The sequence below is a fragment of the Eschrichtius robustus genome, chromosome 14 (genome assembly GCF_028021215.1).
Source record: "Eschrichtius robustus isolate mEscRob2 chromosome 14, mEscRob2.pri, whole genome shotgun sequence".
NCBI classification, from domain to species: Eukaryota; Metazoa; Chordata; class Mammalia; order Artiodactyla; family Eschrichtiidae; genus Eschrichtius; species Eschrichtius robustus.
Window position 1 is genome coordinate 47,092,753 of NC_090837.1, and position 133,021 is coordinate 47,225,773.

General features: G+C 36.9%; 2 protein-coding genes across 2 annotated transcripts; both read left to right on the forward strand.

Moving 5' to 3' along the window:
- Positions 1-14,158: 14,158 nt before the first annotated feature.
- On the forward strand, positions 14,159-51,366 carry DSG1 (desmoglein 1). Its single transcript, XM_068562799.1, has 15 exons — positions 14,159-14,206; positions 23,798-23,833; positions 24,098-24,229; positions 25,436-25,591; positions 27,200-27,344; positions 32,564-32,730; positions 37,711-37,845; positions 38,150-38,335; positions 40,497-40,756; positions 42,185-42,324; positions 44,385-44,660; positions 45,877-46,010; positions 46,247-46,319; positions 48,038-48,246; positions 50,326-51,366. The coding sequence occupies exons 1-15, from the start codon at positions 14,159-14,161 to the stop codon at positions 51,364-51,366; spliced, it is 3,138 nt and encodes a 1,045-aa protein (XP_068418900.1).
- Positions 51,367-57,721: 6,355 nt separating this feature from the next.
- Positions 57,722-120,744, forward strand: DSG4 (desmoglein 4). The gene is given in 14 exon segments (XM_068562448.1): positions 57,722-57,831; positions 74,295-74,373; positions 78,928-78,963; positions 80,471-80,596; positions 82,138-82,293; positions 82,635-82,779; positions 85,058-85,224; positions 85,486-85,620; positions 86,469-86,654; positions 90,556-90,821; positions 92,142-92,307; positions 94,607-94,823; positions 96,401-96,697; positions 120,557-120,744. Coding segments are annotated over 14 exon segments (2,274 nt in total).
- Positions 120,745-133,021: the final 12,277 nt, after the last annotated feature.

Sequence of the window (133,021 nt, forward strand, 5' to 3'; positions counted from 1 at the left end):
ACATTTTAAGAACATTCTGAGACACAGTTTTCCTTTTTTTTTTTTTTAAATTAATTAATTAATTTATTTATTTTTGGCTGTGTTGGGTCTTCGTTTCTGTGCGAGGGCTTTCTCTAGTTGCGGCAAGTGGGGACCACTCTTCATCACGGTGCGCGGGCCTCTCACTATCGCGGCCTCTCTTGTTGCGGAGCACGGGCTCCAGACGCGCAGGCTCAGTAGTTGTGGCTCACGGGCCTAGTTGCTCTGCGGCACGTGGGATCGTCCCAGACCAGGGCTCGAACCCGCGTCCCCTGCATTAGCAGGCAGATTCTCAACCACTGTGCCACCAGGGAAGCCCCCAAGACACAGTTTTCTATATACTCTTTATTTAATTTTCAACGAATCAACCTTAACACCTCTGAATGGAAGTAAATATGTTTGATGGTAAAAACTTTCATAAGATCTTGTAGTTACTCCTTGATGTGATTAGTCCAAGATAAGAGTTGGTGATATAATATTGACACATGATTTCTGATAGAACTGGGCATTTCTCTTATTCTTAGCTCACAATCAATGCAGATTTTCCTGGGTGTTCTTCTCACGGACTCTAAGTCCACAGTTCTGTGACTCATACTAGTTTGGCTGCTTGGATGTGCAGTTCCAGGGGTTAGTCATCAGCATTTCACAGTGACTAGTTGATTATATCATGGAATTTTGATGATTGCAGTTGCTTGAGTTGAAAATCCCTCCCAAGAACCAGACACATGTTTTAAAAACCTGTTCCCAGGTTTCTTGTTGTTAATTTTGTCATAATTGCCAAAAAGTATGCACTGCTCACTGACTGCAACAGCAAATTTATTCTGGAACTCCCCAGTGGCATGAAAATGAAAAAAAGAAAAATCACTGCTTGAGATCAAGTGATGAGGAAATGGATACAACAGATACTAATTTCTTTTCAAGATGTTGTGATGGAAGTAACTATGGGATGAGTTTGGAAAAATGCTGTAAGAACTAGGGTGGCAGAATTTCTTTAAAATAGGGCTTTAATTCAATTTAACTTAAGATGTTTATTGGGTATTTATGGGACCCCAGGCAACACTAGGGAAGCAGAGGGAAGAAGATATGCTCCCCAACTTTAAGGAGATTTTCATTTCTTAAGAAGCATGTACATAGTATCTAGAGTACAATTCATATCATCATAAACACCAGTTCTTATGCATGCCACACCCTAAGCCTTGTGAAATTGTTCCACTTCTAACATTTAAATTCTAGGAAAGTTTTAGGACCACAACTTATTCTTCTTCCATAAATCTCATTCATTTGCTCCCAATACATATGTCTTTGATCTCATGAGACCTCCATACCCTCATACCCTGCATTTCTCCAAAATTAATCACTCATGTGATCTGTTCCTCATTCCCTTCTTCCCTTTCCAGGACATACTCCATAGTCTTTTTGGATTCTCTTGTCAATACCTACCTTCACCTCTGGAATTCACCAATAATCATCTATTTTCAAATTTGCTGGCTGCTTCTTAGAATTTACCATTATCCTCGTAGATCTTTCAACAAAATGTGAAACACACATTCTTTCTTCTTGAAAGTACCTTTTGCTTTCATTCATGTATTTATTAATTCAAAAATATTTATTGAGTACTTTCATGTGCTAGGTTCCAGGAATACAATTTTGACCAAAAAAAAAAAAAAAAAGGTTCCTATTCTCATGGATATAACACTCTAGTGGTGAGCACAGAGAGTAACAATCACACAAATACATGTAAACTTGCACCTATGAGACCTAAGGGAGAAGATGGAGAAGATGTATAAGAGCCCTGCAAACTCCTTACGAATAGAATGTGGTAAAAGGTGAAACTGAAAAGTGGACAAGTGTCAGATAATCCAGGACCTTCTAGCCTAAACTAAAAATTTGTGTTCCCTTTTATGCTAAAAGCCATTGAATGGTTTAAAAACATATTTATAGGCTTGGGTTTTTGCTCTTGAAAATGCCTTTTCCAGCACTCATGTATCAGTAGTAAACAGATTGGAGGCTGGCCGGAATGGATGCAGATCTGTTAGGAAGTAACAACAATGATAATCCAGGTGAGGGACCATAATAACTTGCCTGAGAAAGACAGTGATGGTCAAGATGGAGAGAAGGGAATGAATTTGAGAGATGCTTTAGATGTAAAATCAAAAGAATTTGGTGACAGACTGGAAATGGAAGGTTAAAAAGAAAAAGGTGTCAATAACATCTCTTGGGCTTCAGTCTTGAACAACTAGATAGAGATAGATGGTGGTCTTATCGCCAGGGAAGTGGACACTGGTCAATGTGAGAAAGAGAACATGAGTTTTCAATACAATGAGCTTGAGCTGCATTTGAAATTTCCAAGAGGAGACGTCAAGTAGGCTTTTGGATGTATAGGTCTGGAGTTCAGAGTAAAACAGGCCTGGACTCTGTAGATCTACCTGTAGGTTTTTATTGCATGAGACCAATCTAGAGACTCCAGATAGGGAAAAGGAACGTAAGACCAAGCCTCACAAAATAATGCATTGAATAGGCTGAATTCAGAGAATAGAAATTGTTGCATCAAAGGGCATGTATATTTAAATTTTTGTTAGCTATGGTCAAATCACCTTCCCAAAACGTTTTACCAACTGGAACTTCCACTTTCAGTCAAGGAGATGATTTCCCATTTTCCTACTTCCTCCTCAGCAACGGGTATTATCTAATGTTTTTGTTATCAAATGTTTAATCTGATTGGTGACATATTTTTACTTGTTTTTTTTTGTTGTTGCTGTTGTTGCTATTATTTATATATCTAATAATGACTAAGATTGAGCAACTTCTGCCTATGAATCATTTTATGTCCTTTTAAGTGAAAGATCTACTTATGTCCTTTGCTGGTTTTTCTTTTGGGTTGTCAACTTTTTCTTACAGATTTGCAAGAGCTCACTACTTATTATGGGAACTGAACTTTGTTACACATGTAAACAGATTTTTTTCTAGCTTATCTGTCTTTTTTCTTTGCTTATGCTTATTTGCTATATTCATGTTTTAATTTTTATGTTGCTAAAATTCATCAATCCTTAACTCCATGGGATTTAGATCAATATCCCCTACTTCAAGGTATTTAAATTTTTACTCAGTTCTTTTCTTCTGTGACTGGCTTCCTTTACATTTAAATCTTTTCTCCACCTGGAATTTTTTCTGGTATAAGGAGTAGGTTAATTTTGTTCTAAGTGGCTGGCCACCTGCCTCAATACCATCTTTTGAATTATGTACATTTCCTTAGTGGTCTGAGACGCCATCTGTATTTCAGACCAGAGATCTTTCTTTAATTATACATTAAATCTATACCTGAAATTCTTAATCTATTTCATTGATCTTTTTCTTCATTTTCCAGTTCCAAAATGTGTTAATTACTGTAGTGTCATATTTAATATCTTGTAAGGCTTGACCTCTCTCATTACTATACTTTTCATATACTAGAATTTAAATTTCTATTCTTAATTATTTGTTACTTGATATGAATATGAAATCATTTTGTCAAATTCCACAAAAAAGAATTTTGGGGGGTCTTTTTGTCATATTGCTTTTCTGCACAGAAACAAGTACGTCTTTCTATTGGTTCATGTCTTCTCTATGTCCCTCAGGAAAACTTTAACGTTTTCATCATGCAGATTCTACACATTTCTTCTCTGCTTCATTATGAGGTAGTGCATTTATAGTTGCTACTATAAACTAGTATATTTCTAAATAATTGTCTAGATTATTGAATTTTGTTATTAATTAGGGACTCAGCCACCTTAATAAATTTTCATATTGTTTGCATTAATTTTTAATTGATTCTCTTGGAATTCCCATGTAGAAAAATGTATGTTTTATGAATAATCATAATTTTAACGCCCTTTCAATATTTGTATTTGGCTATTACTTCCAGAAAATATTATATAATAGTGGGATCATTTTCCTGATTTAAAAATATCTGTTTACCATTTAACATTAAGCATAATGGCAGATTTTTGTATGATACATCATTTTTATAAAGTTAAAGATCATTCCATTTCTTTATATTTCATTCTTTCTTTTTAAAACAGCTGATGAATTACATCAAGCTTTTTTAAGCACCTATGGAAGTTATTTTTTTGAGTTGTTACGATGGTTAAATATTGTAATAGATGCTTCTAACTTTGAACCACCTTACTGTACTAGGTAGAATTTCAATTGGTTGTGACATTCTTTTAATGTGCTCCCCAAATTCATATGTCAATATATTATTTCAAACTTCAGCAACTTTATCAGTGAATAATATTGTTCCATTTGGTTTTGTTGTTGGGTTTCTTTTTGTTTTTGCTGTCTTTGTCTAACTTATTTTCAGAATCATATTTTTATAATCTGTCAATGACTAAAGATATAAATTAAAATCTCTTAGTTCTATCTCTTTCCTTTGCATTTTTTCCTTTGAGCATGTTATGCTATTTTACTTGATGCAAAAATATTCATGATAATGACATCTTCACCATACTTAATTATTGTCTCCTTTAAAAATGTCTTTATTTAAATTTTATCAATAATATATAATGCTACTCCTGCTTTCTGCCTTGTGTGTATTGGTGCTAAAAATATTTAGAAAACTGGACAGTAAAAACATGATATTTTCTAGAGTTTAAAATGTCACAACTCAAATTTTTTTCATTGGTCTCATAAATGCCCTTTATTGCTATTCTTCATTGTCATTGGATGTTCTATGATCCAATTAAGAATCGAATACTGTGTGGAGTTTTTTTTTTTTTTTAAGTATTTTTTTTTTAATTTTATTTATTTATTTTTGGCTGTGTTGGGTTTTTTCGTTTCTGTGCGAGGGCTTTCTCTAGTTGCGGCAAGCGGGGGCCACTCTTCATCGCGGTGCGCAGGCCTCTCACCGTCGCGGCCTCTCCCGTTGCGGAGCACAGGCTCCAGACGCACAGGTTCAGCAGGTGTGGCTCACGGGCTCAGCTGCTCCGCGGCATGTGGGATCCTCCCGGTCCAGGGCTCGAACCCGTGTCCCCTGCATTGGCAGGCAGACTCTCAACCACTGCGCCACCAGGGAAGCCCCTGTGTGGAGTTTTGATGTCCCTTTAGTCTCCTTTAATCTAGCACAATCCCCCACTATATTTTGTATATCATAACATTGACATTTTTGAAAAATTCAGGTCATTTTATTGTAGAACATTCCAAAATTGAGATTTTTTTCTGATTGTTTTCTCATTTGAAGATTCAGGTTAAACACTTTGGGCAAGAATATTACATGGGTGACATTATATAATTTTGATTGCATCATGCAAGGAGGTGCATGTTTTCAGCTTGTCCCATTTTGGGCAATGCTTAGTTTTACCCATTGGTGAGATGATGTGATATATGGAGACCATGTAAATACCTGGTTTCCCAACAAAGCTTCACTCAATAATATTAACACCCATTGATGATCTTTACCTGAATCACTTATTACATTGCTGGGTGCAACATTAAAATTTTCTAATCTACGATTTTTTCTATATTTATTAGCTGACAGCCTTCTCTAAAGAAGAGCTTACTTTTCATCACCACCATTCCTTCTGAGGAACACTGTAAACTCACGTATTCTTTTTTATTCAATGTGTCATAGCTCATTAACATCATTATTCTTTTTGATGCTTTTTGCATCATTATTCTTTTTGATACTTTTTGCATCAAGGACACTGAAACTGATTATACAGCAGAAGTCTTTGTTATTAGGAGTTATATACTGTAGAAATGAAGTGTCATGATATATGCAACTTTAAAAATATTGAAAATATTCAAATACACAAATTATACAAAATATACCAAAAAAGTGTATTTGTACATAAAGAGAGAGTTAATGTGGCAAAATATTAACAAATTTTAAGTCTGGATAAAGGTTTGAATCTTTTTAAGCAGAAAAGGAAAAAAAACAGAACACAAACAACATGTTAAAAACTGATCAGTTCTTACACTAAACCTCAGGTAGATTCCTTTTTCTTCCATTGCACCCAATTTCAAAAGGAGGGAAGTGTTCCCCTCCAGTGCCCAAACCTTATTCGTCCACCTCCATTAAGTCTATCATTCGGTACTGTCCATTTTACCTCCATCATACATCTATCTCTTTTTCCCTTCCCACTGAGACCACACTATTTCAGGTTCATTACCTAAACCATTATGGTGGCCTCCAAGTTTATCGTTCTGTCTCTAGTGTCTCTTCTCTATCCATTAACCACAAAGTTTCCAAGACAAATTCCTTAAGCACAGCTTTGACTAGGTAAATACCTGTTCAAAAGCCCACAGTGGTTCTTTGTCTGCCATATAATACCATGCAGATTCCTCAGCAGGGCATTCAAAGTCCTCCGCATTCTGTCAACTCATCAGCCCTGCTACCTTCAACAACATAAATAATATACTTAGGTCCAACTGACTCCTTTTTGGCCTGAAAAATACATATCCCTTTCTGCCTTCTTTCCCATCTACATGTCCATTTGTTGAGAATGTAGTCATCCTAAAAATTTCAAAATCTACCTCTTCCATGAAGTGTTTTCCAATTCCCTTAATGCGGAAATTATTTCCCTTTTGCAGGACTCAGAACACTCACTATATGCATTTCCTACCGCACATACATCAATGTGCCTTGTAATAGAGACAAAACTCATCACCCCTTTGAGAGCCAGTCAAGATTATAGCCTTCTTAAAGACAGGAACCTCTTTTTTTTCTTTTTCAGTATTTCAGCTTTGCTTTATTTATTTTTTTAAATTGGGGTATAGTTGTTTTACAATGTTGTGTTAGTTTCTACTGTATAGCGAAGTGGAGTTTCCTGTGCTATATAGCAGGTTCTCATTAGTTATCTATTTTATACATATTAGTGTATATATGTCAATCCCAATCTCCCAATGTATCCCACCCCCCTTCCCCTGCTTGGTGTCCATACGTTTGTTCTCTATGTCTGTGTCTCTATTTCTGCCTTGCAAACCAGTTCATCAGGACAGAAACTTCTATTACCCATTTTTACCTCTCCTAAAAACTAGTACAGTCCCTAGTAGGGCTCAAGAATGTTGGTGGAACTGAATTTTTTAAACTGCAGTCAAATAACAGTTTCTGAAAATGATGAAGTAAACTTTTTACCATCTCATAGGCTATATGGTCACCCCTAAATGGCAAATATTCTAGACAGCCATCAATGAATTTATTACCCTGAAACATATCAGTATCATCATCATCATCATCAAAAGCAGAGTCTTCAAAAATGAAAGGCAATGGTGGAAAATCTTGAAACGATAGAGGGTGATTGCATTTTGTTTGCACCAGATACAGTAAATAAGTTGGAGACATAAATTTGCCTCTGAGGGGTTGCAATATTAAGATGTTTTGATTTGGGAGGACATATGATTACTGTAGTTACCCAAGAAGAGGCATGACGTAAGGAAAGCAATGTTTCAGAAACAATATTCTGGAAGAGGAATACAAAACTAAAGGGAAGAACGCAGCGGCGCAGTTAGAGGTGTGGCCTGGCAATGTCAGGTGAAGAGAGCCAGGAGGGGATCTATGACAGCAAAAATGAAGACAGAAAGGCACAGATACAAATTTAAAGTATATCAAGAGTTGATTTAGGTAAGCTACAAAGAAAAGAAGAAATCAAGCATTTTAGGGATTAATTCTATTGTATCATAAATGTGTAGGATTCCCAAAGCACCTTGTGCATGTTTCTATTTAGCAAGTTGGGGAAAAGTGTGTTTTCTTTCTCATCCCAGCTAGCTTGGAGCCACTTAAGGGCAAGGACCATGTTGCGTCCATCTTTGTAACTCCCGTGCCTAGTCTAGGCACAGAGAAGGCCACTGAAAAAAATATTGTAGAACTGAATTGATGACAATTTATCATAGGTAAAAGGGAGGACTGAACTTGCACGTGAAATTCAAAGAGTACCCTGGGGTGGTAGCTGATACACATATGTGTGTGAGTCGGACAGTCTTCCAGAAAGGAGTAGTAATACTTTTGTTTCAGGATGTTTGCAACTATGGTGTAACCTTTTTAAGAATAGGGTTCAAAATTATTTTGAACATTACATAGCACCAAGCATAGTACTGAGCATGCAGTGGATGTTCAGTTAGAAATATTTTTAAATATTGTTTTAAAAACTGACAATAAAAACAAATCTCTTTCACCATCTTCATTTTATCATAAAATATTTAAGTAAAGTCCAGTGTTCTCAAAATCACATGAGATTTTCCCCTGCTAATGAATATTCTTTCTATATAGAGAAAAACACATAAAGATGTGATGATGTTGGACTCTCATTCTAGAGCTGACTAGAGAAAAATGAAAAAGTTTTCCTTATATCCGACTTAAAGAAAAGGAAGAAGAGTTAGACTATAGATTATTCTAGTCAATTAAATAAAGTCGTTCTGAAAATATAAAACTAAAAATATAATTTGATTATCAAGCTGTATCTTTTCTTCAATAATTAACTGCTTCCTGATTTCTGTGCACACTCTCTAGATCAATCTTCTGAATTCTCCTAAAATCAACTAATGTACTAATGAATCATATTTTGTATTACAAACTATTCATCTGATGCAGGAGTTAGCAAACTTTTTCTGTAAAGGGCAAGATAAGTAATTATTTTAGGCTTGGCAGGCTACTTGATCTCTGTCATAACTACTCAGCTCTGCTGTTGTAAAGGGAAAGTAGCCATAGACAGTACATAAGCCAATGAGTATGGTTGTGTTCCAATAAAATAACAAAGAAGGCAGTGAGCCAGATTTGGCCCATGGCTATAATTTGCCAACACCTACTTTAGTCCACTATTTTTAATTTTATTATGAAAATTCTCAAATATAAAGAAAACAAAGAGAAAACCATATGCTATCATTTAGCTTTAACAGTTAACGTTTTGCCATATTTACTTCAGCTATTTTATTGCTGAATTACCATTACAAAAATTTCTGTCATCATGAGATTTTGTTCCTACATAATTTAGCATGTATCTTTAAAAATAAAGACATATCAATAAATATATTAATAAATAGAATTATAATTAGCCAATCATAATCAATTGTATAATTTTATATAATTATAATAAATAAATATCATCATAAATATAAATTAATTGATACAATAAATGATATTAATAAATTATTAATAAATAAATAGGACATAGTACTAATAAAATTTATAATAATTCCCCAACAGTCTATATTTAAATGTTCCCAAATACCCCCAAAGTTATTTCTATAGGTGTTTTGTTCAAGTCAGGTTAGTACTAATAAAAGTTATAATAATTCCCCAACAGTCTATATTTAAATTTTCCCAAATATCCCCAAAGTTATTTCTTTCTCTTTTTTTTTAACATCTTTATTGGAGTATAATTGCTTTACAATGGTGTGTTAGCTTCTGCTTTATAACAAAGTGAATCAGCTATACATATACATATATCCCCATATCTCTTCCCTCTTGTGTCTCCCTCCCTCCCACCCTCCCTATCCCACCCCTCTAGGTGGTCACAAAGCACCGAGCTGATCTCCCTGTGCTATGCGGCTGCTTCCCACTAGCTATCTATCTTACATTTGGTAGTGTACATATGTACATGCCACTCTCTCACTTCACTCCAGCTTACCCTTGCCCCTCTCCATGTCCTCAAGTCCATTCTCTACATTTGCATCTTTATTCCTATCCTGCCCCTCGGTTCTTCAGAACCTTTTTTTTTTTTTTAGATTCTATATATGTGTGTTAGCATACAGTATTTGTTTTTCTCTTTCTGACTTACTTCACTCTGTGTGACAGACTCTAGGTCCATCCACCTCGCTACAAATAATTCAATTTCGTTTCTTTTTATGGCTGAGTAATACTCCATTGTATATATGTGCCACATCTTCTTTATCCATTCATCTGTCGATGGACACTTAGGTTGCTTCCCTGTCCTGGCGATTGTAAATAGTGCTGCAATGAACATTGTGGTACATGTCTCTTTTTGAATTATGATTTTCTCAGGGTATATGCCCAGTAGTGGGATTGCTGGGTCATATGGTAGCTCTGTTTTTAGTTCCCAAAGTTATTTCTGTAGCGGTTTTGTTCAAATCAGGAATCCCATTAAGTATCAGACATTGCATTTGATTGTTATACACGAAGTCTCATTTAATCTAAAGCAGCCTCCATCCCCCAGACTTTTTTATGTGACTCATTGAGGAATAGTCTGACTTTAAACAATGTGAGCAAGACCTAGAATCAAGGGACTTCCCTGGTGGCACAGTGGTTAAGAATCCACCTGCCAATGCAGGGAACACGGGTTCGAGCCCTGGTCCAGGAAGATCCCACATGCTGTGGAGCAACTAAGCCCATGCATCACAACTACTGATCCTGTGCTCTAGAGCCCGCGAGCCACAACTACTGAGCCCGCATGCCACAACTACTGAAGCCCGCAAGCCTACAGCCCGCGCTCAGCAAGAAGAGAAGCCACCGCAATGAAGAGTAGCCCCTGCTCGCCGCAACAAGAGAAAGCCCACGTGCAGCAATGAAGACCCAACACAGCCAAAAATAAAAATAAACAAAATAAATAAATTTATAAAAAAAAAAAGACCTGGAATCAATACATCTCATAGGAACATTAATATAGAGGGAAATACAAAAGTTTCTGTTCCTATTATCCTTAACATTTATCTCAATTCTCCACTTTTAAGATTTTTAAAAAATCTTTCACCTATTTTTTAAACAATTTCTAGAGCTGATTAAGGTAGTTTAGATACATATACGACACCAGAGGCTCACATATAACATAAAAACATATTCCAAAGTTTTTCTCTGGAATATATGAGTCCATGCTATGGGTGCTGTGTAAATGAAGGGAGATAGAATAGTCACTTTAATAAGGCTTAAGAAATTCTAGATCAGTAGAATCCATCACCTCTTGTGAAAGATGCTGATTATTTTGTCTTTCAAGAGGGTATTACAGTATCCCAAGCTGTGAAAAAATATAGAAATGTAGACACTTGGGATGACATTCTAGGGTGTGCAGTGCCTTATGAGAGAGCAAAATTATTTCCCAGGAGAATTTTGATCCTTGTGAGAAAATCTGTCAGCTTACCAGAAAACACCAGAAAAAAAAAAAAAAAACAACAACAACAGAAAAATCACCCCAAATTTCATAAAATTCCCATGAAGTGAGAACTGTTGGTATGTAAGTGGAGGTGCACATAATGAACATTGTTCATAGTAGAAATAGGGTACAGTGAGACCAGAGAGAAGGAGCAACCTTATACAGCACTTATGCCACAGTGGGTTGTGAGGTTACAGATAAAGGGCCTGGAAGAAATACCTGAGAAAACATGACCATAGAAATGAGAGAGGTGTGTGCTGTTGCCTACCTATGTTTTAAAGTTTCTCAATTCATTGGCATTAAGAAATAGGATCAGCAAGTAGTCAAAAATAAGGGACTTGGCAACTGAGATGATAGAAACGCATAAAGGAAAAGGAATCAAACGTGCTGACTGGAAAAGCAGAAAGCTAGAGTTCCCTCAACTGAGAAAAAGAATAGGGTAGATTTAATTAGAAGGAGCTGAATTTATAAAGAACAGGAATTAAGGCTTAGAATAAGATAGAAGATAATAAAAGCAATGTTGCTCTAACCTCTCTGCACTGGGCAATATGGTAACCACTGGCCACATGTGGCTATTTAAATTTAACTTAAAGTTAAAAAGTCAGTTCCTTAGTCCTATTAGTTACATTTCAAATGCTCAATAGCCACATATGGTTAGTGGCTACCATACTGGATGCACAGATAGAGAACATTTCCACATTTCAGGAAGTTGTCTATTGGACGATACTGTTCTAAGGACATTAAGATGAGTAGGAACGAAAAACGCAGAGAAAGAGATGAAGGAGGAGGGATGGTGATTCATAAACTCCCTTCCCCACTTCTTGCTTAATGTCACTAGTTCTCATGTGACAATTAACATAGCCACTGTTCTGCAGCATCGGAGTTCTGCCACACCTCCTCCCCAGAAAGCTGCTGGAGACTTTGCTGCCTTAGGATGCTTTAGTTGGTTGGTACTGTGGAACAAGGCCTTGAGTTAGGGGTGGAGTCAGAACTGGGTGTGGGGAAGAGTCATTCCATGCATGAAGAGGCCCTGTGTACATCTTAGCAACATGCCCAGAATTCAGGGTGGATAAAACATTCACTGGCCCCTGGAAAGCTTGCAGGAGCAAGTCCTCTCACCTCCAGCGCCCAGTGAGTCTTTAGTCATTCATGGTCAGACAGGCCTACTACTAATACATTGCTCAGACTAAGTCATAGGTCGATACTTACGTTCTATCTTACTTGATGAATAAGAAATTTGGCCTGATCATCTCCTTTTATTTTATTTATTCACATCAACCAATTCCTATCATAAGCATTCTTATGCACAGCAAGTAAATACAGGGAGCCTATCTCCTTCCCTCTAAACTCCATGATGAATAGCATGAAATTTCAAGTCAGTGTGGAGTAACCTTCTTTGCCACATACCTACAGTGAAATGACAGCATTCTAGAGAACCTCTGACCCTCAGAGATATCCTTCCTTTCTGGGACAATTTTTAACACCTTTTGACCATAATCAACATCTTATCAGATAGATCTCTTTTTCCAGACTGCCATTTCGATCTCCATAGACTTCCTGCCACTCACAATGTTTATACGGGACATTGCCAGGTGAAGAGGAGGTTACCCCCAGAACACTTCCGAAGGCTTCCCTGTGAGAGTCATTATTTATTTTCACAGACTTCAGGGCTGCATTCAGTTTCCCGTTTGCATGTGTGGGCAGCCTTTTCTCCAGTGTATTCCCTGTGCTCTAATTGGCTCACTATATAGGTTCTTGGCTCTGGGCTCGGGAATCCTCATTGACTTTTAACCCACTTCACCTGAAGAACAGATTTCTGTGTTTCCATTAGTATTTCAGGCTCTGATCCTCATTTTTAAAATTATCAACGGGACTTTTTATTTTTTTAAATTAATTAATTAATTTATTTATTTTTGGCTACGTTGGGTCTTCGTTTCTGTGTGAGGGCTTTCTCTAGTTGCGGCGAGCGGGGGCCACTCTTCATCGTGGTGCGCGGGCCTCTCACTATCGCGGCCTCTCTTGTTGCGGAGCACAGGCTCCAGAGGCGCAGGCTCAGTAGTTGTGGCTCACGGGCCTCGTTGCTCCACGGCACGTGGGATCTTCCCAGACCAGGGCTCGAACCCGTGTCCCCTGCATTAGCAGGCAGATTCTCAACCACTGTGCCACTAGGGAAGCCTGTCAACAGGACTTTAATTGGTGGTTTTGATTGTTTACTTTTAAGCTGGCTTAGTGATATTTTAAATTTTGTTTTACTGCATTTGAAGAGGACAGAAACTTAAAGAGAGAAAAATAATTGGGGAAAGAAGATATTCATTTAGAGAGAAAACAGAGACTTCCATAGACTTAGGCTGGTCACTTAAAAGGAATTGTGATTTATGCAAGGAACATTATAAGTATCACAGTTTTGCTTGTATGAACTAATGCTTTAAAAAAAAATCCTCACTTTTACATTAGCAAATTTTCTGTCTCTTAAAAAAATAGCTTAGAAAATGACTGACTGTTCCCTAACGACCACTGAAATGGAAAGTTTATAATTTTCTACTGTGACCTGAAGATCTGGCAAGGAGCATGGGCCAGATAATCCTCTTTGAATAATATAAACTTCCAGACTCCACTTGCCTTTTTAACATGGGAAGAAGCTAAACAACCTGTAAATAAAGCATAGGGTGAAAAGCCCCTATCAGTTGTACAACTCTCCACACTTCTGAACATTTTAAATGCCTGCCACTGGAAACCTTCAAAAAAGGAATGAATCTTCCATGCCTCACAAAGAGCTGCCTTTCGGCTAGAAGAGGGTGTGTCCCCAAGCTTTTACCTGCGAGCAATGATGATCTTGTTAAGGACTGCAATGAGACCAGCCCAAGTTTTTAGGGTGGGGATCTAGACAGGTTATCCGCCCCTTCAGACCTGCTCCCAGAGAAGAAAGAAACACCTCAAAGCCTGCACATAAGAACATCTACTGAGAAATTATTTTAAGCAGACACCAGCTGAGTGGGGGGAGGAAAAAGAACAGAGAAGAACAAACAAAACTCCCTTGGTCTTGGATGTAAGAGAACCCAGCAGCAATGAACTGGCCCTTCTTCAGAACAGCTGCAGTGCTGTTCATTTTCCTGGTAAGTGGATCCTGTTAAAAACTTTCCACCATCATTTCATTGTAAACAAGTGAGGACTTTTAAGACAATGTTTTTTTATGTTACTTCCAACCTAAACCCGTTAAAGGTTTATGTTAATGATAAGGTGATTTTATAAACTAGATTTTTAAATAGTGTTTCTCTCCTTAATTGAAGACTCAAGATCATATTAATGCATCACATTAACTCATCATATCACATCTCTGACATCGAAGTCATTGCTAAGTCATGCCAGGAAAACACTGAATTTGGGAAAGTCATATCACTACTTAATAGCATTTTGTTGTTCAAATTCTCTTTTGCAGGTGGGCTTTGAAAACTAATCTCACAGGTGTATCTTGATTTTTAACCTAGACATTTCCCCATACTTTTTATATCTTTGCTAGTAGATTCACTCTAATTTTTAAAACATAAAATTAGGATCCATACAAATTAAAATCATAGCTGTTTGTGCCTGGCTTCACCATCCAAACAATCTCAGCAGTTCCATATGTGGTTGGGGGTCCATATCACTAATATCAGAAGCCCCACACTGCTAAACTGTAACTTCATTTAAAACAACATTTTTTAATTTCAAAAAGAATGGCAGTACAGGAGATTTATAAATGACATAGTAGGTGAAGGAATGGCTATAATTAAGGAGTAAGTATAATTATTATCATACTGGTTCTTACTACTGGAAAGTCAGTAATGACTGTGACATAAAAGTTGTACATTTGATGATCAGAGAAATGTAACAGAATGCTTTATCATTGCCCCCCTACATGTTACTCGTCTTCTCTTTAGAGATAATTCTAAGGGCATTGCCTCAATTTTGAGGCAATTTTGAGTGTGTTGCCTCAATTTCACTTATGTTGAAAAATTGAAAATCGTAGTCTCTCTCACAATAAGGTTAATATAATCCAAAGAGGCGAGTGTCAGGTAAATTGTCCTCCAGTTTGGCAAGATGTAGTGCTGTGGTGCATATGTGTCTCTACTTGCTTAATTTTTGAACTGGATTGTTGTGTTTCTATAACAAGGTAGATCTTTGATTCAACATATGCTGGTTAGCTTGAATTCACTTTTAATTGAGAGGCCATAACCAGTGAATTTAGTTATAAATGAGCATCAGTAAGCTGTAGCTGTAGTTCCAAACTGCCCTTCAAACATTAGCCTTATTCCATGGACGTGATCCTGAGGATCAGACGATATCATAATTTGGGACACAGCAGGGATTAATGAGCACCACAGAGTACGTCATTTGAACATAGGAGAGCTTGTTAATTATGCAATAATAAAATACTTTTATTTTTAATTTCATATAAATTTGATCCAATTAAGGCCTATTATAGTGTCAGTTGATTAAAGTTTATTCAGATGCTTATGTACTTTCATTGAATCTATACGATGCCTTCTTTTACTATTTTTATGATTATTTCTAACTGATTACATCCTATGAAATTCCTTTAAACAGCCAATTGTAACTAGTCGGTCTTCAGTACAACATATCATTTTATCAAAATCATGTATCCTCGTTGAACTTTCTTTGTAGAGAGATTTCTGGGCATTTGTACTTTATTTTCTGAGTCTGGATAGTTTTTGTTTATATGTAGATTGTTTGTTTGTTGCCATATTTTGCTTTGGAATCAATCATAAGTTTCTCATACACCTTATGAAAATTATTTCTCAAAGAACTTATTTTATAAAGACTTGAGATGTTTCATTTCATGTTATCGTAACATTTTTTGTAAAACATTTCACTTTCTGAGGTTTAGAAAATCACAATTTATTTTTACTACTGATTTTACCAGATGATTTGGATAAATGTCCTTTGGAGTTATCCAATCTATTTTTGCTTTAAAATACTTTTTTTCTGAAAATTAACCATCACTACAGCAAACTCTTCTTCTTACTTTTCTGCTAGCCTTATTCTGAATGTTTGCTTTTACCAATTAAAAAAAAAAAAGAAAGAAATCTATGTAAAGTCTTTATATTCTTCTCTGCTCAAAGTTGGTAAGTGAAAATCTAAATTAGGGAGCATATTTGGACAATTTTGAAGACCTTTAAGACATTTAAGCTGGTAGTATCTTTAATGCAAACCCACTGAGAGCTGGGCAAACATGTATTTACAAGTATGTTGTGTAGTCTGCTCAATGTACCTTTAAGTGTTAGACCTTGTTCAAATTAATGGGTTAGATCAGGGAGAATAAAGCTGAAGAACCTGCTCTTACAGAGACCAAGACTGTCACACAACTATTCCATTATTTAGACAAGTTGGCTGGACAGACGATAGTTTGCAGCTGTTATAACACTGCAAGCCAAATAAATGTTATTGATGCTACATTTATTTTTCTTTCTTTTTTGTTTCCATGAGATTAGTGTGTGTGGCTGGCAGGGGGCTGAGTGGTGGTTAGAATGAATTCTAGACCAGAAAACAATGTTACCTTTGCATCAAATATAAGAAATCTCTGTGAACTGTTGTAACCGTGGTATGAGGTATGGCATGGTGACTGTGGGAAAGCAAAGTAGAACCAGTAGAATTTTTATAGTTCTATTGATTTCTAAAACTTACTTGCGACTTTACCAGGTCCAATCAGTCACCTCAAATCAATACAAATCTCAAGATGTCTTTTTCTATAAAAGCCAACTTCTGCAGCTTACACTCAAAGAACAAATAAACCTATCTTTATCTATTACCAGGATTGATCGGGTTTTCAGTTCATCACACCAGCCTAGCTTCTCTTCTTTCCATGGTTAATACTTCCCTTTAAAAAAAACCCTTCTGACCACTTGATAAACTAACTCCACAATTTGAACTTAGCTGAAATTATTAAGGATAAAGCAGGTGTTTTTAGAGTATTTCTCAGGACCAGTGCTAAAGTACACAGAATGTAATATATACTTTATTTACATAGTTCATCAACTTAACGTGAACCAGTCATCTTAAATTTCCATAATTGTGTTCACTGATGCCTAAAGCAAGAGAAGGACTAACAAACTAGTACAGACCAAACAGAAGAGAAGCAAAAGAGAGGATTCTTTATGCTTTCTTGTGCACATATTGCAGTGAAACATATTATAGACATTAGAACTTCAGTAACATATTTTATAGAAAACGGAAGCAGCATTTCAGTTCACCTGTTAAGTTTATAAATGGTATTTAAGCAAAATGATGATGCTCTTAAAAGCTTTGGAATTTCACAGCAGATTTAAGATCAGCATGTTCTTTCACTTTTATGAAAATAGAGAGTACAAATTTGTCATCATTTAATTGGTTTGAGTTGCCACAGAGTAAAACATTTTGCTGTGTCTGATTTAGGTAATAGAAAAACCTAAAGAACTAGGAAATGCTAACTGGATAAATCTGAAGGCATGGCCCCTAAAGGACAAGATTTACCTACTTAACAAGGCTCATGAATCTAGAAAAATAACACTCTGTCTATAGCCAGAGCACTTAATTTCTGATAACTCTTTTCTCCACTACACATTCTTCAAGGACACTGTTGCTGAGGTTCCCCGTGTCCTAACAGGCATGGCCTAACACAGAAGCAGGATGCATGCTCAGTAATGCAGTTAAACTCACTATGCTTCCCTCAGTGAGGGAACATCCTTACAGAACACTGGGTCATGTCACCCTTGCTGGCTATGCTTGGCATGCAAGGTCCTTTAATGGACTTAGGCAAGTCAAAGTGGTTTAAATGCCACTGGTTGCTGATCCATACTCTCAGTTGGTCCATGAGCACAGGGCACAACCTTGTCTAAGGAAAAACCACATCTTCAGAAATTAATGGCTGCCTGCTGCTCATAAAACGACTTGACTGTAAGTTATTGGAGGGCAAGTTCTCTTCTGATTCACATTTGTATCCTTCACAGTGCCTTGCACCAGTGCAAGGTTGCTCCGTAGATGTCTAATTCACAAAGCAGAGGCATCAAAAGGGAATTTTTGGATAGTTTGTCTTTTTTATTTAAATAAATTTATTTATTATTTTTATTTATTTATTTTTGGCTGTGTTGGGTCTTCGTTGTTGCGCGTGGGCTTTCTCTAGTTGCGGCGAGCAGGGGCTACTCTTTTTTTTTTTTTTTTTTTTTGCAGGGGCTACTCTTCGTTGCAGTGCGCGGGCTTCTCATTGCAGTGGCTTCTCTCGTTGTGGAGCACGGGCTCTAGGCACGTGGGCTTCAGTAGTTACAGCACGTGGGCTCAGTAGTTGTGGCACATGGGCTTAGTTGCTCCGTGGCATGTGGGATCTTCCTGGACCAGAGATCGAACCCTTGTCCGCTGCATTGGCAGGCGGATTCTCAACCACTGAGCCACCAGGGAAGCCCGGATAGTTTGTCTTTTTCTCCCCCTACACACGCCAAAAAAATCATCAGGGTATTAAACATGAAAATAATCACACTGAATTTCCCTAACATGTATTTTTATGATGCACTATTACATTTACATTTAATCTAAGGCTTACCGTAATAGTTTTAGGCCTTAAGCCCTTTGAAAGCCTTTTTTTATTTTTTATTTATTTATTTATTTATTTTGGCTGTGTTGGGTCTTCGTTTCTGTGCGAGGGCTTTCTCTAGTTGCGGCGAGCGGGGGCCACTCTTCATCTCGGTGCGCGGGCCTCTCACTATCGCGGCCTCTCTTGTTGCAGAGCACAGGCTCCAGACGCGCAGGCTCAGTAGTTGTGGCTCACGGGCCCAGTTGCTCCGTGGCATGTGGGATCTTCCCAGACCAGGGCCGGAACCCGTGTCCCCTGCATTGGCAGGCAGATTCTCAACCACTGCGCCACCAGGGAAACCCCCTTTGAAAGTCTTAATCCAGCCTTGGGTCCACACCCAAGTATGGATATACATTTGATATGTATTTGTCAAATAAATAAATAAACCAGTGAACAAATATGAGGAATGAGCTATCAAGGTGTTGTCAACTCCAGACTGATAGCTATTGTCCAAATAATACAAAGGAAAGACAAAACAGGAGGTTTTTTTAAAAGAAGCAAATTATTATATTTTAGCTTTATCTCAGGTTCATCCTTGTGATGTATAAAACAGCTAAACACAGTAGAATTTGATGCTTAAAAAACTGTCAAGAGACTGTGGAAGACTACCTTACAATTATTAAATGCGAGAGGTTTTCCTTATAAAAATCACGTACTACTTTCAAGACCATTTTTATTACATGCAAAGAAATGTAAACCTCAAAATCAAAAGAAATAACTAAAAATGAGTATAATTAGAGAGACATTGAAATTAGCATGCAATTTTGTGTCTTGTGGCTTTTTAAAAAAATATGTGGATTGGCTCCTAAAATAATGATTCAGGGAAGACCCATTGAGGATGCGCTTTAAGTGAATTATGCACTGCTTTCTTAGAATGTCTTAATTGGAAAGGGCTTTAGTCTCATATACAGATGAGGAAACTGAGGCACAGAATGGCTAAGTGACTCACCGCAACACCCATAGGCAGAGGTCAAGAGAGTTGAGATGTACTCAGCTTGACAACGCTGTCTTCATCTCTAAGTGATTCTCTGTCACAATCTCCACAGACCATATTCCCAACTCATTTCAGAATCCAAACTAGTCCCCTAATTGCCCCCAAATAACCTTATCTTTATTCTAGGGACAAGGTCTAGATCTTGTCTAGAAGGATAGTGTCCTTCAACTTCCCTCTCCAATCAAGTGATTTTTATCTCCATCCTCTCTTCCCTACTCTCTGTCTTCAAAGTCTTTTCTTTCTGCCTATTCCCTCCCACTCTCCCCATCACAACATCTCCATCAAGGACTTTCATTCTGAACCTCTCTACTTTCAAGTCAAAATTTCTTACTCTCCTCTTTCTCCTCCTTTAAAAACCCGTCTCCCTCTCCCAAAATATTTCCTTGGACACTACGTCTAATTCTACCATCACATATTTCTGTTTTTTATTTTTTTTTAATCACCAAACTTCTTAGAAAAGTGACTATCTTTATGCCCTCTTGGGAATTCCCTGACTGTCCAGTGGTTAGGACTCCATGCTTCCACTGCAGGGGGCACGGGTTCGATCCCTAGTCAGGGAACTAAGATCCCACACGCCTCGCAGCACGGGCAAAAGAAAATAAAATGGTTTATGTCCTTTTCCCCTCCATCTTATTCCCCAGTTTCTTTCAGTCAGAAAGGGCCTGTTCCATCCAACTGAAAGCATCCTGTTCAAGGTCACAGAAAATCTCAGATTTCCTCAGGATTCACTCTGCTCAACTATTTCATATCTGATACAGTTCACACCCATCTGTCTTTCACTTTTCCCTTCCTTTGACATCCTTGACATCCAATGATATTTTCTTCCTATTTTTTTCAGCCACTTCTTCTTTTTTCTCTTTTTGTTTCTCATTTCTTGTCATTGTTCCCAGTTATATAAATGTAGGGATTCCCCTAGTTTCATTCTCACCCACAGGCTGTTTCTTTGCTGTATTCTTGAGGGATTTCAAATTCTCCCATGATTTCAACTAACCTACCTGCAAAGATATTCCTCCATATATCAGTCTTGGACCACCACTGTTCACGGTGCTAAGTCATATTTCAAACTGCTAAGCATCTTTGCTCAGGCCTTTTTCTAGCATCTCAAACTTGATGTGTTCTAACCAGCTAAATTCTGCTATGGCCTTGCTAGTGATCTGCCCGTTTAAAACTGCTGCCACCTGAGATTCTTCCCTCTCTTGACTCCCACATCCCATTGGTTCTCAAGCCCTGTCAATTTCAACCATGCAGTATCTCTCCCTTGATCTTGTCCCCTTCTGTTCCCATGGCCACTGCTCCTGTTCAGATCCTCACCTCTGGCCTGATTTCATGCAAAACACTCAGCTGCTGGTGGCCTGTAATCACTGACTCTTCCCACCACTCCCACCAATTGTTGGCAGAGTAATCTTTTAAACCCACAATTTTATCATGCCTTTACCGTGATCAAAAAACTTCCATATTTTCCTACTGCACACAGGGATTTGATGTCAGAACTGAAAAGGTACCTGTATAAAATTTAGTCTACCCCCATCATTTCACAAATGAGAAAACTAAAGCTCAGAGAACCGAGGAAGTACACTGAGAGTTTTCTGACTCTACCGAGTCCTCCTTTTATCTCATTGTTTTGCCTTTGAAAGTCCAAGAGTGACTTTGTTTCAGAGTTTTTTCTGGACTCTGAACAAATCACAATAAGGTTATGTCAACAAAACACATTTTAAAGCAGACTCGGCAGTTTTTTAATTACTAATCCAGTTGAGAGCCTGACACTGTGGTGAAACCTGCTTGGTCTTCTGCCTAAGTTGCTACTCATGGGAAAAAGAATGACCCAGCCCCATAAAGTTGCAAGGTTTCTTAGTCATCTGGCATAGTTCTCCAAAACAAACAGCAGGCACTGACACTTCAGTGTGGAAAGGGAAGTACAAGACAGGTAACAGATGCATACACAACTCTGTAGCTATGAAGAAATGGCTTCCAAACGGACAAATTAGATACACCCACACCCCAGTCCCACTCTCACAAACAAGAGGCAAAAGTGTTCATGAGTTCACAGGTAGCAAGAAATACACATTTGCATTAACATCATTTCAATTCTGTGCCCAAGAAGGACTCTACAATAACATTTCAGTTACTTGTCCAAAGTAACTTGGATGATTTGGGCCATTTATTTTTCTACCCCCTCCCCTCCCCCATAGTATTACTATTATTGTTGTTGTTATTATTGTATATAAGCCTTCCTAATTCACAAGGATATTATGAGATTAGATTAAAATCAGTATTATTTTGCATTCTCAAAGTTGTAATAATGTCAATTCTTTGTGGTATATTTTACTTAGTAATTTACTTGGAATAGGCTCTTATACTTTATTGTAAAACCCACACACCTCAAGAACAAATTTAGGCTGAATTGTGTTGGATTGTATTTAGCCCTAAATTAATATCCAAACCTCAATTTCTTCATGTGTAAAATGGAGAGAATTATACTATTGACCATATGTACTAATGAAGATTGAATGCACGGATTTCTCTAAACACATTGCCTAGTACTTAGTTATCATTCAGTGAACTGTAATGGTGATTAATGATAATGATTAACATTAAATAGATACCAGGAGTGTATAATTCCTATAATAAAAACATTAACTCTTTACACACTCATATTAACCATAAATACATATTTTCCTGAATTATCAATTATGGCAATTTTTAAAAATATGTACTTGGAGACTAAAATTTTGTTTTTCTTTAATGGTGAAATTGAAACTAACTGTAAAAAGTAATTTACTATATTTTGAAATTATTATTACTAGTATTTTTTATTTATTTATTTTTTTAAATTTTTTTTTACTAGTATTTTTTAAAATGCAAACTATAATTTTCTTTTATCAACAGTCCAGATAAAGTCTAATTGTGATAACAGTTTTCGTAATTAACAATTCTGAAAAAAAAACAGATAAAGTTCAAAACTTCTTATTTAGGGAAAAATAAAAACTAAGAATTTACACTATCTTTAATTGATTCTAAATTAAATTTAAAATTTAATAAATGTAAACAAACCCTTCAAATCCACACCTAATTTTTATTTTTATTTTATTTTATTTTTTTTCACACCTAATTTTTAGATAGATATTTTACAATGTCTTAAGCATATTGATATATTAGACTTAATATGTAAGTGTGTGTGTTTTTAGAAATGCCTTTGTTTTTAGAGAAAAATAATTTAAATTATATGTATGATTTTCACTAGAAATCATATGTAAAGATCAAGGCCAGAGCTGAACCTAGGCTGAGCTCTGTTTGACTAGCTCACTTGTTTGACAGGGAAATTGTTTAATGCAGGAGAAAAGACTAATGAAAGTTGCTTACACAGCAATTTCTCCCTACAGTCTTGTAATTTATTTTCATTGCTATGGAAGGATGCATTTATATCATCTGTTTTGTTTAGTGCCAACAATAAAATATCAAATATGAACTCATTTTTACATAAAGAAAATTGTTTTTATTTTAGAACTTTTTATTCTCATATTTCAAAGCAAATTAAAGATTTATCATCTTAAGATTTTCAAGAATACTAGAAAATCTTCCACCTAGAATTGGACAGTGAAAAAGCAAATATTCCAAAGCTTTCCTGATATTTTCTGCTTTATATCCTTTCTTTACTCCAAATTTTTTTTTCTGTTTCCATCTGTGGCTAGTCAGATCCCAAAACTATCATCAAATATTTTAGTATCATAACATGCTGTTGAATCACTAAATAGCATCCGAGTATCTCCAGCTTTTCAGGCACAAGATTTACTAAGAGGTCCTGAGTTCCCAACCCTCATTCTCCCTGGGTTCTAGCTTCAAATGTCCTAGCTCATATGATTACAAGTATCTGCATCGGCTAAGAATGAAAAAGAGGTTAACAATAAAAGTAATGAAAAGAAGAGCAAAATTGAAAGGTAAAAACCAAACATAAAGGAATCCTTAGCATCGTCATCAGAACTGGAGAGATAAACCAAATTCACCTGCTAATAACCCACAAGACTATTGCTTAATTTTTTTTTAAGCAGTGAGATAGCATGAATTACAAAGCATTCAATTAAAAATTAATTATGGTTATCTTATTTTTTATAGGTGGTGCTGGAAGTTAACAGTGAATTTCAAATCCAGGTAACATATAGCAAATTAATTTTTTCCAAATTAAAAATAAGAAAAATGGTTTGGGAGAAGCAACATATTTTCCAAAGAAAATTCATCCTTATAAGTAAAGTTAATGTTATGCTAAAATTAATAGATTACCAAAATTAACAATTTTCCCAATGAAACATCCTCTCTTTCTGACATTATGATTACCCCATCCTCCAAAAGCTCCAGTGGAATGTGAATTATGAATAAAAGTTAATAGATACTATTACTTTATCCTGTCCACCCAAGGTCAGAGATTATAACACTAAAAATGGCACCACCAAGTGGCATTCCGTCAGGAGGCAAAAACGTGAGTGGATCAAGTTCGCTGCAGCCTGCCGTGAAGGTGAGGACAACTCTAAGAGGAACCCAATCGCCAAAGTAAGTATCAACCCCAAAGCATAAAATCGAAAATCAGAATGGATAGAGTTAAATTTTCAAAAGAACCTGTCTTTTAAATATTTTATGAACACATCTCACTGAGAAATTATTATACAGAACAAAACTATAGCCATTCAGATTATGAAAATTGAAGCCATTAAAAGTATAAATTAAGAAATTTAGGCACTTGGGTAAACAGTTAAACATTGACTCACCACACCGGTGAAATTAATATACATGATCATATGTCACCCCAAACTCTAGATGAAAACAATATAGTGATTTATACAATGAATTTAATGCTCAGCACATTCACAGGAACTATTTCAATGTGTGCTACTTCTGCCTCCTAATTTCTTAGAATTGAATTCCTACTTTTGGCTTTGTTATGAACATTCACCATGTACCCTGTTTCATACTCTCTTTTCCTTTTATTTTCCCTTTTCTTCCTTTTGCACACATGGGCTCACACACATGTGTGCACGCACACACACGGAAACATATCCCCACACACAGATTCACACATATAAACATATATACACATATATACACAAATTTACACAGAGATTTCCCCATAAGATTGCTTAACAGTCATACAATTTTTTATTTCAAAGAGAGCCCTGGTTTCTCTAACCTTTCATTTGGGGTGGTCTTCTTACTTTTCTGCTAATACATCCTCCTCATTTTCAAAATTAAAATCTTCTACACAGAGTCAGATAACTCTTGTCACCTACATAAATCTACTTTAAACTTTCTTCTAAAACTTTACATTTAAAAAAATTTTTAATCAAAAGATAAAAGTTATGTAATAATACTGGTAAACTCCTTAAGACTGCAAGGAGTTCTCTACTCTAGCCCCAACGTTAGCACAGAGACTAAAAATAATACAATCCATTGTAAATGTTGAATGAATGAATGCATGAAAGATGACTGCATAGATTTAGATTTATTAGAGTGATATTTTACTTTTTTCTAATTTGGTAGAAACAGAAATTGAATTTCTTTTATTACATTGTCATTTACCATTGAAAATATAGAGCTGTTATTATTCCTCTTATCTAGGAAAATAATTCTCTATTTCCAGCATTTCTCAAAAGATAACAGATACTCACATTCAACAAATCTCAAGAAAGGTAGCTGTCTTATATCAAACATAGCACTCTTGATTTGCACCCTGTAATGTTTTCACCTGTGCTTTTTCTGCAGATTCACTCAGATTGTGCTGCAAACCAGCAAGTTACATACCGCATCTCTGGAGTGGGAATTGATCAACCACCTTACGGAATCTTTGTTATTAATCAAAAAACTGGTGAAATTAATATAACATCCATAGTTGATCGAGAGGTCACCCCTTTTTTCATTGTAAGTGGGTGAATATGTATGTTCAGGCCTATATTATTTTTGGACTATCTTAAGCTCAGATCATACTTGATTTGATTTCAAGAGTCTCAATATTAGGCATTTTTGGTTGTCCCTTATTTCATGAGCATCTTATGACCCAAAACAAACAAAAGATTAAGAGAGAAAGGAGGGTTTGCTTAACTGCCTTAGCAAAAATGCTAACCTCTGGTCAGTCCCCAGTGTCAAGCTAAAGTGTTTGTTTGGAAGAGCAAGCACCTAACTTCTTTTACTTTAATTCAGTTGAGAATATCGGTTCCTCTTAACTCCAATGCCAAATGATGATTCTGGAGCTCCTGATGGAGCCTTTCCTGAGTGAACATACTTTATGATAAAATCACATTGCTCAAGCTCACCTGAGCTCAGAATGTGCCTTGGAGATAATTTAATTCACCCTTAACGAATCTCACTCTATTCTTTACAGTTACTGTGACAAAACTTCAAACCCTCCACCTCATTTCCACTTTATGAAGCTGACCTGTGACCAACTTCATTAAAAAGTCTGAGGCCCTTCATCACAAACTCCCACAATTAATTCTCTCTCCTCCAGTTCAGAAATGTTCTGAATTAAATCCAAACACAGGATCGATTTTCTTCTTTTTCTCAACAGCTTATCCCAAGAGCTATCTATTTTCCCATAATTACCTGTCCAAGAACCTTAATCAATCAACTTTGTTTTTTCATCTTTCTTCTGCTTGCTCCATTGGCTGTTAATCCATTTGCATCTATCATTAGGGTCAACACTTGTTAATACTTGAAAAATAAAAATACAGACATTTTTAAAACTTTCTTTGATCTTGTAACCTCTTCTATTCAAACCCCATAATTTTCCAAAATGCCTTCAAATAGTAATCTACGCTTGCAGGCTTTCACTCATACTGCTTTTCCGTATGCCTCAAACTACTTTAATTCCTTAGTCTTCTGTTCCAAGTCTGTATTCCTGCCTTGTCTCCCACAATGTTTCCCTGAAAACTCTAAATCAACATGCCAGCCTATTAGCTTTTCTTGATGCACAATGCACTTTTATATGAAAAATATCACATAGGCAAAATAGTATACATTACACTTACATACACCAAATAATAATATAAACACCCACATAGCCACACCTATCCCATGAATGCTATATTTCTCTGAAGCCCCCATGTGACTCTCCTTTGTCACATTCTCAAGCCCCATAACCCCTATTCCTAATTCCAAACAACGAGGTTTCACCACTCCATTTCCTTCCTCACGTGAATCCCTTTGCTTGAAACACCCTGCCAATTCCCTGCTCCACCTGTTGAAATTTTCTTTGAAGATCTCTCAATCATTACATCCTCCTATGAAGTCACAGTAATTTTGTTCTTCCTTCGTGTAACTTATCATGTTACCTTTTCTCAAATGGGATTTTGAGTTAGTGTTTGCTTCCCCTTACTGATTATAAGTACTACTTGTGTCTACCCTCAAGTAGGAAATAATATGTCTTACTGTTCTTTTAGTTTCCCACAATGCCTAGCATAGTGTTCAAAGAAAGCAAGAACTTAATAAATATGTGTTGCACCACGTAATTATTCCTCTTTTCTCTCCTAGATCTATTGTCGGGCTGTGAATTCACTGGGCCAAGATTTAGAGAGAATTCTCGAGCTCAGAGTCAGGGTTTTGGATGTAAATGACAACCCTCCGGTATTTTCTATGTCTACTTTTCTAGGACAAATAGAAGAAAATTCTAATGCCAGTAAGTCATCTACTTTATTAAGTAAACAAGACTATTTTGGCTTCCAGATCATTCTTAACAGCCAGACAACTAGAGGCTAAACTCTGTCAAGGTACTATATCACGAATGTAAAAGATAAGGTTGGAAAAGCATGTAGAACAGGAAGGCATGAGGAAATCTCCATAATGGCTTTCCCTTCAACTGTGGAAGCAGCTCCAACTGTCATACAGAAGGAGCAACTCTAAAGTAATAGGAAACATTTTCTCACACACCAGCTCTGTAGTAGATTCCTAAGGAAAAAATCCAAAAGTACTTTGCACAGTGGTGACAGAGGCACTGGGAGAATTTAGCCTCCCAACCTGACTACTTTGAAGGGGAATCTCATCCATTTCTATTCATACTGCCTTTTTTTTTTTTTTTTTTTAATTTTAACGACTCTAAAGTCACTCATAGAAATCACTCCCAGACAAGCTATTTGGTAGCCATAATCTTCAAGAGCTTTTCTTTGACAACAAATAAATGCAAAACAAACATTGTTTCCCCTTCCTATATATGATTTAGTAAATATGGGTTTTGTTTGTTTTTACTCAAGTCACTGATATTATGTATTTGAAATGGATTACAAACCTAATCCTCTTTGGTCCTCCATGTACAATATATTTAAAGATGACCATCTCAAGGAATGACAGTGGAGGGGCACCAGAAAATCTAGAAACTAGACCCAGTATTTACACAAGGGCTTTAAAAATCTAAATGCGCTATTTCTTCCTTATGGATTACTGTAAAAGGCAATATTTTAACTGCCAAACATTCAGTCACTTGGGCGGGATAGTATATTAACTGCTTAGTGTACCATTGAAGATTGTCCTAGGTATATTTTAAAAAAGCAGAGATAATGTCTTATTTGAATTCAAAACTTCAACTTACCATAGTTACTTTTAACTGTTAAGTGGTGTAATTTCTTGTAAGTTCAAATAATTCTTACATTTTAATTCTATTCATTAAAATACTATACCTACAGTTTAAACTTTTAAAAATACTGCTATAAGAATAATAAACCATTAGCCAGACTCATCAAGAAAAAATGGGGGAAGACTCAAATCATCAGAATTAGGAATGAAAAGGGAGAAGTAACAAACTGACACTGCAGAAATACAAAGGATCATGAGAGATTAGTACAAGCAACTATAGGCCAATAAAATGGACAACCTGGAAGAAATGGACAAATTCTTCGAAAAGCACAACCTTCCAAGACTGAACCAGGAAGAAATAGAAAATATGAACAGACCAACCACAAGCACTGAAATTGAAACTGTGATTAAAAATCTTCCAACAAACAAAAGCTCAGGACCAGATGGCTTCACAGGCGAATTCTATCAAACACTTAGAGAAGAGTTAAGACCTATCCTTCTCAAACTCTTCCAAAATATAGCAGAGGGAGGAAGACTCCCAAACTCATTCTACAAGTCCACCAGCACCCTGATACCAAAACCAGACAAAGATGTCACAAAGAAAGAAAACTACAGGCCAATATCACTGATGAACATAGATGCAAAAATCCTCAACAAAATACTAGCAAACAGAATCCAACAGCACATTAAAGGGATCATACACCATGATCAAGTGGGGTTTATCCCAGGAATGCAAGGATTCTTCAATATATGCAAATCAGTCAATGTGATACACCATATAACAAATTGAAGGAGAAAATCCATATGATCATCTCAATAGATGCAGAGAAAGCTTTTGACAAAATTCAACACCCATTTATGATAAAAACTCTCCAGAAAGTAGACGTAGAGGGAACTTACCTCAACATAATTAAGGCCATATATGACAAACCCACAGCCAACATCGTTCTCATTGGTGAAAAACTGAAACCATTTCCTCTAAGATCAGGAACAAGACAAGGTTGCCCACTCTCACCACTATTATTCAACATGGTTTTGGAAGTTTTAGCCACAGCAACCAGAGAAGAAAAAGAAATAAAAGGAACCCAAATCGTAAAAGAAGAAGTAAAACTGTCACTGTTTGCAGATGACACGATGCTCTACCTAGAGAATCCTAAAGATGCTACCAGAAAACTACTAGTGCTAATCAACGAATTTTGTAGAGTAGCAGGATACAAAATTAATGCACAGAAATCTCTTGCATTCCTATAAACTAACAATGAAATATCAGAAAGAGAAATTAAGGAAACAATCCCATTTACCATTGCAACCAAAAGAATAAAATACCTAGGAATAAACTTACCTAAGGAGGCAAAAGACCTGTATTCAGAAAACTATAAAACACTGATGAAAGAAATCAAAGATAACATAAACAGATGGAGCGATATACCATGCTTCTGGATTGGAAGAATCAACATTGTGAAAATGACTATACTACCCAAAGCAATCTACAGATTCAATGCAATCCCTATCAAACTACCAATGACATTTTTCACAGAACTAGAACAAAAAATTTCACAATGTGTATGGAAACACAAAAGACCCCGAATAGCCAAAGCAATCTTGAGAAAGAAAAATGGAGCTGGAGGAATCAGGCTCCCGGACTTCAGGCTATACTACAAAGCTACAGTAATCAAGACAGTATGGTACTGGCACAAAAACAGAAATATAGATCAATGGAACAGGATAGAAAGCCCAGAGATAAACCCACACACATATGATCACCTTATCTTTGATAAAGGAGGCAAGAATATGCAATGGAGAAAAGACAGCCTCTTCAATAAATGGTGCTGGGAAAACTGGACAGCTATGTGGAAAAGAATGAAATTAGAACACTCCATTACACCATACACAATAATAAACTCAAAATGGATTAAAGACCTAAATGTAAGGCCAGACACCATCAAACTCTTAGAGGAAAACATAGGCAGAACACTCTATGACATAAATTACCGCAAGATCCTTTTTGACCCACGTCCTAGAGAAATGGAAATTAAAACAAAAATAAACAAATGGGACCTAATGAAACTTAAAAGCTTTTGCACAGCAAAGGAAACCATAAACAAGACAAAAAGACAACCCTCAGAATGGGAGAAAATATTTGCTAACAGAGCAACTGACAAAGGATTAATCTCCAAAATATACAAGTAGGTCATGCAGCTCAATATCAAAAAAACAAGCAACCCAATCCAAAAATGGGCAGAAGACCTAAATAGACATTTCTCCAAAGAAGATATACAGATTGCCGACAAACACATGAAAAGATATTCAACATCACTAATCTTTAGAGAAATGCAAATCAAAACTACAATGAGGTATCACCTCACACCAGTCAGAATGGCCATAATAAAAAATCTACAAATAATAAATGCTGAAAGGGTGTGGAGAAAAGGGAACCCTCTTGCATTGTTAGTGGGAATGTGAACTGATACAGCCACTATGGAGAACAGTATGGAGGTTCCTTAAAAAGCTAAAAATAGAACTACCATATGACCCAGCAATCCCACTACTGGGCATATACCCTGAGAAAACCATAATTCAAAAAGAGACATGTACCACAATGTTCATGGCAGCACTATTTACAATAGCCAGGACATGGAAGCAACCTAAGTGTTCATCGACAGATGAATGGATAAAGAAGATGTGGCACATGTATACAATGGAATATTACTCAACCATAAAAAGAAACAAAACTGAGTTATTTGTAGTGAGGTGGATGGACCTATAGTCTGTCATACAGAGTGAAGTAAGAAAGAGAAAATCAAATACTGTATGCTGACACATATATACAGAATCTAAAAAAAAAAAAAAAAAAAAATTGTTCTGATGAACCTAGGGGCAGGGCAGGAATAAAGACAGATGTAGAGAATGGACTTGAGGACACGGGCAGGGGAAGGGTATGCTGGGACGAAGTGAGAGAGCAGCATTGACATATATACACTACCAAATGTAAAATAGATAGCTAGTGGGAAGCAGCTGCATGGCACAGGGAGATCAGCTCGGTGCTTTGCAACCACCTAGAGGGGTGAGATAAGGAGAATGGGAGAGAGACACAAGAGGGAGGGGATATGGGGATATACATATGCATATAGCTGATTCACTTTGTTATACAGCAGAAACTAACACAACACTGTAAAGCAATTATACCCCAATAAAGATGTTAAAAAAAAAAGAATGTTTGTTGTAAAAATTCACAAAATATGAGTAAAAACAGAATAAAAATGCATACTTTGCTCTCCCTAGCACCGTTTTTCAAGGGCAAGTACCATCACTAGTTACTTAGGTACATACTTTCTATAATCATGTAAATATATATAAACATGTTTCCAAAGAAGAAACAAATGTGACCATATTTTACATACTTATCCACAATGTGAGTTTTTACTGAAATATATTTTGAACACATTTCCATATTAGGAAATACATGTTTCTTCATTCCTTTTAACAATTTCATGAGATTTCGTTGTATGAACGCACCATAATTAATGAATTAATTTCCTCTGAAAACATTTTAAAAATGAATACACACGCAAAGATTGAGAGAGAGAGAGATGGGAGCTGGTAGTTGGTGTCTACAGACAGGCCAATTGTGCTTGGAACAGAGTTGATTGTAGAGAAGTCTAGTTTATGAATGCTGGCAGCTTTTCACATTCTCCAGTGTTCTTCATCAAAACTGCTAATAAGATTACTGGAAGAAGTGAGGGATAGGACAAAGTATGTAATTAAACAAGCGTCTTTTTAAACCTAGCATTTTACTAGAGACCACGCAAAATACAACAGTAATATATATTTATTGAATGTGCATTATTCAATAGGAACTTCACATAATTTTCTTCATATAGATGTTTAATTCTTTCATGAACTCAATGAGGACGGTACTATTATCATCCCTGTTTATAGATGTGGAAACTGAGGCCAAGATCACATAGCTAGAAAGTGCTATAGTTGGGAATGAATTGGTCTGGCCTTATATCATTTTGTTTCACCATAGCAGCCTTTTAAAAAATGAATTATACTAGAATAAGAAATGGAAAGGCAGAAGAAAATATTTCTTTGTTTTCTAGCTATCAGTAATGTCTAAGGTCCCTGGTAAAATGTGATCTTTTCATCAAGACAAAGGTATAGAAAGGAGCTAAGATACTGGTATGTCGAAGCAGTAGAAAGGGAAAATGGTAGAGTGCCCATTATATGGACCAACTAACCCTAACACCTTGTTGGAAAAACAATATATATTATACTACAACAAAAATGCAAACTGTCCATTTGCAATCAATTTCTCTTGATTTCTAGATACACTGGTGATGATACTCAATGCTACTGATGCAGATGAACCAAATAATTTGAACTCCAAAATAGCCTTCAAGATCGTAAGACAAGAACCTTCTGATGCACCAATGTTTATTATCAACAGATACACTGCAGAAATTCGAACAATGAATAATTTTCTGGACAGAGAGGTAATTTTTTTTTCTTTGAGTGAGTTGTAGTCTCAAAGGAACTGATTCTAAAAGCAAGAGTTCTAAGAAAAGAAAAAGAAAAAGAAAACAATACTTTAAAATTTTAATTACATAACGTTTTCACATAATGGTAATGACATAAATATCTGTGAGGTGAAAAAAATAGGAATCCCTCAAATAGATTTTATACTCATTTTTCATTTAATCTTACTTAGCATTTGTCTCAATTTAAGAAAACTACATTCTGAGAGTACATAAAAATACACACAAGGTAGAAGCAAAAGCTCTATTTTTTTTTTTTAAAGTATGTCCTATAATGAAGTAAATTTAAGAAACAATTGCTATTATGTCTCCCATCTTGGTGAGTCACAATGCGTGTGAACACGGTAGAAGCTCCAAGAATTTTTACGGGCTAAGAAACTTGTTTATCTTTCTTTTTTGTTTTGTTTATTTGTTTGTTTATCTTTCTTTAATCCAGCATATCCTAAGCACATTTAAGAGAACTCTCTTTTTTTTTTTTTCTCTTCCTATATCTCACCTACTGACAGCCCACTGAGTACTTTGGGAAATGAATCACAGAATCAGAATGATGGATAAGAATTAAGTAACATCCAGACCAGTCTTTTCATTTACAAATAAAAAAAAAAATTACTGATTGTTACCAAATTAGAACCAGCATTGCATGGTTTCTATAATGCCATGTGGTGCCTTGATTTAATTTTAAAATATCAACTTTTTCCATTATGTTTTTTAATGTGGATAGAATATAACTGATGTGCATACATTTTAGGGTTATAAATGAGGAAGTTTTATTTTCTATTTGATATTTAATTAAATTACATTTTAAGTATTATAGTTATTTTAAAATGACATCTCCCTGCTAATGATTCCTAGATTTAAGATAAATCAGATTATTTTAACACTCTTTATTGATCCAAATGCCATCAGTTTCTAGGTTACCATTATGTCCTTTTTTACTTGTTTGAAAATTACCATAAGAAGAAATTGACTATTTAGATATTTCTCTCTCAAACTTTCCTAAAGAGCCCAGTGGGTTTCCTTTAACATGAAAAGAGTTGTAATGGTGAAGAGCTCTAAAAAGTAAAGGAACTCTGCAATCACTGGCAAGCCACCAGAGCAGATATTTTATTCTTTCTAATTTTTATTTTTTATTGGATTATAGTTGATTAACAATGTTGTGTTAGTTTCAGGTGTGCAGCAAAGTGATTCAGTTATACGTATAAATGTATCTATTCTTTTTCAAATACTTTTCCCATTTAGCTTATTACAGAATATTGAGCAGTGTTTCCTGTGCTATACAGTATGTTCTTGTTGGTTATCTATTTTATTTTTTTATTATTTTTTTAACTATTTATTTTTTATTGGAGTATAGTTATTAATAGTGTTGTGATAGCTTCAGGTATATAGCAAGGTGATTCAGTTATACATATACATGTATCTATTCTTTTTCAAATTCTTTTCCCATTTAGGTTGTTACATAATATTGAGCAGAGTTCCCTGTGCTATACATTAGGTCCTTGTTGGTTATCTATTTTCAACATAGCAGTGTGTACATGTCAATCCCAAGCTAACAGTCTATCCGTCCCCCCACCCTTCCCCACTGGTAACCATAAATTCATTCTCTAAGTCTGTGAGTCTGTTTCCACTTTGTAAATAAGTCCATTTGTATCATTTTTTTTTAAGATTCTGCATATAAGTGATATTATATGATATTGTCTTTCTCTGTCTGACTTACTTCATTTAGTATAATAATCTCCAGGTCCATCCATGTTGCTGCAACTGGCAGTATTTCATTCTTTTTAATGACTAATATCCATTGTATGTATGTACCACATCGTCTTTATCCATTCATCTGTCGATGGACATTTAGGTTGCTTTCATCTATTGTAAACAGCACTGCAATGAACATTGGGGTGCATGTATGCTTTCGAACCATGTTTTTCTCCAGATATATGCCCAGAAGTGGGATTGCTGATCATATGGTAGCTCTATTTTTAGTTTCTGAAGGAAACTCCATACTTTTCTCCATAGTGGCTGTACCAATTTACATTCCCACCAACAGTGTAGGAAGGTTCCCTTTACTCCACACCCTCTCCAGCATTTACTGTTTGTAGATTTTTCACGATGGCCATTCTGGCTGGTGTGAGGTGATATCTCACTGTAGTTTTGATTGGCCTTTCTCTAATAATTAACAATGTTGAGCATCTTTTCATGTGCCTTTTGGCAATCTGTATATCTTCTTTGGAGAAATGTCTATTCAGGTCTTCTGCCCATTTTTGGATTGGATGGTTTGTTTTTTTGATATTGAGCTGCATGAGTTGCTTGTATGTTTTGGAGATTAATCCTTTGTCAGTTGCTTCATTTGCAAATATTTTCTCCCATTCTGCGGGTTGTCTTTTCGTCTTGTTTATGGTTTCCTTTGCTGTGCAAAAGCTTTTAAGTTTCATGAGATCCCATTTGTTTATTTTTGTTTTTATTTCCATTTCTCTAGGACGTGGGTCAAAAAGGATTTTGCTGTGATTTATGTCATAGAGTGTTCTGCCTATGTTTTCCTCTAAGAGTTTGATGGTGTCTGGCCTTACATTTAGGTCTTTAATCCATTTTGAGTTTATTTTTCTGTATGGTGTTAGGGAGTGTTCTAATTTCATTCTTTCACATGTAGGTGACCAGTTTTCCTGGCACCACTTACTGAAGAGGCTGTCTTTTCTCCACTGTATATTCTTACCTCCTTTATCAAAGATAAGGTGACCATATGTGCGTGAGTTTATCTCTGGGCTTTCTATACTGTTCCATTGATCTATATTTCTGTTTTTGTGCCAGTACCATACTGTCTTGATTACTGTAGCTTTGTAGTATAGGCTGGAGTCAGGGAGCCTGATTCCTCCAGCTCCGTTTTTCTTTCTCAAGATTGCTTTGGCTATTCGGGGTCTTTTGTGTTTCCATACACATTGTGAAATTTTTTGTTCTAGTTCTGTGAAAAATGTCATTGGTAGTTTGATAGGGATTGCATTGAATCTGTAGATTGCTTTGGGTAGTATAGTCATTTTCACAATGTTGATTCTTCCAATCCAAGAACATGGTATATCTCTCCATCTGTTTGTATCATCTTTAATTTCTTTCATCAGTGTCTTACAGTTTTCTGCATACAAGTCTTTTGTCTCCCTAGGTAGGTTTATTCCTAGGTATTTTATTCTTTTTGTTGCAGTGGTAAATGGGAGTGTTTTCTTAATTTCACTTTCAGACTTTTCATCATTAGTGTATAGGAATACAAGAGATTTCTGTGCATTAATTTTGTATCCTGCTACTTTACCAAATTCATTGATTAGCTCTAGTAGTTTTCTGGTAGCATTTTTAGGATTCTCTATGTATAGTATCATGTCACCTGCAAACAGTGACAGCTTTACTTCTTCTTTTCCAATTTGTATTCCTTTTATTTCTTTTTCTTCTCTGATTGCTGTGGCTAAAACTTCCAAAACTATGTTGAATAATAGTGGTGAGAGTGGGCAACCTTGTCTTGTTCCTGATCTTAGTGGAAATGGTTGCAGTTTTTCACCATTGAGGACGATGTTGGCTGTGGGTTTGTCATATATGGCCTTTGTTATGTTGAGGTAGGTTCCCTCTGTGCTCACTTTCTGGGGAGTTTTTTGTCATAAATGGATGTTGAATTTTGCCAAAAGCTTTTTCTGCATCTATTAAGATGATTACATGGTTTTTATTCTTCAATTTGTTGATGTGGTGTATCACACTGATTGATTTCAGATATTGAAAAATCCTTGCATCCCTGGGACGGACAAATCCCACTTGATCACGGTGTATGATCCTTTTAATGTATTGTTGGATTCTGTTTGCTAGTATTTTGTTGAGGATTTTTGCATCTACGTTCATCAGTGATAGCGGCCTGTAGTTTTCTTTTTTTGTGGTATCTTTGTCTGATTTTGGTATCAGGGTGATGGTGGCCTCATAGAATGAATTTGGGAGTATTCCTTCCTCTGCAGTTTTTTGGAATAGTTTCAGAAGAAGAAATCCGTGTTAACTCTTCTCTAAATGTTTGATAGAATTTGCCTGCAAAGCCATCTGGTCCTAGACTTTTGTTCGTTGGGAGTTTTTTAATCACAGTTTCAATTTTAGTACTTGTGATTGGTCTGTTCATATTTTCTATTTCTTCCTGGTTCAGTCTTGGTAGATTGTACCTTTCTAAGAATTTGTCCATTTCTTCCAGGTTGTCCATTTTATTGGCATACAGTTGCTTGTAGTAGTCTCTAATGATCCTTCGTATTTCTGTGGTGTCCTTTATAGCTTCTCCTTTTTCATTTCCAATCTTATTGATTTAAGCCCTCTCCCTTTTTTTCAGAGCAGATATTCTTAACCTGGCATTTGTGGAGAGCCCTCAGGACGTCTCTAACTATTAATTCTCTAAAATTATATCCACAACTTTGAGTGAGGATGCATATATGCATGTGTCTGGGAAAGACTTCATGGCTTTTACCAGCTTCTAAAAATTTAAGCACCTTTGTGTAGATTCAAGAAAACAGATCATCAATAACTGTACTGCCACCCCCCCAAAATGCAAATCATTTGCTATCTCTTTATTCTTCAGGGGTTGATAATTTGGGGTACAGAATTTTAATTCCATAAATTCTTGGTAAACCTTAATCTCTCCCCTCCTGATCATTTTGTTCTGCTTCACCCTTTACAAACTTTTGCAACATATAATAAGGAATGATGTCTTTTAAAATTTTTGCTTCTTTTACATGATGCTGGATAAGAATTTTTGGGAATTGAAGTGGCAACTTCATATTGATTCATGTGAGATTTGTGAATTTTCAGTATTCTGTGTTACCTCTATCTTCATCATAGATTTATGTAAACATTGATACAACATTTTAAAAGATCTTTGTATGAGACAAAATAAAAACTGTCTACATCAACTGTGGTATTGTTTGTTGTGCATATTTTTAGCAATATGGCCAGTACTCTCTATTTGTAAGAGGCTCAGACCGAGATGGTAGGGCAGATGGAATGGCAGCAGAGTGTGAATGCAGCATTAAAATCCTCGATGTCAATGATAACATCCCATACATGGAACAGTCATCAGTAAGTATTAGTCCTTGAATTTAACAACAACTTTAGGTTCATTACCTTCTCAAATTTGTTCAAACAATTCTATTTGTATATGTACATGTTATCTTTAGTCACACACAACCCAAATGTACACAAATATTTCATCTCATGTTTGTTTATATAATACATATGAAAAAAACCCTATTTGAACAATGAAAATTGAGACCACATAGATCTCTTTTCTATATCATGAATAACTATAAACATTCTATATAAAACTAATATAGTTCTATTTCTCACATAGTTTGTGCTAAAATTTTTTTACTTCTTGTTTCAGTATTCCATACGTATTGAAGAAAATGCTCTAAATTCAAATTTGCTCCAGATTAGAATAATTGATTTGGATGAGGAGTTCTCAGCTAACTGGATGGCAGTCATTTTCTTTATCTCTGGAAATGAGGGAAATTGGTTTGACATAGAAATGAATGAAAGAACAAATGTGGGAACTTTAAAGGTTATTAAGGTATGGAATAATTATCCTAAATATTTTGTTTTCTTGGTTTTTTTCAAAGTGTTAATCTTAAAATGATGTCAACATTTCACAAACTTGAGTGGGTGAAAGAATAAAAATTAATGTGTTTTAGAATTATACATGATATAGAGCTTTTTTATAGAGAGTTTTTCTGCTTATATAATTTCGTAAAGACAGGCATTGAACTTTTTACTTGAAACTCTTTTCTATCAATACAATATTCCCTCACAGATCATACATTTTTAAACACAAATCTTATTTTATGCTTACAACAAAGTACGATTAATCCTTTAGGTTTGTTTTACACATTTGAAGAATATTTTTTGAAGCAGATTAATCACTGCCTAAAAAAAAGGTGTCCCTGTCAACACTGTACATCAATTATTATTCATTAATAACATTCATCACATAAACTAAAAGTTGTTAGTTCATCCAATGTGTTTCCACAGAATTAAAATTAAATAACTGTAATTGTAGGATTATCACATTCTCATCTCTCTTCTGCAGCTGACCCAGGCTTATTACAGACATAAGTATACTAGAGACTTGGTCCAAGTCATAGAGATTTGGTCCAAGTCAACACAGTTCTCCTGTGTCCCCTCTACATTACTGATCCACCACATTTACCTGCAGTAGAATTTTCTCTGAGATTCGAGGGGGAAAAATGTCTGACTCCTAGGGAGCTGATAGTGAAGATTTCACCCTGTGCTACAAGACTTGTCAGTCTATTTTTTAAAATCTGCAATAGCTGTGCATGGATTGTACGTGATGCATGCAATACGTATTCCTCATGGTAAAATGTAATCCCTTTTTAACTGTTTTCTTCCTTCAGAATTGCTCTGGGAAATAAACTCCTAAGGAATTCTGTCCCTATAGGAATGTGTGATCATTTGTCTCATATGTCTTCATAAAGTGTCACCATGCCTACAGCTTCCATTCACTGAGGCAGTGTGCGGATGATTTAGTTTATTCTCTATAGCATCCCTGTAAAATAGGTTATATGCCCACATTACAAATAAATACATTGAGGTTCAGAGAGAGTTTGTAACCTGCTCAGTTCTCATCACTAGTAAGTGGGACAGCTGACATTCAAACCTAGGCTTCTCTAGCTATTAAGTTCACATTCTTTCCACTACACTATCTAGGTTTCCCTGCTGGGGAAACTGAGTCCTAATCTATTTCACCCCAAACTATGATATTACTTTAGAAAATTAATTCATCTATCTGGCCTCAACATCTCTGTCTGTAAAATGGGAATTATGTTGATTTTTCTCCCAGACATGACATAATATATTAATTCTTTTGTTAGGATTTTATATATATATGTAATACGTGTGTGTGATGTATATGTATACATAATTTTATAGCCATTCTTGGAGTTGCAAATAAAGCTAATATTAGAGCAAAGACTGAAAATTTTAGCTAAGTAGAGAGCTCAGGGTGTGAATCGATGGTCATCTAAACTACTGTTATGTGAAAATTTTAAAAAATATAGTTGGTATTTATAGGCATAATGCATAGTTGTGGATTTTATGAGTAGTGGATTTTGACACCGTCTTTCATAATGAAAATGACTACTTGATAATTTTATAATATAAAGTGAATTTTTCCAGGATATGTTGAATAGAATATGGATTTCTTTTTATTATTTATATACTACATTCTATTATTTGATTTATTGAAAGAAGTCACATATACATAGTAAAATTTCTTGTAAATAGTTCTTTATGGATAAAATCAGTCAAATGATTGAACCTACGATATACTTGGCCCATTCTTCCTAATAAAAAGAGCTATTTTCTGAGAAACCTGAAATGATAGCATCTAACATAAGCTCTCTTTGCACTACAAAATGCATGGATTTGACCACCTGTATTATTTTAAGTTTTTTAATTTGGTGGACAATTGGAACTCATACATTTTCAACTTTTTCAACAAAAGGATCGAAGACAATTGGACTTTTTCTTACTGTATTTTCATGTGTTTGTATTGAATTGAATATAAAGTAAGAATAGAGTGTGTACTTATATGTATTTATATTTAATTAAAGAAAAAGATGTAAGAATTTTTTTGCCTATTATCAAAGAATTTCTCTTTCCTCTAGAATGTTTTTCCCCCTTAGAGTAAAACTATTTCACTCTGTATTTTCTAGCCCCTAGATTATGAAGCTATGAAGAATCTGCAACTTAGTCTTGGTGTTAGAAATAAAGCTGAATTTCATCAATCAATTATGTCTCGATATAAACTCACAGCAACTGCAGTCTCTGTGACTGTGTTAAATGTAGTTGAAGGCTCAGTGTTCCGTCCAGGTTCAAAGACATTCATAGTAACTAGTGAGATGGGACAAAACTATCAATTGGGAGACTTTATAGCTACTGATCTGGACACAGGTCTACTTTCAACCACTGTTAGGTAAGACTGACATTTTCCAACTAATTTTCATCACATATTGAAGTTAAGTAAATATGTTCTTTTTAGAAATTTGAAGTATCTGAATTAAAATATTTGTCACTATTTTTGAAATTCAATCATAAAACGTACTAATTGGGGAATTGTTACCTAATTTAGACTGTTTAACTTAAGAAAATATAAAAATTTGCGCAAAATGTAAGATGGAAAAATGTGAAGGTTTAAAATGTGAAAATATTGTATCTGGAAAGTTTGACGCTCCTGTGTTTATACATTTTATTGACCAGTTAGCTGATTACTACATATCATGGTTATTCCCCTTGGAAGATTTGATGGATTGATTTTCCCATTGCAAATTTGCCCAGATTGAAATCAATTAGATTTAGTTAATGCATTTCAGTTACTTTCTCTCTTTAATCAGCACGTAATATTGGTCAACAATCACCTTGATATGAAAAATTGGTTACATTAAGGAAAAATTAAGCTGTGTAGTTTTTTTTTAACTCTACGTATCTGAGTGTTTCTACTTGATCATGAAAAATCTGTGTGTATATGTGCACAGGTATTTTGCAAATGTGCTTGTGATCAGGAATAATGGTGGAGTGGAAAGACCTCACAAATGAGTTTTAAAAGTTCTTTCTCTGTGTTCCTCTCACTCCATGTGAGTATTTCAGTTATAGCTCTTATCACACTGCACCGCCATTACTGATAAGCTCTCTTGTACTCCACAGATGTGAGTTCACTGAGGGAAGACCACACCCCTATCTGACTCCTTATCAAGTTCTATTTCCTGAGTTTAGCACAATGCCTGACACAGAGAGTTATCTAACCAATGTTTGTCTAACGAACATGTAAATGAGAAGGAAAACTTCGAAGTCAAAGATGAGAAGAGAAAGAGAATAGAGAATAGGATAGAGGCACAAGACAAGGACAGAGTTTGGAATCCACAAGAAGTCCTGTATATTCACTGAGTATATGAGGAGGGGAGTGGAAATAGGGAAGGGATGAAAGCCAAGCTGCTGAAGAAGTAACTTCTTTGGTAAAAGAATAGTTTAGAATTAGCAGCAGCCCAGGAAGTCCCAGCATCTGGGCTGTCCAGGACAGTTCTGATGCTACCAAAATCAAATGAAAATGAGACTGCAGGTATCAGAGGATTATTCGTACATCTAAGTGGGATAGATGTAATAGACATTCCATTACAAGTGGCTGCTCAGTAATTCTTTTTTCTTAGATTTAAATCTTCATCCATTTCTGAATGTCCTCAAGCAACTGGAACTGCCCCCCCAAAAATAAAGTCTCCAATAATTGAAAATTATATCCAGGAGTTACAACTACTGGCTGGAAACATGGTTTAAAATCAAAATCTCTCTTTCTCTCCCCCCTGCCTTTAGATAGCTAACATTAATTTGTACCATTGTCTTTCAAATACAGATATGTAATGGGAAGTAATCCAGCTGGCCTAATCACTATTGACTCAAAAACAGGCATAATTATTTTGAGAAATAAAGTTACTGTTCAACAATATGAAATACTTAAGGGAAAATACCAAGGAACAATTCTATCTATAGATGGTAAGAAATCAATTTAATTTTTTCCCGTCTACTGGAAGTTATATATACATTCAGAAACTAAAATTTAATTACTGTCTTTTGAAGTAACCCTTTTTCCAACAAAAGTTATCATACTGGGTATTATACAATCAAATCCTGAATGATACAAGAGACATTATAATTTAGGGTTTAGACCGTGAGCTCTAGAATTAGACTGGATTGGTATCTCGTAACATCACTTACTAGCTCCAAGATTTTAGAGAAGTTATTTAACCCATTTATCCCTCAGTTTTCTCTTCCATAAAATGGGCCAATAACATTATGGATTTAGAAGTACTTAAGGAGTTACTACATGTAAAGCACTAGACGAGTGCTGACATTCAATAAATGTTAGTTCGTATTAATGTCAGTAATTGAAAATTTTTAATTGTACTGTAAAATTATTTTCAAACAGACCTAAAGCCAAGCTCACTTAACTTTACGTGATCCTTGGAAAGTTGATGTACAATTTCGTGTAAACAATTCGGAATTAGCATGCTTATATTACTTTTCAAAACCAACAAACTTAAATTAGGCTAATCACTAGGAGGGAAGTTCCTCGAGGCTAATTCTAAGCAATACTTGCTACTTCAATTTCTCTTCCTCCCTTCTTCCTCCTTCTCTCCCTTTCTTCCTCTTTTTCTTTCAATTGTCCTAAAAAGGGATTGACAATTTCCACTTGCTTCACAAGTTTAAAAGAAAGAAAACAGCATTTCTTTAAAGTCATTCAACAACTCAGAATTTTTACCAAATTATGCTGGTCTTTTCCACAATCAGTCAAAATAAATGTAGTTTTAAAAATGTTTATCACAAATCGAAATGTTTATTCCATCTACATACAAAGTTTATTTCAGTGCTGAAATTGTCTTAAGCAGTTGCTAGTTTACTCCTTTTCTTACATCTAACATCAAGCTTAATTGGACACATGAAAGAGAAATTGGAACTTTAATTTACTAAACTGTAGGCTGATGGCAAATAGGGAGCATTCCCTTTGTCATTAAAAAATACCACCTTCTGGGGATAAACATTAGATCCGATGATAATAATAAAAATAACAAAAACAGTAACAGTACAATAGAATTGTTGTATTCCAACAAAACAGTAACAATAGAATCAGCATAGCTGGGCTGAAAGGGTTTGATATCAGATAGGCTGTATGTAAACCTATCTCTGTTATGTACTTCCAGGGATATCTTTATTCATTTATCCAGACACTAAGTATCGAATTCTAACCAAACGTCAGCCATTGTGCCAGATTCTAGAGTGACATCGATGGACAAAGTCTGACAATGGCGCTTACATCTATATAATAGAAATAATAATAACAATAATAGTAACTTGCTGAAGCCAACAGCAAGTGTGGAACCATTAAGTTGAAACAAATGTCTCTCCTCCTGTGTTTAGTCAACAAACACAATAATTTACTGAAACTTTGAAGGATAAGAAAAAAGCAAATTTGGGATATCTGCTTGTGAAACAAAAGTGCTTCATTTTATTGATATGAAGATTCCCCTCCCCCAATAGTGCCAAATTCCCTCTCCTATGAGTTGTTTGAACTGTTGGTTGTGAGTTTGAGGATATGCTACTTTATCAGTAGGAGATTTTTATACAAATGACTGACCAATCTGCCCAAAGTCTGTTGGTTTTGTCAGCCCATAAAAGGAAAAAAGACAAGAACTGAAGATGAAAGACAGTAAAACAGCAAACAAAATCTAGTCTAATGCATGGAGGAGTGTGCAACACATGGTCTAGAAATGTCTCCACAGTGGCTTATGACACACTGCTGACCAATACATAATGTGGTGTTTACTGTGTATGTTTCTCAACACATAGGACAGTTTTTCTCAAGCACTAATATTTATTCATAATGGTTTGATTTTAAAACTGAGTCACAGACAAGAGACAATATGCAGAGTTACTGAATTGGTGGGAATAAAGACATTGAAATAAGTACTGATGCAAAGAGAAAATAGTTTTGTATTGCCCAACAATTATTACGCTAAATGTATAAAATATTTCTTTCATTTTAAACCTTGTTACAGATACTCTTCAAAGAACTTCTACTGGTACAATTATTATTAAACTTGAAGGTAGTTCCTGGAACGGTGATGAACCTTCTAGTAACAATACCAGTACTAGCACAAATGGCCTTAGTTCCTCAGATGTTACCACTAATGCCTACAAAAACGGTGTCATGGTTGGCACAGATACTTCTGATGTAGGTCACTCCACTACTTTTAAGCTAAACGGCAATGATAATGTACATTTTGGTGCTGCTGGCATTGGACTACTCATCATGGGATTCTTGCTCCTAGGATGTAAGTACTTTAACAGTCCCGTTTTTATGTGTCCCCTAAAAAATTGTGGAGAGGAAATGTTTTCTGATCATTTGATGAAATATATTTTACAAATTCTTATTTTGTGCAATTATCAAGAAATTTCTATGTTTGGTGTTGGGTTTATGACATGAAAAAAAAAAATCAAACAACTTGACCCCTTAGAGTGCAGTGGAGGATAAAAACTTTTTTGCTTTGAATCTCAATGTAATAGGAAAGTACCATAACAGACAGGTTCAAATTGCTATTTGAGTGAAGAAGACAGTCAGAAACAACTGACTGAAACAATCAGAAAAGGCTACATAGAGAAAGTAAACTCTGGGTTGGGTTTTAACAGATGAATAGGAGCTAGCCTAGTGGACAAGAAAAGGGGAACACAATACAAGAAGAAAAAAAAAATCCATGTGCAAAATCCCAAAAGAATGAGAGTGCAAGTAACTGAAATAAAGGACTCCAGCATAGAAGAAATAAAGGATGTGCTTGATAGCATGGTGAGAGTTGAGACTAGAAAGATAGGCAAGGGCTAGACCTTGAAGGGATTTCATGCTGTGCTAAAGCTGCACAGCCTAAGGAAAGGAGAGCCAAATAGATGAAGAATTAAACTCCAGCTGCTAAATTCAATTGTCTGAGTCCTTCAAAGGTTACCCAAGTTTTCTGAGCCTTGCCTTCGCCATCCGTGAAATAATAAAACTTACTTCACAACAATACTTAGATAATGAAAAGGAAGTACCACGCATGGAAGCATTTAGAGATAGACCACATTGTATTGTCACTAGAGTGGACCTAGTCAAGGATCTAGACATGAGGGTATAATATCCAATGGATTCTTCAGGTGGTCTTTAACATTGCCTTGGATGATGATAGAGATTAGAGTGGCGATGAGCCAGACGCTACAGTCTCTGAGGAATATTTTTCCTTTAATATTTTCCTAAGTAATGACAGGGAAAAGACTTATCTGTTTTAACAGTATATGATCTGTAATTTGAATACTATGTAACAAGTAAATATTGATTGCAGTTTGAGGCTCACATTGATTTTGGTATCTCACTATTATTCAGCTTGTTTTCTGAAACTTTCATAGTAATGTTAGAATCAAATAAAGTTATATTAGGCGTTCAAATTTCATCATAAAAGCAGGTTGTTTTGTTTTAATATGGTCCCACCGTTAACTGCAATATTCCTATCTTTTCACCATCAGTGGTCCCACTTTTGTTGATGTTTTGTGACTGTGGAGGTGTCCCTGGTAGCGGGGCCAGATTTCAGCCTGTTCCCGAATGTATGGATGGAGCAATTCATTCGTGGGCTGTGGAAGGAGCGCAACCCAAACTTGCGGTAAGTGCTCACTAACAGTCTAGGTTGTTCTTTGTTCTGGGATAGCCGACGGGGAAAACGAAGAGAAAGGCGCATCAAAATTAGATGACAGTAACCAGGGAAGCCTTTCTAAATGAGATCCAGATTACTTTCAGTATCCTTTTAGAAAAATCTGAGGTAATTTGAGAACAAACGCAGTGTATAATTATTGGAAGAAAAGAATCATTGCAAATAGGAAAATGTTTCCTGTCCTCTAGGATTTGACCAATATCTCTGCGCCACGAATACCACCCAGTAATGCAGATATTATTGAGTGCCTTGACAACTCAGGTAAGAAAATTTATCTTTTAAGTTTTCATAGTTCAAATGACTAACAAGGAACTCTATTCTCTGTCTTTGCATACCTTACCATTTCTCAATTGTCTTATCTTTACAATTGTTCCCATCATTCTTTTTTAAATGACTAATTTGCAAATTAAATGATAAAGAAAAACCTAGAATACTTATTATTCTTTTAGGTTGTATTTTTTTTAATCTTCTTCAATCATCAGAGAGTACACAGGAGATGACCTGATTAGGATTTCTATAAATAGGAGAGAAGTACTAAATTGTAACCGGAAGTCAATTTTGGCTGAGATTTTTTTGTCTAATAGAACAATTGTTATCTATTAAAAACCACTAATTTGAATTAAAGTACAGCCCTATTAAATAGATGTATGCTCATTTATTGAGGCTAGCATCTGCCTCCACAATTCACAAAGGTCAGTCTAAGAAAGAGAGGAATAAATTTTAAAAACTCATATCTTTGGAAATAATTGTACCGTCTTGCCTTGTTTCAAGGTAAATAAATATTATTGATTCTCTTATTTTTCATTCAGTCTTTTTCAAACTTGTGATCATGACTTTTCCACTTTGAACGCTTCAAAATGTAAAAGACATAGGAATGTTTATGACTTATAGAACTGGACCACATTCAGAAGACTGGAGATGCTAGTCTGTAAACTCATTTCTCCCCCTGAGGTGTCCATTTTTGTTAATGACCCCAACACCCTCCACCTTAAAAGCAGAAACTCATTTTTGACTCTCTTATCTCCCTATTCATTGACACTCAGTCAGTTCTCAAGACTTGTCAAATCCTCAGATCCACCAGGATTTATTTATGCATTTATTCTCTCATTAAGTCTACAAACCTTGAACAAAGCACAGTGAGAGGCACCAGAGTAAGAAGTATGAAACACTGTACCTAAACTCAAGATCTTCAAAATATGAAAGCCATAGGACACCTGCTCCATGGTCCACACTTTCTCTGTCCATGGCGCATCCATAGTCTGGGCCATCCTCTTATCTCACCTGCCTGGAATTTTGTAACAGACTTCTACTCACCCCTCACAATCAAGTGCAAATCCCAGAGTCTCCATGCAAACCTATCCCTCACCATAGCCATGGCCTCTTCTCTGAATGCCCTGGAGGCCCTGTGCTTCTAATAATACATTGAGTATTCTTACATTGTTTTTTTTTTTTACGTTTTAGAATTTGGGTATTTTCCCCCAATTTGAAATCAGACTCTCTAAGGCATAGATAGGGATTTTTTTTGTTTTAATTTTTATTTATTTATTTTTATTTTTGGCTGTGTTTGGTCTTCATTTCTGTGCGCGGGATTTAGCTGTGGCGAGCAGGGGCTACTCTTTGTTGCAGTGCCTGGGCTTCTCATTTTGGTGGCTTCTCTTGTTGTGGAGCACAGGCTCTAGGCGTGTGGGCTTCAGTAGTTGTGGCGTGCGGGCTCAGTAGTTGTGGCGCACCGGCTTAGTTGCTCCTTCCTGGACCAGGGATCGAATCTGTGTCCCCTGCATTGGCAGGCAGATTCCTAACCACTGTGCCACCAGGGAAGTCCCATATTACCTTCATTTTATTTCTTTGCTCACTCACAACTGCGTACTTAAATGGAGAAACTATACGTTACAGTAAGTTACTAATTTTTAGTTAACAATACACTAGAGAAAAAACAGTTTACAGGAGAAAGTAAAATTTAATTTGATCAACACTTTTAGGGGTTTACACAAATGAGTATCGTGGCAGAAAAATGCAAGATCTGGGAGGAGGAGAAAAAATGACAGCATTGGAACTAGTGGATGGAGTTAAAACATCAGGAGCACCTAAGATATGTCAAGAATATTCTGGAACATTAAGAAGAAGTTCTATGAGGGAATGTACAGAAGAAGGGCTGAATATGAACTTCATGGAAAGTTACTTCTGCCAGGTATGCTCTCTATCCCCATGCCTTCCTTTCCATCCTGCACCCATATCTCTACCCCAGGCTCCTGCTATTTCCCAACAGGGCTTTGGTGGGCGTTTCCTAACTAGGTTCCCAGCCTCTGGTCTTTACGCCTGACAATCTATATTCCTGCTGAATAGTATTTCTCAAACTCTGACTTGAGCACTTTACTCCCCCACTTTAAAACAACCAGTGGCTCCCAGCTCTGTTTCGTCTGTGGCGTGAAGTCCAAACTCCTTTACACAGCAATTAACCCATTGACCTCTTCCCTCACACCCTCACACCTCCAATTACTCCTTACCAGCCACCCCACTTGCCAAGCCCCTTTGCCTTATTCACACTGGTCTACTGCCCTCCATGTCTTTGCTTATGCTGTGCTTGTCCTGGAATGCTTTTACCTGATCTTCTCTCTCACAAACCCACACTCATCTTTCTATCCAGTTCAAACACCCCTGCCTTTCTGAAGTTTTTACTGTGACTCCTCTCATCCAAAATAGCGTTGATGTTTCTTTATGTGTATCTCTGTAGTACTTTGTTTGTACATTTTATAGAACATACCATTGCTAAAATCTGTTGGTTACATGTCCACCACTGTTTCTAGTGCCTCGTCTGCATGGGCTCTACATTATGTTGCCAGTACCTGGCTCGGTTCCAAGCACAGAGTAAACACGCAATCAGGGTGGGTCCAAGAGCCATAGTACACTTCCAGGACATTCTAAGAACCAGAGAGAATTAATTTTGCCATCTTCAGGTGGAGACAGAATTGCCCATGGTTATACCCCATATGATACTTAAACCTTCAGATATTTCCTACCTCTGATACTGTCTCTGATACATTTATGTCCTTCTACACACTGGCCTAAAATTCAGTCATTAACTCTCCTAATCAGAGGGTGGCTGATATTTTGAACTGAAATACTAGTAAAAGCCTTCCAAATAGCAGCAAATAATAAGGGGACTGTTGCTGAAATCCATAGGTATACTTTCTATCCATGTCCCTACAAATGAATATCATTTTCATGAAAAGTTCCATTTCTGCCTCACAACTTTTGCACTTGTATCTCCTTCTGCCCAGAACACTCTCTCTGCTTTACTGTCCCCGTGACTTTAGTCTCTGAACAACCATCACTTTATGAGATTCTGCCCCTGACCACTCTGTCTGAAAGAGCAACGCTATCCCTCTCTATTCCTTTACTCTGCACCTCCTAACAAATACGTTTACGTCTTGTCTGACTCATCCTACTGAAATGTAAGCCCTGTGAGAGAGGGACTTTATCTGGTTTTGTTCATTATTTTATTGCCAACTTCCTAAGAGAGTGTCTGCCAAATAGTAAGGACTCAAAAACTATTTTTGAACTGAAATGGCACAATGAGTTGGTTTTGCTAATAAAGGTATTTCTGCTTAACCTGAAAGTTTGCAATCCAATATTACAAACAAAAGAGATGAAATAAAAGTACACATGTCTGTGAGCTTTCACTTTGAATTGGAGGAGATTGTATTTTTAATAACTGTCTTTGGTCACCTTCAATTCTGAATCCAAAAGTGGCATAGACCCAGAGTCAAATTTTCCTGTTATTTTGCTTAAAAAGCCACACTGAAATAAATCTTCATGGAACCACCATATTCACTTCATCTGGAGGAAGAAAAGCACAATCCTGAATGAACCCAAATCAACTATGAACTACCTAATTTGAACAAATCCAAAAAAAGACACAATTTTGGTATACTTTAAGTTCAGTGTTTTTAAGTATACCTCCTTCTAACTTGGTTGCAAAATCATTCATGTGATTCTTTTTGTGCTTTTGTGTCCCAAGTGCACTAAGATGAAGAAGTCCATCTAAATAAATATCAAAATGTATTATCCAAATTACAGGTAAAATAATTCCTAACCAAATTCTTTCAAGTAATTATATAATAACTTCTAAACAGTCTCTAGAAGATGTTAGAATTTTGTTTTATATATATTTTTTTTGTAAAGCTCTGGGAAAAAATAACGATAAAGACCTCTATTACTGTTAAAAATGTATTCATCCTTTCATTTTCTCTTTCTTCTACAAATTCAGAAAGCATATGCTTATGCAGATGAAGACGAAGCACGCCCACCCAATGACTGTTTGCTCATATATGATATTGAAGGTGTAGGTTCCCCTGCGGGCTCTGTGGGTTGTTGTAGCTTCATTGGAGAAGACTTGGATGACAGCTTTTTGGATACACTGGGGCCTAAATTTAAGAAGTTGGCAGATATCAGCCTGGGAAAAGGAGTTGAACCATATCCAGACCCTGATCCCTCTTGCCCACCTGACAGCACTGAACCGATCTGCCCTCTGCAGGGAACAGAGCCCATTGGTAGTGGACACCCACACATCTCCCCACATTTCGGCACCACCACCATCATTTCTGAGAGTACCTACCCCTCGGGACCTGGGGTACAGCATCCTATTCCTGATCCTCTGGGCTATGGTAATGTCACTTTAACTGAGTCTTACACCACCTTGGGCACTCTGAAGCCCTCTGTCCACGTTCACGATAACCAACATGCATCAAACGTGGTGGTGACAGAGAAGGTAGTCGGCCCAATCTCTGGTGCCAATCTGCATGGGATGTTAGAGATGCCTGACTTGAGAGATGGGTCGAATGTTATAGTGACAGAAAGGGTAATAACACCCGGTTCAAGCCTGCCCTCCACTTTGACCATCCCTGATCCTAGAGAGTCTTCAAATGTAGTAGTGACAGAAAGAGTAGTCCGGCCAAATTCCGGCCTAGTGGGCAATCTGAGTGTGCACTCCGATTTCTCAAACACCCACAATGTGATTGTGACAGAGAAGGTAGTTTCAGGCTCCAGCATAACTGGCATTAGTGGCCCAGCTGGGCTAGGTGGAGGCAGTGGCATAGGCAGCAGTGGCCTGGTGGGCAATGGTGGTGGCATTGGGCTGAGCAGCCTGGGAGGGGGCGGGGGCCTGCGTAGCAGCACTGGGGGCACATCCACCATTGGCCACTTGAGGGGCTCCTCTGAACATCACTTTAGCAATACCCTAGGATCTGTCTCCCCTATCACAGCCCAAAGTCGAATCACAAAGTACGGTACAGGACAATATGCCAAGTAGCCAGGACCCCAGCACGCTTTTTTCTCAGTAATTGTGATTTAGGTTTAATTCCCACCACCCAAAAACTAACCATGTGATTTATGACGCACAACCAGGTGCTAAGAAAATTGTGGAACAAGGTGAGACACCTCAGTGAGAAAAATAGATGGAAATAGTGCTGTTGGGCAAGAGCTCTCCTGAGCATTTGTAAACCTTTTTCTTCTAGTCATACTAACAGAATCATGACCGTGAACTAAAACTTGAGACAGGGTCTTCTTTGTGCCTGGATGGCCTGTAGTGTCTTCTTGGCTTTTGTGTGGCCTGTAGTGTATCTCCAGCACATGGAATAAATAAAACCTGGTCATATAAAAACACTGGCCTTAAGATGGCAATTGGCATCATTCTCCTTGCTCTGTTTTGAATTGCCATGTAGCTCAGGCAATATTTAAATAAAACTAAACGTGCAATATGCGCTCAAGTATGTGGGAAGAATTTGAAATATGCCCCAAATGCCTTGTCAGTTTTGCAGATAATATAAATAAAAATCCAATCACATATTTAGACCAGGGTTAACCATTAAAGAAAAATAAATGGCTACTCAGCCAAGTCCACAAGCCACCAGGCACTCCCACCTTAATAACTGCACTAGATGAAACAAACTTCAAATTAGGAAATGTTTCCTGGGAGGGAAATTCCATAAGAGGGTGAACATAGTGAGATTGATTGGGAGTGAACTGGCATCGTCTGAGTCTAGATCTTGAGATGGGGCTTCAGCTATAATTCCTATGGAGTCAAGGACTTCTCTGATTCTAGTTTGTGTTTAGTGGTAGATGCAATATTGACGTATATTGCATACTGGTGAAGTTGCAGGATATCACACGCATTTTTCCCTTTACCAGTGTGACTCTGACTTAATGAAGGAAAACCTGCCAAATATACTTCTCAGGCTGAAGCAAGTAACACCTGACATGGTGAATTACCTTCCAAAGAAGTAGATGGGAATCGCATTGTATTTTCAGATTGTGTTTTTAGTAAGTGTTATTCATTTATATCCAGCTCTTTATTACACATCTCCTAAGATAAAATAATTGACTTAGACTGAGCTGTGAAAAAAAGCCTGCAGTATAGTTACGCTTTGGGGAAATATTTTAAGGGGATATAAAAGAAAGTTTTTAGCACATGTAAAATATTTAATGGGGGAAGTTAGAATTGTTCAGTAAATAATACCGTACTATTAGTTTTAATTGAGTTTAGTACTTTTTAAAATAACCCTCTGCTGCTATTTTGAAGAGATCAACTAGGAACTTTTAACAGAGTTTATGACATTGTGTTAATGGGAATGAAATTGTACTAGACAATCCAATTTCCTTACTCTCTCCCACCTCCTAACCGAATTTTCTCACTAGCCTAAATTTTACATTCCTGATTTGATTTGTCAGTAAGCTCTTGGATTATATATGCTCCAATTTATAGATAGTTTCTAAATTATATAGTATACTTTTCGAACTTCAAAATTTAATAATGTCCTATTTATGATGTCATTTCTGTGAATTTGCTACATACTGTTACCTGGTTAAAATCTCTAAAGAGAATCAAAGCATTCTTAGAGGTAAATTTACTATTGTATGGTAGAGGAATTTTTTTCTCTTTTCTAAATTCAATGTTAATATTTGCTCACTAATGTGAAACTGGATATGGCAAAAATATCTTAAGGATTAGTCCGCCCAGTTACTCAAATTTCCCAGAGTGTTACAAGATCAAAGAATAGTTATTGGACTTCCAACACTTGTCAAAGGGGGATGGCGAGTGAATTATTTTACCCAGAGCTATTTCACTCTGTGTTATAGCAGATGATGTCAATATTTTCAAAGCCACAGTACACATCTTATTTTAACTCTGCAGACTATGTAAAATTTTGATAGTCTGTAGCATGCCAAAATGCAGAGGTGTAAATAGAGTCATTCACAAGGAGTCTTTCTTTTATTTCTTTCTCCCATTTGGAGGTTCCATTAATAATGGGTAATCTTTCCAGAAATAAAGTCAAAAGCTACTGATTGAAATATACTTGAGTATGCCTGGGTCCAGGAGTTTGAAGAAGTAAAACTAATTATTAATTAATTTGTTAGTATTTGTCACTTTGATATGACATATCATCAGAAGTGTTTTCTTAAGACTCCTGATAGCTTCCAGAAATGTTTTTTAGATTGTCTGACAAATGCCAGAGCAACCATCCTTAATAACTATTGTTATTAAGATCCATTAGTTACATAAAACCATGGGAGATACAAGAAAAAAAATGGCAGTATTAGTCATCAATCTTTCTAGGAAGATACTTTCAAATCAGACTCCTTTTTTCATGTTTACACATTGATGTTCTAACTCATTATCCCTAAATTTTAAAATTACCTTTTTAAGACAGCAACCATTCTAACAGTCATTTAAAGGCATGTAATTTTTTTTTAATGAACAGCCTTTAGGAAGAATTTAATCCTTCTCTTTAGATGCTTTACTCTAACTCACATACTTTATGTCATTCCATAGATGTAAAGATATGAAAATTATTTTATAAGTGAATAGTTATAATTCAAACCCAGAATGCAAGCTGAGTCTCAGATCAACTTGCTCCTAACAAAAGAGAAGGAAAAAAGAGTGATTTAATTGTTATGTGTATATAGTTTGAAAACAAAGCGTTTAATATTTATAAAACATCTCACTTTCCAAAGAGGTAGTCCTTAGAGGCAAAAATTAGTGTATTATAAATACTTTATTGTTTAATATCAACCAAAATACCATCTTGAGCTAATTTTGACATTGAATTCCAAATACATCTGCTACATATTATTAGCCTCTCTGTATGTTGCCTGATGTAAATGTATTTGCTCTGAAAAATTTACAGAAAAAGTATCTATTTCAGGTTATTTCTAGGGCTTCATCTGGACATCTGTTCTACATTTGTATATAAAGTTTTTAGCCTTATAATGTTCATTCAATGTATAATGTTCTGACAGAATTTTAATTATATAGCTGCAAAAATTACATATTCACTCTGACTGGATGTTTCTAGTTATAGACACAATTCATTTCTGAATTTATACCAACATTTGAATGTCAGCCAGTGTATAACACATATGACAGTCTTTGACTTTAGCAGGAGTTTAAAGGTGTTATAATGTTGGCTAAAATGGCCCTGGCTTTTTCAGAAAGACATTTGAAGCCCAAAACAAACTTTTGAAAGTATTGCCACATTTCCCCATGCCTATTTAATCAATTCCAACCTTTGAGGGGACTTCTGGTGTTTGTAAGACCTATTTCACATTGCACTAGAATACACCGGTCCATATAGATTATTAGTATCCATGAAACAGAATCTGTCTTCCAGTTCCAGATTATTCAATTCATGTTAGGACAAAAGCATAAATGGATCAACCTGTTCTCCATCAAATAATTTTAAAACAATGAATAATCTTTTGTTTAGGTGTCTATATTCCTCCATTTAGTTATATTTGAATTACTAAACACTGTCATCAAGCTGTACTTAGTCTAACCTATTTTTCTTTCGCTATTTTATGAGTATTTTTAGACTTTAATATTCATCTTGGGTGATGTTTACAACAAGGTGCTTTCCTTCAAGTTTCAGTATAAAAACTCTTGGATTATTTGGGTGCTAGCTCCTTGCTTGGTCATCTGTTGGCTATTTTAAGTCGGTCTGTAATTTCTAAAGAGTTACGTTTACAGCAATAAAATGCTTAATATGCCTTCATTATCTTTTCTGAATTGCAAGGTGGGGATGGGTCTTAGAATATAAGGAATAATGAGAGATTATCAAATCTAGTTATTATTTTTAGTCCGTAGAAATCGTTATTTTATTTTCACACTGTTAAGATTTTTCATTTTCTGTTTCCTAAATCGTTTTTTCTCATGTTTACCGGGGAAACTGCTCTCCAGAGTGCTGCTTAGTGATGTCAGAATACAGCCTTAAGCAGCCTCATGCAAATAAGTAAATGATCAATAACGTGCATTTTAAGCTTTTATTTGATACTTTTAGCATCTTTATGCTTTCACGTTTTTCTCTTTCATATTCTAATTTTTTTGTTTACACCAGCATTTTATTTCTTTTAAATGGCTTTTCTTCTTATTTGCTTTTAAAATCAAACACTTTCCTCTTTATTGGGGTGCATCTCCTGTTTGCTCTCCAATGTCACCTTCAGAACATTATCATCTTCGTCGTGCACAAAACCTTCCCCTTTTCAGACACATGCGATCTGCTTATATCCCCCTCCCACTCTTCTCCTTGTGCCATTTCCTGACCTCTTAATAATGTCCCCACTTTTACTAAAGACTCTTGTATTCTGGCTCACAGTCTTCTGTGGCTTCTCCAACTCCGTGGACGAGGCACTCAGCATCCCATGTTCTCAGCTCTTGCGCCTCCATTCCCCCAGCCACCTCAGTCACTTGCTTCTTCTTCATAACCCAGCATGGCAGGACCTTGGATGCCTCCGTTTCACTTCCTCCTATCCTTCCAGCTCACTTGCTTATGAATGCCGATTGTTGCAATTCCTCCACTTCATCGAAGCTTCCATTCTTTGGACTCGCACCGCTTTCTCAGTATCTGTCAGCTTCACTTCCCTCCTTGTCTAATCAAACTTCATGAGTCCAACTACTGTCACCTCTTGGAGCATACCTTCTACCTCCTTGCCCTGAGCCCCCTTTCATATCCCAAATCTTTTACCCCCGCATTTCTGTCTGCACATCAACAGCTAAACAAATGATTCAAGTGAGTTGACATTTTTCATTTTAAATAATCGATTTCAGATCTCAGGTTAACATCAGATGCTTCCCTAATCCTAGCTGATTCTGTGAGAGGCTTCTCATCTCATTACACTAGATTACTATTCCATACTGTCTCTGTCCTCAACCCTCCCACACCTCCTCTTCCCTCCTTATTCTCAGTTGATGACCTAACCCTATTGTTCACTGAGAAATTAAAAGTCATCAATCTCGAATCCACTCATCTTCTTCTGCCAAACCTGCACAGCCACCCTTGACACCCATATTATCCCCCCACCGTATTGCAATGGAGTGTCCTACTCATATAAAAAGACAATTCCCCATTTAAGCTCAAGGACTTCGCTCCTTCCTTAACACTCTCTTTCCTATTCTCGTTCTCTCTCTCTCTCTCTCTCTCTCTCCCTCTCCCTCTGCCTATCTCTCTGTATCTCCCTCTCTTGCTCTCTCCCCCACCCCAGAACACTTCCATCAGCACCCTTCCCTGTGGCTACTGTCTCATTTTTTCTTTGTTTATTTCACCAAATTTCTTAAGACTCAGGTACACGTGCTTTCCTTTCTTTACCATGTCCCATGAGACTACAACATTCACCCATCAGCCCATTAGAATGGCCCTGGTCAAATTTGTCTAAGACCTATACAACATCAAATACAAGGTCTACTTTTCTGTTCTGGCCTTTCTTATTTGTTGTAAAGAGTCTGAAAAGAGTAACTGTTCTCTCTTCCTTGAAACATTCTTCTTTCGTGGCTTTTATAACACCATCCTCTAGGGATATTGATTAAATTTCATTGGTCACTCTCTCTCTTATTATTTCTTGTTTATTCTCCAACTACCCAATCTTTAAATGGTAATATTCCCCTAAAGTTTGTCCCAAGACCTCTCCTGTTAACACTCTACATTATCTCTATGATAACTCATCCAAGCCCCTTTTTAACTGTTCGGGATTAAAGCTTATAATTTATCCTCTAATATCCTTCATCCCAGTAAATATGACTACATTGACCCAGTGCTCAACGCAGAATCTAAGTAGTCCGTTGATTTTTATCCTTTCCCTCACCCCTCACATTTAATCCATTAGTAAGCCCTGTTGATTTTATAACCAGAATATATCTCAAGCTATCAAATAGTTTCCAACCCCATCTGCCACCCTACCAGAACTACCTCTTAAGTAGTCTCTCTACTTCCATACTGGACTCATTTAAACAATTCTCTACAGATGAGCCTATGTGGCCTTCTAAAATATAAGTTAGATTAAGTCAATCCCCTATTTTAAGAATTTCAATGGATTTTCATTGCATGTCTTAGAACAGCCTACAGGGACCTGCCTGATCTGGCATAAAGGATGGTGGTGGGTAGACGATGGTGGCTTGGACTATAATAGTTATAATAGAGAACATGAGAGGAAATGGATTGAGGAAATACTTTGGCCTTTGCAACTGGTATTCACTCTGCATGGAACATTTCCCTCCTCATTTTCATATGGTTGCATCCTTTCATCATTTATGTAGCAATTTAAGTATCATTTCCTCATAAATTCTTTCCTTGTCCAAATTGTTCATTCATTGATTCATTCATTGATTCATTCCACAGATGGTTATTAAATGCCTAATAGTTTTGCCAAGCAGTGATGATATGGTAGTGAACAAAGCTCCTCATGGAGTTTATGTTCAAGATGGGACGGGCGTTCTGACAATGAACAAGTAAGTGTATAGTATGTTAGATGGCAAAAATGGTCAAGAGAAAAAGCAGGGCAACTTAGGCTAGGGAGTGCAGGATGGGAGGGATACTCTTTTATATAAGGTAATTGAGGCAGAGTTAGTTATAAGGCAATATTTGAGCAGACACCTGAAGAACATTCAGGAACAAGCCATGTGGCTATCTGGGTACAGGGCACTTCAGGCAGAGAGGACTACAAAACTGCAAAAATTCTGAGGTAGGCATGTGCTTGGGGTATTCAAGGAAGAAGAAGGGGACCTACATGTGGCAGTGAAAGAAGGAAAGCAATAAGAAATGAAGTCCGAGAAGTAACAAGGGATGAGATGGAGTTCGACCTTGCAAGTCACTGTAAGAATTCTGACATTCTCAGTGAAATGGAGAGCCACTGGAAAGCTTGGACAGAGGAGTGCTCTGCTCAGAATTGTATTTTTAAAAGATCACCGGTTGCTAGCTCTCTTATGAGAGAGACCTATTACCTGGTTTGACCATACAATTTGGTAGCAAAACAAGTGACAAAAATAAACCAAAAGCCCTAGATAGTTTAATAGCAACATGCAAAAAGAAATTGGAAAAAGGGCACTGAGCAATAGATTAAATTAAAATCTTACTATAGGGACTTCCCTGGCGGTCCAGTGGTTAAGACTTCGCCTTCCAATGCAGGGGTCGTGGGTTCGATCCCTGGTCGGGGGAACTAAGATCCCACATGCCACATGCTGGTGGCCAAAAAATAAAACATAAAAGATCTCATTCTTTTTATAATATATAAAAATCTCACTTGAAAGAACTCAAGCATAATAAATACAAATGGAGAATATTAAATTGACGTTAAAAAGTTTGAAACTGATGCCAGTTTCTGGGCAAGTACTTGGTGATTGTGTTCAAATAAGACAAACTGACTGACAAACTCTCCAGCTGACTCTGGGAGACCTACTTTTCCTAATTTTACAAACAAAGCTTAATTATACCAAACTTGGAATATCCCGGTCTGCTCTGTGCCTGTGTGGTCCCAGCCATCCTCCTTATATAAAACCTAGGGAGGAAAGCCCCTGCCTCAAGAACTTTCCCGCAATTGCTCAAAATATCAGACTCCAATTCTTATCAAAGTTCACATCTGGTTGGACCCAGAATGTAACTGGTCACATTTTTCAAAGGAAAATACTTTGCTGCATTCAAATTAATAGATATCTTTTTCAAAATGTATGCTAGTTTCTGCTTGATAAATTACCGACCCAGGCTTCTCAGTTGGTTTTGATCACACGTTCAGTTGGATTCACCCAGAAATAGACCCTGAGACAGGATGTGAGCGCAATCTGGGGGGAAGGGATGGAGGTGAAGAAACCACTGGTAGTAAATGGAGAGATGAAAGAGGGAAGGGGAAGCAGCCATTAAAAGCCAGTTACCACCATGGACAACTGAAGCTCAGCGCTCCTGGGAAGGGAAAACCCTTCCTAGGAGCTGGTACGGTACTTGCACCATAGAGCTAAATCGTCCCAGAAATGAAGGTGATTCTGTATTCAGACAACGGCTACCATCAATTAGTAATTAAGAACCGCCTCTGGGCACAGAATTCCCTGTGCTTGCTGCACAAGTGGGTAAAGTGACTATGGCACCAACGAAATGAAGAAACACAGGAGCTGGCAGTTAGAAATCGGGCATGTGGACACTGAAGTGATAAGGGCAAAATATGGAGATGGTACCGAAAGGATTTGCTACAACCACTGGTATGCTCTACAGAGCATTCTCTGATGAAATATGTGACATAGAGCCTCAGATTTTTCTGATTTGACAGGCCTTTCTTGAACATTCCACTGTAAATAAGAATGGATGGATAGATTGGATAACGAAACCCAATGGTATAAAATAAGAACGTCTTCAGGTTCCCCTTGTCATTAATTTGTACCTTTATGATATTATATCATTTATGTTAATTAGATGCTTCTCCCTGTAAAGTGTTTAGACATATAATCATTCTCCTATAACACATGACTTAGCTTTACTGTTACACATTTAGGAGTGACCTTGATAGATAATTGGGTTTGATGTCTATTTACTGCCAAAAAACAAGGGCTATGAGTCAAAGTCATTATTTTTTGTATACATAGCCCAAACACTTTAATAGCTTATTTCTAACAACAACAATACAGTTCGCTCTGTTTCTCAGACATATTATTGCAAAAATTGAAAAAGGTACCTCAAAAATTCTATTGTCATTATTTGAATATGGAAGCAATTAAATAAAAAAGTTTGAATTAGTGTATGACGCAGAGAGGTCAACACAGTGACAAGCAGAAATTGAAAAATTATTTGCTGGATACATGAATAAATGCAATCCATTCACGCCTCAGTTCTAAAATCCATTCTTGCCTTGGCATTCTATGTGAGAACTGAGCCCCTAGATTACATCATAGTGCTTCTCAAATTCCCGCCATTCCCAATAGAACTTCTCTTTCGAAGTTATTCTTTGGCATAATGATGCCTCTTTAAAATGAGGGACAATATAATTTAATTGTCTTAGATTGTAAAATGTATCTTTACCAAATGTCTTAAAAAAGACTAGATATATAAAAATTTAGACCTTACTAGTATGTAGTTAGAATTAAATGGTTACCTAAAGAAAAATAGTTTATTTCCAAATATAACTAAATATTTTCCAAGTATTTGAAAAATGAGTCCAAAAATATTGGAATGAGAATGTAGCTTTCTTCAAATGACAACGATCATGGTAGCAATAGAAAAGTGCTTCCAGGACCCTATGAGATCAACAAATCGTATCAACTATCACCTGAGAGATGAAATCAAATATATGTAAGTTCAGACCTTTTCACATGCTGTTCTCTGGGAGAGTAAATAAAGATATTCCTTCTCACAGGGGAAGAATATTTTACTAGACACCCCTGCAGCTTAGATGAAGGGCATGTCAAAATATCTATCCATCTTTGCTCTCTATTCATGATCAATAAACAATTTGGGGGTTGGTACCTTGCTGGCTAGGGCAAGTAGAGGGCATCTGGAGAGAAAATATTAACTTTACAGTTATCCCACCATGGAAAAATCCCCCCCACTGCAAACTCATAAATTAATATTCTACTTTATAAATCATCTATAAACATGATTATTGAGCGTCAGTCACCAGGAAAACTGATCTGTTTTCAATATAAAGACAAAAATAAATGTGAGCCTAGAAAACTCAGATGTAAACCATGCAACGGGGAGCTCAGGCCAAGTTAAGTAATTAATAGGTCCCAGTTGGGTGACTAACTGGCTGGACTTCTCTTTGCAACACTCATCACTAACAACCCAAAAGCTTTCCTTCTAAAACATTCTTATTTGCAAAGTAAGGATAATAAGCCATATTTGTTAAGATATATAATGTATTTTAAAAATTATTAAAACCAAAATGAGGATTAAAAATCAATTAAATAGAATAAAATTTTAAACACAGATACAAAATTGTCAGAAATGAATGTGTTATAAACTAGAGTAGCAAACAATAAGAAAATCATATTTAATGACTAACAGTAAAAACTGAATACTAGTATATAGAAAAAATAACTTATATCTACACCTAATGCCAGAGGTTTTAATAAATGGCAAGTCTGTTAAAAATATATACACTCTATAAATTATGAAAGAAAGAATACTACTCAAAGAGAATGCACTGTGCGCTAGCTTTTTCTATTAAAATGTATCTAATTTAATGTCCCAAAATCTTCCAGGGAAGAAAATAGATAAGGAATTTGCTATTTACAGAGATAAATTAACTCACTCATGGAAACAAACCCAGTTAGTGAAATTCCTGGAATCTGAACCATATCTAAATCTTTATCCATTTCAATATGCCACACTGGCATAGCACATTGATCTTAACTGTAAATAGATAATTCTACATGCTTGACAAACAAGATGCTCTAATTAGAGATAAGACACCTTAAATAAATAAAATAAAAATATATTTTAACTTCTATACAATAAAAACTAACAAATGTGTTAAAAATGAAGACAATGAAGACTTCCAATTAATGATAGTTGAGTCAAGATATTTTTACTCTACTCAACTTTATGAAATAAAATAACAATAAATAAAATAATAGTTGAACATAACAATCCACCTTCAAAAAGCAAACACATACACACACGCAATGTCTGCTAAGCCCACTGAAATGTGGACCAAAACTAGGAAGTTCTAGAGGTAGTTAATATTCCTCCAGATCTCCTTTGGAGTACAGATTTCTGTAAAAGTAAATGACACAGTCTTTCAAGATTCAGTGATGTAAGCAAGTTATAGAATTATCAGAGAACATTCTTATAGGAAACCCGTTCCATATCACTGGTCAGTAGGTGAGTCAAAGCTGAAAGACAGACTCCTTAAAGATGTCATCTTTACTTCCTGACCCCATAGACATGAGGAAGGAAGAAAGAGAATACTATAGCACATTCAAGGTAACCCAGGGACCAATCCAACTAAACTTCATGAGTAAAAACCAGCAGAAACAACAGAATGCAGAAAAGCACCTTAAAACACTTCATATATTGAAATCATCAGGCATGTACTATCAAATAAAAATCCAATAAAATTCATATACCTAGTATACTATACTAGATCAAAACAAAAGAGAATACACAAATTTAAAATATAAAGAATTCTTTAAAATAGGACTTAACTATAGATTCCACAGATATTAGGAAAATAATAAGAGGCTATTATAAACAACACGTTGCCAATCAATTAGAAGATTTAAATGAAATGGAGAAATTCATAGTAAAAAGTACAATTTACTCAAACTGTCTTAAGAACCAAACACGCAAGGAGGAAATAATTTCAATCTAATACAACTCTTCTAGATAAGAGAATAAAACATCACAATCCTCAACTCATTTAAGAAGGCTAGCATAACTTTGACCAAAAAATTCAACAAGATTAGCGTAAGACAGGAAAACTATATGCCAATTTCACTCATGAACATAGGTGGAAAATTCCAAAACAGAATATTCACAAACTGAATCTAGTACTATATCAAAATGATGATGACCAAATCTGGGTTTATAACTGAAAACACAAGGCTGGGTTAACATTAGAAAATTCAATCCATGTAATACACCACAGAAACAAATTGAGAAAAATTATATAATCTTCCCAATATATAGGACATGTTTAGTAAAACATATGCTCCTAGTAAATTAAGAGTAGAGGAGACTTTCTTAACTTTATGCAGACTATCTATAAAATCCCCAAAATAAATATCATACTTAATGGTACAATACAAAAACTTTCTCTATGAAATAGAGAAATAAAATAGTGATGTTCACTATCAAAGTTTTGTTTAATATTTTGCTGATGGTACAAAAGTAGGGGGGAAAGGTTATGGGGATTGGAAAAAAAGAAACAAAACTATCATTATTGTCAGATTAAATGATTGTGTAGTTAAAAATCCAAAAGACTCTTCAGATATATCATTCAAATTAAAAATAAAGGTTTAGCAAAATTGCTGGACACAAATATCAGAAGGCCAAAATCAATTGTACTTCTATATGCAAGAAAATGTGTTAGAAATTATAATTAAAGAAAATATATCATTATATTATTATACTACTACCAAGGAATAACCTTTAAAAGGTCTCTGTAAGAGCTTAACAGTGAAAAAATAAAACTTCTTTAAATAAAACCTAAAAATATAAAGAAATCTCCTTGTTTGTATATTCCGATACATGACTCAAAATTGAAATTTTGACAATTCTTTCTAATTTCTGTTAAAATATTATACAATCCTGATCAAAATTGCAGCTTGTTTGTGAAACACTTGGTTCTAAAGTGTACAGGAAATGCTATTGGCCAAGAACAGCCAAAACACTCTTGAATAGAACAAAGCTATGCAATTAAAACAGCTTAGCACTAACATAAGAATAGATGAATAGGCAAAAGGAAAAAGAGGGAGAGACAAAGCTTAAAAACAGATATACACTTTTATGCACACTGTTATTTTTCAATATTTTATTTATTTAAATTTTTATTTGTATATTATATATTTTATGTACACTCTTAGATTTATTATAATTGGTACTACAGAAAGCAGTGCAGAAAGCAGGCTCTTTTTAATGAATGTGCCTGGACATTAAGGTACACATATAAAAAATAAAGATGAAATCGATCCCATACCATTTACAAAAATCATCTCCAGATGATTTAGGAACTTAACTTTGAAAGGCAATATTTTATAAGTGTGTGAAAAGCTTTCTTAAGACACAAGAGCACTAACCATAAAAGAAAAGACTGATAAACTTGACAATTTCAAAAATAAAAATTTCTATACATTATATCATCTTAAAAAGTAAAAAGCCAAGCCACAGAATGAGTGAAAAATATTTGCAATGCATGTATCCAACAATGACACACAAGATGTGTAATGTAAAGAACAACAAATCAATTTTTTAAGAGGCACAATCTGATTAAAAATGGAGAAAAAAACCTTCAACATGCCTTTAACAAAAGAAAAAATCCAAATGGACAATAAACGTACTCAAAGATATTAAACTCAACAACAATCAGAGAAATGCATAGGAGATACAGGTACCCACCCTGAAAATTGGATAAAGTTTAAAAGTCTGACAATGCTTTTGCTTTCTGTATGGGTGAGCAAAGCAAACTCTCCGAAACTGATGATGGGAACTCAGCCCAGGTCAGTATAGCCACTTGGGAAAGCAAGTTAATGAAAATTAACTTATGACCCAGAAATTCTGCTCCTTGTATACGTCCCAGGGAAACTGGGTACATGTACTGATATAAAGGAGATGTGAGAAAAGAGGCAAAGATGATAGGATTGCTGGAAGGGGGCCATGAACCAAAGAACTGAAGGCATCCACTAGAAGCTGGAAAAGGCAAGGAAACAATTCTTCTCCAGAGCGTCTAGAATTGCAGCCCTGCTGACACCTTTATTTTAACCCCATGAGACTTATTTTGGACTTCTGACCATCAGAGATGTAAGATTATGAATTGGTGTAGTTTTCAGTCACTGTTTGTGATAACTTATTAGAGCAGCAATAGGGTACTAAGAGATAGCAGGATTGTTTATAACAGCCTATTCTATGTAAAAATATAATCATTCTCAATCGCAAAATTTTAAAAAAATCCAAAACAAACTTAAAAGAGAAGAAAATAAATAAAAATAGTTGCAACGCATATGACAGAGGTTAATTTCCCTTACATAAGAAGAGTGTTTATAAATCTATAATTAAGACCTCAGTAACACAATGGGAAAAAGGAAAAAGGAAGCAAGCTTTTCACATAAAAAGAAACACTAATAGCCAGTACCGCTTCCCTCCCATGAAGAGGTGCTAATCTTATCATGTTAGAAAAATGTCCATGTTTACCTGCTGCCGTTTCGGGTTACCCATAGGCCCAGGTTAATTACCATTGCTCAGTAGCTCTTAAACTTCAGCCTGCAGCTCCAGAATTACCTAGAAAGCTTGTTAAGAATAAATAATTCTAGTTCCCGCCTCCAGAGATTCTGATTCAATAAATCTGGCGCCGAGAAATCTGCTCTTGTTAAGTACTGGACCATACGATTTTGCAAGTGGCCCAAGAAATATATTTCTAAAAACACTGCCTAGCTTTTGACCTTCCTATATCTGGATTTCTTCCAAAACAACCTGAGCCCAGATCCCATTCAGAGTCTGCTAGATGCATAACTACACCAAAAGCAAACTATACTATATATATATATACATTACAGCTTTGCCAGAGAAGGACACTGCCAGTGTCATCAAAGTAGCCAGAGTGACATCTAAGTAATTACCATATTGTGGGACCGCTGCCACTGCTGTCATGATCAAGAGTCAGGGGTGAACTACAGTGACATTTTGGGGAATGAGTATGTAGTAAGTATGCAGTAAGTATGTAAGTAATGCACTTTAATTAATACAGAGCTAGAAGCCACACTACTCATTCTGCCCTTATTTGGAATACATCCCACACCAAGGGCATGAAGTCACAGAGAACCAACAAGGCGCTTCTGTCTGTGGGTAAGTATGATTTTAGGGTGTAAACTAATATCATCCTTATGTCATTAGCATAACTCTTTAGGAAACTGATGTTTAATTCCATGATTTCTAACACCCACTAAATAACCTGGTTTGCCAGAACCCTTGTTGCCATACATAAACTGGATTTAATGAGGAGACAGGTTGTTTATCTTCAATGCCATTATCTCAAGGTGAACAGACATGTATTCACAGTAACTACTCCAGGTCAAAACCGAGGCAGCTTTGTTTACCTTTTATCCATCCCTCCAGGCCCATGCTAATGAAAACCCTTTTGCTTGAGTCAACTCTAGAACCTCCTTGCCTGTAGCATTTGACATAGTTTGGGACCATAAATATTTTTTAAATTTTCTTTCCTCTAACACCTGTTTTCAAGAGATAAAGCTGCCCTTAGATACTTAAAGAATATCTACCAGTAACCCTAAACTGTGATAATTTGATGTAAAACTTTGTCCTGACACCATTTTCATAATATCTTTGCCCAAAGCTCACTGGCACCATTGATAGAGGATATATCTCGAAGAGTAAAAATAATTTAATGCTGCTCTGACCTAGCTATAAAAGAAAATTTTTATGGTAGATACAGTTGTCACATTTCAAACCTCTGGACAAAAACTTGTGAAAACAAAGAAGGATGGAAGCTCAGTTGGATATAAACAGTTACAAGGGAATGTTTTAAATGCCTATTTACTCAAGCATAGGTTTCCATAACTCTTGGTTTAAAGACTAATCTAGCATACAATGAAATAGTGGGTTAATATCCACCCCGTGAATGTATGTTTATTAGTTCTAGACAATCTGGAGGACCACCCAAAGATGCATTTTAAAACGTGAACCATATACATGATTTATCAGGTCAGCTTATACATTTTTGAATTAGGCAGATATCCCCAAATATACGGTTTGGCTTAGGCAGATATATCCAAATACTGCCTCTTCATAACAATTCATTTTTTCCCCATTGCTTTAGTATAATTTCTTGCTCTCTGTCCCATAAATATCTTTAACATATAATTCATTTCTCTTCATTTTAGAATACTATGCCAGTCCTCCAATTGCCTAGATTCTTTCCTATGCTTGCAAAAATGCTAAACTAAGGTTCTAGAGGAACTAAGTGTTATTTGGAATACATTCCCTGACTAGGGATAGACCTGCCTTGTTTCTGAATTGCAGGGATGGGGTAGTGAAGGCAAGATGCGGTCTCCCTTTAAAATTCTCCAACCAACACCTATTAGCAATTAGAGAACATTTAACTACATTTTCTTTTTTATGTTTGTGAGTGTTGCTGCCAGCCTGAAATTTTTTCATGAGAAAACTATGCGTATACTAAACCCAGACAAACAAAGGAGAAGAGAAAAATGAAAAAGGGAAAATGATTTTCAGAAATATCCAGATGCTGCTCTGGTCTTTTCCCCTTAAATTTTCAGGTTTCCAATTTCAGCTTCTTCTCAATAAATATATTTATGAGGGTTTAAAGGTGTTCCTCACCCATATTATGTACTTTTTTATCAATGGAAATGCCATGAAGAGTGAACACACTCTGTATTGTGGTTACCTTAAAACAATTTAGTTAATGTTATACCACACTGGTTTGACTGTATATTAAGGAAAAAAGTTGCTAAAATGTGGAAACAAATATACTAGTGAAATCAGAGTTTCTTTGTCTTAACCTTATTTTTAGAAGATCTTTAAAATTGAAGAATGCAGCTCAACTATAGGACTTCTTAAGGAGGGAAGCAGGAATCACCAGAATTAAGAGATGAGAGTTTCATTATTCTGTCTTTCTCCCTACACCATACTTAGGCCTGGTGCCTTTTCACAATATCCTCTGCTCAGAGTGTCAAGTCCTTGAAGTTGCTTCTGTAGTGGACATGTGTGTGTGTGTCAGTATATGTAATTTTGCTTTTACAATGTTGGCAGTAAGAAGCCTACTAATTTTATTCAGCATGATGACAGGCCCTAACATTTTAACTATTTTTCATGTCATGAGAAATTTATTATTCATTGGGTATCTTCCCTGTAAATCTTGTCCTCACTCTGTAAGATTTTTCTTTGGTGCCCAACAAAGGGTTTCATTGCAATAAGAATCAAGGTCTGTCTATGCTCTGACCCAGAGCCCAAGCAATGCCAGCCTTCCAGACCAGCACAGGAGCTCAGGGTGGGGAAACAGAGCCATTATAGAACATCTTCGTTCCTCTGCCCAGACAGCAGCAGAGTTATCGCCCAGGCCCCCCTAGAAGGGCATCTCGAAGCACATCTTGCTGAAGAGCCAAATTCCGGACCCAGAGGACCAATACTAAAATCAAATCTCACTGGGATTCCTGTGCAAGAGAGAACTGGAGGAATGGATTGGCTCCTTTTCAGGAATATTTGCCTTTTGATCATTTTAATGGTAAGTAGAATTTAAAGGCCTGGGAAAGAAATACAAACTTGAAGCCTTGCCTCCTATGTCAGTTGTTGGACTTTCTACAGGGGATTCACTCCATTTTTAAACCCCTTCCAGCAAAGGCAGTTCTATGAGTTCAGCCTCTGGTGACTTCAAAGGACTCTCCATGCTTGAGGGAACAAATGCCATAGAGAAGCAGGGTGTAATCTGGTTGAATTAAACTTATATGACATCAGAGACATAATCTAATTCAGAAAAAATGCTGCAACAATTCTCAGATGCATAATCAGAAATAAAATTATTTTTCTATTTTCTTTTACTTATACTTAAATCAGGCAGATTGCTGTCAAAATTCCCAGTGCGAATGGGTTCTACATTTGTAGGGAAGTAAAGTTGATCAAGCCCATTTCTTTTAAACAGTTATTTCCTTGCGAGTTTGTTTCAAGGTGGAGGAATGTTAGCTATGTCAAGATTACACTGCAACTAATTATAAAATATTTAAATCATAAGAATTTTTTCCGGTAAGAAATGGCTAAAGAAAAATGAAGAAAACCAAGCCATTACGGCAAACCCTTTCTGGAATTATCAAGGCATTCCTACAGTCCAGGAAGGGAACATTTAGGTGACCTTTTTTTTTTTTTTTTTTTTTAACATCTTTATTTGAGTATAATTGTTTACGTTGTTGTGTTAGTTGCTGCTGTATAACAAAGTGAAGTATACACATATCCCCATATCCCCTCCCTCTTGTGTCTCCCTCCCACCCTCCCTATCCCACCCCTCTAGGTGGTCACAAAGCACCGAGCTCATCTCCCTGTGCTATGCAGCTGCTTCCCACTAGCTATCTATTTTACATTTAGTAATGTATGTATGTCCATGCCACTCTCTCACTTCTTCCCAGCTTACCCTTCCCCCTCCCTGTGTCCTCAAGTCCATTCTCTACACTGCGTCTTTATTCCTGTCCTGCCCCTAGGTTCTTCAGAACCATTTTTTTTTTTTTTAGATTCCATATATATATGTTAGCATACGGTATTTGTTTTCCTCTTTCTGACTTACTTCACTCTGTATGACAGACTCTAGGTCCATCCTAGGTGACCTATTTCTTTAAAGTAAACACGGCATTTTGGATATTATATTACTTTCCTCCAACTCTTCAGTGCCCAAGGCGTGAAGTGCTTTCCAGATAAGCATCATGCATAGCGAGTGTCCTACCCTTGAAAGAGGTAAGGCAGCTCCTAATGCCAGATCCTTAGAGGAATAAAGATCAGGTTAGTCAATTCACCAAACTACTGCCAATTCAATTAGAAAAGTCTATTTAAAGAATAAAGTAAGATAGGTTAGATTAGACTAGACTTAAATCCATCAATGGTCAAGTGACAGAACAATTCAGTCAAAACAGTTATGAAAAAGTAAGTGGAAAGATAGAAGAGGATTGTTAGGAAATTGTACATATTTTTTTCCAAGCAAATAAAGCCAAATACCTATAGTTGGCTGCACCTCAGTCTCCCAGGAATGTCAGCAGTGGTGCTACAACATAAGCTTGGAAAATGATTTCCGCCCTACTCTCAGGCAGCAGTGTTATACAGGACTCATGTGAGCATCAGCTCTAAAGTGCAGAGGGCAGCCAAGCTGGGGAGATAAGGGAACACATCGTTGTACAGTTGGCCTGGCAGGCGCCGTTCTTCTGGAGTTCACGTTTCTGTGAACTTCAAAAGCAGTGCAGGAGCCTGACACTGCCAAAGGGCACACAGCCCAAGCCTGGAAGGGAACAGTGGTAGAACATTCCATTCTCTGAGCTTGGGAGACAGAGTACAAGATGACAGTTTTTGAAAAATATTTGTAACTGAAAAACTCCAAATAAAATTGCAATGCCCCGTTACAATGATCACTGTTTATTCACACTACTAAAGGAAGGGGGAACACTCTGACTCAAGCTTTAATAGAAATCAAGAATCATCAGTATAGACCTCTTGTTACACTTCTGTGGGCCACCTGCATATTTTCACTCAGATAAGCCTTTTGCTTCTGTAAGGAAGACTGATTGCATGCATCAAGATTTTAGAGGCAACTTCTGAGCGCTAAATTTCACCTGCTATTCCTCTCTGCACAGGCATGCTTTATGACAATATTATTTAACTGAAGAGTTAATTGTTCTCCTTGATCTTGAAAGAGTATTATATCTCAGATTCTCAAGATCTCTGTTTGGTAGTATTGATTTATTATCCTCAGTAATTTTAGTGTTTTTGATACTAAACTTTTCCCTACTCCCCACTGATACTAAAGTATCCGTGTTTTACATTTCTTTGGTAATTGTGATAGACAAGTTCTTTTTGCATTTCTAATAGATCACTTAAGATAGCAGTTAATAACTTTTGGAATTGGGAAGTAGAAACTTATCAGCATTGGAACAAATGCAAGAAATGTTTAAGTAGAATCAATATAATACTATAGATGCTGTGGAAAATAAGCATGCTTGCTTGTCTTTCATTTCCTGAACTTGAACTCTGCCCCTTTTTCATTAACTAAATCAAAAGCTCTCTGGAGCGTCATTGAAGCTTACACTAATGGGTGTGACAGCCTCTCAGAGACGGTACTTTGTGTCATCTATCTCCCAACCACAAAGAGTACTTTAAACAAGATTTTGACTGACTTGACCTATAAAAGATACCCCAAAACTCTAAGCTACAAGAAGGCGTTTCATTATACGACATGAGTCCTTCGGCATCTTCTTCCTAAGGATGTTCATCAGGTACCCCTGCTATAAAACGAATTAAGGTGGGAAGGTGCAGTCAACACTGAACCGAGACTCAGAAGCTGCAGGGCTGAGACACAGCTTCCCCTCAAAGGGGCTGCGTAACTTTGACGAAGGCACCCAACCTCGCAGGGCCTCACCGTGCCCCACGTCTGGACGCACAGACATGATGCCACCAAGTTTCTTCCAATGCAGAAACTCTGCAATTCTATAATTATCTCAACTGAATAGTTATGTAGTAGAAGTGCAGAACTGGCTCCTGAATATTATTTTCATAACTTTGGCTAGAGAATCTAAAGGTGTAAGTCATGCTATGGATTATGTAAGTTTTACTAGGAAGGAATCACTTAAGGCAGAGCAGTTATTAGCTGTGAGAGGATATATTTTATCAAGCTGATAAGATCATTAAAAACAGCCACATAGCTTTTTATCAGATAAGAATTTTTGTGCACATATGGTGATCATTCATGTTACATATAAGATGTAAACATTACAGTGAAATATTCTGGTTGTTGGAAAGTAAATAAGGTAGGTGGCAAAGCATATAGATATTACCTCACTGTAAGTTGAAAACAGGCATCAAAATTTTAAAATGTACTTAGAACTAACCTATCAATTTAGTTCTCACATAAAACAATGTGATTCTGATACGTGGAACAGAATTTTGTTCTTATTTATTTTATTGTCAGGCCAATGTCTAGAAGTGTAGACTAGTGGGAAAAAACCCTTATCTGATTTGGTTTTTTATTTGTATTAAACAGAATACCCTAGACAGCCTTAAATGGTTGGTTTCAGTTCTGCTTGTTATAGAAGCATTAATGTCCTCATCACCCCAAAAGTTACATGGAAGCAAATCTCACCTCTATTATTTTTTTGTTGATATAAATGGCTAAGGAATTATAAATTTTAAACCAGTGGGAAAAATTATATTTTTGCCTTCAAGTTCCTGCAGAGTTCATGGTAAACTAAAAAAATAAATGTTATATTCCAAGATATATCTAGCATTATTACCATAGTCTGACCTACAATTTTAATAGTCTTCTAAATAATATCTCCTTGTAGAGTTGTAGCATAAAAATCCTGCTCTAAAGATATTTCATGGCTCTTGAGATTCTATGATGCTTTTCAAAGATATTTCTCTTTTTTAGAGAACTTCTTGATGGATCCTGAGTACATAGTCTTATGACTGCTTTCTATCCTTAAGTATCCAGGGAGGAGTCCTTGTAAAGCAATGAAACTGTTGTTTGAGCTGCAATGATGTTTCCTTTTCTTTCCCACGTGGGATCGAAGTTGGAATTCACTCACAGAGAGCAGCTCTGTTGACAGGGCTGTTAGAGGAGGGACTGGAGTGAAACTTTCAGATATTATCTGCATGAGAAATGTTTGGCCTTTCCTTCTACACAGAAAATTACATAGCTTCCAAACTAAAATGCCACTACTTAATTAATATACCTTCAATTATAAACCAGAGTGGTATAATTAGGCTTGAACTTGGCATCTCCACCATCTCCCTGTGAGAACAGCAATTGCTTTACTCAATTATTTTTATAAGTATTATTCAGGAGAGAACTGCTTATTATACACTACCAAACGTAAAATAGATAGCTAGTGGGAAGCAGCCGCATAGCACAGGGAGATCAGCTTGGTGCTTTGTGACCACCTAGAGGGGTGGGATAGGGAGGGTGGGAGGGAGGGAGACGCAAGAGGGAAGAGATATGGGAACATATGTATATGTATAACTGACTCACTTTGTTATAAAGCAGAAACTAACACACCATTGTAAAGCAATTATACTCCAATAAAAATGTTAAAAAAAAAAAAAGTTGGTCCTAGGTGTACAAATGACTAACTTCAAAAAGGTAAGTTATGGAGGTGAAAAATAGCCTTGTTCTATAGCTATTACTTTAAATACACTCAGTATGTAATAGAAAAATATGTATTTCAACACTGCAATAAGCACAGGTAATGACTTAGATTCCACAAATCTTACATAAAATCATCATATTCCCTCTAGAAGAAAGTACTGAGAAAGAAAACTAGACCCAGAAAAACTTCAGCAATTTGCCAAAAGTTAGATGGCTACAGAATATTGTATATCCTATTACTCTCCGTGGAATGTATACATCATAAAAGGTTGGAACTTGTACACAAAAGACAGTGCCTGTCACAAAATATTTTATCATTAAAAATTTTTGAATGAATGAATGGATTTGGTTTCTAATTTATCTTTCTTACCAAGGCCCTTTACAGTAGTTCCCACCTATATGCTAATAGGCAACTTCAATGGGGTTGTGAGATTCAAAGTGAGATTGAGGTTAAAAATTGAGACAACCAAGGGGTTGGTTGTCTGGAATCTGGTCTGTCACTGCTGTCCCATTTCACCACCTTCCACTAGCAAACTATTTCACAGTTAACGAAGTTATTTCACACACGTAACAAAAATCCTGAAAGGTAAATAGAGGTATTCTCATTTTACAAATAAAGAAATTTTGGGGGCATAAATGATTCATAAATGTACGTAAGAGGTACAGTGGAATTTGAACCAATATCACATGTCCCAAACTCTATCTACTGTTCCAGAATTGACTCGTTTCCCCACTTGGGCCAATGCTGTATCCTATATATGCTTCTTTTACAATGTGTATAATATTCCATTATCTTTTCTCATCTGTTTTCCTCCCTCTTTTAACCTACGAGCTCTTTCTGGGCAGGTACCCCATCTTAGTCTTTATCGTATTCTTGGAGATTAACACAGAAACATACATTTTAGTTTCTTAGGCACTTTTACATTGCTAGAAAAGGTCCTGTTCAGGTTCCTTCAGTTAATGCAATTTATTGTAAGGACATCCAAAGAAAAAAGGAGGACAAGAAACTCTCTCATCAACTAGGCCACAGAGACTGGGAGTGACATTGCTGGGTCATATTTTTACTTTTCTGAGAAACCTCCATAGTGTTCTCCACAATGGCTGAACCGATTTACATAACTACCAACAGTGTAGGAGGGGTCCCTTTTCTCCACACCCTCACCAACATTTGTTATTTGCGGTCTTTTTGATGATAGCCATTCTGACAGGTGTGAGGTGATATTTTATCATGGTTTTAATGTTCATTTCTCTCATGATTAATGATATTGCATCTTTTCAAGTGCCTTTTGGCCATATAAATGTCCTCTTTGGGTAAGTGTCTATTCAAGTCTTTTGTCCATTTTTTAATCATTTATTTTTTCATGTTCAGTTGTATGAGCTGTTTATATATTTTGGATATTGACTCCTTACCAGTCATAACATTTACAAATATTTTTTTCCATTTACAAATATTTTCTTCCATTCAGTATGTTGTCTTTTCATTTTGTTGATGGTTTCCTTGGCATCAAATGACTACAACCTTTGGATTCTATTGGCTACATTTAAAAAGTAGTGTAACAGTTTATTTTATAATATCAACATTTATAGTATTCTTAAATTCCATTCTTTACAGCTATTTAAACGTATAACAAAATTTTTTAGATGTCACTATAGAAAATTTTGAAGAAGCACGCCATTTTCCAAAAAAATTTTCGGGCTACATAAACAAAAATTTTTGAAGATTTCTGCAAGACAGTATTAGGAATAGTCAACACAAACACCAATATTTTCCCAAAGTCAGGGACCACAATTATATGACACCAAAATTTAAGCAAAACCAGAGCAATTTGGTAAAATAATATCAGGTGATTCAATAGAAGCTTCAGGAGTTGAGTAAATGAATTGTTAAAAGATAAACTGAAACATATTAAACTTTTAAGAATTTATCTGAACGAAAATCAATTCAAATCAGGCATCGCCAAACCGGAAGTAGTTAGAAATGCTCCACCAACAGAAGCTGGGGACAAACTTTTATAGAGAAAAAGCAAAAGCAAAGTAAGGAAATTATTGGTCGGCTACAGCCTAAAGCCTAGATGACTCTTCGTGAACAGCTGTCCTTAAGTTTCAACTTTGTCACTTTGAGGCATTCACAAGCTTAGATTTTGGTCTGCTTGCCTCGGCACCACGGCATCAAAGCCACCCCAGTCTATTAGCCTCCTTGTTTAATTAATGTAACAAAAGGAATCAGTGATTTGGGTCCATCCTCCAGCGGGTGTTTTCACACTGCGCAGATCCAATATTAACCTTGCAGGCTTGTAAACAGGCAGAAACCAGGGTGAGGATACATTGGAAAATACCTGCCGCACCACTGATTGAATTATGAGCAGAACCCCAGCTAAGACTCACTCCCACTACCTCTCAGTTAAAATTAGGTTACTGGGTTGATTATAGCTCTGAAAGGAAGCAGCATAATGAGGCTAGCGTGATCCTCCGTCAAGCCTGAGACAATGTCAGGAAGGGCGAGAGCAACAGGTGGAAGAGAATATCAAAGAGGAAGGAGAAAAAAAGAGAAGAGGAGAAGCAGAGGAGAAGGAGAGAAGAGAGACAAGTGGGAAGCGGAAGATGAGGAGGGAGAGCTTCTTATTAACCGCAGGCTCATGTGCTGAGCTCACCAACCTTCTGACATCCACCAAGACAGCCCTTAACCTCCCACTGGAGGACAGCGCCTGGGAATCGCACGTCAGAGTTTAGTCTCCAGCTCTAAACTGCAGAATCTATACGATGCCCTGAACGGAAGACATCTATTAACGTGATACATAAGGCAACCTTCAAAATGTATGATGTCTCTATGCGTTCACTGACAACGAACTTTACCCCAATAATCAAGTGCAAAAACCAAATTACCGAATGGCGTGTTATAATATGATTTCTTTTGGGTTAAAAAAAATACAATTTGTGTAAGTATGTGTTTTTGAAAAAAAAAAAAAGTCTAAAAGAATTTCTCCAAATATTAACCGTGATGATCTCCAAGTAGTGGGATTCTGGGTGATTTTTACTTTTTCTGATACCTTCTAGAATCATCTACTTTTCTAACACAAAGAATATCTAACCCCCGAAAAGGCAGTATTTATTATAAAATAAAACATCTTATGCAGCCATCTTCTATTAAATATGAAGCTTTTTCCCAGGCCTAGATATTTTACTAATGTCTAATAAACTTACACGTGAGGGAGAAAGTGAGTTAAAAGAAAACCTTGTGGGCTTCCCTGGTGGCGCAGTGGTTGAGAATCTGCCTGCTAATGCAGGGGACACGGGTTCGAGCCCTGGTCTGGGAAGATCCCACATGCCACGGAGCAACTAGGCCCGTGAGCCACAACTGCTGAGCCTGCGTGTCTGGAGCCTGTGCTCCGCAACAGTGAGAGGCCCGCGCACCGCGATGAAGAGTGGCCCCCACTTGCCACAACTAGAGAAAGCCCTCGCACAGAAACGAAGACCCAACACAGCCAAAAATAAATAAATAAATAAATAAATAAATAAATAAAAACATGTCAATTCATTTAAAAAAAAAAAAAAGAAAACCTTGTGTTCTACTGCCCAATTTCTAGTCTGTATCTTACCCCCTTCAGGACTCAGCTGTCATTCCAAATCCCCACCCACACCCTGCACTCCCTCCTACGGCCCCTCACACCTGCAAAATCTGCTCTGCCCCCATTTCACCTGTCCCAGGCTCTCTCTAGCCTCAGTTCACTGGAGCGCCCTGACTCACTGGAATTCACAATAGTGTCTTATCATCTCCCTGAGTCTCCACTCTGCCTTGACAACAATCCCCAGTGCTGGGACAGCCCTCATATTCCTTCTCCTCCCACTCCCAGGTTGTCAAGTTCTACTAGAAAAGGCACAAAACGAACGGGCTACACATCATATTCTTGCTTCCTAATCTCAGCTGGTCATCACACTCTTCACCAACTATGGAATAATCATTTATTTTCGGTCTCTAATTTTCTGTGCTCAAGTGTTCCCTAACTCAAGAATGCTAGGTAGGCCTACAGCTCTTCTCTGATTTGTGCTGTTGGGCTCTCTTCCTGTCACCTTCCCTCTGGCAGATTCTAGAAGTCTTTGACAGTCTCCTCTAGCCCCTTCCCATGCCTGCTCACTCCAACCCTGCAAAGCTACGGAATAGGTGTGTGCGTAATTTTCCTCCAGTTATACCTCCAAATGATTTTCTCTCTTCATTGTGTTCCTCTAATCTTCTGTTTCAAAGGAAGAAATAGTCTTCCTCACTATCAGGTCTCTGTTACCCACAGTTCTGATTCAGCCATCCTATTCTCTCTTAATCACAATTGTAACTACTCCTTGATTTCTTCCTCCTTCTCCCCCTCGATTTTCTCCTGCTCTTTCTATCACTGTTTCTCCACAACCCATTTCCTCTCCCTGTAGACTGTATACTTGGTCATGGTTTCCCAGCCTTAAAAATATGATTTGATCTAATTAAATCCTCAACTGTTATCTCACATTTTTTAAATCTCTTAACTTGAAAATGTAATCTATTGTTGCTATTTCCATTTTCTCAGTAACTTATTCCTTGACTCCTGTAATTTGACTTATGCCCCTGGGAAAAGTTAACAATGACTGCTTACTTTAGATCCCATGATGTCCTCAGTTCCCATTCTCCTTGACCTTGTTATGGCACACAAACTATTAAATATTCCCTCTTTGTCTAACTTCTTATCACTCCACTCTACTCATTCTGCCTGCTTTTTGGCTACTTCTCCTCCACCTACTTATCCAACCTCTTCTCCTTTCTGAACTCAGCTTCCTCTCCAACCCTCCACCACAAGCACCACAAGCCCTGCCCTTTCTTAGCAACCTCACACTAACAGAATCTGCTGTGCACCCACAGTACAGCCTTGGTCCCTTGACCTCTCTCTTCTCTTAGTCTCCGGGTGCCCTCTGGTTTTAGACTTCTTCCTTCTGCCCCCGGCACAAATATAAGCATTTCCCATAAGATTCTGTTCCCTGCCTACCTCTTTATCTTAAACTGATTCAAGTCATAGCCTCATTTCCTTCAACTTTAAATAACACTCCTGTTTGGATAAATTCTACTTCCGTAGCTTTTATATCTATCCCAAATTTTAGAAACACATTGAAAATAGATAAAACAAACTTCAGCCACCATCTCCCTGCAGTGATAATCTCCTGCTGAATTTTCTGTTTCTATTAGTAGTACTTCGATTCTCCCAGAAAGCCAAGCTCACATCACCGGAATCATCTGACTCTTCCTCCCCTCCTACCCCACAGTCCACAAGCCCTATCCGTTCTTTGGTAATGCCTCCATCCTCTCCCCTTCCCAGCGCCACTTCAGCACCGATATTCATGTTCTGTGTCTTACCTAAGCAATGGCTAATTCCTAAGGGTCTCAACTTCAAGTGCTTTTCCCTTGTAATCTTCTCTTCGTATCAATGACATGTTTCAAAAATCATGCTTTTGTCACTCCAAGTCTCTTATCCAACAAAGTTCAGACTCCTTAGTCTGGCATATAAAGCACTTCATGATCTGCCTCCAAGCTGACATTCCAAACCTTGTCTCCCATGTCTTCTCACACTATTTCCTCTACCTTCCAGCTAGCTTATTTACCATTTCTGGAACATCCTCTAAAACTTGGTGCCTTTACAACTGTGCTCACGTTTTACTCTGGCTGAAATTTTCTTCCCCATCAATTCCTCTTATCAAAGCAGATTCATCCTGCAGACCTCTTTCAAATCCCTACTCTCCTATGAGGCTTTCCCAGAACTCACCTTGATAACTTGAGCTGTCCACTCTACCCTTCCACTGAAGCATGTATCCTAACCCACCTTGCTGTAGTTACGTGTTTGTCTTCCCTAAAGGTTAAGCCTTTAGAGGGCAAAAGGCCTGTATTATTCACTTTGCATTGCCCATGTTTATTCCATATTATTAACAAAATGTGTATTTTACAAATGAATTAATAAGAGAACATTGTCAATGGTTTTATGATACTGCTTCCTTTAAATTACGCAAATTTATGCTAGTATTTTACCTTCTATAACAGGTGGTGCTGGAAGTAAATAGTGAATTCATTGTTGAGGTAATGTATAATAAAACTATTTTCTCAATTTAAATCAAAAGAACAACTGAATTTTGTAATGCATCACATATCAAAAATCAGAGCATTTGAAACCATAATTGTTGAGAAAAAAGGTAAGCGAGAGAACCTCTTCCAAATTGAAATAGCAATGGCAAAACCCATATTCCCAAATAGCCATGCATTTAGCCATGGTTGTGACAACTCAGTGTAGTAACTCCTACTTATCAAACTATCCTATTAGCTTATTTATACATTTCCCAACCCAAATCAAAGAAAAAGAAGCAACGTAACATTTTAGAATGGGAACAGGATTTGTAGACAGTTACATCAGCAAGAAAGACAATTGATGGTAAATTAATGAGAGAAAGATACAAAAATTAAAAAAAAAGTAATCACAACTAAATAAAACAACAGAGAATCTGGTGCCATTTAGAGCAGGACTCAGGAAATAAAGCTACTGTCCTCTATCACCAGCAAGACTTTATTTTATTTCCGTAGTTAAATTTTCATTTTGATGATCTTACACCTTTGAAGAAATAAAATTACTTTTCTAATATCTGTTGACAAACAAGAGAATATGTGGTACATTTCAGGAGGTTGTATCAAAATGAGGAAAAATGCAAATACTTTGGTTCTTGAAAGGATAAGCTCCATTCACAGGGAACGTTTCCTTTCCCCAAAGTGGTAATTAAATGAAGCCTTAGCTTAAATAAATGCAGAACATTCTATGTCTCAATAAGTACATTAGGAGTTATTTTTTAAAATATGTCTATGCATATACATATGTTTACGCATGGAGTAACATTCTTAAACTCTTCAACTATAAAATTCTTAAACATTTTCTAACAGCAGCAGCATAAGACTACAAAGAGAAAAACATATAGCAAGCAGAGATACAAATGGAGAACACTAAGAAGCTATATAGACATCCATGGGATTACTGCAGGTACCATTAATTCAGTTAAAATATTCTTCTAATCCTGCGATAATATATTTGGATGCTTAGCCAGAGTTGTGTCCTTATCAAGAGAAGAGAAAAATCCCTTCCCTCTTTTAGGTGAGCACACTCACCAGCACAAAACTCCTTTTGCAGGGGATGCACACACATGGAACACTGAAATCTTTTACACTCTGGAGACCAGAAAGCCTGGTCAGAGCACAGTGAAGGGTAAGGTGGGCAGGACCTCTCAGCTGGTGAGGATACATTGAAGAAAGAAAAACCACACATACTATTCAATGGAACACACTATGAGCTCCACACACAATTTCTAATGAAATTTGTTTCACTAGAATCCTATAGTTAGAAAAAGGACAATTCCAAAAGAAGTTGCTAGTCAGGGTGGCCAAGCTGTATCTATCTAGAGTTCAGAACTAGTAAAAAACTTTCTTTGTTCCTCAAACTCAATACTGTTACTTCTTCTGGGTGCACTTTACAGTGTTGAATAAATGTCCTTATTGAGTAAAACTGTTCTAACACTGTACAAAATGGGAACGCTTTTTGCTTAAGGTGAAAGAAGTAGACATGGAAAATGGCACCGCAAAATGGCAAGTGGTCAGAAGACAAAAGCAGGAGTGGATTGCTGCAGTCTGTCAAGAAGGAGAAGATAACTCCAAGAGGAATCCGATTGCCAGAGTAAGTGATGAAATAAACAGGCGTAGGCTGTGCTGATAACAAGGGCTTCTGCAAGGCAGGAAACCCTCAGACATTTCAAGGACTTGAAGCCTTCAGGACACCACAGTGATTTCGGAAGAAGGGTGACGTGGAGTAATGTGCTCACGCTGATGAGGCATCGTTTTGAATATCACCTTCTGGGAGCTGATACAGAGCAGAGGGTCCTTGAGTGATACTGAGAGATTTGGATCTCCAGCACAGCTGGGCTTTATCTGTTCGTTTGTGTTCTGGGTATTGTCACATGTATATGTTATAGGAAAGGTATGCATGGCGTAATAGTCTTCAGACTATCCCTCCCCCAAATCAAAGGTTACAGTATTGATTAATTCCCTCCAAAAGAGTAAGGATAGTGTCAAAAGTTCCCACTAGATCCCTACATCCAGAAATTAGGAGAGTCTTAAAGAGTACTCCAAATAATGGCAATCAATAAGGAAGGAGAGTGAAGAAAAGAATGTATAATAAATTGATTCATGAAGGATGGGACCCACATTAACAGCCTCACTAGCTCTTTTTGGGCATCTTGGCCCTGCCCCACTGGTGAAATCAACAGTAGAGTGATCTACCAGAATTCTCTCCTTAAAGTGTTACATGTATACATAGCTTAAATGTATATATAAATCTCCACATATATAGTAAGCATCAGCAGTGATATTATAGCTATAACCTCAGCTCAAGAAAAGAGATTATTCTCTCTCAGAAGTTTTCAAATTTTTGGAAAATTTTGGAAAGCTTCAAATTGTTATTGTTTCCATTCAGCTTACAGTTATAGCTTTATGTTATCCCACTTGTATGGCGTGTTCTTTTCTTTTTATTTGCATTTGGGGGATTTCTTGGATTTTCATCTATATAAATAAGATTTTTAGATTAGAGGGGAGCTAATCCAAGTTGTATTTCCAGCTGTCATTGTTTAACTGTGGATATTTGGGCAACAAACCTTAGTATTTTACTGAGTGTTCTCATCTTTAGTATACAGGTGAGATTTCAAAATTGAAATATCTTTGTTTAAATTTATGAGCAATAGATATAAAACTATAAATTTTCTTAATTTATCTGTAATTTTGATTAAATCTCTAACTAAAATCTAGACAGTGTACATATTAATGTGAAACAACATTTTAAAAACAGTAAGGATGGTGATTTCTTCTGTCAAACTTTCCTTAGATGCAAAGAGAACCAGAGAATTGGACAATGTACTCTTAATAATAACAAGTCTAGCATCAAGCACATATGTGCCATATGCCAGGAATTGGGGTGAAGTGACTATATGTTACCTCATACAATCCCCACAACAAACCTAGGATATAGGTGGTATTATCCCATTATAGGTTGGTGCTTGGCAAAGCTAGGTGAATTTTCCAAAGTTACACAGGCATAAGTCAAGGTGCCAGGTTTCAATCCAAAGCCCACTAGGCTACAAAGCCTATTCCCTTCTCACTGCACTACACTCTGCAGATCATGATTTGCTCTAAATTAAATCACAATCCTGGCCATTTTCCTCACAGATTCGATCAGACTGTGAAGTGAATCAGAAGATTACATACCGCATCTCTGGGGCAGGAATTGATCGACCACCCTACAGAGTATTCACCATTAACCCTCGGGCTGGGGAAATTAACATCACCTCAGTGGTGGACAGAGAGATAACACCACTTTTCTTGGTAAGTCACGGCAGTATGTTTTGATTTATGCATATTATTTTTCTACCCTTTTTAAAAAAATATATCATCTCAGGACTAATGCTTACTTTTGATAAATCACAGTAGACTGAAATCAAATGAAGGGCTTGAATAGATGAAAAGAGTATGAAAACATAAGTTTATAGTTCAGAATTGCATATGTATGTGATCAAATGTCTAGACAATATTTAAGTTACCAGATTGTAATACAGTCTGAATTCACTGAGAAAATTATCTCTTTGCACATTTCCTGGTGTATTTTCAGGCATGTTACTTAATTTCCTTTGGTAGAGAAAGACATTTTTTTCTCCAACTTTCCACAGATCTATTGCCGAGCTCTGAATTCATGGGGTGAAGATTTAGAAAGGCCTCTTGAGCTTAGAGTCAAAGTTATGGACATAAATGATAACCCCCCAGTCTTTACACAAAATGTGTACACAGCCAGCATCGAAGAAAACAGCGATGCAAGTAAGTAGAATGACACTCCTTCTCTGCATTACGCCATCTCTACTTCTCTTGGTCAAAAGCTTTAGGAGATTGAAATACAGGTGGTAATTTCAATATCAGAAAAAGTCAAACCTGCATTTTGAACAAACATCACAAATTCTAACTTAAAATTTACCTAGAAGAAAAATCATATCTAAAATGCTAAACATCGTGTTCGTGGAGGATTCTTAAATATGTGATTTACCAGAAGCCTAGTGCCTTCCTCAGAGATTGTCACTGGGCTCATGATTAACTTAATCTAAATGAGTAAACTGGGGAAGAAACCATGCATGTGAAAATGGGCTCTGTTCTGGTCTATTTCTCAAATTCTGGGCTGAACCTCACCAGATAGAGAGTGGTGAAGGGTTTATCTGCAATTGCCCCCATCAGATCACTCACAAAGGACTCACTGGCCTTCACAGTCTACACAGCCAAGTTACATTATATTCTCTCATATTTTTTTTTCATTTTCTCATCCTGCTTAATTCATTCTCCAGCTCTAGTACTCTTCTCTCTTTCCCTCTTTCTATCACTTCTCCTGAACTTCCTTCCTTTCTGTGTTTATGCTTTTCCTGTATTGCTACTTCCTTTCTTCTCTCCCTTTTTGCCTTCTGCCTCTTTCTTCCCCCAGTCCTGTAATATTCCTTTTCCTTTCACATCTATGTTTGCTCTTAAACCTCTAAATAAATTTGGGAAAACAAGAATAGAAAACAGAAATTTCATAAGAAAGACAGATAAGAAAGCAAATTATAGGTACTGTTGGAGAGTCAAAGAAAGGATGGAGAAGTCCGGGGGTAGGGGAAGAAAAGAGACAAGAATGCTGGAGGAGAGAATGAAAGATAACAAGGAGCAGGGGTCAAGAGGGGGTGTGAGGAGAACTCCTTTCTTAGATCTCCTAAGAAAAGTATTGTTGAAAATAAGAAAAACAAAATGTTTTATAACATAGGATGGGAGTACGTAAGGAAGTAAAGCAGGGGTTCTGCCTAAAAGAGGCAAAACAGGGAGGGGGGGGGCAAAGTCCATCATTGTTTCCTCACTAACACACTTCAGCACAACCTTGGTGAAGGAAGAGAGGGTGAAACCCACACCCAAGTCCACATCCAAGTCCACTCTCTTGCTGATCAGTAGCCTTGTTAATGTCCCTCAGGTGAGGAGAGTTACCCACAGGGCCAGGGCATACTTTCATCAACTAAGAATTCCACAAAACCTGGCTATTTCTCTTCAAGGGGTCCCTGGTTCTCTGCACTAGGCTTCTTCACTATGAATCCTGGCTGGAAAGCAGAAAAACATAAGGGACCAACCAACTCTGGAAAATCATCCTGTGGGCTGATGTCCTTGGGGATTGGCCTAGGATGCCTGTGCTTTGTCCCCATGAATAACTAAGACTTCTTATATTCCTGTGGAAAAATCTTCTTTTCAATCATTCTGTATTTTTGACTGTTTGATAAAGTACTATTATCTTCAAAGGTAAACAATAATAATTCTCTGCTTTCTGGATGAGTGAAAATAATGAATTTAAATAAATTCTCTGTAAATAATTGCAATGTTGAATTTAATTAAGCTATAATCTTTCCTAATTAAGCATTTTAAAATAATTTCACAAAACTGTGGCAAAAGCAAATTGATAAAGTCAATTTTTCAGCTTTCTGATAAAGGCTGTTGAACTTTTTCACACATTAAAGATTAATTACTTTACAAACTATTGAGTATAAGATAGGATCAGAAATGTATTGTACAACATAGGGAATATAGCTGATATTTTGTAATAACTGTAAATGGAAAGTAACCTTTAAAAACAGCATTAAAGAATTGTAAAAGTTTTTTTAAAATACATTTGCAAAAATGTGAGACAATGCCAGCCTTCTCGCTAAATTATGTTTTGATATAGTTCATTTTTATAAAAAGGATGTGACATATGTAAACACGTAATGAGTTTATTACTGTTACTTTAAATAAATTGATAAGTACATACTTTAAATAAAGATTATTGATTTTTAGAAAAGATTACTATATTTTGCTAATTTACCATTTAATCATTTAAGGAGTGCAAGTACTTTATAAACAGTAAAGGATTTTATAGAAGCAAACCACCATTATTTTGTAATTAATGGTGTTGCTGAAAGTTATGGTAATATATTCTCATGGAAAACTAGAACAAGAGAATTCAGGAGAAAGCTGACCACTCTTCCTATGCCTGATGATTTGCTGACTTGATTCTAACAGAGTCCCAAACATTCTTCACCTCCATCTTCATTTCTAGACACTCTGGTAGTAAAGTTAAGGACCACAGATGCAGACAAAGGCAATCATCTGAATTCTAAAATTGCCTATAAGATCCTCTCTCAGGAGCTGGCAGGTGCACCGATGTTCATCCTGAACAGGTACACTGGAGAAGTCTGTACTATGTCCAATTTCCTCGACAGAGAGGTAAAGCCTTCTGTGGATGAATTTTAAGAAATAAGGAATTCAATTTTGAAGAGACAAAGATGAAATGATTCATGTGTGCCTCTCCTCCAATGTAAAGGAGAAAAGTAAAAAGCATCCATCCATTATTTTTAAATGAAAATGATGAAAAGATAAAATTGTATTAAGACTATAGAACATTATAAAAGAAAAATGGAATAATCAGAATGTGTTGGATTTTATTCAAAACAAGATCAAAGTCTTAAAATTCTCTTTCATCTTAAGCAACACAGTATGTATAACCTCCTTGTGAGGGGCTCGGATCGTGATGGAGCTACCGATGGACTCTCTTCGGAGTATGACTGTAGAATCAAGATTTTAGACATCAATGATAATTTCCCCACTTTGGAGAAAACTTCTGTAAGTTGTTACTCTTATAATCCTTTTTCCATAAGTATCACTAATAGATTTACTTTCCCGCTAGTTTGTGAGCCTGGTTCTGTTACATGTATAGATGTACTCAACTTACTTGCGGTATAAACCTTGGAACTTCTTATGTATGATCATATATCTTAATAGTACACGTTTGCCTTTGAGTCACTATTCTGTGCAAATCTCTTCTGCAAAAGCAACAGACCATCTCCTCCATGCTCTCTACTCACGGAAATGTGGAAATTTATTAACATAACTCTGGGAATCATGTAACAACATAGAGGTATCTTTCTAGGCCTGATGATTTGCTGAATTAAATCTATAAGAGTCCCAAACATTCCCAACTTCCATGGTCATCTTTAGGCATAAAGAAGCATACAACTGAAAACAGCAGGGCCAAACTTGGCTCACTGCCTATTTTGGGTAAAAGAAAAAAGTTTTATTGGGCCACGACTGTCCTCATGCTGTCTGTGTCTGCTTTGATCCTACAGCAGCAGTGATGAGTAGTTGCAACACGAACTCTCTGGCCCACGAAGCCTCATATAATTACCATCCAGCCCTTTTACATAAAAGGAGGGAGTAACTTAAGGAAAATTTAAAATAAGCCAGAAAAATGAAACATAGTGACAATTTGATCTTGATTTCACATACAGGACAAGAAAATCAGTTTTATTATCTTATAATCATTTTACTCTTATATTTCTGATGGGACAGATGGCTGATGCAAAAATCATTGGCATAGTCTGTTGTTAGTATTTTAAATGATAATTCCGTATTAGTAAATCTCTTTCTTCTTGAAAATTCATTGATGATAAAATTTATCTATGTCATTTCAGTACTCAGCAAGTATTGAAGAGGATTGTTTAAGTTCAGAACTGATACGATTTCAAGCAATTGATCTTAATGAAGAAGGAACTGACAACTAGTTGACAAAATATTTAATTCTCTCTGGAAATGATGGGAATTGGTTTGATATTCAAACAGACCCACAAACCAATGAAGGCATTTTGAAGGTCGTCAAGGTGCAATATGAGATCTGCAATATTTTCTTCCGAAGAAAGGTTAAAATACTCAGAGAGAATCTCCCTGCAACAAATACTCTACAACCTTGAATACTATCTGTATGGACACGTGCCCTTAGTTAGCTGACTGTGTCAGTCTGAAACTCCCAGCCCAGCAACACAGTATTTATTACCAAGAGAAATAAGAAGGCTGTTTTGTTCTCATAATGCCCAACACCTAGTTGAGAAGATAAGGCAAGTACTCCCAAACTAGATAACAATATGAGTTAAAAACAAAATAAATAGTAGTATAGATGTTACGGTATTAAATGTAATTAATAGCCAGATGGGTGAAATATGAAATAATGCCTAAAAGGTGAGATCCTTCTGAGCTAGATGTGGCTGAAAAGGTTTCAATCATGGAATCAGGTTTAAGCAAGACCTTATAACTGAGATTGCTAATGTGGGTAATGGAATAAGCAAACACACTGAGGTGAGGAAACATAATGCATGTTCAGGCATAACGAGCAGTTCCGTGGGACTGTTGCAGAGTATTCATGGAGGGAAGAACAGATGTAGGAATAGATATTGAGCTGGAGTCAGTCTGCTGAGAACCTTGAGTACTGGACTACAGGGTTTGACTTTTTCTTATAGATTAATTTTTCTTAAACTACTTTATGGACAACAATAAAATCTAAAAACGCAAATTAGAAACAAATAAAACTACAAACCAATAAGATTCAAATTAGTATTTATGCAATAAGCGAAATTAATTGTTCTCAAACAAAATTACTACTAACAACATAAATAGAACTTATAGCTATGAAAATATATACTAGCAGACCTATGCTTAGTTTACCATGCAGTGTGAACTGTGATTATTCAATTGTTCCTACTTTTCTCTATTCCAGTTACTGTGAAACTTTTTTTCAGACAGTAAATTAGGAAGCGACTTAGCCTTCACCTAACGCAAACATATTATTTATATATTGAGTTTTTCTCTGTCCTTTTTGCAACTGTTTGAAGAAATTAAAGTATTACTACCTTACCACAAAATACAACCACTACCATTGAAATCATGCAGGGTATTAATTTATGAGGTGGTCATTAAAATTATGGCAAATATATATATATGTGCTTTTTTAAATTGTCATTCAAATGAACACACATTTCAAAATTCCTTGAGAGAACACAAGGACTCCAAGAATATGTGATGAACTTCTTGTTTGAGAAACATGGCTTTGGGCCAGAAGTCAGCAAACTATGACTCACAGACCAAATCTGGCCTGCCACCTTCTTACAAATAAAGTTTTATTGTAACACAGCTGCACTCATTCATTTGTGTATTTCCTATGGCTGTTTCCACACTCCACTGGCTGAACGGAATGCTTGAGACGGAAACTGTATCTGACCTCCAAAGCCTAAAATATTTACTATCTGCCCTTAACCAAAAAAATTTACCAAGCCCTGCTTATAGACCAAGGAAAGCTTTGGGGTATATTTTTAACTAGCAGTAACGTTATGAGCTTAACTCCAGAAAGATTAAAGAAAATAATTTTTATATTAATCAAGTCTTGAGGTGCTAGGAACCTGACCTAAAGCAATAGCAGTCAAAATGCAAATGAGGGAACAAGAATAAGAGCCACCGCCAAATGTAACATGGATAGAAAGAGACAAGAGGTCACCTATCACCTTATCAAATTCTGAATACTTAGTCAAGTTTCTTTCCAGGGATCAGAATTTGTTCCACCTTGCATCTTGGTTAAAAATCAAGATCTAGACATGTCACGAAATTCTCCCTGCAGCACAGCTTAACAAGAGAAAAATCTCTAAGAAAGTAAAAAAAATCCCTTTTTCAATAATAACTTCCTTTTGGTATTTATCAATACATGCGTATGGATTACTAACAAACAATATAAATATATGGGGGGGTATGTACACATTCACTTCAACATCAAGAAGAAAAGCAAATGCTACCCAGTTGGAATTCTAACAAAGAAATATTGGTTCTCTATTTTTATAATAATTCTAACTAAGGTTTATTAAGCACTCTCTGAACACCAGCTATTGGGTTATATTCTGTGTATAGAAGCTTTGTGCATATTATCTCAATCATCACAACTCAAGGAAGAAAATACTGTGATTACTTTTTTAAAGAAAGTGAAACAAAATCAAAGAGGAAAACTAACTTGTCTAAGTTCACCCAGGTGTCAAACGACAAAGACAAATTCCAAAGTCTCTCAGATTCCAAAGTCATACTTAACTGCCACCTCCATGCCTCACCGTGTTATCTGGGGCCAGTAAACCAAGTTTTAGGAAAGAACTAGTGCCTTGAGATTTTTCTCTCTGTTCACCTCTGTAAGCTCCTTCCTGACTGTGTGTGCCCTGCTTGCCTCTTCCAGACATACTTGTACCAGAAAATGCCAATTCCTGTAAATTTCAGCAATTAAAGTCCCAAATCTCAAGGGTTTTAGCTGAAATTTAAGTGAGGCGTGTTGAGCCAGCCCCAAACAAGAAACCAAGTGAATTCCTGTGAATATTTCTGTCTTATTAGCTCTTGTGAAGAATTTCTTTTTAATTAATTTATTTATTTTTGGCTGCGTTGGGTCTTCATTGCTGCACACGGGCTCTCTCTAGTTGCAGCGAGCGGGGGCTACTCTTCATTGCGGTGCACGGGCTTCTCATTGCGGTCGCCTCTCTTGCTGCAGAGCACAGGCTCTAGGCACGTGGGCTTCAGTAGCTGAGGCACGCGGGCTCAGTAGTTGTGGCTAACGGGCTCTAGAGTGCAGGCTCAGTAGTTGTGGCGCATAGGCTTAGCCTCTCCGCAGCATGTGGGATCCTCCCGGACCAGGGCTCGAACCCACGTCCCCTGCATTGGCAGACAGATTCTTAACTCCTGCGCCACCAGGGAAGCCCCAGAAGAATTTAACTATAATCTAAAAGAACATTCATAAGGTCATGGAATATCCCTGAGAAGCAGAGATTTATCTAAGGGTCTTGCTGATGGCACTGATATCTTACGTTCTATTGTTAGTAAATGTGTTGCAAGTGATGTTTTACATTAGCTTCCAGAGCACTTCTAAACAGTGCCCAGTACTCCCTTTTTTACAATTTTTTTTTTACTTGTTATAGAAAATGGATCTCTTCCAATTGAAAATCCATTTTTCAGTCCACAATTCATATTCAGCTCCGTGCTGAATCGTTGGGGGTGACTTTTCATGTCACCACATCAATCATTCTGTATCAAAAGATTCTATTCATGGTTTATCCAAAGAACCCATCTCAAAGGTGACTTTTCTCTGGGCATCGTATTTACTTATTTGAAGGTGCCCTATGAAGGAGTCTTCTTGTCCCCCAGACTCAGCACAATTAAATTATGGTTTAGGGCTGACTATAATAGTCACAAATTCTCCTTTAGAAGTTGTTTGCATCATTTTTTAAAATTACACATTCAATTGCATCATACATATTGGCTTCTTGATTCTCTGATTATGCTTCCAAGATATTCTCAGATAGGCATTCTACAAAGGAAACCTGGCTACTATTTATTCATTCAATAGTTGTGAACATTTTTATTTCATTCTAAGTTTTACTTTTTATTTTTCATAAGCACCTCATTTGAGAAAGAAGGATCATCTTTCATTTCAGGGTTTTTAACGTAAGAAGTTCAAAACTCCAAAATTGGAGTCCACTTTAAAGTCACAGGCCTAAATGAACCCATGTACCTGATTATGCCAAAAGATAAAGGAAATAACACGTCTGAATTACCTAATGCAGTAATAAATAAAATATTATCAATTCAAGATCAGAATTGCATAGCTCCTGGCCTTTATGCTAGTGTGCTGCTTTTTTATCTTGGTTTCTTATTCTATCAAGAGAGTCCTTTTGCCATTTCAGAGTTTTTTACTTTCTGTCTTTTCAGAGGCTGGATTATGAACAAGTGCCTAATATTCATCTTAGTATCAGAGTTAAAAACCAAGCTGAGTTTCACCACTCAGTTGCCTCTCAATTCCGAATGCACTCAACCCCTGTGAGAATTCAGGTTGTTAATGTGAGAGAAGGACCCGCATTTCATCCAAATTCTATGACTTTCAGTGTGCGAGAAGGAATAAAAGGAAATTCCTTATTGAATTATGTGCTTGGCACATATACAGCTATAGATTTGGATATAGGAAATCCTGCAAAAAAATGTCAGGTACTGCAAATATTTTGCTCGTGTTTGAGATAAAGCACGGTTCTGCCCTATGTTAATTCACTAGTATGTGCTAGTGTATATGGGTTGAAATACTTTCGGAGTTTTGCTTTGCTTTTTGTTGTTGTTTGTTTGTTTTAGAAGGCTATTGTGGTATTACCATTTTTTTCAGAATTTTAATAGTGTTTTAGAGGCAGTAAGGGCTCCAACTGGTTAAAGGAGTAATTGTGTCCAGGGAGCAATTGTAAGATCAAAGAGCCACCTACAGTTACTCTATGAGTCTCTTTGGTCTTTTATGCCCTGTTGTACTACCCTGGACCCAGGATGATTAAGCTATTTTATAAACAGTAAGACATCATTAAAGATGAGTCACTAATTTTTTCCTTTAAAACTGTGTTATCGGATGGCTTTGCGGCTAATTTCAATCTCCTGCTTGACCTAAAACAAACAAAAAAATGATAACGGTAGAAGCTGAAACACAGGTATCTCAGAAATTTGATGAGCCTAAAGAGAGGTCAGAATTGGAACAATAGAAAGGTAGGTATTATGGACACCAGATACACAGATTATACAGGAATTAGACCTATATAAGATATTCTGGGAAATAACGATAGTGAAATATATAAGTATTCTCTCTGTCTTTTCCTTGTCTTTCTTATTTTCTTCCTTCCAATATTTTTGGAGTGAACAAAGTCTACTGACCTGTAAATTACTTTTGAAATTAACAGTTTTGATTACTTAATCAGTTAATAAATTGACAGACAACAAAAATTATGAAGTCTATCAGGGGAAAGAATATGCCAGATAAATGCTTTGGACGTTTGAATTTATGCCTGGTACAGAGACCAGATTTTCTTTCAATAACGTCAAGAACTTTGAATCCATTACATGTAACAAAAATCCATATACACAAGCTGGCTAGATGACACCACAACCCCTAACAGGCCAACAATGAGGTGCTCTGAAACCAACATGCCTTAAAATCTAAGAAAAACAAAGTGTACCACATGTGAAAATGAATAAAGCATATTCCCTCAGGAGACAGTGCTGTGATTTCATGAACAGACCTGAAATAAATTCATACATTTTATTAACAATTATATTAAGAGCCAGAAGAGTAATAATTATAAAATTATAAAATTCTGTTGTGAATCTGTGCACTAATATGTTCAATACTGGAATTTTATTCTTTTTACATTTTATAAACCAAGTCAATTATCACCATAAAGAATGCAAGCACCATATATAAGTTCAGCACATTGTGTGGCTTAAAATGATTAACTTTCATATAAGCAAATGATGAATGGATGAATGACTTTATTTAAAAACAGGTGTATCATGGGACATGATGCAGGCAACTGGTTAAAAGTAGATTCAAGGACTGGTGAGATACAATTTTCTAGGGAATTTGATAAGAAGTAAAAATATATTACCAATGGGATATACACAGCAGAGATCCTGGCTATAGATGATAAGAAAATTTATTTTCAAATTTTAATAAAATTATTACTATTACATTCAATACAAATATTATTCTAATGTTGATGTGAGATTGACTCAGATAAAACATACAGTTTATTGGTGTCTGTAAGACTCACAGAGAGCTCTAAATACCTTAGGTCAAGGACTGAATTCAGTATCCTTTTAACCATAATTTACATTTAAGTCATAATTTATTTCACCTATTTCCAAAAAAGAATTGTATGTGACTTAACAGTGTAAAGCATAAAAGTTAAAATATATAAATAAAGTTCAGTTTCTGCTTACGACCTCATCTCTTGAGATGGTTGATCAGCTTGTAGAGTATGTTAGAAATATTTACTTAAAGTAAGTGCTACAAGGGTGCACAAAATTCACCTGGGGATGACCTGCAGGAAAGGCAGTGTCCCGAAGTGTATAGGTATTTTAGAGCCACTAAAACTGAGCTACAATAAGAGGCCTGTGTGAGTGTTGTTGTCCAAAGTAAGATGTTAAAGACCAAGAAAGGATGGACCTAGAGTCTGTCATACAGAGTGAAGTAAGTCAGAAAGAGAAAAACAAGTACCGTATGCTAACACATATATATGGAATCTTAAAAAAAAAAAAAAAAAGGTCATGAAGAACCTAGGGGCAGGATGGGAATTAAGACGCAGACCTACTAGAGAATGGACTTGAGGACATGGGGAGGGGGAAGGGTAAGCTGGGACGAAGTGAGAGAGTGTCATGGACATATATACACTACCAAATGTAAAATAGATAGCTAGCGGGAAGCAGCCGCATAGCACAGGGAGATCAGTTCGGTGCTTTGTGACCACCTAGAGGGGTGGGATAGGGAGGGTGGGAGGGAGGGAGACGCAAGAGGGAAGAGATATGGGGGTATATGTATATGTATAGCTGATTCACTTTGTTATAAAGCAGAAACTAACACACCATTGTGTTATAAGCAATTAAGCAATTATATCCAATAAAGATGTTAAAAAATAAAAAATTGAATAATGTTTGAGGATGGATCAGAGACAGCAGAAAGTGAAGTAAGTTGAGTCACCTTAAGCTGCTAAAAAAGGCAAAAACAAATGCAGAAAAAAGAGTGCATAAAAAAAGAAATCTTGGAAGAACATAGGGGTCAGAAGTATCTGTGATAGGGAGGAGTTCATAAGCTTCTCTAAAAAAGGATGATTCAAAAGATTGAGAGTTTCCTGCTATGTAATGTAATTGTAGAAGGAAAGGCCGATAATAGGTCGTGTTTTCCTTAAAACTGAGTGTTGGGAAGATTGTATCTATTTTTGTTTCAATTTGCTCCGATTTCCAACAGCTTTAAACATAATGCTCTACTTTATTTGTAGCTCACTTACCAATAATCAGACTTATTCAAGCATAAGGAATACCTTAATATCCCAAATGTACTTATTCCCTTATTACCTGCTAGTAAATTATGCAATAAATGTTATTTTCAAATATGGAAAAAATTAATTAATTAATTAATTAATTAAAGACCAAGAAAGCACAAGGTTATTCCAAATATAAGATCCAAATTAAAAGTCGTTAAGTGCAGATGCACTGAATTAACTTGTAATTGAGCTGCTTCTCACGTGGGAAAATCTATTAAACATTCCTCTTGGTGAGTAGCAACAGGAATTTGTTTATTTAGCGATAGTTAATGATTCTCCAGAGCAGTGTCTGGGAAACCAGCTACTACATAACAAAACAACAGAAAAAGATCAGTAACCAGGAAAGAAGGGAGAAAATAGATGTCCCAGATACATACCTAATAGAAGATAGATATTGTAGGTTTGCATTAAGTTTATATCTGAGATTTACAGTAGCCAAACAAAGAGAAAGATAAACGGGCAGTATAAGATTGAAAGAGAAACCATGGTAATGCCCAAACAATTACAGTCCATACATTCTAATCTTCATCCTATGAGTGTCACTTTTAACATCTGGGTGGGTGAGTTATATAAATATTATAGTCTTATTTACTATCAGTATTCTAGAGGGCCTGTTCCTAAAATGAATTCTAGCCAGGTTGACCAGAGCCAGTGCTTGTACATTCAAGTAAATAAAAAGAAAAATACATCAAAATGTATCCACAGAAGCCTAAAAACAAGGGCCATTGTTTATTCATCTAAGCAGAATACCTTCAGGAGATTGAAGCAGGCGGGAACCTATCACTCACCATCTCAGGAATCAGTCATACTATTCCTCTGTGCTGTGACATCATCATGGGATATGAGAAAGAATTTTCTCCCTGACATCATTTATCCCAACACCAAATATGTTTTGCTGTTTCAGATGGCTCTGGGAAAACAGCCACGGAACCATATGTATCGAAGTTCCTGATATCAATGATTACTGCCCAGTCATCGTTGCTGAGAGGGAAACCATCTGCCTTGCCTCTTCCTCCATCCTTATCTCTGCAACAGTCATTAACGATCACTCTTATGGGTCTCCCTTTACCTTCTGTGTTGTTGATGAACCCTCAGGGACAGCGGACAGTTGGGATATCAGATCAATAAGTGGTAAGCAGAATGCAAAGTTGCTCATACTTTAAGACCAAAAGCAAAAATAATTACCAAATAATTAGTCAAGTCATGCAACAATACCTTCTAACTCTATTTCCACCAAGAGTGTAAAGAGCCCATAATAGTATGTGTGTTTGTACCAACTGTTGCTACTTTAAAATGAAGGCCTCACATCGATAAAAATTGAGAATAAATTTCAGGCAACATAACACTATATACCTTGGGTTCTTTTTCCTGAGATGTTAAATGTATAATAGAAAATGAAACATTATGAGAGAACCTCATTTGGGCTACAATAGCTCCCTAATCACATATTCATTTGGGGAAACAGGAAACTTCAGGAGGTAGGGTGGTAAGACGGGGGTCAGACTACAGAGTCCAAGGTAAGTGGAAAAACCCACCTTTCTGAGGCCACCAAGCTTCTCCATTCATCTTAAAATGATGCCAGAAAAAAATGCCACCATTAAGGACTTGGAGGAAATTAAGTCACCTGTTTTCTAGCCCTTTCCCACAAAACAACTTTAATATTTTAAAAAGCTAAGTAATTCCATTAAAATCAAGACAACTCTGAATTCACCTTTCCCTACAAAGCGCAATATGCTATTCTAAATAATTGCTAACCACTTTTCCCGCATTCAGATCCTAGATACTATGAGTAAAAACATAAGAAAAAATGTTCAGCACGAAGGTTTGTAAAGGTATTTAAATGATATTATGCATTTGCCTGTAAAAAATATAGTCACATTGGAAAGAATATTCTCAGGTCCTATTTACATGTTGGTGTTGAAGAACAGAATAAAATCCCACCTTGAACTGGGAGATTGGGATTGACATATATACACTAATATGTATAAAATGGATAACTAATAAGAACCTGCTGTATAAAAAAATAAATAAAATAAAATTCAAAAAAAAAAGAATAAAATCCCGCCTAACAGGTTGTGGCCATGCCTTGTTTGACTCTTATTTTGACCACAGGTCACATTTTGGTAGACCTAGCCAGCTTATCACATAACTAACTGAAAGTAATAACCCATAATAATAATAATAATAATAATAATTGACTGTTAAGGATTAATCAATTACTATTCATGATTTAGGAGTAAATCACCTCTAAACCCTCCTCGGGTTGATAAGCAAATTTCAACCTATGTTTTAAGCAATAGTTTCTATAAAAATCAATAGGTAATCATAGCACAAAGAATTAGGAAAATAATAGTTATTGGAATAATTTTAAATAATAGGACAGCAGTTTTGAATAAGAGGTAGCAACAGTCTTCAGAAGGGTATTTGTAAACTACAATCCCAAATAGAAGACTTCCAATATTTCCTTTCAGCTCAATATTCTTCATTCACTGGACAAATATTCATTGAGTGCATATTATATGCTAAAGTATAATAGGATATAATATTATACTCTGGAAATAAGCATCATAAGCATTGATTTTAAAAAATACAATGTACTCTATGATTGAAGGAGCATGAAAAAAAATCAGGCCCTAAGTTAGTCTTGGGTATTAGGAAGGGTTACCCCCAAGAAATTTTTATTTTCTCTCCCTTCTCTTCCTTCTCAGCTACCTCTGCAATCCTGACAGCTGAGCAGCCTTTATATCCCTTATATTACGAGATCCCAATCCTACTAAAGGACAGTTTTAACAGAGCATGCGAATTGCCGCAGATCGTGGAGTTAATGGCTTGCGACTGTGACATCGACAACATGTGCTTGTACCCGAGTACCACCGGCATCAGCACTGAGGACGGCAGCTCCGTTACCAGTGTGTCTGTCACTGGTGACCAAACAGGGGGTTCAAATGTTGGTCTCGGACCAACAGGGATTGGCATGATTGCACTGGGCCTCTTACTACTGCTTCGTAAGTACTGGATTAAATCACTGTTTTCAGCAGTTCTTCAAAATAAGAATGTAACCAGGTTCACTGGAATGGCTATGTTCAGTTTGGCCATTTCTTTATTTTTTTTAACATCTTTATTGGAGTATAATTGCTTTACAATGGTGTGTTAGTTTCTGCTTTGTAACAAAGTGAATCAGTTATACATATACGTATGTTCCCGTATCTCTTCCCTCTTGCCTCTCCCTCCCTCCCACCCTCCCTATCCCACCCCTCTAGGTGGTCACAAAGCACCGAGCTGATCTCCCTGTGCTATGCGGCTGCTTCCCACTAGCTATCTATTTCATGTTTGGTAGTGTATATATGTCCATGCCACTCTCTCACTTTGTCACAGCTTACCCCTCCCCCTCCCCATGTCCTCAATTCCATTCTCTACATCTGCGTCTTTATTCCTGTCCTGCGCCTGAGTTCTTCAGAACCATTTTTTTCTTTTTTAGATTCCATATATATGTGTTAGCATATGGTATTTGTTTTTCTCTTTCTGACTTCACTCTGTATGACAGACTCTAGGTACATTAGCATGCTTTTCTTTTGTTTTTTTTTTTAGCACTTTTATTGGACTATAATTCCTTTACAATGGTGTGTTAGTTTCTGCTTTATAACAAAGTGAATCAGTTATACATATACACATATCCCCATATCTCTTCCCTCTTGCGTCTCCCTCCCTCCCACCCTCCCTATCCCACCCCTCTAGGTGGTCACAAAGCACCGAGCTGATCTCCCTGTGCTATGCGGTTGCTTCCCACTAGCTATCTATTTTACGTTTGGTAGTGTATATATGTCCATACCACCCTCTCACTTTGTCCCAGCTTACCCTTCCCCCTCCCTGTATCCTCAAGTCCATTCTCTAGTAGGTCTGTGTCTTTATACCCGTCTTGCCCCTAGGTCCTTCATGACATTTTATTTTTTATTTTTTTTAGATTCCATATATATGTGTTAGCATACGGTATTTGTTTTTCTCTTTCTGACTTACTTCACTCTGTATGACAGACTTTAGGTCCATCCACCTCACTACACATAACTCAATTTCATTTCTTTTTATGGCTGAGTAATATTCAATTGTATATATGTGCCACCTCTTCTTTATCCATTCATCTGTCGATGGACACTTAGGTTGCTTCCATGTCCTGGCTATTGTAAATAGAGCTGCAATGGACATTGTGGTACATGACTCTTTTTGAATTATGGTTTTCTCAGGGTATATGCCCAGTAGTGGGATTGCTGAGTCGTATGGTAGTTCTATTTTTAGGTTTTTAAGGAACCTCCATACTGTTCTCCATAGTGGCTGTATCAATTTACATTCCCACCAACAGTGCAAGAGGGTCCCCTATTCTCCACACCCTCTCCAGCATTTATTGTTTGTAGATTTTTTGATGATGGCCATTCTGACCGGTGCAAGATGTAGTTTTGATTTACATTTCTCTAATGATTAATGATGTTGAGCATTCTTTCATGTGTTTGTTCGCAATCTGTATATCTTCTTTGGAGAAATGTCTATTTAGGCCTTCTGCCACTTTTTGGATTGGGTTGTTTGTTTTTTTGATATTGACCTGCATGAGCTGCCTGTAAATTTTGGAGATTAATCCTTTGTCAGTTGCTTCATTTGCAAATACTTTCACCCGTTCTGAGGGTTGTCTTTTTGTCTTGTTTATGGTTTCCTTTGCTGTGCAAAAGCTTTAAAGTTTCATTAGGTCCCATTTGTTTTTTCGTTTTTATTTCCATTTCTCTAGGAGGTGGGCCAAAAAGGATCTTGCTGTGATTTATGTCATACAGTGTTCTGCCTATGTTTTCCTCTAAGAGTTTGATAGTGTCTGGCCTTACATTTAGGTCTTTATACCATTTTGAGTTTACTTTTGTGTATGGTGTTAGAGAATGTTCTAATTTCATTCTTTTACATGTAGATGACCAGTTTTCCCGGCACCATTTATTGAAGAGGCTGTCTTTTCTCCACTGTATATTCTTGCCCCCTTTATCAAAGATAAGGTGACCATATATGCGTGGGTTTCTCTCTGGGCTGTCTATCCTGTTTCATTGATCTATATTTCTGTTTTTGTGCCAGTAGCGTACTGTCGTGATTACTGTTCCTTTGTAGTATAGTCTAAAGTCAGGGAGCCTGATTCCTCCAGCTCTGTTTTTCTTTCTCAAGATTGCTTTGGCTATTCGGGGTCTTTTGTGTTTCCATACAAATTGTGAAATTTTTTGTTCTAGTTCTGTGAAAAATATCATTGGTAGTTTGATAGGGATTGCACTGAGTCTGTAGATTGCTTTGGGTAGTATAGTCATTTTCACAATGTTGATTCTTCCAATCCAAGAACATGGTATATCACTCCATCTGTTTGTATCATCTTTAATTTATTTCATCAGTGTCTTATAATTTTCTGCATACAGGTCTTTTGTCTCCTTAGGTAGGTTTATTCCTAGATGTTTTATTCTTTTTGTTGCAATGGTAAATGGGAGTGTTTTCTTAATTTCACTTTCATATTTTTCACCATTAGTGTATAGGAAAGCAAGAGATTTCTGTGCATTAATTTTGTATCGTGCTACTTTACCAAATTCATTGATTAGCTCTAGTAGTTTTCTGGTAGCATCTTTAGGATTCTCTAGGTAGAGTATCGTGTCATCTGCAAACAGTGACAGCTTTACTTCTTCTTTTCCGACTTGGATTCCTTTTATTTCTTTTTCTTCTCTGATTGCTGTGGCTAAATCTTCCAAAACTGTGCTGAATAATAGTGGTGAGAGTGGGCAACCTTGTCTTGTTCCTGATCTTAGGGGAAACGGTTTCAGTTTTTCACCATTGAGAATGATGTTTGCTGTGGGTTTGTCATATATGACCTTTATTATGTTGAGGTAAGTTCCCCCTATGCTTACTTTCTGGAGGGTTTTTATCATAAATCGGTGTTGAATTTTGTCCAAAGCTTTCTCTGCATCTACTGAGATGATCATATGGTTTTTCTCCTTCAATTTGTTAATATGGTGTATCACATTGACTGATTTGTGTATGTTGGAGAATCCTTGCATTCCTGGGATAAACCCCACTTGATCATGGTGTATGATCCTTTTAATCTGCTGTTGGATTCTGTTTGCTAGTATTTTGTTGAGAATTTTTGCATCTATGTTCATCAGTGATATTGGTCTGTAGTTTTCTTTCTTTGTGACATCTTTGTCTGGTATTGGTATCAGGGTGATGGTGGCCTCGTGGAATGAGTTTGGGAGTGTTCCTCTCTCTGCTGTATTTTGGAAGAGTTTGAGAAGGATGGTGTTAGCTCTTCTCTAAATGTTTGCTAGAATTCGCCTGTGAAGCCATCTGGTCCTGGGCTTTTGTTTGTTGGAAGATTTTTAATCACAGTTTCAATTTCAGTGCTTGTGATTGGTCTGTTCATATTTTCTATTTCTTCCTGGTTCAGTCTTGGAAGGTTATACCTTTCTAAGAATTTGTCCATTTCTTCCAGGTTGTCTATTTTATTGGCATAGAGTTGCTTGTAGTAGCCTCTTAGGATGCTTTGTATTTCTGCGGTGTCTGTTGTAACTTCTCCTTTTTCATATCTAATTTTATTGATTTGAGTCCTCTCCCTCTTTTTCTTGATGAGTCTGGCTAATGGTTTATCAATTTTGTTTATCTTCTCAAAGAACCAGCTTTTAGTTTTTTTGATATTTGCTATTGTTTTCTTTGTTTCTATTTCATTTATTTCTGCTCTGATCTTTATGATTTCTTCCCTTCTGCTAACTTTGGGTTTTGTTTGTTCTTCTTCCTGTAGTTCCTTTAGGTGTAAGGTTAGATTGTTTATTTGAGATTTTTCTTTTTTCGTAAGGTAGGCTTGTATAGCTATAAACTTCCCTCTTAGAATTGCTTTTGCTTCATCCCATAGGTTTTGGATCGTCATGTTTTCATTGTCATTTGTCTCTAGGTATTTTTTGATTTCCTCTTTGATTTCTTCAGTGATCTCTTGGTTTTTTAGTAACGTATTGTATAGTCTTCATGTGTTTGTGTTTTTTTACTTTTTTTCGCTGTAATTGATTTCTAATCTCGTAGCATTGTGGTCAGAAAAGACGCTTGATCTGATTTCAGTTTTCTTACTTTTACTGAGGCTTGATTTGTGACCCAAGATGTGATCTATCCTGGAGAATGTTCCATGCGCACTTGAGAAGAAAGTGTAATCTGCTCTTTTTGGATGGAATGTCCTTTAAATATCAATTAAATCTATCTCGTCTATTGTGTCATTTAAAGCGTGTGTTTCTTTATTAATTTCCTGTTTGGAAGATCTCTCCATTGGTGTAAGTGAGGTGTTAAGGTCCCCCACTATTACTGTGTTACTGTCGATTTCCTCTTTTATAGCTGTTAGCATTTGCCTTATGTATTGAGGTGCTCCTATGTTGGGTGCATATATATCTATAATTGTTATATCTTCTTCTTGGATTTTTCCCTTGATCATTATGTAGTGTCCTTCCTTGTCTCTTGTAACATTCTTTATTTTAAGTCCATTTTATCTGATATCAGTATTACTACTCCAGCTTTCTTTTGATTTCCATTTGCATGGAGTATCTTTTTCCATCCCCTCACTTTCAGTCTGTATGTGTCCCTAGGTCTGAAGTGGGTCTCTTGTTGACAGCATATATATGGGTCTTCTTTTTGTGTGCATTCAGCAAACCTGTGTCTTTTGGTTGGACCATTTAATCCATTCACGTTTAAGGTAATTATCGATATGTATGTTCCTATGACCATTTTCTTAATTGTTTTGGGTTTGTTTTTGTAGGTCCTTTTCCTCTCTTCTGTTTCCCACTTAGGGAAGTTCCTTAAGCATTTGTTGTAGAGCTAGTTTGGTGGTGCTGAATTCTCTTAGCTTTTGCTTGTCTGTAAAGCTTTTGATTTCTGCTTCGAATCTGAATGAGATCCTTGCCGGGTAGAGTAATCTTGGTTGTAGGTTCTTCCCTTTCATCACTTTAAGTATATCATGCCACTGCCTTCTGGCTTGTAGAGTTTCTGCTGAGAAATCAGCTGTTAACCTTATGGGAATTCCCTTGTATGTTACTCGTTGTTTTTCCCTTGCTGCTTTCAATAATTTTTCTTTGTCTTTAATTTTTGGCAATTTAATTACTATGTGTCTCGGCATGTTTCTCCTTGGGTTTATCCTGTATGGGACTTGCTGAGCTTCCTGGACTTGGGTGGCTATTTCCTTTCACATGTTAGGGAAGTTTTCGACTATAATCTCTTCAAATATTTTCTCGGGTCCTTTCCCTCTCTCTTTTCCTTCTGCAACCCCTATAATGCGAATGTTGTTGCGTTTAATGTTGTCCCAGAGGTCTCTTAGGCTGTCTTCATTTCTTTTCATTCTTTTTTCTTTATTCTGTTCCGCAGCAGTGAATTCCACCATTCTGTCTTCCAGGTCACTTATCTGTTCTTCTCCCTCAGTTATTCTGCTATTGATTCCTTCTAGTGTACTTTTCATTTCAGTTATTTTATTATTCATCTCTGTTTGTTTATTCTTTAATTCTTCTAGGTCTTTGTTAAACATTTCTTGCATCTTCTCGAGCTTTGCGTCCATTGTTTTTCCGAGGTTCTGGATCATCTTCACTATCATTATTCTGAATTCTTTTTCTGGAAGGTTGCCTATCTCCACTTCATTTCGTTGTTTTTCTGGGATTTTATCTTGTTCCTTCATCTGGTACATAGCCCTCTGCCATTTCATCTTGTCTGTCTTTCTGTGAATGTGGTTTTTGTTCCACAGGCTGCAGGATTGTAGTTCTTCTTGCTTCTGCTGTCTGCCCTCTGATGGACGAGGCTATCTAAGAGGCTTGTGGAAGTTTCCTGATGGGAGGGACTGGTGGTGGGTAGAGCTGACTGTTGCTCTGGTGGACAGAGCTCAGTAAACTTTAATCCACTTGACTGCTGATGCTTGGGGCTGGGTTCCCTCCCTGTTGGCTGTTTGGTCTGAGGCAACCCAACACTGGAGCCTACCTAGGCTCTTTGTTGGGGCTAATGACAGACTCTGGGAGGGCTCATGCCAAGGACTACTTCCCAGAACTTCTGCTGCCAGTGTCCTTGTCCCCACGGTGAGCCACAGCCACCTCCCGCCTCTGCAGGGGACCCTCCAACACTAGCAGGTAGGTCTGGTTCAGTCTCCACTGGGGTCACTGCTCCTTCCCCCTGGGTTCCGATGCACACACTAATTTGTGTGTGCCCTCCAAGAGTGGAGTCTCTGTTTCCCCCAGTCCTGTTGAAGTCCTGCAATCAACTCACACTAGGCTTCAAAGTCTGATTCTCTAGGAATTCCTCCTCCCGTTGCCAGACCCCCAGGTTGGGAAGCCTGACGTGGGGCTCAGAACCTTCACTCCAGTGGGTGGACTTTTGTGTTATATGTTTTCTCCAGTCTCTGAGTCACCCACCCAACAGTTATGGGATTTGACTTTATTGTGATTGTGCCCCTCCTACTGTCTTATTGTGGCTTCTCCTTTGTCTTTGGTTGTGGGGTATCTTTTTTGGTGAGTTCCAGTGTCTTCCTCTCAATGATTGTCCAGCAGTTAGTTGTGATTCTGGTGCTCTCACAAGAGGGAGTGAGAGCACGTCCTTCTACTCCACCGTCTTGGTTCAGGGCCACAAATTTTGCTTCTTCCTTAGTTTTCTCCCACCAAAATTATCAGCTCTGTGAAGGCACCATCAGTAGCTGCTTGTTTGTTGTGTTTCCAGTGCCTTGCTCTGTGCAGTTCTGGAGAGGAGTGGGCCCCACACCATGCAGGGCTGCACAGGGAAACGGTGAGGGTGGTCTCCAGGCACAGAGAAAGAGGCAACTTATGGCTGAAGCCTTTACCATGCTTTCTTTGGAAAGAAACAGGTGAGGCAGATTCCGTCCAGAAGTCTTGATTGGCAAAATGAATGAATTGAGTGCTCAACTGAGCAATCAATGAATGGACCAACTAGGTCTCACATTGGTAGCACAGATGCTGGTACTCACAAATGGCTCTTCATCTGGGACAAAGGGATGGACACTTCCTCAACAGCTAACAGCGAAGGGAAGCATCGCAAAAATCAGACTCCACCGTGACCTAACCCGACAGCCGTGCCAGCCGCCGAGCCTCGGTTGAGCCCTTGTCTTTGCCTAGGGCCGTGGGCTCAGCGGTCGGGACCCGGAGGCCGCCTGTGGAGCTGGGAGCTACCTAGGCGGCCCCACGCAGGCTTAGCCGGGTGAGCGCCTGCCACCAACAGTTCTTGATAGGACTTGCTTAAACACAAACTTAATAATAATTGATTTAAACAATTCTTAAATTTTTAATAATCTACTAAGATTTATGATTACCTGATGTATACCCATCATTTATGCAGATTCTGACAATCAATAAATGTAAGTTGATTGAATAAAAGAATGAACCATTAAATGATTATTATAAATTACCATATATGCTTAGATACATTTCTAGTCTCTCCTTTATTACACTAACATATTATTAAGTATGCTGATAATTCTGACTATTGTTACAGATGTACTACATTGTTTTTAGTATGTTTTGATATCTGCTAAGTGCAGTCGCCACCCATTACCTTTTATTTTTTTAAATTATCTTGGCACTTCTGATACACTCAAGTTTAGAAAAAATAGCAAACTTGATGGAATTTTGATTAAAAATAAAATTAAATTGAATGTATAAATGAATAACTTTGAGCCCTTCAAAAATAGCATTAATCTAATGCTTTGCCTTTTCTAGTGTGATATTTTACACAGGATAAATACTTCAGAGAAAAGTTAAAACTTCTGGAAATTTGAGACTGCTGGTAAATACTTTTCATTATAACCATTGACTGATTGATAGTTTTTATTTTCTTTCAAAACTATTTCCTCTATTTCTTATATATAAGCTCAGTAACCAAAAAAAAAAAAAAAAAGAACCAGGAGAACAGTGACTTCAAAATCACTTGTGAAGTTTGCTCTGGAGTAGATAGGAGGAGGATGAGGCTGTTGGTGAGGCGATCAGAGGAAGTTCTTTCAATGAAACAAAGCAGTGAGGGACTGCTTTGAGTTTCATCTACACGTCCTGATCCCTGGGCTAACTGAATAATTAACTGTCCACGTCACAAAATCATATTTGAATTGTGCATTTCACATCATCAGCAAATGGTGGCAACCAGGTATGCCAGCTATGTCCCAAAGATGGCACTCTAACCTAAAAACACCAAGCCAGTAAATGCCCTTAAAACTGGATGACCCTCTCTGGAAGACCATCTGCTGAAGGAGCAGAACATGAACACTAAGACCCAGGCTTTCACCTCAAGAATAATATGCTTTCTACTTTTACAAGGAATAGAAATGAAATCAATAGAAAAGTCAGTGTTAGGATTTTAAGACTTTTTTTGCTATTGGTGCACCACTGATTATATTCCTAGTATAAAATTAATGTGTGCTTACTGTAGAAAATTTAGAAAATATAAAAACATAAAAAGAGACAAGCCTCTTAGATAGCCTCATTCACCAGAGGACAGACAGCAGAAGCAAGAAGAACTACAATCCTGCAGCCTGTGGAACAAAAACCACATTCACAGAAAGACAGACAAGATGAAATGGCAGAGGGCTATGTACCAGATGAAGGAACAAGATAAAACCCCAGAAAAACAATGAAATGAAGTGGAGATAGGCAACCTTCCAGAAAAAGAATTCAGAATAATGATAGTGAAGATGATCCAGAACCTCGGAAAAACAATGGACGCAAAGCTCGAGAATATGCAAGAAATGTTTAACAAAGACCTAGAAGAATTAAAGAACAAACAAACAGAGATAAACAATACAATAACTGAAATGAAAAATACACTAGAGGGAATCAATAGCATAATAACTGTGGCAGAAGAATGGATAAGTGACCTGGAAGATAGAATGGTGGAATTCACTTCTGCAGAACAGAACAAAGAAAAAAGAATGAAAAGAAATGAAGATAGCCTAAGAGACCTCTGGGACAACATTAAACGCAACAGCATTCGCGTTATAGGGGTCCCAGAAGGAGAAGAGAGAGAGAAAGGACCCGAGAAAATATTTGAAGAGATTGTAGTCAAAAACTTCCCTAACGTGAAAGGAAATAGCCACCCAAGTGCAGGAAGCGCAGAGAGTCCTGTACAAGATAAACCCAAGGAGAAACACGCTGAGACACATAGTAATCAAACTGCCAAAAAATAAAGACAAAGAAAAATTATTGAAAGCAGCAAGGGAAAAACAACAAATAACATACAAGGGAAAAACGACAAATAACAAATAACATAAAGATTTTTCAGTACTTAAGGTTGACCTTTTATGCCAGGTTAACAGCTGATTTCTCAGCAAAAACTCTACAAGCCAGAGGGAGTGGCATGACATAATTAAAGTGATGAAAGGGAAGAACCTACAACCAAGAGTACTCTATCTGGCAAGGATCTCTTTCAGATTCTATGGGGAAATCAAAAGCTTTACAGAGAAGCAGAAGCTAAGAGAAAACAGCACCACAAAACCAGCTCTACAACAAATGCTAAAGGAACTTCTCTAGGCAAGAAACACAAGAGAAGGAAAGACCTACAAAAGCAAACCGAAAACAATTAAGAAAATGGTAATAGGAACATGCATATTGATAATTACCTTAAACGTGAATGGATTAAATGCTCCAACCAAAAGAAACAGGCTCACTAAATGGATACTAAAACAAGACCCATATATATGCTGTCTACAAGAGACCCACTTCAGACCTAGGGACACATACAGACTGAAAGTGAGGGGATGGAAAAAAATAATCCATGCAAATGGAAATCAAAAGAAAGCTGGAGTAGCAATACTCATATCAGATAAAATAGACTTTAAAATAAAGAATGTTACAAGAGACAAGGAAGGACACTACATAATGATCAAGGGGTCAATCCAAGATGCACCCAACATAGAAACACCTCAATACCTAAGGCAACTGCTAACAGCTATAAAAGAGGAAATTGACAGTAACACAATAATAGTGGGGGACATTAAAACCGCACTTACACCATTTGACAGATCATCCAAACAGAAAATTGATAAGGAACACAAGCTTTAAATGACACAATAGACCAGACAGATTTAACTGATATTTATAGGACATTCCGTCCAAAAACCGCAGATTACACTTTCTTCTCAAGTGCGCACAGAACATTCTCCAGGATAGATCACATCTTGGGTCACAAATCAAGCCTCAGTAAATTTAAGAAAATTGAAATCAGATCAAGCATCTTTTCTGACCACAACGCTATGAGATTAGAAACGAATTACAGGGGGAAAAACGTAAAAAACACAAACATATGGAGGCTAAACAATACGTTACTAAATAACCAAGAGATCACTGAAGAAATCAAAGAGGAAATCAAAAAATACCTAGAGACAAATGACAATGAAAACACGATGATCCAAAACCTATGGGATGCAGTAAAAGCAGTTCTAAGAGGGAAGTTTATAGCTATACAAGCCTACCTCAAGAAACAAGAAAAATCTCAAATAAACAATCTAACCTTACACCTAAAGGAACTACAGGAAGAAGAACAAACAAAACCCAAAGTTAGCAGAAGGAAAGAAATCATAAAGATCAGAGCAGAAATAAATGAAATAGAAACAAAGAAAACAATAGCAAATATCAAAAAAACTAAAAGCTGGTTCTTTGAGAAGATAAATAAAATTGATAAACCATTAGCCAGACTCATCAAAAAAAAAGAGGGAGAGGACTCAAATCAATAAAATTAGAAATGAATAAGGAAAAGCAACAGACACCACAGAAGTACAAAGCATCCTAAGAGACTACTACAAGCAACTCTATGCCAATAAAATGGACAACCTGGAAGAAATGGACAAATTCTTAGAAAGCTATAACCTTCCAAGACTGAACCAGGAAGAAACAGAAAATATGAACAGACCAATAAAATTGAAACAGTGATTAAAAATCTTCCAACAAACAAAAGTCCAGGACCAGATGGCTTCACAGGTGAATTCTATCAAACATTTAGAGAAGAGTTAACATCCATCCTTCTCAAACTCTTCCAAAAAATTGCAGAGGAAAGAACACTCCCAAACTCATTCTATGAGGCCACCAACACCCTCATACCAAAACCAGACAAAGACACTACAAAAAAAGAAAATTACAGACCAATATCACTGATGAATATAGATGCAAAAATCCTCGACCAAATACTAGCAAACAGAATCCAACAACACATTAAAAGGATCATACACCATGATCAAGTGGGGTTTATCCCAACGATGCAAGGATTCTTTAATATACACAAATCAGTCAATGTGATACACCACATTAACAAATTGAAGAATAAAAACCATCTGAATAGATGCAGAAAAACCTTTTGACAAAATTCAACACCGATTTATGATAAAAACTCTCCAGAGAGTGGACATAGAGGGAACCTACCTCAAGATAATAAAGGCCATATATGACAAACCCACAGCAAACATCATTCTCAATGGTGAAAAACTGAAAGCATTTCCTCTAAGATCAGGAACAAGACAAGGATGTCCACTCTCACCACTATTATTCAACATAGTTTTGGGAGGCCTAGCCATGGCAATCAGAGAAGAAAAAGAAATAAAAGGAATCCAAATTGGAAAAGAAGAAGTAAAACTGTCACTGTTTGCAGATGACATGATACTATACATAGAGAATCCAAAAGATGCCACCAGAAAACTACTAGAGCTAATCAATGAATTTGGTAAAGTAGCAGGATACAAAATTAATGCACAGAAATCCTTTGCATTCCTATACACTAATGATGAAAAATCTGAAACAGAAATTAAGGAAACACTCCCATTTACCATTGCAACAAAAAAAATAAAATACCTAGAAATAAACCCACCTAGGGAGACAAAAGACCTGTATGCAGAAAACTATAAGACACTGATGAAAGTAATTAAAGATGATACTAACAGTTGGAGAGATATACGATATTCTTGGATTGGAAGAATCAATATTGTGAAAATGACTATACTACCCAAAGCAACCTACAGATTCAATGCAATCCCTACCAAATTACCAATGGCATTTTTTACAGAACTAGAACAAAAAACCTTAAAATTTGTATGGAGACACAAAAGACCCCAAATAGCCAAAGCAGTCTTGAGGGAAAAAAATGGAGCTGGAGGAATCAGACTTCCTGACTTCAGACTATACTACAAAGCTACAGTAATCAGGAAAATATGGTACTGGCACAAAAACAGAAATATAGATCAATGGAACAGGATAGAAACCCAGAGATAAACCCACACACCTATGGTCAACTAATCTATGACAAAGGAGGCAAGAATATACAATACAGAAAAGACAGCCTCTTTAATAAGTGGTGCTGGGAAAACTGGACAGCTACATGTAAAAGAATGAAATTAGAACACTCCCTAACACTACACATAATAATAAACTCAAAATGGATTTGAGACTTAAATGTAAGACCAGATACTATAAAACTCTTAGAGGAAACCATAGAAAGAACACTCTTTGACATAAATCACAGCAAGATCTTTTTAGATCCACCTCCTAGAGTAATGGAAATAAAAACAAAAATAAACAAATGGGACTTAATGAAACTTAAAAGCTTTTGCACAGCATAGGAAACTACAAACAAGACTAAAAGACAACCTTCAGAATGGGAGAAAATATTTACAAATGAATCAACAGACAAAGAATTAATCTCCCAAATATATAAACAACTCATGCAGCTCAATATCAAAAAAACAAACAGCCCAATCCAAAATGGACTGAAGACCTAAGTAGACATTTCTCCAAATGTCCAAAGAAGGCATACAGATGGCTAAGAAGCACGTGCAAAGCTGCTCAACATCACTAATTATTAGAGAAATGCAAATCAAAACTACAGTGAGGTATCACCTCACACCAGCTAAAATGGGCATCATCAGAAAATCTACAAACAACAAATGCTGGAGAGGGTGTGGAGAAAAGGGAACCCTCTTGCACTGTTGATGGGAATGTAAATTGATACAGCCATTATGGAGAACAGTATGGAAGTTCCTTAAAAAACTAAAACTAGAATTACCATATGATCCAGCAATCCCACTACTGGGCATATACCCAGAGAAAACCATAATTCATAAAGACATGCACCTCAATGTTCCTTGCAGCACTATTTACAGTAGCCAGGTCATGGAAGCAACCTAAATGCCCATCGACAGACGAATGGATGAAGAGGATGTGGTACATATATACAATGGAATATTACTCAGCCATAAAATGGAACGAAATTGGGTCATTTATAGAGACATGGATGGATCTAGAGACTGTCATACAGAGTGAAGTAAGTCAGAAAGAGAAAAACAAATATTGTATATTAACGCATATATGTGGAACCTAGAAAAATGGTACAGATGACTGGTTTGCAGGGTAGAAATTGAGACACAGATGTAGAGAACAAACGTATGCACACCAAGGGTGGAAAATGGCGGGGGTGGTGGGGGTGGTGGTGTGATGAACTGGGCGATTGGGATTGACATGTATACACTGATGTGTATAAAATTGATGACTAATAAGAACCTGCTGTTTAAAAAAATAAATTAAATTAAATTGAAAAATAAATAAATAAAAAGAAAATGGAAATCATGTTCCATTACCCAGAGACATCTACTGCTCACACCATGATAGTTTTCCTTTCAATTAATGCTATCATAGCTCTACCCTTTGGCTGACAGGTAATGCCTAAGAAAACCCAATCTGTAGTTAGTACTTAGTCTCTACACCCTTTCTCTACAACCTTATTCATTGCATATAATTTTAAAGTTGAGATTATTATATACGAAAGTTTGTGCCTACTTTTTATATTTAAAATTCTTTAAAAGTATTTTAGGGGATCTTTCATTCCATGAATGAACATTGAGGTTTCTTCCACTTCTTTTATATTGTAAATAATGACGTGACTAATATCTTTGTGTGTATAGCTTTGCATGCACTTTGCATTATTTCCTTTTGAATTGAAATTTCTGGGTCAAAGACTATGCACATATTTAAGAATCTGTATATTACAACACATTATTAACAAGGTAGTCCAGGATGTTAGTGAAAACACCTTATACACTACAGTGCAATAATCATAGCTATATTTTTTACATTTCTGGAGTTCCAGTTTCCCTTCCAGTTCTGAGATTGAGTCCGAGTGTCCAATAGATGTTCCCTATTACTCTGAAGCTTATATTCATTTGTAAGGATGCCAGCACTCTAGAGGATATTTAGATAGATATCCCATGCTATCAAGGCTTAAGTTGTCACAGGTTACTTTTGATGGCCTTAAAACTTACTCAGTTTTTAGACTGAAGACGATACAGGCTCTGCTGCCTTTGTATAATGTGCTCAGCCCTGATCTATGTAGGTATAATCCTAGAACCAAAGTATTGAGCTATAATTTTCTTTTAAAATACCAAATTATCATCTAACAATTTAAGCCCTGAAAAGCATCTCTCCCCCCAAAAAGTCATGAGAAAGTCTGAACCACAATGCCACACTGGCACACCCAGGTGCCACCTGTGGGCTCAATGATAGAACTAGGTTAACCATCCAACAGAAAGAATCCTTAGATTTAAATATGTGCTTTAGAGGGAAGAAAGATGCCCAGCAAAAATAGGACATGGTCTGACATGATGATGGTAAATCCCATCCTGGGATGGCACTTATTACTTACCTGTGGTCTTAATTTCAAAAACTTTGAGATTTTTACAGTGTCCAGAATACATTAAACCCTGACTAATCTTTCACAATTGGTGTATTTCAATCAAGTTCTAGCCTGTTCCTTGTTATTTTACATTTCCACAGTTTGAAACCAATGTTTCCACCCCTCACCCAGCCTCCCTTAATTTAGAGAATTTACATCTTCTGCTTCACCTGCACTGAGATACCGGGAGGAGAGAAGATATTGTGACAAATGACACTGAAAAATTAAGATTAAATGTTCAACTCTTGAATGGAGAGGACGGAAGACCTGGACCCGTGAGGGAAATTTGGCTTATACACTCATCCTTTTCACAACAATTACAAGCTGGAGTGCAAACCCCAAACAAATATCACAAGCTAACAAGATTCATTAACTGCTGCTGATGGCTGTTATCTATTCATACAGAGTATAATCTTCACAGAATGGTTAGAATCAAGATGCTTCCAACTAACTACCGACATCGACGAGTACTTTTGGACCAAATCACACAGCAAGCACTAAAACAGTTAACTGGAACCTTAACACTTTTCCACCCATTCCAATTTCATAAAATTTATCAGTGAAAAACAACTGATTGCCTAAAGAAATGAAAAAAGAAAAAGTTAAATCCTTTACCATATTCTGGTAATCAACTATTTTAGGGAGTTAATGCCTTCCTCTCTCAATCTTCAGACTTTCTGATGGGAGGCTCAGGGGAGCCTCATTTTCTGCTGAGAGGAAGCAAGGATGAGAATCTGAAAGAGGAGCTATTCTCTACCAGAACAAGAGGGAACAGGACACCTACCCTCCATTAACTCTGGCCTCTCCCAGTCAGTCTCTCTCCAAGTCAACAGTTCCTTTCTGCCCTGCACCACAGGCTACCTCAGAAAGGAGTACCCAGCAGCAGGTAAGGAGGACACCAGACTCCTCCCTCTACACTTTTCCCTCCCCTAGAGAGAGAAAAAGGAAGGGGAGAAAAGACCACAGAAAATTCCACTGGCTTAGCAATTATGGTTTCCCTAGAATCGAAAGGGATGTCCTTTTTCTGAAGGTAAGGGTGTGTGCAGCTCACTGCATGTTTTGGCAAAGTACTTGTGAAGCATCCTCAGCTAAGACAGAAAAACATGTAGCTTAGCAGGAAAAAAGGTCTGAGAAATGATACCTGAAATTAAAACCACTAAGCTCCATGATAGACAGTGATTACTTAGAAAACATCCATCACGTTGTCAACTGGAAAATCTGTGCAAAATGAAAATTGCTTTATAAGGAGTTTCGAAATCTGGAACAACTGTTGATTTTAAGTGTCGGGTACAATAATTAGTAGTAACCATACCTCCTGATTTTCTAGGATGGGTTCACACTGATCACCAGCTCTTTCAGTCTTAACTTAAAATCATCTATCTGTTATCCCCTTATGTACTCATTCTTGTTAGACTAAGTTGAGTTTTAGAAAATACAGTCACCCTTATAGGCATCCATTAAATATCTGTCAATCTCATATGACCAGTTAGTCATCTAAAATCTTTCATAGCATGAATTGAATTAGTTCATTTCTTTCCATGCCTATGGATACACCTTGATCCAAGACTCTACCACTGTCTCATTCATCTTCGTGTCTCAAGATCGCCAAAAGGCACATGAAAAGCTGCTCAACATCACTAATTATTAGAGAAATGCAAATCAAAACTACAATGAGGTATCACCTCACACCAGTTAGAATGGGCATCATCAGAAAATCTACCAACCATAAGTGCTGGAGAGGGTGTGGAGAAAAGGGAACCCTCTTGCACTGTTGGTGGGAATGTAAATTGATACAGCCACTATGGAGAACAGTATGGAGGTTCCGTAACAAACTAAAAATAGAATTACCATATGACCCAGCAATCCCACTCCTAGGCATATATCCGGAGAAAACCAGAATTTGAAATGCACCCCGATGTTCATTGCAGCACTATTTACAATAGCCAGGACATGGAGGCAACCTAAATGTCCGTTGACAGAGGAATAGATAAAGAAGATGTGGTACATATATACAATGGAATATTACTCAGCCATAAAAAGGAACGAAATTGCGCCATTTGCAGAGACGCGGATGGACCTAGAGATTGTCATACGGAGTGAAGTAAGTCAGAAAGAGAAAAACAAGTATTGCATATTAATGCATATATGTGGAATCTGGAAAAATGGTACAGATGAACCAGTTTGCAAGGCAGAAATAGAGATACAGATGTAGAGAACAAACTAATGGACACCAAGGGGTGAAAGTGGGGTGGGGGGGATGAACTGGGAGATTGGGATTGACATATATACACTAATATGTATTAAATAAATAACTAATAAGAACCTGCTGCATAAAAATAAATAAATTAAATTAAATTTTTAAAAATTAACTTTTATAATCTGAAAAATAAATAAATAAATACATAAATATATTCCATATACATGGAAAATATACTTGATTGAATTACCCTTATTCAATCAATTCTTAACATTGTTATCAAAATTGTCTCTTCTAGTAGCTGTAGATTATGGGAGGATCTATGCTTCTAAAAGAAAAACCGTGAAGAGATATTATTAAATGTCTACGTTCCAAGGCTTGCAGCTCTGCATATCTAGACTGAGAATTCTATTCATATTTGGGTTCAATTCTTGGACAAGTCACTTAAGTTTCTTCACCGTACTTTGCTTATTTGTGAAATTAGAGAATTGGATTAAATCAATGTTTTTATACTGTGGGTCACACCCCCCAATAATGAGTCATGAAGTCAATTTAGCAAGCCTATATAGGGAAATATTTTTAATGGAATTAGATAGAACATAAAAGAAAAGGAAATAGCAGAGTATATCACAAATAGTAAGAGTATGCGTTTGTATACGTGTGTATTGGTTGTTGACATAACTATATTTTTCACCATGGTTAAAAAAAGTTTGCACACCACTAGACTAGATCATCTTAAGTTTCCTCAGAGTCTCAAATGCTTGAATTTTAGGAATAAGTTGAAAGAGGAATAGGAAGGCCTTCAGTGGTAGGATTGGGAAGTTAGAGTAACAGAGGACAGTGCCTCTTGGAGCAGAGCAAAAGCTGTGCAGGTAAGAGATAATTCAGTGCCTTTAATATTATCCACATCATATGAAGATAAGCAATAGGTAAATCTTTTATACAGAATACCTCTTCCTGAAGAGCATTGGGAAAATAAGAAAGTTATCAAATCCCTGGAGGACTATAGAAGAGTTTGTAAAAATTAGTACGCAGTGATCCTCATTTACCAAAGGCCTATTATAATTGTTACTAAGGGAAGACCGCTTATGTATATGGAGGAAAGGGAGGCTCCATGTAGGTTGTAGGTATATCCTATCTTCATTCATTTAAATTGAACGTAGCAAACCCCACTTCTGACTTTCTTTGCTTTGATCTTCAACTTCTGGAGTATGAAATAGCTTTCACTTTGTAGATGACGAGACACGTGCCCATAATTCCTGCCCAGTAGTGACTTGTCATCCTAACCTGGACACTGGGGATGGGACTGGTGCCCAGTCTCCACCATAGACGAACCATGCAGTGATAGGCAAGTCCCATACCTCTCTGGGCTTCACAAGCATCCCCTTCAAAATGTGAGTTTCTTGGACAACATATGTCTCTGTGTATGAAATTGCCCAGATCTCATCTGCTCTTACTATATCAAGTCTTTCCTAAAATGAGAACGACCTGAGGCATTCCAGGCATTTTGTTCAAGAAGAAACCAGTTTCGGAGGATCCCCTTTGGGAGTAAAACCCCAGGTATGCAATTTCCAGGATATTTTATGGTCAACTGAGAAAATTAGGAATGAAGCTTCATGGAGAGAAATGAACTGTTGTTCCCTGAGGGATAAGTTTTCTGAAAGAAATTTCAGAATTACTTGAGATTTTGTGTTACCCCGCCCCTTTCTGTGTGCTGCCCTTCTTAAGGGACTCGAGAGGGGGCATCAGACTTAGTGCGTCCACTCCCACACGCTCAATCCCCTCCCCCGCCCCAATACACACAGTAGCTTGCTTTTCTTCAAGCTCTAGCAGAATGGGTTTTAATTAAGTCTAAATGAATACCAAGCAATTTTATTAGTTGGATCTTCTTTAAGAGTGAAAAAAACTTTGGAAGAGGGAGCATTTACATTTTCTAGTGAAAATACAGAATGTAAAATTTCCTCTGATAAATAGAGTAATACAAATTTCAGATCTACATTCTGCCCAGAGGTAGCATGGAAAAGGGAAAACTAATAGAAAGAAAAGACAGAATGGATGGAGGTGGTGAGGGCGGCTTTCCTCCTGAAGCAGCAGGAAGAAAAGTGTTGAGAGGGAGGGAGAGGGACTAGGAATCAGGAATGGAGAGAGCAAGCTGCATCCAGACAGCAGACTGGAAGAGGGGTGCACCCTGAAAGGCGAACAGGAGCCAGTGCTGTGCTCACTAGCCCCAAGGAGGCTGCCACACTATGGAACCAGTCACACTGGCCCAACCTGATCTCTGACCTCACCAGGAAGCCTGCACAAGACAGAGCAGAGATAATCCTTGTTCTAGGATAGACAGTCATTCGCTGGTTTGGAGCTTGTTAAACTGACTAGTTGCCTGTTGTGATTCTTGTTCCTAATTTGTACTCCATTCCCATTTTTGTCGTTGTTGTTTTTCTCATACGAGTCCTAAATGCCAAACTCTTGACTTTTATTCTGACTGCTTCTCCCTTAGACCTGAGTTGGATTTCTGAGTGCTAGCACAACAAGAACTTTTCCAGATACTGAAAGATGCCCACATCCTACAGTCGCACCTGGTAGTTCTGACCCTGATCTTAGACTTTCTCCCAGCATTCCCAGATCCATTCTTTCAGTGGACCACTCAGCGGCATGATTCCTAACCCACATTTTGTTCACACTTTCAATCCACTGACTTCATTTCATTTCAAAAATATTTATTGGGTATCTGGCATGAACAGGCGAGGCACTGGGACTACAAAGAGGAACCAGACACAGTCCCACCCTTGGGGATGCTACAGACTAGTAAGAGGGATCAACTCTTAAGCAAACATTCCAGGATAATCTTTAAGAAATCTCTACCTATGTGCTACGTTTGGACATGCAGACCAGACCCAGAGCACAGGCTAGTTCGGGAGATCAGAGATGGTATCTGCAGAAGATGAATCCTCAGCTCATTGTTAGGGAAGCATGTAGCAAGGTGGTGAGGAGAAGGTGGTGGAATTGGGGTGAGGCAACCACCAGCAGTGTGCAGCCTGGTGTGACACAGGCATAAAGAGCATCACGTACATGTGGGAAATGGTGGCCATGAGACCTAGATGTCCATTGGAACAAATCATGGAAAACCTTGTGTCCACGGTAAAGGGCTGGCAGTTTATCTTACAGGAGTTGATGAGACACTGAAGGATTTAAGCAAGGAAAGCAAACGCTCAGATTTGTATTTCACATGTGTCTTTTCAGTGCCTCTGTGGTGCGAAATTTGTGGAGAGTAAACCTTGATGAAGGGAAGGAATTGGGCTGATTCTGCTTTCGGTTCTGCACCTCCCAGCCCACCTCCTCCTGTGACAGTCTGTGACCAACTGAGCACAGCTGGAGGCAGCTTCACAAGCCAACTGCTTTGTCTTTTGACCTTGAAGGGTATTGCTATTTAGCCAGTTTAATATCTAATATATATATATTTTTTTTTAAATGAAGTATCGTTGATGTACAATATTATGTTACCAATGTACAGTAGTAATTCACAATTTTTAAAGGTTATACTCCATTTATAGTTATTACAAAACATTGGCTCTATTCCCTGTGTTGTACAATATATCCTTGTAGCTTATTTTATACCTAGTAGTTTGTACCTCTCAATCCCCTACCCCTATGTTGCCCCTCTCCCCTTCCCTCTCCCCACTGGTAACCACAAGTGTGAGTCTGTTTCATTATATTCACTAGTTTGTTGTAGTGTTTAGATTCCACATATAGGTGATATCATACAGTATTTGTCTTCTCTGTCTGACTTATTTCATTTCGCATGATACCCCAAGCCCGGGCTTCCCTGCTGGTGCAGTGGTTAAGAATCCGCCCACCAATGCAGGGGACACGGGTTGGAACCCTGGTCCAGGAAGACCCCACATGCTATGGAGCAACTAAGCCCGTGCACCACAACTACTGAGCCTGCACGCCTAACGCCCACGCTCTGCAATAAGAGAAGCCACCGCAATGAGAAGCCTGGACACCGCAAGGAAGAGTAGCCCCCACTCGCCGCAACTAGAGAAAGCCCGCACGCAGCAACAGAGACCCAATACAGCCAAAAACATAAAAAATAAATAAAATAAATAAATTTATTTTAAAAAAATACCCCCAAGTCCATCCATGTTGTTGCAAATGGCAAATTTTCATTCTTTTTTATGGCTCAGTAGTATTCTATTTTATATATATATATATATAATATATTTTATATATAATATATATATATATATTATATATATATATATATATATACCACTCTTCTTTGTCCATTCATCTGTTAATGGACACTTGGGTTGCTTCCATATGTTGGCAATTGTAAATAATGCTGCTATGACCATCAGGGTGCATGTATCTTTTTGAAGTAGTGTTTTTGGGTTTTTTCAGACAAATACCCAGGAGTAGAATTTCTGGGTCATATAGTAGTTCTATTTTTAGTTTTTGGAGAAACCTCCACACTGTTTTCCACAGTGACTGTACCAATTTACATTCCCATCAACAGTGTATGCAGGTTCCCTTTTCTCCAAATCCTCGCCAACATTTGTTATTTGTGTTCTTTTTGATGACAGCCATTCTGAAAGCTGTGAGGTAATATCTCGTTATAGTTTTGATTTGCATTTCCATGATTATTAGTGATGTTGAGCATCTTTTCATGTGCCTGTTGGCCATCTGCCTGTTCTCTTTGTAAAAATGTCTGTTCAGGTCTTCTGCCCATTTTTCAATTGAGTTGTTTGCTTTTTTGATGTTGAGTTGTATGAGCTGTTATATTTTTTAGATATTAACCCCTTATCAGTCATATCATTAGCAAATATTTTCTCCCATTCAGTAGGTTGTGTTTTTGTTTTATTAATGGTTTTCTTTGCTGTGCAAAAGCTTTTAAGTCTAATTAGGCCCCATTTGTGTATTTTTTTATTTTATTTCCTTTGCTTTAGGAGACAGATCCAAAAAAATATTGCTACGATTTATGTCCAAGAGTGTTCTGTCTATGTTTTCTTCTAGGAGCTTTACAGTTTCTGGTCTTACATTTAGGTCTTTAATCCATTTTGAGTTTTTTGGGGGGTTTTTTGTATATGGTATGAGGAAATGTTCTGATTTCATTCTTTTACATGTAGCTGTCCAGTTTTCCCACAATATTCTTCTTAATCATTTTTAATTACAGTAAGCCCCATACATGCGAACCTTCAAGTTGCGAACTTTCAAAGATGTGAACGTGCATTCCATCCACGTCAGGTATGAGTCAAATTGCAGCTTGCCCTCCATCTCCTATTGCTGTTGACCCTTCAGCTCTACCATCTCCCACCTCCTCTCCCTCCTCCAGTCAGTAACTCTTCTTGCTTGTTCACTTGATGCCAGCCCCTGTATGCCAGCTGTTGTCCTGTACTATTGTACTTTTCAAGGTACCATACTGTAAAATTAAAAATGTTCATTTTTTGTGGTTTTTTAATGTATTATTTATGTGAAAAGTATTATAAACCTATTACAGTACAGTACTACATAGCTGATTCTGTTAGTTGGGTACCTAGGCTAACTTTGTTGGACTTATGAACGTGCTCTTGGAACGGAACTCATTCGTATGCAGGTGACTTACTATAGCTGCTGGGGGCATATTTTTCTTCCAAACAGACTTTAAAATATTTTTATCCTCCACCTTCGTCCTTCACATAGGCTATGGGTCAAGTCTTAGACTGCATTGAGAATTTGTCTTTGAGGAACTGACATAGTAATTCATTTCATCCAGGGACACATTAATATCTTTCTATTTTCTTAGATCTTATTTCACGTCCTTCATTAATAGTCTTCTAACCATTCTTAAGAAAATTACTTCCAAATATTTTACTGTTTTTACCTGAGACTATGAATGCATTCTTTTTCTCATTTCACTTTCTAGACTCTTATTACTAGGGAAAAACGTTACTGATTTATTATATAAAAATCCACCTTAAAATTTCTAAGAAAAGTGCTACATGCAAATGTGTGATAATAAATTTGAAAACTCTAGAAGATATGGACAATTTCCTTGCAAAATATAAATTATCAAAATGTAGCCCCCAAAATGGAAAGCCTCAACAGACCAACTGACCATTGAGGAGCTCCATATAGTGAAACTTGGAGTAACTGGAGATAAATTTCATAATCTCAGAACACTTCCTTAAAACGCAGGCTGACTTACCCAAATTAGTATAAACTGCATCACTTCAAAGTCTAAAGGAATAAAAAGGTGTTTTGAGAATTTGTCAATCCTGACTTCACATGGAGAATTGAAGATTAACATTAAGTCAGCATGTTGAACAAGTTAATCAACATGCGCAAACATCCATAAAATTAGCCGTGTGTCTAAGGCATCAAAAATGAAGCCCAAACTGACTCATGAACCTGCTGTGCGAAAAAGGGAGACTAGAGGTAGAGTTTTCTCTACCTTTAATCTCTCTTTAGGTGTATCCTTCCAGAAAAAGACCAAATATGTTGCAGCTGTGCCGGCACTGGATCAAAAAAATAAAATCATACTGTAAAGATGTGCTTTGAGAAACGTTCAGCCTAAATGAATCCATAGGAATCTTCAGAAGTTTCAATAAAGAAAAGTAAATTGAAATGATGTTCAAAAAAGTTAATGTGAAATAATATAGAACAAAATTCTGTAAGCTAAACAACATTTTGCTGTAAGACATGGATTTATTCCCTATTCAGGTAGGTAAGGGATTCTGATCGTCTTCTTAATGTCAGCAAATAGAATAAGGGTGTTTATTCAAAGGAAGGCCAACTAGACATGTCCAAAACTGTAGAAGAAACACGTTCATATGTTTGAACGGGAAGTTCAGTGCCTTCTTAAGTACTGTGTGAATACAAAACAGATGCACATGATACAGGAGTTACTGTGCCCCTGAAAAACAAAAGCAACAAAATACACTTGAAATTTGTTTCCTCTCATTAATCTTTTCAGGAGGCTTTGTAGCTCCTAGTCAGGACCCCAATGGTAAAATGCCCAGGACAATAAGTTGTGCAAGTTTTACAGGTTTGAGACTTACTTGCAACTTACTAATCATAAAAGTATCAGCGTATGATGCCTCACGTAAAAAGCCAGTAACACATGAGTCTTTGGTAGAAAAGATTAAACACATCAGTCTTTGACCCAGCAGAATAAAGAATGACAGACGGCTCATTTTTCAGAAGCATCCTTCCTTTCCATGCTAGAGCTAGGAGTTCTTAACCACAAATACTCCTGTAATCCTTGGAGATCATTTTTTAAAATGTTCCATGCTGTTTTCAGATCCCATCTACAGATTGGCGTCTAAGGCAGACCAGGGAGCATAGATCCTGTTGTGTACGATGCAGTGTATCCATTCCACTGGCAGCCACGCCTCATGGTATGTGGTTTTCTTCCCATGGGTGGAGTGGTGGGTTGAGATTTAAATTTTTTAAATTATAAAAAAGTTTTGTTTTCTTTCCTTAAGAATTACCTATAATAATACTGGTACAATTTGAAAACATAAGTCATGGCTCCCATAATACTTAAAAATATTCAAGGACTTCTGTGAAATGTGCTCTTTATCATCAAAAGGAATATATATATACAAATAAAGGGATGTAAAAAGAACTAGAGAGTATAGGAAATTAATATTTGACTTTGCATATTTGATTGTCTTATCTTTTCAAATCTTTTTTTTTTTCCACTGTTTTCAAGTTTGACATGTCATTTACTAACCAATGTAATGAGTCTGTTTTCTTTAACATTTTTTTTTTTATTCAAACAGAAAGTCACAAAAATTATAATCATCCTCATCAGTTCACTTAGTCCCATGTAATTATTTTTTCACCTTGATCTTTTGTTAGCACTTTTATGAATTCATCAGTTTTCCATTAGAGTTCTGAAAATGCTTATTCATTCAGTTCAGCAGTACAGTCAGTTACCAGAAACCTGTACTTGTCAGAGTCTTTTCCATGAATTCCTTGAAGATGAAACCCTTTTATAGGAACATTTTTGCAAAAGCATCAGAGTACACCCAGAACTGTCTGTAAATGACAAAAGACTTAAAAATGACCACGGTTAAAGATTTGATGAAAGTTCATAATAATGCAGTTGACAAGGAAATTTAGTTATTTCTGAGATATACATTTTAAAGTAATAACTAGAATTATGACTTATAACATTATACCAGAACATATAAGATTTTTAGGAATTTCATGTAATGTCTGAGACATTTATATTAACATATTTCCAGGCAAATAGCCCAAAGAAAGTTTAGTATTAGGTTTTTTTGTTTTGTTTTGTTTTGTTTTGTTTTATACAGCAGGTTCTTATTAGTCATAAGTTTTATACACATCAGTGTATACATGTCAATCCCAATCGCCCAATTCAGCACACCACCATCCCCACCCCACCCCCCGCAGTTTTCCCCCCTTGGTGTCCATACGTTTGTTCTCTACATCTGTGTCTCAACTTCTGCCTTGCAAACCGGCTCATCTGTACCATTTTTCTAGGTTGCACATACATGCATTAATATACAATGTTTGTTTTTCTCTTTCTGACTTACTTCACTCTGTATGACAGTCTCTAGATTCATCAACGTCTCAACAAATGACTCAATTTTGTTCCTTTTTATGGCTGAGTAATATTCCATTGTATATATGTACCATGACTTCTTTATCCATTCGTCTGTTGATGGGCATTTAGGTTGCTTCCATGACCTGGCTATTGTAAATAGTACTGCAATGAACATTGGGGTGCATGTGTCTTTTGGAATTATGGTTTTCTCTGAGTATATGCCCAGTAGTGGGATTGTTCAGTCATATGGTAATTCTATTTTTAGTTTTTTAAGGAACCTCCATATTGTTCTCCATAGTGACTGTATCAGTTTACATTACCACCAACAGTGCAAGAGGGTTCCCTTTTCACCACACCCTCTCCAGCATTTGTTGTTTGTAGATTTTCTGATGATGCCCATTCTAACTGGTGTGAGGTGATACCTCATTGTACTCTTGATTTGCATTTCTCTAATAATTAGTGATGTTGAGCAGCTTTTCATGTGCTTCTTGGCCATCTGTATGTCTTCTTTGGAGAAATGTCTGTTTAGGTCTTCTGCCCATTTTTGGATTAGGTTGTTTGTTTTTTTAGTATTGAGCTGCATGAGCTGTTTATATATTTTGGAAATTAATCCTTTGTCCATTGATTCATTTGCAAATATTTTCTCCCATTCTGAGGGCTGTCTTTTCGTCTTGTTTGAAGATTCCTTGGCTGTGCAAAAACTTTTAAGTTTCATTAGGTCTCATTTCATTATTTTGGTTTTTATTTCCATTACTCTAGGAGGTGGATCAAAAAAGATCTTGCTGTGATTTATGTCAAAGAGTGTTCTTTCTATGGTTTCCTCTAAGAGTTTTATAGTGTCCAGTCTTACATTTAGGTCTCGAATCCATTTTGAGTTTATTTTTGTGTATGGTGTTAGGGAGTATTCTAATTTCATTCTTTTACATGTAGCTGTCCAGTTTTCCCAGCACCTCTTATTGAAGAGACTGTCTTTTCTCCATTGTATATCCTTGCCTCCTTTGTCATAGATTAGTTGACCATAGGTGCGTGGGTTTACCTCTGGGCTTTCTATCTTTTTCCACTGATCTATGTTTCTGTTTTTGTGCCAGTACTATATTGTCTTGATTACTGTAGCTTTGTAGTATAGTCTGAAGTCAGGGAGTCTGATTCCTCCAGCTCCATTTTTTTGCCTCAAGACTGCTTTGGCTATTCGGGGTCTTTTGTGTCTCCATACAAATTTTAAGATTTTTTGCTCTAGTTCCGTAAAAAATGCCATTGGCAATTTCATAGGGATTGCATTGAATATGTAGATTGCTTTGGGTAGTAGAGTCATTTTCACAATATTGATTCTTCCAATCCAAGAACATGGTATATCTCTCCATCTGTTGGTATCATCTTTAATTTCTTTCATTACTGTCTTATAGTTTTCTGCATAAAGGTCTTTTGTCTCCCTAGGTAGGTTTATACCTAGGTATTTTATTCTTTTTGTTGCAATGGTAAATGGGAGTGTTTCCTTAATTTCTGTTTCAGATTTTGCATCATTAGTGTATAGGAATGCAAGAGATTTCTGTGCATTAATTTTGTATCCTGCAACTTTACCAAATTCATTGATTAGCTCTAGTAGTTTTCTGGTGGCATCTTTTGGATTCTCTATGTATAGTATCATGTCATCTGCAAACAGTGACAGTTTTACTTCTTCTTTTCCAATTTGGATTCCTTTTATTTCTTTTTCTTCTCTGATTGCCGTGGCTAGGCCTCCCAAAACTATGTTGAATAATAGTGGTGAGAGTGGACATCCTTGTCTTGTTCCTGATCTTAGAGGAAATGCTTTCTGTTTTTCACCATTGAGATTGATGTTTGCTGTGGGTTTGTCATATATGGCCTTTATTATGTTGAGGTAGGTTCCCTCTACGCCCACACTCTGGGGAGTTTTTATCATAAATGGGTGTTGAATTTTGTCAAAAGCTTTTTCTGCATCTATTCAGATGATCATATGGTTTTTCTTTTTCTTTTTTTTTTATAAATCTATTTATTTATTTCTTTTTGGCTGCGTTGGATCTTCATTGCTGCATGCGGGTTTTCTCTGGTCGCGTCGAGCAGGGGCTACTCTTCTGTTGCGGTGCACGGTCTTCTCATTGCTGTGACTTCTCTTGTTGCAGAGCATGGGCTCTAGGCACGCGGGCTTCAGTAGTTGTGGCTCGTGGGCTCTAGAGCACAGGCTCAATCGTTGTGGCGCACGGGCTTATTTGCTAAGCAGCATGTGGGATCTTCCCGGACCAGGGCTCGAGCCCGTGTCCCCCGCATTGGCAGGCGGATTCTTAACCACTGCGCCAACAGGGAAGTCCGATCATATGGTTTTTCTTCTTCAATTTGTTAATATGGTGTATCACAATGACTGATTTGCATATATTGAAGAATCCTTGCATCCCTGGGGTAAATCCCACTTGATCATGGTGTATGATCCTTTTAATGTGTTGTTGGATTCTGTTTGCTAGTATTTGGTTGAGGATTTTTGCATCTATATTCATCAGTGATATTGGTCTGTAATTTTCTTTTTTTGTAGTGTCTTTGTCTGGTTTTGGTATGAGGGTGATGGTGGCCTCATAGAATGAGTTTGGGAGTGTTCCTTCCTCTGCAAATTTTTAGAAGAGTTTGAGAAGGATGGGTGTTAACTCTTTTCTAAATGTTTGATAGAATTCACCTGTGAAGCCATCTGGTCCTGGGCTTTTGTTTGTTGGAAGATTTTTAATCACAGTTTCAATTTCATTACTTGTGATTGGTCTGTTCCTATTTTCTGTTTCTTCCTGGTTCAGTCTTGGAAGAATTTGCCCGTTTCTTCCAGGTTGTCCATTTTATTGGCATAGAGTTGCTTGTAGTAGTCTCTTAGGATGCTTTATATTTCTGCAGTGTTTGTTGAAACTTCTCCTTTTTCATTTCTAATTTTATTGATTTGAGTCCTCTCCCTCTTTTTCTTGATGAGTCTGACTAATGGTTTATCAATTTTGTTTATCTTCTCAAAGAACCAGCTTTTAGTTTTATTGATTTTTGCTATTGTTTTCTTTGTTTCTATATCATTTACTTCTGCTCTGATCTTTATGATTTCTTTCTTTCTGCTAACTTTGGGTTTTGTTCATTCTTCTTTCTCTCGTTCCTTTAGGTGTAAGGTTAGATTGTTTATTTGAGATTTTTCTTGTTACTTGAGGTAGGCTGCTATAGCTATAAACTTCTCTCTTAGAACTGCTTTTACTGCATCCCATAGGTTTTGGATCATCGTATTTTCATTGTCATTTGTCTCTAGGTATTTTTTGATTTCCTCTTTGATTTCTTCAGTGATCTCTTGGTTATTTAGTAACGTATTGTTTAGCCTCCATGTGTTGTGTTTCTTACTTTCTTTCCCTGTAATTCATTTCTAATCTCATAGCGTTGTGGTCAGAAAAGATGCTTGATCTGATTTCAATTTTTTTTAATTTACTGAGGCTTGACTTGTGACCCAAGATGCGATCTATCCTGGAGAATGTTCTGTGCGCACTTGAGAAGAAAGTGTAATCTGCTGTTTTTGGATGGAATGTCCTATATATTTCAATTAAATCTATCTGGTCTATTGTGTCATTTAAAGCTTCTGTTTCCTTATTTATTTTCATTTTGGATGATGTGTCCATTGGTGTAAGTGAGGTGTTAAAGTCCCCCACTATTATTGTGTTACTGTCGATTTCCTATTTTACTGCTGTTAGCAGTGGCCTTATGTGTTGAGGTACTCCTATGTTGGGTGCATATATATATATAATTGTCATATCTTCTTCTTGGATTGATCCCTTGATCATTATGCAGTGTCCTTCCTTGTCTCTTGTAACATTCTTTATTTTAAAGTCTATTTTATCTGATATGAGTATAGCTACTCCAGCTTTCTTTTGATTTCCATTTGCATGGAATATCTTTTTCCATCCCCTCACTTTCAGTCTGTATGTGTCCCTAGGTCTGAAGTAGGTCTCCTGTAGACAGCATATATATGGGCCTTTTTTTTGGTATCCATTCAGCGAGCCTGTGTCTTTTGGTTGGACCATTTAATCCATTCACGGTTAAGCTAATTATCGATATGTATGTTCCTATAACCATTTTCTTAATTGTTTTGGGTTTTTGGTTTTTTTTTAATTAATTAATTAATTTTTTTTTTTTTTTTTTTTTTGGCTGTGTTGGGTCTTCGTTTCTGTGCGAGGGCTTTCTCTAGTTGTGGCAAGCGGGGGCCACTCTTCATCGCGGTGCGCGGGCCTCTCACTGTCGCGGCCTCTCTTGTTGCAGAGCACAGGCTCCAGACGCGCAGGCTCAGTAATTGTGGCTCACGGGCCCAGTTGCTCCGTGGCATGTGGGATCTTCCCAGACCAGGGCACGAACCCGTGTCCCCTGCATTAGCAGACAGATTCTCAACCACGGCGCCACCGGAGAAGCCCTTGGGTTTGTTTTTGTAGGCCCTTTTCCTGTCTTGTGTTTCCTGCCTAGAGAAGTTCCTTTAGCATTTGTTGTAGAGCTGGTTTGGTGGTGCTGAATTCTCTTAGCCTTTGCTTGTCTGTAAAGCTTTTGATTTCTCCATCGAATCTGAATGAGATCCTTGCCAGATAGAGTACTCTTGGTTGTAGGTTCTTCCCTTTCATCACTTTAAGTATATCATGCCACTCCCTTCTGGCTTGTAGAGTTTCTGCTGAGAAATCAGCTGTTAACCTTATGGGAGTTCCCTTGTATGTTATTTGTTGTTTTTCCCTTGCTGCTTTCAATAATTTTTCTTTGTCTTTAACTTTTGGCAATTTGATTACTATGTGTCTTGGCATGTTTCTCCTCTGGTTTATCCTGTATGGGACTCACTGCACTTCCTCGACTTGGGTGGCTATTTCCTTTCCCATGTTTGGGAAGTTTTCAACTATAATCTCTTAAATATTTTCTCTGGTCCTTTCTCTCTCTCTTCTTCTGGGACCCCTATAATGCGAATGTTGTTGCATTTAATGGTGTCCCAGAGGTCTCTTAGGCTGTCTTCATTTCTTTTCATTCTTTTTTTTTTATTCTGTTCTACAGCAGTGAATTCCACCATTCTGTCTTCCAGGTCACTTATCCATTCTTCTGCCTCACTTATTCTGCTATTGATTCCTTCTAGTGTTTTTCATTTCAGTTATTGTATTGTTCATCTCTGTTTGTTTATTCTTTAATTCTTCTAGGTCTTTGTTAAACATTTCTTACATCTTCTCAATCTTTCCCTCCATTCTTTTTCCAAGATCCTGGATCATCTTCACTATCATTATTCTGAATTTTTTTTTAGAAGGTTGCCTATCTCCGCTTCATTTAGTTGTTTTTCTGGGGTTTTATCTTGTTCCTTCATCTGGTACATAGCCCTCTGCCATTTCATCTTGTCTATCTTTCTGTGAATGTGGTTTTTGTTCCACAGGCTTCAGGATTGTAGTTCTTCTTGCTTCTGCTGTCTGCCCTCTGGTGCATGAGGCTATCTAAGAGGCTTGTGGAAGTTTCCTGATGGGAGGGACTGGTGGTGGGTAGAGCTGACTGTTGCTCTAGTGGACAGAGCTCAGTAAAACTTTAATCTGCTTGACTGTTGATGGTTGGTGCTGGGTTCCCTCCTTGTTGTTTGTTTGGCCTGAGGCAACCCAACACTGGAACCTACCTGGGCTCTTTCGTGGGGATAATGACAGACTCTGGGAGGGCTCATGCCAAGGACTACTTCCCAGAACTTCTGCTGCCAGTGTCCTTGTCCCCACGGTGAGCCACAGCCACCCCCAACCTCTGCAGGAGACCCTCCAACACTAGCAGGCATGTCTGGTTCAGTCTCCCCTGGGGTCACTGCTCCTTCCCCTGGGTCCTGATGTGCACACTATTTTGTGTGTGCCCTCCAAGAGTGGAGTCTGTTTCCCCCAAGTCCTGTCGAAGGCCTGCAATCAATTCCCACTAGGCTTCAAAGTCTGATTCTCTAGGAATTCCTCCTCCTGTTGCCGGACCCCCAGGTTGGGAAGCCTGATGTGGGGCTCAGAACCTTCACTCCAGTGGGTAGACTTCTGTGGTATAAGTGTTCTCCAGTCTGTGCGTCACCCACCCAGCAGTTATGGGATTTGATTTTACTGTGATTGTGCCCCTCCTACCATCTCATTGTGGCTTCTCCTTTGTCTTTGGATGTGGGGTATCTTTTTTGGTGAGTTCCAGTGTCTTCCTGTCGATGATTGTCCAGCAGCTAGTTGTGATTCTGGTGTGCTCGCAAGAGGGAGTGAGAGCACCTCCTTCTACTCCGCCATCTTGGTTCCTCTGTCTCAAATCTTATTATTATATCACCTGAGATGGTGAAAAGGCCAGGATGAGGTTAGATCCAGGAGGGATGCCAGGTCTTTTGGATCTAACCACGATCCAGAAGTTACTTAGTCTGGGTCCAGTTTCTGAGATTGCTATACTCAGAATCTTCACTTTATTTCCATTTATTATAATCTGATAAATTATTAGCATTTAAATGAACATTTAAATCTCTTGGTAGAGCTAAAATATATTTTTTATACAGGTACTATTTTCTCATAAAGGAAGCAGAAAAGAATTACCTATAATAAACATTATGCCTGGGGGAGGGGAGGGAGGAAGGACAATTTCTTACACTATCAGTGGGAATGTAACCTGGTATAGCCTTCTGGGATGACGACCTATTAAAAACTGTACTACATGTGCCCTTTGATCCAGCAGATATACTTGCACAAAATTTTTAAAGATATGTTCGTTTAATCACCCTGCAAATTGCTGGGAATAAGGTACTAAATGAAATAGACATGACACCTCCTGGATAGAGTGCACAGTCAAGTGGAGAAAGGCAATATAAGCACGCCAACTAAGAAATAACAATGGACACATGGTACTAAGCCCTATACAGACAACAAATTGGGATGACAGATAAAATAATGGGGATGAGAGTGCCCACGTTAGGGAGTAGGAAGAAAGGATCCCTCTGAGAAGGTCTCATAAGCTACCAATTGATGAATGAGAAGCAGCCAACCAGGCAGGAGAGAAACTGAGTGAAGACCTGAGGCAGGAAAGAGCTGGTGGTTTTTGAAGAACAACAGAAGGTGCATGTGAGAAGGAAGGAGTGTGTGAAGTGGCTGGAGAGGAACACAGGTAATGGACCAGGCAGTTCCCTGGAAGCCACAACAGGCAGTTTTGATTCTGTTCCAAGTACATTGGAAGCCACGATCCTTTCAAAAATAGCAGTCACGTTGCTGAGTGAGAGGAGGATTGGGTGAGAGGCGAGAAGGGAACAGGAGCTCAGTCCTAGGCCCATTGCCTAGGCTGCCTGAGAGATGCCAGGAACCTGGTGAGTGTGGATGCCCAGAGAAGGAGGGAACTAGATGGATTCAAAATAGATTTTGTAAGTAGATTCCACCTGGTCAAGTTTATCTCCAACCAACCACAAGAACCAAAGAAAAGTTTCCTAAAGAGGCACGTTGTTGAAGTGAACATGAGGCTCATTTGGAAAATTCCTCCATTTGCACTCTTTATTACCTTATAAAAATATTCCCACAAATAAGCAATTGCCTAATCAGACTAAACAAAGCCAAAAGATGTTGACCCTAATCCACGGCATAAGTAAAAAATTTTTAAATGTGCATTCACCCATATTTACCCTTCCGAAATTTGGGCTTGAATCAATATATGATTAAAAAATTGCACAAATCTTTTGAAAGAAAGAATTCCAGGAATTACAGAACCATGGTGACCATGTTGCATACTATCTAATAGAAAATTAGATCAATAGCTCTATTTTCACTGATTTTTAAAGTTGCAGACTGTTCTCTGCAAATGCACAATTATTACATTCTCTGACATTTCTGGATGCCTTCAAGTGATGATCCTAATGAAAGAAGTGTATGATTTCCATCATCTTGAATAACAAAAAGTGATGGATCACTACGTTGACAGGCCATTTCAGGATGTATGTATCATTTTGTTAATGCATGATTTGTGGAACTCATACCTTAATTAATGAATTTGTGGACATTCAAGAACAATTAAATATCAAGAAGTAGTGATGTCTGACATATAAGATATATTATATACATGTTTCCAGTCAGAACAAACAAAAACAAGTGAAGGCTTGCCAGTGAAAACAGTCTTATTAACATCCTCTACTTGGTGAATAATAGAACTGCTGTAGACAATGAGCATTAGAAACATCATGGAAACCTCTGAAGCCACTGCCTCTTAAATAAACACTCATTTTTATTGCTTCACTTCTTATGCCATGGTTCAGTTTCCAGCAGATTGAAGAATGGTCTCTTCTTAAACCTACGATGTATTGTATCTATTGTCCAATTCTTATATTTTTAATATGATGCATCAAATGAAGCACAATACACACATACAATGAAGCTCCTCTTTAATGATTATGATTATTATTGTTATGATCCTCATTTTTATTTCAGCTTCTTGAGTAAAAGCCAGTTTCAAGTTGGGCTTATGTTTCCAAAGCCATTATCTGGAGAGTAATAACATAACCACTCAACAAAAACTATTGGAAAATCCTCCCTTCTTTCCTTTTCACAAACATAAACATCAACAAAAATAGCAAGTGAAAACACTGCTTAGTCCAGAAGGCACAATGCAAATGCACTCCCCAGCAGGAGTAACCTCCAGGCCACCTTCCTATCACCATGTGAATGTGGCCCCAACACAAGGATGCTTTATTACCTTTATTACCTTTATTACTGAGGTTCCCAATCCTGCAAAGAAAAAGAAGTGTTGGCTTAAAACACTGTCAAGAGCACATAGAAAGAAGATTAGGGGAGTCCTGTCTGCCTACAGAATGGACAATGGGATCCGTCCTTGCTTTCTACAACCTTCCTTAACAGGGACAAGTAAATGGAGCCAGCCTGAATCAGGCCAAGTCTGGTACTTACTCTCCTATAATGGTGCCCATACCCTATTTATACCACCCAACCAAGAATCCTTAGATGGTATTTCAAAATACAAAAATGAAATACCAGTTAAGTCCTTAACCTGTGTTCAGGTGAGGAAAGAGTGAAGTGATAATCAACATTTTTAAGGCTAATTAATTAAAATCGTCAAAGAAGGGACTTCCCCGGTGGTCCAGTGGTTAATACTCCCCGCTCCCAATGCAGGGTGCTCAAGTTTGATCCCTGGTCAGGGAACTAGATTCTTCATGCCGCAACTAAGAGCCCACATGCAACAACAAAGATCCCACGTGCCACAACTAAGACCCAGTGCAGCCAAATAAATAAATAAATAAATATTTATATAATTGTCAAAGAACTGGAGTTTTAGGAAAGGTAAATCAGAAAAAAAAAAAATTGAGTCATATCTAGAATTTAGTCCACAATACAACTTATGGGTATTCCTAGGAATATCATAATTCACTGCTATCATTTTTTTAAAATTTCTTTTGTCTTTAGCACAATAATGCTTTGAAGAAATTGCAAGATATTAAATTATGGAGAAGGAAGGCATTGAAAGCTCATTATGGTTTTCTCTTTTTCCCTGCCCCAAAGTTTAGAATGTTATTCATAAAAGCTTTCTGTACTCACATTACTTTTAAAGAAGTTTCTTTTTTAATGATAAAACTAATATATTCTCATTACCAGAAATAAGAAAATATATACAACCATAATGAAGAAATAAAATACATCCATAATCACTTCATTCAAAAAATAAGTTCTAGTATATTAAGGTGGTTCATTCTAGTCTTTGCCCATATGTATGTATTTTTCATTATGCTATAAGAAAAAAGCCCCAGTATACATACATATACACCCAAAACTCTCACCAATGTTAAAAAAATTCAGATACTAAATTGAGAAGCAACCAACACTTCAGTTGCTGAATTCTGCATTATGCAAATCACTAATAAGTTCAATAAAGCTCATCCCAGCTTCTATCCCTACATTTGTTAACTAGTCCAGTCACAGACTAGTTAACATACTTAATGCCACTCATCTGAAACTTAAAAATAGTTAAAAGAGTAAATTTTGTTATGTATATTTTACCACAATTTAAAAAAGAAAATCCCACAAGATTTTTACCTATAAGGTGTTTTTTTCCAACTCCTAGACTATAAAATCCTTTCTGTCTAAAATACTCTGATTAAATGGTTTCCCTGGTACTAAAAAGCTTCCAAAACCTGATGCACAAATACTTATAATATTGTTTTTCTACCAAACATTTTAAAAAATATTCTGGAATGTTAAGAGTGCTCTTAACTCTAGTGTTATAAGCAAACTAAAAAGGTGCTTTAGTAGCTTTTTCCCATCCCATAACTTGAGTTGGAGTCCAGGAGTTTAGAAGTGCACAAGTAAACAGCAGTGAGCAAGGTATCTGCTCTAGAGGAAATGTAATTAAAAGTGCACAGAGTTAACCTACTTCACTGGGCAAATTACTTTTTAAAAAAACTTATAAATGAAAAGAAATACAATAGAAAGATGTCATCTGAGTATTATCAGGGATCTGATTTTGCAATGCACAGCTTATATATTTCAAATATCCAAGGCACCATATGTGTTTAGTCCAATTTTATTTCCAGTTGTTTTCATTCAAAACCTGTATTAATAACTGCTTGATGTGATGGTTTTCTTCTTCAGATTTGTAGTTTCTTTCAATAAAATATATTATTGCTTAACACCTAAAATATATTTTGCTTAACTTTAAATCTACTCACATACACTCAGGCTAAAAATAAATGCTCTTCCACAAGTTAGATTTGGGGGAATTTTGTAGGTTTTGTTTTATTTTTCAGTTTTAATTGGCACCATGAGAAGCAGCCAACTAGATCCTTTTTCAGTGTAGTCAAGGTTAACTTTTTCACTTCCACACCATGATTAATTTATCAGCTGGTACCATCCTATGAAAACT

What these genes read in the sequence shown, in the direction of transcription:
- DSG1 (XM_068562799.1), top strand. Translation starts at nt 14,159, where the DNA reads ATGAACTGGCCCTTCTTCAGAACAGCTGCAGTGCTGTTCATTTTCCTG. An exon ending in AGAGGAACCCAATCGCCAAA is followed by an intron (nt 24,230 to 25,435) that starts GTAAGTATCAAC and finishes CTTTTTCTGCAG; the next exon opens with ATTCACTCAGATTGTGCTGC. An exon ending in TGGAAAGTTACTTCTGCCAG is followed by an intron (nt 48,247 to 50,325) that starts GTATGCTCTCTA and finishes CTACAAATTCAG; the next exon opens with AAAGCATATGCTTATGCAGA.